Source organism: Cyclopterus lumpus, chromosome 24 (genome assembly GCF_009769545.1).
Source record: "Cyclopterus lumpus isolate fCycLum1 chromosome 24, fCycLum1.pri, whole genome shotgun sequence".
Taxonomy (NCBI): Eukaryota; Metazoa; Chordata; class Actinopteri; order Perciformes; family Cyclopteridae; genus Cyclopterus; species Cyclopterus lumpus.
The window spans coordinates 5651637-5791641 of NC_046989.1; the positions used below are offsets into that span (position 1 = coordinate 5651637).

Consider the following 140005-nt stretch of genomic DNA (forward strand, 5'->3'; position numbering starts at 1 on the left):
TGGGTTTCTCAGTCAAAACTACAACAAAAGACAGCAAGTTTTTTGACGCAGCGCGGCATCGTGGGAGATGCTGTTTTTCACCACCTTTGCCTTCTTCTCCGTCAGCTTCTCCCCGATAGGAATCTTTTAGTGTTCATTGTTCAGGAAGTGTTTTTTCTTTTAATTTGTTATCCTTTCCTCGAAAAACGGGTAAAAAAAAAAACACACAGAATAAGCAGTTTCACGTGATGTTGTCACCGCTGACGATTGTTCAGCTTGTTTCTCGGATTACTTAAAATCCAGATGTTCACCGACGACTACATAAATAACAACGGCCAAGATCTAATAAGTGTAATGTAAAAAAAAAAAAAAGTGGCTTACATTTGATATTCAAAGCATTAATAACAACTATTTGCAATGTAAAGATAAAGTGGATTAATAGCTGAAAACAACTTTATTCATTCTAGGAACAAGAGCTCCTTCTCATCATGTTTTTTTTTTTTTTTGTTCCAACTGAAAAGTTGTTTTGAGCAAAACTTAAAAGAAACTATTGAATCGCAATGAAATAAATCAAAGACCGCCTGACAAAAGGATTTTTAAACCGCCACAAGCAATTGGCCCCAATACTACTGATGCGAGAGGGGCCAATCAGGCGTCAGTATGTTACATGTGATGGATGATGTTAAAGGGTTTGTGGAGGCGGTCCTAAAGCAGAGGTGTTGTGTGGATGTCCACTCTCAGGTGACTTCGACCGCGTGGCGCCTGACATCCTCACTGCTGGGGATCACATGACACGTGCGCTTTCATGTTTTCCCTCAAATTGTTTAAGTTCTGAAGCAGAAGTGACAACACGGCACCCGAGAAAAAAAAGAGTCAATGAATCTGCAGCAATGAAGTAACTGTTTTTAAAGTAAAAAATTGTCATCTCCTGGTTATTTAACATCCAATAATAGTCCATTTAATCCTCTTGGTGCTAAACGGGACAATGCTAATGTTCATGTGAGCCCAGATTAAGAGGCATTTATAAACAAATGAAGGCCGCCGGAATGAGCTTGGGTCTGTTTTAAACACTCTTTCCTGTAAAGACTATTAATAGAGATCTGAGCAGCTGGTGAGCGGAGAGACTATGATTCATATGAATATTATGTCATAATTGCAGCAGTGTATTTCCAATTTTATAACCGCTACACCAAATAACGACAACGCCAAAAAATAAATAATGTAAAATTCCGAATTTGATATCGAATGCAGAAAAAACTAGCCAAGATGTGTCTGTTTTCCTTCTGTTTTTACGCATCTTATTGTCTCGTTTCCTGAGTTTCTCCGTCACACACACACAGGAGGAATGCAGTAAACAAACATTCTGCAGGGTTAAATGTATGACTATGCACACGCATGCACACGCATGTCCATGTTGTCCTGAGGGCCAACCAGTGCACAGAGGAGATTGTACTGGGTGTGTACATGTGTGTGTGTGTGTGTGCTTACATCTGTAGCACTGCTAAACTGTAAACAGCATTTCTCGAAAATGACTCTGAAAGTCTGACACACTTTTACAGGAAATCCCCTTGCGGCTTTTCAAAAGTCACCGGCTGTATGTGCGGCAAAAAGAAGACGAAATAGAGCGGCTCAGTTGTGAGCGATGCTGTACTCTGAATATTAAGTGTCTCGCTATATTCAGAGCATCAGGGAGACTTTGGCTGTGCTAAAATACCGACGTCCGTCCCTTAACCTGAGTTCTTTTCAGTTTGCATCTCTTTTGAGTGTGCGTATAAAAAGGACCAACACACACTGGTCTGCAACAGCAGTGCATCATGGGTCGTAGGGGACGTGTCCGACTCATTGACGATTTTTGATTTCTGCACGTGTGTCTGCAGGTTAAGTATGACTGCGGCAGCAGGTGTGCTGACAGGCTTGGCTAAGCTCAAACGCCAAGACTCCGCCCGTTCTCAGCATCGGTCCTCATCGACAGCGCCGGGCCTGGGAAACGCCCCAGAAGCTGCCCCCAGGTAACCAAATCTCACTAGGACCTGAAAATCTCAAATGATCTTTTCACTCAACTACTTTGGGCAACAGGAGACTAGTAGCAGTTTAATTTCTATGTGATTTATCAGCAATGCTGTTTTTTTTACTGTTGACTTCCCAAAGATATTATATCTGTGTTATGCACATGCAAGTTATTTGCAATTTTGTGTACGGTGGCTGTAAGGATGCCACCAACGTCTCCATGTCTGTCTACTTTCCACACTCTTCGTTTAGGAAGCGGAAACGACGCACCGACGTTGTGGTGGTGCGCGGCAGGCTCCGCCTCAACTCCGCCTCCGGTTTTTTCCTCTTCCTGGGATTGGTCGTCTTGGCGGTAGGGATCGGCATGGCGACGCTGGGTTACTGGCCGCACGGTGAAACCACGAGCTCGGCCGGACCGCCGGCCGCAGGACGATCGAAAACATCTGGGAATGGAGCCGAGGTGGCCGCGAGGGACGGGGACGCGGCGAACTCCAGCACGAGTCACGACGTGCAAGGTGAGCGAACAGAGGAATTCAACTCCAAGCAAATTGTCTTCTGACTGAGTCGCTGTTTCTGGAAACTTGACATCAAAATGGCTCACGACCTCCACGTGCAGGTACGCCCTCCAGGCAGACCGGTGGCGCTCTGACGCGGTTCCTGGAACAGCATCGTCACTCGGAGAGGATGAAGATGTTCGGACCCTTCACCATGGGCATCGGGATTTTCATCTTCATCTGTGCCAATGCCATTCTTCATGAAAACAGAGACCGGGAAACGAAGGTAGGGCTGAAACCAGATAAAATACACACACACACACACACACACACACACGTACACAAAGAGTGGGATGCATCGGCGTCCACCTGTGCACCTGAGAAATGAACTACGGGAGCTGCGAGTGGACTGTAAGGGTCTACATGTGAGCCAATAAGCTGCAACGGGAAATACAAACAGATTTGATATTACCTTGCGAGGTCTGAAACACAGAATTGTGCAGAAATTGGTTCTTCAAAAGGTTACAAAGGATAATTTTAACAGGTTTTTCAAAGCCTGAGTCAATAGAGAATGCAGCTAATACTCCTCCCTAATTCCATATTCTCATTTCTGTTCTTCCTTCACTCTCTACAAAACGAGGGGCATGCACAGTGCAGTCATCCATATTCATCATCTCTTCATAACTAACATGCAAATCACATCTCTGACAACCTCGTTCCATCCCCATCCCTGCAGTGTTTTGGCTCTGATCACATTTCCTCTTCTCTCTCCCTCCCTTCCTTGATTTGATTCATCGCCTCCTCCTTCCCTAACCCCCTTTCCAGGTAATCCATGCGAGACATTGTGTTCCAAGGTCACATCCAACAAACACTGAATAATACGTTGTAATCAAACGTATTCTCGGGTTAATCCAAACCCTTCCGCCATTACTAATAATATATTTCTCTCCTGCACTAGATTATCCACATGCGAGACATGTACTCCACCGTCATTGACATCCACCGCCTCCGGCAGAGAGAGCATAAGCAACACCATCACCGCGACAGCACCTATGCAAGAGAAGGCAGCAACTCCCTCCTGGCGTTCTCCTCCCGGGCCGGAGGCGAAGGGTCCGTAGAAGAGAAGGAGGTGCTGTTAGGCGACGAGGAGTTTCGCCGACGCGGGGGGCAGGCTCGGTTGGATTGTAGCTTCGCGGGGCTGCTGGCGCCGCTCTACAAGGATCACCCCTTCAGGCTGGCCCGCTCGGACTCGGTGCGCCACCAGTGGTCGGTGGACGGAGACGGGGAGAAGGGAGGGCACCACGCGCGCTCCATTGTCTCCTCCTCCATCTCCGCGTTCACTCTCCCCGTTATAAAACTCAACAACTGCGTTATCGATGAACCGGAGATGGAGGCGATCACCGAGGAGGAGAGGGGAGGAGAGGGGAGGAGAGACGGGGAGAGGTCACAGCCCCTGAGCTCCATGGAGTCTCTGGTGGTCCCTGTAGCATCTGTCGCCAAGGCCTCCAAACCGCCGGGCTTACACCGGAGTAACTCCGCCTCCTCTTCCTCCCACTGCTCCTCCGTCTCCTCATACTCCCTCTCCCCTGCTCCCTCCTCTACCTCAGGCTGCTGGCTCTCCCCCGGAGCGGCGAGGAGTGACTTTGGCTCCAACTCCTCCTTGCACATGCTGGGCAGCCACTCGAAATCCCTGGACCTGGAGCGAGGGCCGAGCGCGCTCAGCGTGCACCCGGAGCAGCGGAAGCACCCCAGCTGGCCCCGCCTCGACCGTAGCAACAGCAGCCGTAGCAACAGCGGCATCAGGGGCAGCAGCAAAGGTTACACGCGGCTGGAGGACCGGGAAGAGCACGGGGAGCGGCTGCTGGACGCGTCGGCTGCGAGGCGCGATTACAGCAGGCGGGAGAAGCTGCTGATGATCTCGAGGTCGCACAATAATCTGAGTTTTGAGCACGACGAGTTTAACAGCAGCGCGATGAAGAGGGGCAGCTCCGAGACTCGCTTCTGAAGACGCTGAACTTAAGGTCCTGTTGTGTAAATTGCTCTCCGGACTGTACGAGTGTACAGCGGCGAGGGACAACATCAAACGGGGGTTTCAAAGACACTTTTTTGTTAGCGGCGAGGAGGAGAGTCGTCAGTAATAGACCGTCTTGCACAGGTTCAGGGCTCATGTCGGCTCAGAGCCCAATGCCTACTGTAGGTCCACAAATGCTGTATCTGACCCTGACCTGTGACCTCTGCTACAGGGATCAATCAAAAAATAAAAACACATTACAACACACAGTCTACTTTCAACAGGATCGGGAGTCTTTTGAAAATTGCTTTTCTTACAAGTGTCACAAGGTTTCGTTGCGGCAGCTGCTGGTGTAACCAAGGACACCCGGGATGGAAGCGCTTTGAGCAAGTTGTGTTCCTCCAGCGTGTGGCAGCAAGGTCCAGGCGCAACCTGAGAACAGTTTATCGTAAAAAAAAAAGAAGAAGCGCTGAGACAGTAAAGGTAATATGAATGATATTTGTCTGTATGGCACCTTTGAATTGCTTAATATGGACTGTGAAAACCAAACTCATCCAAAATCAGCTTATATATCATTTTTAGCCTGGTGTAAACGTATGTATATATATATATATATATATATATACATGGAAACACTGCAGCGACGAGGCTCTAGAGTCAAAATAATATAGATATTAGTGGTAAAGTATTTGTTTTAAAGGCTGTGTGTGTGTGTGTGTGTGTGTGTGTGTGTGTGTGTGTGTGTGTGTATTTGATCCTCTGATCGTAGCGCCACAAAACCAGTTACTATAATGTCAATACGCTACGGCGCAGATATAATAATAATACAATAACAGAGTGCATGTTGCCCTGCAGTCACAATATTGCTGCCCTTTCCCGAGGACTATAGTAAGAAGTTGTGTGTGTGTGTGTGTGTGTGTGTGTGTGTCCAATACTGAAGACTAGAAGTATTAACAATGTTTATGGCTCTGCTAAAGGCATCCAAAGTTATCTTCTTACTAGAAAATGTCATCCCTCACTTCTGAGAATGCGTAGATCTAGAATATCGGCGGTTTTACGAGAAAATGATGACGCTTTCGAAATATTCGCTCCAATGTTTTTGGAGTTGAGAAGCTCCGCCTACAACAACAACAACAACAACAACAAACGCTGATAGCTGTTTGTTTAAATGTCACAACACAAACGTCTGTTATATAATTAACGAGAACCTGTGGTTTTCTCGCGCCCACCGGCCGGCGACAGAGCGGCCTCTGACGTGGGAAGGGACACAACACGCTTCATTTAAACTGAATAATACTCTTCAATACTGTACAGATATCATTCATTTTGACGAGCAGTGTTTTATACTTACTGTCTTATGTCACAATAAGCTGGATAGATTGTTTCAGGGGTGGGGGTTCTGGACCATTAAAGTATTTTATAAAGTCAAAAAACAAGTTGATAATATTGTAATAGCCGAGGTGTTTTTTTAAATTTTTGCCCAGGTGCTTTAAGAGCTTGTTTAAAAGGTTAAAGTCTGGCCGAGCAGACTGCAAAATTATTTTGATTTGAACAGTTTCATACTGCGGACGAATGCAGTGCTGAATACTGCATCCGTCAGTAGTGTGTAGGAGACGGTTCACACACAGCCTGGGACTCAGCTGTCAGCTGCTGTCAGCTACCCCCCCCCCCCCCTCCCCCCCACCCCACACCACCACCAGCTGAGCCCAAAAGAGGCATTTCAGATATGTCCCCAAAGATCTTATTTCCTCTTTTTTAAATATAAAAAAAAAAACAGACTACAAACACAATAAATTCTTTAAAATATGAGCCATGCTGTTTTCTGCTATGGTCCCCGCTTGACAACTTATGCTATAATGTATTTTTTTATTCTTCTTGGGACGATATTCACGATGTGATGACGACTGCAGGTTTTGACTTAATGAATTCAGCTACTGAGCGTTCAAATGAACATATTTAGTTACCGACCTTGTTGACACGATGTGTCTGAACACGTGGACACGTTGCTGTTTTCTATCTTCGGTCTATATGAGCTGATATGATCGATATCTCTGTTTTCTTTTGTCCGTTTCCCCTTAAAGACGGTGTCATTTTAACACGTTTTATCGACGTGGTTAAAACAATTAAAACATGAACACCGCGTGTGTGTGTGTGTGTGTGTGTGTGTGTGTGTGTGTGTCAAACAAAACGAAGTGCGGGACTCCCACCGGAGAGCTCCATTAACCGCTTCCCAGCAGATTATGGATCAATGTCCAAATAAATTGTATTTTCACTGAAAGGTGTTTTGTCCTGAGTGTGTTTAACCAACGCTGAGACGTACGCAGGGATTCACACACGGGAGCTCTCACGCCATCTCCTGTGTGTATACACACACACACACACACACACACACACACACACACACACACACACACGCCTGACCTCACACCTAAAAATCACAAACACATGATTAATTCCTCTTTCTCTCCATTTCTTCTCTTCGTCCCCGGATTGCAAAATAATAATACAAGGTCTGGGTGAATCATTGTCAATTACCGTATGCGCTCCACAGCTGTGTGTGAACAACACACACACACACACACACGCGCACACTCACGCACGTAAGGACCACGTATGCACATCCAGTGCAGTTCATAAGCGGGAGGCTTCTCTGTGTATCCGAGGGCGATGATGGTAATGCTAACTCTTTCTGAAGGCAGCAAACATATTTAGACAGCGGAGATGGATGATGTCGCTTCCAGTGAACGTTAACCGAGTAAACTAAAATGACCTCGTCCTGCTGAGGCTTTCCTTCGCTGTCTCACCGCCCCGGCGTTGCGTCGCAGGCACTTCCTGTGATCACATGTTGGTTGCCAAGGCCTCTCCCGCCAAAGACAGATGGCCGAGTGGTGGGAGCGATGGAATTAAATTTACTGTGCGCGCGGAGGTCAGATCCAGAGAACCTGAAACGCAAGAGCGTCTTCTCCGCGGTCCATCGACGCGTCCACAACAGAGCCGGGGGGGGGGGGCCGTGGAATAAAACGAGGGCTCCATCGCTCGACATCGGCCCCGGCACTCGTTTTTTTGGATCGCGAGCCGATTGTGTTACGGAGAGACGAGCTTGCGACCTTCTCGCCTCTCGGTTCGCACGAGTTGTTACACAAGTTAATACGATTCGACCTCAGGGGGGGGGGGGGGACGTGGATATCTGGAAAAATCCATTGAATTGTTGTCAAAAGATGTCACGCAAAAAAACACACACACACACACACACACACACACACACACGTGAACCTCATCGTGCCACATGGGGATCGTTAAAGTCGCCAGGAGTCACCTGAAAAAGAAATTGCCTGTGAATCAAGCAGATGTTGGTATATTATAGTTAAGGAGGTCAAAAAAAAAAAACATGCTGGTGGCACGACGGTAAATGTTAGGGAATCCCCAGAGTCGGTAAGATCCATCCTCAGGGCACCGGGGATATCTGTACCAAATGTATATTCTGCTAAGCTCGGCTGAAAGTGTGCAATTTGTATTTATATAGGCAATATGATAACAATATGGACAACAGCCGCCTCCTTTCACTTGCAAAGCTCGACTTATTCAACCTGCGTTTGTAGATTGTGGAAAACAGGTATTCATTGCACGTGTGTGCGCGTGCGTGCGTGTGTGTTATGACCTTGTGCTTTTGCCGGTAACGCCAGCAGCTAAATGTGGTCACTTCCCTGATTAATCCGCTAATAAACAGACTATTTACTGTGGGCACATCTGGAGGGTACATGTAATGGTTTGCAGAATGGCTGCCAGGAGAGAGATAATAGCGGCGCATCGCTGTTTGGTGCTGAATTAGTAACGGAAGTGAGTCACCCAGTCGGTAACGTATAGGTTTCTAGAGCGATGAGCGTTCTATTATTCATATTTTCTGATAAGACAAGGAAGAGTAAATGTATATTTTATCACACGGGGGGTTCTTTTTTTCCTTTTACTATCCAGAATGTTCAGACGTCATTGTGTTTCAGACCACCTCACCTCACTGTACGCCATGTTGACCCCCTCCCCCCACCCACCCCCTCTCCCCCTGCACTGAATCCGGAGTAATGAAGCAGAACGCTGAGTCTCCCTACTGCAGTGTGTGTGTGTCACTGAAGGAGCCTCGTGAGGAGAGTGTGTGTCCGTGCAAGCATGTGTGTTTGTTCACTTGCCATGAGGCATGCAGGGGGGGGGCCAGCCCAGTTGCCATAGCAGCCCGAGATGTGCTCTGGACCGCTGCCTGAAGAGTAAACTCACTCACACGCATCGCATGTACACACGCATCAACGGAGATTTTAAAAAAAAAAAGATATATATATATATATATATATAACCCGTGCTGCAACAGCCGGGCACTTAGAGAAGATCAAAACATATATCAGCTGTAATCCTGGAGTTCATCCAATTGGCTGCAGCTCTCACAGAGATAATGGACGGATCAGGTATAAGGTCGGCAAGATTTATCTGATGCACTTGACCTGCATTTGTCCAGTCATCATAAAAAAACGGATATTTCCCACTCTGCTCTACATATAGGCAAAGAGGAGGTCGCCTGGTTCCCTCACTGACTGCTAAGTCATCATTCTCCAGAGGAATCGCTGTAGTAGTGTAAAGACAGTACGGGCGTATATACGCCTTTTACAGCGTGCCACATCAGAGCCACTTTCCAACAGAGTTATGGGACTCATCAAGACGCTGTAAAACAGTTTAGACGTCACCCCGTAGAGGTTTCTGAAGAGCCATTTTAGAGCTTTAAGTGTGCGCTTTTCGCTAAGAATGAATATCGTTTAAATATATATTCTTGAGGTGGCCAAGGTTGCTCAGAGTAGTAGTAGAAACTGGAAGATAAGGCGACGATGTTTAAGACGTATTTGAATTTGAGAAAGTAAATTATAATTACCTGCCAATAATACAACAACAATGGGTTTCTTCTTTATATTGTGCCAATGAAAACATTTCCACTGTTTATTAGTTTTTGAATAACTTGAATAACCCAAAAATGACTGAAAATTGATTGAGAAGGACGTACTTCGTACCTATGACCTAGATGGTGACCTTTTTTAATCGACTGGATCGCCTCTCATCACGTTGCGTAACAAAGCCCAAAACATTCAGAGATGTGAGATGCCGGAACGAGTTAAAATACAAAAACACCCTGAAAGAAACACATCCGTGTTTAATCTCATCAGTAAAAAAAAAAATAAAAAAAATAAATCATCTTCTTTGCGTCAGGGCTTAAATATGTGCGACCGTACACCGCTGGAGTGACTGCCAACTGTTTAATAGTCATTACTTTGTACAGCGGAAACGCTATCAAACTAATTTCACTACGATATAAAGACGTCTAAAAAAATGCTTGAATGGTGCCGAGTCAAAATTAGACACACATACAGCACCAGGTGAGTCACCGGTGGGCATTCCTTCCTAAATGCAGTCTCCGTCTTTCCATTTTCTCCACCCTTCAGCTTATTCTCCCTCCTGTGGTCCCTTCTTCCCCCACGCTCTGTCATCACCCCTCGTCGCCTCTCTTCTTCCTCTCAATTATTTCCTGTCGCTCTCTCCTCCTCTTTATTTCTGGTTTCTCTCTTGCTCAGCCGGCTGTACATTGTCTGATCCCCTCCGAGCAGAAACTATAGCAGAGAGCTCCCCCCCGCACATGGACCGTGAGCTAAGAGGCCGCTCTAAAATATCTAAAACATCTGCTAACGTGCGAAAACGTTCACAACGGTGCAAATGATGAGATCATAAAACCGCCAAGCGCAGTACCATCTAAGTAATTGATTATTCCCCTCTGTGCAAATCTTTCCTCTCCGTTTTGGAAAATGATATCATCAATCATAAAACCATAAAGCCCATTTAACACCGGGTCTTAACAGATTTGTACGTGCATATCTTTTTTTTTAAATGGCAGATTAAGGGGTGTTATTTCGAGTGCTTTTCATAACGTAACCCGTCTGGTTTTTGGTGGAAAAAACAAACAGGTTATGCAAGATAAGTGAATTTCAGACGCTAAACTGCTCATTACTGCATCTGCTGATGGTGAAATGTGTTCAGGAAGCACATCAGCAACCTCCCTGGTTAAGAGGTCAGAAGCTGTAAAGACCGCCGTGCACGCTGTCCGGTCAGTGACCCCTGGGTGATCCCTGGGTAATAAGCCCCGAGTCATTGGACAAAGGCGCCTTGTGCACGCGTCCGTGTCATGTAAGCGTGTAAAGGAGCTTTTGTACAGTCATTTGAACTTCATGTAAAACAATCTGTGCAGTATTCCTTTAATCTGGGCACCATTTTTGGATTATTTGTGCCATTTTGCCATTAACTGAAAGAGAAATAGAGACATAGACAGCAAGCATGTGAAGAGAGAAGGGTATGAGCTTATAATAATATTATTATATTAAGGCATTAAGCTTTTTTTTTTGTATAAGCTTCAGGATCATTCTTAAAGGAAAACGCTTCTATTTGGGATATAACCAACTAACTTCGTTTACCACGTCGACAGCGAGCCTGGCTCTGTCCAACAGGAACAATATGAAGCTCAATGTAAAGACAAACATTCACCATTCTAGATTACTTTGCATAATCTAGATAACAAAAAAAAGCTTATTTATAATAAATGTAAGTGTAAACATCAATGCTCATGATTACATGTTGACATCGGATCCACTTAACGTACACAGATACATTATTGCATATGTTAATACCAGGTATGAATGGGCTAAAAAAAGATTTACAGCAACACTCTTCTTCCTCGTTTTAGAATAATGCCTCAAACACGTCATCAGACACACACCAGGAGGCCCAGAGTGTCTTTTTAACGGGCTTTTCAGGTACAGTGAGGTGACCTACAAATGTAATTTATCCTAGAAGTAGCTACACATTTCTCTTTTTATCAGGCAAACACGGGGACAACTATTAAATGACTCAGAAGGGAAACAGACATTCATTTCATTGGATAAGACGAGGAAAGGAGGAACAAGGAGACGGAGAGGAAGAAAGACTCGTGGGAAATTAAGACATTATTGAGGTTCGTGGACAGATGCATCCATGAGTAGAGAGATCGGGTGGGGTCACTCACTCGAGAGATCACTAGCTGTGTGTGTCTGTGAGTGTGTGTGTGTGTGTGTGCGTGTGTGTGTGTGTTTTGCTTTGTGTGCATGTCTGTAGTCTCCGAGTGGGACGTATCTGAGTCTTAAAGAGTCAGCAAACTAAAAGCTTTTTCACCACTCACACACACACACACACACACACACACGCGCGCACACACACACACACACACACACAGCTGATGTTATAGTCTTTGCAGGAAGATGTTTGGTCTCTGTCCTCATAAATAAACTACAGCGCATGCTTGAATGAGCTAATATCTCTGTGTGTGTGTGCGTGTGTGTGTGTGTGTGTAAAAGAGAGTTACAAATAAAACGTCAGTGTGTGTACTCAGCGTCTGTCTAATGTTCCCATTTGTGTGTCTTCATTGTGTCCTCATCCATGTGTGTACTAACTATAATAATTCACACACACACGTGAATATGGACTTGCGTGTGTGCAAATGTGAGCAAATGTATCTCTATTATGGACAACTACAAGAGTGCGTGTGTGTGCGTGTGCGTGTGCGTGTGTGTGTTCGTGTGTGTGTGCTGAAGGTTTAAATGCCCCTTCCTGTATTTCCTGTCTCTGCAGGCATCATCTGCCTACTCAACCAATCAAGAGGAAGCATCCCACATCCCTCTTAACGAGCCAATTAAATTAGTGCTGCTGACAGGAACGACCTTGGGGCCTCCTCCTGCTCCCCTCTTCTTCTTCTTCTCTCTCTCTCTTTAATTGTTATTCCCTCTTTCTCTCTCTATCTCTTCCTGTCTCCCTCTGCCCTTTCATCCTTTTGTCTGTCTTTGTTCACTCGTCTCTCTCTCTCTCTCTCTCTCTCCGTCCCTCCATACGTTTCTCTCTTTTCCCCTCTGCCTGTTCTGCCATTGTGTCCTTCATCCTTCGTGGCTTTGGCCGGCTTAATGGGGCTCGTCATGGAGCTGTATTATACTGTAGATCGGCAATGCATTATATGATTGAAGTGAAAGGATGAATTGATCACGCATGGTTTGTTCTGGCTTTAAAGCAACTTTAATCAATATTCTAAAATCGATGACGGATCAAATGATTACGTCTAATGTGAAAGGAATCGTTTGTTACGACGAACCCACGGAGAATTATCCTGAATACGATTTCCAGTACATCAGTAGATTTTCAATTTAATGCGATTTTATACTTATATTTGGAAGACACGATGATCTTTTTACTCCACCGCATTGATTTGACGACATTAGTCACGAGCTATTTATCTCTGATTATTAATAGAAAATAAAAAAATCCACTCATAAATGATGATGCATTATTTACGGATGGCGTTACATAAAGGAGTTGAAATTAGCTCCATTGCTGATGTAATCAAACACAATTCGTCACAGTATTTCTCACGCTGTGATATTTCTAACTTAATTTTTTTTCCACCACAGCATTTCTGGCAGAGACAAAGTTAGTGAGCTCGTCAGAACACACGACTCCAAATGAATAAATAATAAGCCGACATGCATCATCAGGAATGTGTGGATGTGGTTTAAACTGTGGTTATCTTCCGATTAAAATATTACAAGTAGTACATTACTACAGTATATTACTGGGTACACCATAGGTCAAGAAGTTATTTTACTTTTCAGCTAATTTACAAAAGAAAGAAGGAAGGGAAGATATACATCGACTTCAGATGTCGTTTCCTTTAGGAGCAGCGTGTCGAGGCTTCGATTGTTCAAGTCTCTGAAACGCCATTCTTTCAACATAAATACCCCGATAATGGTTTTGGTGAGAGCCCTTCATCCGATCTGGGGATTCATATCATTTTTGTAAGCATGAAAGCATCCAGACTCCCGTTTCTCCTTCAATATATGTACAATATGTGTCAGAAACATCAAGCATCACAGACTACAAGTCCCTGGTGTTCGCCAACGACCGTGCAAAGAGCCAGTAAACATCCAGTAAACATCCAGTAAACATCCAGTGATGCCGCCATGACGGCAAAACACCCTTTGATAATGAGGCAGATTAGAGGACCACGGTAAGATGTTTTCCACCCAACAGGTGGGGAACTAATCTGAGAACAACACATCTCCCTAGAACATCCGAACAAACAACTATTCACACAGATGAAGCAGATGGACCAAGCCAGAGAAGCTAAGAAGAAGATGAGACAACAACAACAACAACAACAACAAGCGGGCATCGCAATGCTGGTTCCTGTTCCAACATGCTGATAGTGGGTTGACTAATTGGCATAAATAACATGGATCCATGAGTTCACCGTGACTTGTGTAAACAGAACAAGCTGCCGGAGACGGTGCATTGGTGTGAAACGGGGTTTTACTGACACATAATGGGAATGATTTTAATGCCAAAGTGTCATTTATATGTAAATGTGAAGGAACATGGCGGCGACTTCAACAGTGTCCTTTAGTAGTTAAATGTCAACAGAACACTTTAAGGGGAGCAACAAGGACGGGATCTCTGAAACGTGTGCCACCTATAGGGCCACTGTATACAGTATATATATATATATATATATATATATATATATATATATATATATATATATATAAACATATATAAACATATATATATGTATATATATATATTTAAACATATATCTACATATATATGTAAATATATATATACATTTAAACATATGTATATATATATTTAAACATATATATATGTATATGTATATATATATATATTTAAACATATATATATATGTATATATATATATATGTTTATATATATATATTTAAACATATATATATATATATCTACATATAAATGCAAATATATATTTAAACATATATCTACATATATTTGTAAATATATATCTATATATATTTAAATATATATATATATACATATATATTTAAACATATATATATTTAAACAGGACTAGTCTTAAAGCCTCATGGGTGAATCCCAGAGGTTGTGCTGCTCCTCAGACCCGCTTGTCTGTGTTTTAAATGCTCTTTATTCAACATATATAGAGCATTAAAGAGTAACCGCATGCTTACACATGATTTTAAGCATCAATGCTGGTGTCGATATTGAAATATCTTACCAAATAAAAGTAAAATCCGATGCCAATGACTCAGGTACAAGACTGAGGCTCTCATATGATTACTCGATCATCCTAAACATGGGTCATGTGATGCATATTGTCCTATCTCCTCTGGATCTGGATTTTTAAATTTTTTTCCCACTTTTGTGTCAAAAGACAATGCTTTAAATATTTTAGGGTATTTCACCCTATATTCTTCACAAGTATTTGAATTTCAGATGCAAGTGATCTCCGTCCCAAATATACAGTTCTCCTCCGACAAAGATCAGGGCGAAGTTCAATATAACCTGATTAGAGTGTGACGATAAGGACTCTGTTCCGCGTGGAAATGTAAATAATGAATATTTGATTTGATTTTCACAGGGGTGGAGAAGAGCTGAGGCTCAGTCTGTCTTTGTTAGAGGACGAGACTGAGCTGAACATGTCTCAATGAGCATCAACAGTGAGAGAGAGAAACATCAGCCTCATCATGTCTCCAGCTGTCGGCCCTAATTGGTCCACTTGGGGAAATATTCACCCACTGCTACACACACACACACACTCACACACACACACACACACACGTTACTGATAACCATAAGTGCCTTTAAATATCCATAGAGTCGTCCTTAGGTTGAAAGCAGCAATTACGACAGCTTTCTGAGAGAGAGAGAGAGAGAGAGAGAGAGAGAGAGAGAGAGAGAGATGTTTAAGAACAGTCACTTAGCCGCATTAGTTGCCACAGTTACCAGATTACCTACAGGGGGAAATGTCAGTTCATCTGAAGTGTTTACAATGGGATGTAATCAGGATAACGACACTAACGTACTCCGCTAACGTTAGCTCCACAGGTGTTTACGTTCTAGGGATGTATAGCGAAGGATCAATTGCATTATAATATAATATATATGTGTGTTTGTTGAAGGTTACCTATATTTTCATCAAATTTTAGAGACACACACACACACACACACACACACACAGAGCATCCTACAGAAGTTAAAGGTTGTGTTGTATATTGGTCTTTGTATGTATGTGTGTGTGTGTGTGTGTGTGTGTACCTTCATATACACAAAGCAGGCTCAGGTCTTTGATTCTGACACCTGAAGGACAAAGTGTGTGTCCTGTTGGCTCAGGTGAGTCACATGCTGTCAACAGCGCTAGAAGTTATGGACACAATGTATTTTGGGAGGTCACGGTGACCTTCAGTGGGAAGCAATAACTAGAAACATGATAATGATGGACATCTCTGACTGGACTTGAATTGTGCACGAGGAGGCAGCCGTGAGCCAATCAATGCTCAATAAAAACATAACGCGAGACTATAGTGAAGGCTCTTCGTACACACAGAAAAAAAGGTTAATTAACCATCGCGGGGAAACTGGAGCAAGTTTGAGCAATAAAGGCAAGAGGGCAATACAAAATACGGATATATTTCCTTCTGGATGGGAGTGTTGGGGCGAAAACAAATGAAGACAAATGAAATCGCACACAGGTGGTCAAAAGTATCATGTTGGTAGCTGCACTGCAGCAGAAGCACAGCACAGGGTTATGTTTCCATTTTCTTTTATCTTAGTCTTATTTCATAACTTAAGCCCACAGGTCTATCTCCTTCCCACTCGGTCTGCTCCTCTCCTCTCCGTCTTCATCCCTCCTTCCTTCTCTCTCTCTCTCTCATCCCTTCCTAAAAGTCCTCTATCCCTCCTCTGTAAGTCCTCTCCCAAATTACTACTAAATGAGAAAGAGGATTAGAGCTACTGTGATCCTCTGTTTAATCCTCAATGTGTGGTGAAAGTGATCCCACGGGTCTGAACAGAAGGTATCGCATCCATGACGAGGATACCTTCACATCTTTGCTTTAAAGAGACACTCAATTTATTAATTTGGTGGCTTAAATAAAAACTATCTCCCTCATCACTGGCCCAAAAAATGAATAACTGCTTAACAAACTGCCCGGTGTGTGATGATTTAAAGAAACCAAAGAGATGAGAGAGGAGAAAGATGATTCATTAGAATAATGTCTCGCTGTGTGAATTCGGAAGACATTTCATTTGGAGGCTTAATCTTCAGCGCATCACAGGTCCATTGAGAAATGTTTGCATAAAAAAAAAAAAGAAAACAAGTCAACAATCATGATTTCATTCAGTAAAAAGAAGAAAGAAAAAAACTTATAGGATTCATCACCGGTATCAAATCCAAATAAGGTTAAGCGGGCATCTATTAACATCTATTTATTTATTAACCGTCCACAACAACTCTGGCGTGGATTCTTCTGACATTTCATTCGTGCTCCCCAGAGGACGAACCCTACTGACTTTCTAGCACCATGAGGTGGACATTTGGGCTTTAGCGACCCGTTGCATCCTCATATAACAGCTCATTTTGCGTGTGTCTTCCTACGAAAAGCCATGCGACGCGTGTCAATTACCACTCGTTACATGCGGGACATCTTCTTGAATAAACTCTCGTCTTCATCAGGTAGGTTTAGGCAATAAAACCACTGAGTTGTGTTTGAAAAACAAATTGTCGTTTTTGGGTTCAAATGACAAAGTGCCACTACTGAAGTACGTGACAAGCAGACAGATCCCATCCTCCTCCGCTCCCTCCCCGTCCTCACTGTCTTTATTCCTGGTTGATGCACACAAAAGGATTTCGTGGGATATTATCTACGAATTACCGCGCATTATTTTTTTCGTAAGGTAAAGCTGTGAATGCTGGAACCGAGGAAAATAAAAAAAGGTTTAATGTCATTATTACTTCCACCTGTTTGAAGTAATAATGACACGCAAGTGCACTTCACTGACCCACATAGTTGGTTCAATGTCACGTCTCCAGCTCTAACAGGGACTCCAATTGTTTACTACACAATGCTGGACGGGCGTACATCATTTCTTTTTGGGGGCTTAATTAGCATTTTAGCACGTTTAGCATGTAGCTCAAAGCACCTCGAAGAGACGCTTTGCGTATACGTCACAGTCTCGTCTGTAGCTTCGACATCACAGCTTAACTACTCGTGCAAAAATTTCAAGATGAAGCAAAAGTGTAATGACGGGACAAGAAGAGGAACAAATATGGAAGAGTGAAACTCAGACAGGCGAGAGTTAATCCCCTTATCCATCTTCCTCATTGTCGTTATCGCTCCTCTCTTCCACTGTAACCTCCTCCGCTTCTCCCTTTTCTCCCCCTCCCTGTGAACACTCCCCACCTCCTCTTTTGTCTGACCCAAACTCAGTGAAGAGCACCATTGGGGGATTAGATAACCTTTGGCTCCATCCTTTTAATCCCTCTCTCTCTTTCTCTTCACGCACACATCCTTTCTTTTTTTGTGCATTACTCCCTCCCTCTCTCTTCTCCTTAGTTAGTCTCTCCATTCCCCGCTCAAATTTCCAAGTAACTAAATAGGAGACTTCACTCACGAGCCGTTCGCCCCTTTTTTTCAAATCACTGCTCTCCTTCTCTCGGAGTGAAATCAATGTTTATGAATATTACATTAAACTTGTGAGTCAAAGCTCGTATCCGGTTCGACTCCCCGGGGTGAACAAAGTGTTCATCTCTCCCCAACGGATGTACACACACACACACACACACACACACGCACACACACACACTCATTCATGTTCCACTCGGTTCTGCTGCCGCTACTCCACTTCATGGAGACACTGGAGGAAGGAATGCAGTACCCGTGACCCTGTGAGGCTGTAAATGTCTTCACGGATGGATAAAGACAGAAATGAATTGACAGCTTTACACTTTTTAGATTAGTAGTGGAGCGAAATGTTAAAGGTCAGGCCAGAGGGTGGTGCCACGTTTATTCTCCCACATCTTGTCAGATTTGGTTCTCAGAGTTCATTTTTTTATGAGCCTAAACTGTATTTTCTTTTGAGATGAGAATTTCCAATAGTTAGAATTCTAACATGCATGTTCAAGTCCAACTGAACACATTATTTGGGAAAATACAAGAATATATAAACTCAGGCCCAATCATATTTCTTTATAGCGTTTTTGAACAAAAATGCCTCTTTTTTCATAAGTTTAAAGCTCTGTCATACTTTTACCACAACCTCTGCAAAGTTTTGATGAAATATGCATGAACAATGGGCCAACAGTAGGATGTATACTGTTTCTTGCCTTTTAATATCTCTTTGTTTGCAACATTCATAGGATCGTTGCATCAACGTGATGAGGTCAGGTATTTACTCCAGCATAACAATTACATTCACTGATACCAAATTCTATCCAATCCTGACCAATCCTAATCAATAAATAGATCTCTTCCTCTAAGGAGCAATTGTTCCGCCTCATTGTTTCCCAACTAGAAGATATTAAAAATCTATTGACAAAAGGCCAATTCAGCCAATAATTATATTATGTCGACTGTGAGACTTCATGGGGGCAGCATTAATAAAGCACCTGTTTCCAGCTGCAATATTAATGCTGTTCATCTAAACCACGACTGTAATGAATCACGAGGATTACAGCATCTGTGGCCAGGAGCTGTGGATTAAAGGATGAAACCTGCGTTATGATATTTGAACTTCATCTCTGAGAGAGAGAGAGAGAGCGAGCGAGAGAGAGTATGTGTGTGTGTGTGTGTGTGTGTGTGTGTGTGTGTGTGTGACTGGCTGATGGGGACCCTTGCTGTTTGCATGTTTGTGTGTGTAAATGCTACCGGCCACTCTTATGTAACGGCCTTCTCGGCCCTGATGCTAAATCGTTGCCGTGGTAACGTAATTCCCTCCCTCCCTTCTCTATCTGCTTCATTATTCTCTGTCCTCACCTTTGGACCCCCCCCCCCCCCTCCCCCTTGTTTTCTGTCTCTCAAGTTTAATTCAATATAAACTGGTTTAAAATATGCAGGTGCACTCTTTTCTTTCTCCACCTGTCCACTTTCCTGACTTCCTGACTTCCTGACAGCTGCTCTCTCTCTCTCTCTCTCTCTCTCTCTCTCTCTCTCGCTCTCTCTCGCTCTCTCTCTCTCTCGCTCTCTCTCCCTCCCTCCTCCCCTCTCTCTCTCCCTCTCTCTCTCCTCACATCCGCCCACCAGGTCCCTCTGCTGCTTATGTTTCCCCGTCATCTCTTTCCAGATATTCCTCAGCTGCTCGCCCCCGTCTACCCATCTCTTTGAACAACCTCTTAATTAACGGTTAATTATACTGTTAACCCCCCCCCCCCCTCCCTACCCCCCCCCCCCCCCCTCCACCACCTCTGTCCCTGTCAGTTCCTCTCAATCTCCCCGACTGACAATGTGATGAATCTAATTAACATGCGATACAGTGCCAACTATCTCTCTGCCTGTTTGCCTCTCTCTCTCTCTCTCTCTCTCTTTCTTCACTTTTTCCTCTCCCTCTGTCTCACACTTCCACCCACCATCCTTTCTCGTTTTATTTATTTATTTATGTTTTTGTCTCACTGTCTCTCAGCGGCTCTTCTCTCCCTGAACACACACACACACACACACACACACACACACATACTCTCTCTCATTCTTCTTTAATGTGACCAATTACGCCCAGATTAATGTATAGGAGATTTCCTCTCCTCCTCTCATCTCGCCTCGGCTCTTTCCTTATTTATGCTCGACGTGAAGAAGATTTAGAGAGGTACGATGTCATATGTTTGGAAATGTAACACGTTACATTTCAAAGCCGAATACAAACATGTAAAAAAGAGCGAAGCTACAGTAAACAGGAGATCAAAGAAGGGACAACTCTCTCCAGATGACCTGATTTAGTAACGCGACCTTTGAGCAACCAGGAGAAGCTGGAACACAACGATAAATGTCTTATTCTTCCCAGTGAGCTTATAGATCAACAGGTATGTCTAACATATAATATATCATCTACAGGTGCTGCAATTAAATGTACAAACCATGCTCAATAGGGACATGTTCACCCTGAAGCTTCACTGGCAGCTCTACTTTACGTTTGGAGGTCAATGTCACGCCAGATGTTTGTTTGTTTTTACACATAATGCCAGAAGCACCAAATCTCATTAACAAAAATCCCCGGTAACTATGGCGATGAGCATCGTCGGCGACCCGGCGATGTTCATCGCCATAGTTAACTTGTGCTAAAAAGGCCGAGAGGTTGCCATGACAACTAGGAGGAAAACAAGGAGAGAGAGGGGATAGAGAGAGAGAAAGTTGGAGCTGGATTCGAGACTAACATGGAAGTCGCGTCGTGTCGTTGAGCGAAACAGAATTGTAACTTTTTAGTTTTAAATCTCTATGTTCTCTGACCCAAATCTCCCATTCCGGTCCGTTTATATCATCATCATCATCATCATCATCATCATCATCATCTGCTCCGGGTCCATCCCCAGGCAGCATGTAAACCAACACACACAACCACACACACACTCTCTCTCTCTCTCTCACTCACACACACACACACACACACACACACACACACACACACCGGCTTGGTGGAGCAAATTCACATGAATGTTGACTAAGAATAATATCGGAACATTTTGTTCCTTCCTCACGTCCTGCAATATCTCCCTCTTTCCCTCTTTCTCCCCCCCCCCCCTCCCCCTCCTCTCCCTGTTATCTACTGAGCGTGGATTCTCTGCAACACGTGACCCTGACCTGTGCTCTCCCAAACAAGCCAAACAACTACTTCACCTCCTTCCTTCCTTCCTTACCTAACCGACAACCTCCAGCTGCCTTCCTGCTGCAACGTTTCACTTCAGCTGCTCGAACATTCAAAACAACTCAGGAGGAAATCTTTTAAACTTAGGACGGAAACCAGAAGCCCAAAGGGGGAGGCTGCTCAGACGATATTAAGTTAGGAGATGAACATTGGAAATGGAATTTAATTGATTCAGTCTCAAATATAACGAACAGATACACGGAGAGAAGCGAGATCTGTTGATGCAAAAATATAATCAAAGTGTATATTCAGACCCTTTTCCATGTGTTATCTCTACTGAATAAAAACTAAATAACTATGTATTGAAACGAGCATGCGCATCCATCCCCGCACATGCGCATCCATCCCCGAACATGCGCATCTATCCCCGCACATGCGCATCCATCCCCGAACATGCGCATCCATCCCCGCACATGCGCTGAGTCCGAAAACCCAACCGAGGCTGTGACTTCCATCTCCCTAAACGACTATCCGCCCCCTTTAAAACATTTTCCTTTAGAAGACGAGGACGAGAGCAACATTTTGAGTCCACGTTGGCGCGACGGCACAGAGAATTAATCAAAGTGTGAATTCCTCTGCGCCTCGTTTGGGTTCCTGATGAAATACAGAAGAAACTCTGCAGACATGAGCTGAAAAGTGTTTACAGTGTCAGTCCCAATGTGACATTCCTCACACGATTAAACAGCTTTCTGGAAATAATACTAAATATATCATATGAGGCATATCACGAATTAAAACCAACCCATCTCCAGCCGTGATAACCATAAAAGGACATTTTCTCTTTATTCCTTCTGCTTCCCATCAATTAGACAGCCTCGGTGTGGTTTCACCTGCCCCCCACGCGCCAGACCACACAAACATAAACACAGCAACACTTCTCATAGTAGTGCACGCTGCCTTGTAACCATGCCAGCAGACACACGGAGGGATGAGGCAGGAGGGTGACGTCAAAGTGATCTCCATCACTATCCCACAACTTCACTGACACCAACCTGATGCGGCAGCTTCCTATCGGCTTCAACTGACTCCTTTTGTTCTGCAAGGGGGGGGGGGGGGTGAGACGACATTATGCTGGTACCAAGAGAGAGCTGGGATCAGGGTCGATCTGATCCGTGCGGTGGGACAGAGGCTCATCCTCCATCGGTGCTTTTGGCAGCAGCAGCACAGGCGAGGAAATGAGAGATAACGAGATGGAAAGCAAACAAATGTCCCGTTGAGCCCACAACGACGCTGGTGCTGCAGCGAACCCTGAAACTATAGCACACTTTTATAACAATGTTTTTTTTGTTCTTTTTTCTTAAATTCGGCCCAGACGAGCTCCCTAAACGATCCAACATTCCTCCAGGGCATCAGCGAAGAGGTCTAATCTGATCTGGAGGAAACATTCACCCAGAGTCAATGCTGCTCACAGGAGATTTTAATCTTCCTCTTCCCACGAGAGGCACGCAAATATTTCACCAGCCATGTTTAATAAATAAAAACTTTTTTTTTTTTTTTTACTTTGCCATTCTGTTGAGTTCATTAAACATGGCAGTTTGGAACATTAATTAAGTTTAATTAGATTAAAAATCTTATCAAACCGATAAAAAAACACCACCACCATCTTTTTCTCACACGCCTCCACAAATGGATCAATAAGAGAGCGGAAACACACACACACACACACACACACACACACACACACACACACACACACACACACACACACACACACACACACACACACACACACACACACACACACACACACACACACACACACACACACACACACACACACACACACACACACACACACACAGGAGGAATCAGAGAAACAACAAAGCTGATCAATTCTATTGACACCAATCAATTTGCAGCATTTTCTCACCAGCCGGTCAAATGAAGCCTGTGATTTCATCACCTGAAGCCTGCTGGTTTTACTGGTCCACCTGAAGCCTGCTGGTTTTACTGGTCCACCTGAAGCCTGCTGGTTTTACTGGTCCACCTGAAACCTGCTGGTTTTACTGGTCCACCTGAAACCTGCTGGTTTTACTGGTCCACCTGAAGCTTGCTGGTTTTACTGGTCCACCTGAAGCCTGCTGGTTTTACTGGTCCACCTGAAACCTGCTGGTTTTACTGGTCCACCTGAAGCCTGCTGGTTTTACTGGTCCACCTGAAGCCTGCTGGTTTTACTGGTCCACCTGAAGCCTGCTGGTTTTACTGGTCCACCTGAAGAGTGCTGAGATCTGAGTGAGCGAGTGTGAAACTACACCAAAACGAGGCATTATTTAAGCATATTTGGTTTTTTTTATGAATTTACAAGAGACACAAATAGACAAAGTGTAGTAAAATAAACTGAATTCTTCGATTTTTTCTTTCCACATGTTACGGAAGCAAAGTATCTCAAAACGAGTGATTGTCCTGTCGCGTGTCTCGTTACGTTATTAATATTCAGATGGTTTGTCTATGAGCTCGACAGCTGGGCAGAGTTAAAGAAAAGTGACCTGTCTCTTGAGATATTCTGTGTATTTGTAACTACACTCAGATCAAAAGGTTTTATAAATTCAGTCATTAGTGGTGTACTTCTATTTCTGTGATAATATAGCAGCGCTGATAGGAAATGATGAAAGTACAAAAAGACAGAAAATATCAAAAGGTAAAATTGCCAAAAAAATGGCAGGAAATGTAATTGACCTTTTAAAGCCTGATAAACTACTTTTTATATTCCTTTATTATATTTTTTTTTCCAAAGACGCTACTGGAAGCAGAACCAAAATATAAAAATGTGCCAAGCAAATGTGCTTTGAAATTTTTTTTTACTTTTATTAGCTTTGTTAAATATTACCGATAATGTCTGGATTTGACACAAAGTGTTGATACAATGTATTTAGATTAAAGCTGCTCTAATCAATATTATTGTTTATCTACGATGGATCAATTGGCTTGGTGTTACGCGAAAAGGAGCTCTCATAACGACAAATATTCACCCACATCTGCAGTCTACGGCGCTTTATTTCAATTTTCTTCATAGTTGCTTCATCGTGGTCACTGCAGCTGCTTTCAATGAAAAAAAGCTCTAAAATTTACAGACAATTTATGTCCAGCACCAAACGGCAGCGCTGTGTGTACGTGTATGTGTGTGTGTGTGTGTGTGTGTGTGTGTGTGCTGGATTTAAGCTTTTGTGTTTAACTGACTGGTCTTTCTTCCCATTGTGTTGTAACAATGCAGTCGAGGTTGATGCCATCAGTTACCGTTTTAAAGTAATCAACACTGGTCAGAGGAAGAAGACAAGATGGAGGAAGAAAAGAGAAACCTGTTTATAATCAGAAAGGAAGTGTGTGTGTGTGTGTGTGTGTGTGTGTGTGTGTGTGTGTGTGTGTGTGTTTTTTTTTACGACACAGTGAGCTCAAAAGGTCGAATGCTCAATGAAACATTACTCGAGGCCCCAATCCACATTTTCCTGTTCTGAGGACACTGGAACATGGAGCACTACACTCATACACACATATCTGTTGTGTATCACACACACACACGCACACACACACACACACACACACACACACACGGCCAGTATTGATAATCTTCTTAGCAATCACAAGGTTTGACCGTTGGAACCGAGCAAAGTTCACATCGTCACGGCCAACAACAGAGGTGGTGTTTACGGACATAAAAGATGAGACGGAGAGAGAATCGCAACTTTTTTTTTTTTTTTTTTTACCTCTGGACTGAACCGGCTATCTTTTCTCGATTCTTTGGATTATCTCCATAACTTCAAAGCGGAGTTTACCAAAAAACGTCACCTTTGACCTCCACTCATTTTCTGACCGGTGAAGAGAACTTTACGCCAACGGGACATTAAGCATTAGCTCGCTGGTAATATCCGGCAGCCGTCTGCAGGTCGTTTCCATCCATTCAAACCTCCTTTTTGGACAACCTGAAGACTGTAAGTAGATGTGTTTTTTTTTTTTTAATATCTAACAGCTTCTGTGCCTTTAATAAAATCAAGATGGTGTACCTGTGAGGGTGGCGGTTTGCTTTAGGGCACGCTGAACCTACACCAGTATGAAGGTGTTTGTGTTTTTCTGTTTGATCCATTCGATCATGAAGAAAATGACACAAAGGACTTCAAAACTAGAACAACTGTGTTCTCTAAAGTTTTTTTAAATTAGGGTTAAACCAATTAAATAGCACGATAAACAGATTGAGTCCAAAATAAATGTCACAATATGTTCCATGTATGGAGAAATTTGTCATTTTAAAAAGGACATTTTAAAAGTGTCATCACCACTGAAAGTCAATAACCTGATGATTTTTTTTACTACCTGCCTGGATTCCACATAAATTATTCACTAAACTTCTACAACTACATTATTATTACATATTAGCGTCAGCTTGAATGGTATAAATCTTAATGGTTTTGGTGGGTTTCAAAAGGAACATGTGACTCATTTAACAATCTTTTTGTCTCAAATTACTCCAGTCCATTAAAAGTACACTCAAAAGTATTTGCTCTTAGAAATACTTTGTATTTGTAAGTTTATTTTACTGAAACAGATTAAAAATTTAAAAAAGTAATTTAAAGTATTTTTAAAGCCCCATTTTGATGTCTTTCGACCTTCACTGAATGAATACTTATGGATTTTTATCCGACCGTGCCTCGGGTATCACATCCCAAAGTGACTCCCCCTCTTCTCCATTTGCTTCCTCCGGTCCAGGACCCCCATGGAGGTGCTGAGCGGGCCCTGGGCGGACCTGTCTCTGCTCCTTCGACAGACCGACTCGGAGACGGGCGGCTTTCCTCCTCTCTGGCTGCTCGGCCTGCTGCTGTTTCTGAGCGTCAGTCTGCTGCTGCTGCAGCTCATCATCTACCTCAGCTGGAAACTCGGGCAGGGTAGGAAACGTTGCCTTTCAATCACTCTACATGTCCCGCCCATGATCGTCTTGCTATGACATTCAAGTTAATACTAAAGAGGGGACACGTCTCCCTCCAGGGCCACAATATAAATACTTACACCACATTGTAGGGATTTATGCATATCAAAATATACTCAAAAAGGGGAGATTAATATTGCAATATGGCGAGCACTAAAACACCGAGCAAATATATTCTCATGCCATGCCAATGTCTTGTGGAAGTCTCATATTCACATTGTCTTTGGAACACTACCTGACAGCTCATGTTGCTCTCAGGTAGAAGAAATGTCTCGGCACCCAGAAACTAAACGACACTCTGAATTATGGAAAAACCTAAAAAAAAAAACTAGGCTGCAAAAAACAACAAAAGAAAAAAATGTGGCAAAGTGACGTTATCAGGATGAAACTAAATGAAGATACCGATCACCCAGAGGATTGGCTATACCAGCCTGTGTGTGTGTGTGTGTGTGTGTGTGTGTTTTAGGGGGTTACTGCAGGTGTCAGTGCCCTCAAAGTACTGACACACATTACGAGTTCACTAACGCTGGATATATGAAAAGGGGGAAATTACTTTTATGCAGACTTCCTTTGTGATTGAAAATGAAAAGTAGTCGTGGGGACAATATTGATTTGGGGACGAGGTCATCAATAAGATGGAGCACTCAATTTAAATCTGAACCCGTTAAGTCTTTTGTGACCTTTTTAAAGAGGAACTTCTTCTGCAGGAATCAGTGGGCAAACGGTAGTAAAGCCATAACGTGTGTCAGCGTCGACGTTTCCACCATCTGCTGTTTATTCTGAGGCCAATTGCCATCGATTACAATTATTATAATCTTACACCTGCATTTGACAGTGTGTCACTAGAACTCAAATGTCTCGAGTTGCACAGTTGAGAACAGGAAATCTTCCTCTGGAGCCCGAAGTTGTCCGATTTAAAGGCTCCAGAAAAAGGTTTCGGAGCACCGACGACGACACAATGGAATGGCCATTTAATTTTAATGCATATAAGTTGGCTACCTTTATTTTTAAAGCTTGGAAAAAACGCCAGGGTGGTTTATTTGTCTAGTATTATATATGTAATGTATGTTGTATGAGGTCTCTTCTCCTAAATTATGGTATTTTGTAAGCCTGTTTTAACTGGGACTATTATTAACACACGAGGCAATAAGTGGATTGATAAAAGTATAACTATAATCCACTTTGTTTATATTTTGTTTTCCCCCCTTTTGCTCCACCACAGCTGAGGCAGATCTGTCGGAGTTTCCGCAAGACAGAAGCGCCCTCTACAGGCAGATACACAAAAGTACACACCAGAGGACGAGCAGTGCTGGGTAGCACACACGCACACACACACACACACACACACACACACACACGGCTGACAGAAGACACACACTTCACCAAGAGCGCAGACACTTAAAACCTGCAGCCATGAAGTCCTGGAGTATCTCCAGAGAGGTGTGACTCATGTAAACACCAGCAGCGACACAACTGGGTGCTTTAAAAAAAAGAAAAGATGAATGTTGACACGTGTAGAGAAAATCATTACCTGTCGAAGATCTGTGGAAGTTCTATGCGTCTGTTGTCTTTAAAACCCTAAAGGCATTTCTAGAGCTGTATTTATTTGTCACCCTGAGCTGGAAAGACTAGACGCGGGTTAGTTTTATGAAAGTGAACATGGCAGGATTCAAGTTTATATCAATAAACGCATCAATGAACGAATCAATAGCTTTCAGAGTATAACAATCCTTTATTTAAACAGTGTTACACAGGGGAGGAGTGGCTGTGGGTGTGTAAGGGGTGGGGGGCGGGAGACACATGACATTTAAGCTGCTAGATAGACACGCCCCCACCAGTGATCATTGGCTGGCTAGAGAGGAAACGCTGAGGCAGCTGTGGGTGGTTTTCCAAAAAGGTGTTTCCTGTACAAAGTTTATTTTTTCTGGGAGTTTTGAAAGTCGCTGAAATACAAAATGATGCTGGTGTTAACTGACACGGCCTCATCTGTGGTTCCAGAGCCTGAGACGTGACTGTAGAGAAGAAGGTCCTTCAATCACCTTAAAACCTCTAATTCATCCGCCTCATACAGAAAACATGTTGGTAATTGAATCTAAGGTAATAGCAATAAATTTAGTTTTTTAAATTATTTTTTTTTACACATAATGTTGAGATCCCTGACGGTTGAATCATCATCAGCTGCCTCGAGTGACATTGCGTAGTTGCCACGGTAACCACTGAAAAACCTTCCTGTGTCGTCTTTATTTAAATTAAAATATCTGATTTTTTTTTTTTTTTCCTTCAAATAAAATTCAACATTTTGGGAACCCCCCCCCCCCCTGTGCCGCTCGCATAGCTCCTGTGATTGGTTAAAACAGAGCCCGGAAGCCCCGAAAAGAGGTTAAACATGGAGCTGATAGTACAAAACAAATGAAATGGTGTTTTAAAAAGTAGTGTTTATTCAATGTCAAAAAATAAAATAAAATAAAATAAAATAAAAGAACCAAGCGGGCGCACAATAAATCCCACCTTTCTAGATCACAGAGAAAAGACAACAGATTACAAATATAGCTGCTGTGATATAACCGATGCTATTTTTAAAAGTTTTTTTTAAATTTATTTTTTGGAACAGCAAAAGCCTCCAAAAGCTGCCTCGTGTTGCACGGTTTTGTTTTAAATATTTCTCTGCTGCGTCGTCCTCTCTTTGCAAAGAGGGTTTAGAGGTCACAGCGTCCCCTCCTCATCTGGAATGTGAGTTGACTGCATAGTAGAGGGTCGGACCAGTGTTTCCCCAACAGCCCAGTATGACCACTGTCCAGAAAGAGAGCCTTAAACTGGTATTTCAAATGTGCGTTGGTATTTCCTACATTAAATTACTCCCGATTCAAAATGCCTCCGTGCTCAGACACATCGATAGGCAGGTAGAGGTGGAATGTTTTCACATCAAATCTGTGGCACTTTGTTGCTTACGAGCAAGTTCCAATTTCAGGAAAACGCAGGTTATTTTGTTGTTGTTGTTTTTTTTGCGTGTAGTTTTTCCGCAGCTCACACTTGAAACTATGCGTCGACTTAATACTTTAACTAACTTAATGTCACCGGTATTTACACAGAGTCGCATCTTGTTGTGGAACATTTGGGTAAAAAAAAAAAAAAAAAAAAGGGACACACCGAAAATGAATGAAAACATCGCGAGATTCCATTTGATGTCACCGGATGTGAGCCGAGACAAATCGGGTTATCTACGCACTCTCGAACCAAATCGACCCGGTAGCCTTCCATCTAGACGTGCTGAACTTAATAACCAGTTGTCGTGGTAACTGGGAGGTGTTTTGTGGTGTGTAAAGAACACTGGGAGTGTAACTACGTGCTTGAACTGCGCTATTCTGAATGTTGGACACTCTTGTTTTCCCCAAGTTGTTCCTACTGTGCTGCCCTCGTTTTGGTGCCTGTGCTTGAATTGCAGATTGCGTTTAATAAACATTGACCCGAGAATATCAAAACGGCTCGAACTAAATTATAATAAAATAACCTAATGAGTGATTATTTTTTTTTGTTGCACAATGAGGGAGTTTCGCCCTCGCGAGAAGAGCGACATGCAACATGCATTTAATTCTTCGTCATCTCCCAGTTATGCGTCAGGTCACTGGTCCTCTCTCCCAATCAAAAGTCAGTTTACTGCTCCCTTGCCTCCCTGTGGCCCAATGGGAATGGCTAGTGTGGTAATGTGGGCGGGCCCAGGGAGAGCGTTTCTCTACTGCTCCCATCCGATACCTTTTCATTGTCACTGTACAGACGGTTGTATACACCAGCTTTCAAGTCGGTTCATTTTCAGTCCATTTAGTAAAGATTAACTCTAAAAAAAAATACAGTAAAACGTACAAATATATCACGAGGATTTAATTTCCACCTGCAACATTTGGCCTCTCGAGCCCCCGCTACTGTAAATGGTCAAATGTCTTCTTAGGAGGCGAGTAAAAAGTGAACTGAAGTGAAAATGAACCCACTAAAATAACTAAAAACGTACAGAAATCATAAAGTCATAATAAAAATCCCCGTTTCCTGTAACTGTTAGTAATACAGTGTGATAATGTTCATCCGACTGCGAATGTGCTTTAATTAGTTTGATTTTGTTACGCTTTTGAAAAAAAGTTAAAAAAATAAATAAAATCAGGTCGTGTCTTCGCGTTTTTTTTTCCTGCAGTCCGACAATTTTAAAAATCACCGTTTTACATCATGTCACCCTCCATTTACAACGTTAGTTAAAAGTGAGGGAGGGAGCTGTAATTTAATAATAATAATGTGAAATCCTTTTAGGAATGTACCAATACCACTTTACTGATACAGAGTACAAAACCTTCAGCTGCTAATTAAATTACATTTATTTTACCAAAATAATGTTTCTCTATTTCAGATCAAATGCATCTTTTTAATTGATGGAGGAAAAGTTAAATGTGTTGAGTTATTGCAGGTTGCTGGTGAAACAACCAGCACAATGGACCCAATAATCATCTTTAGCCTCGTGTCTCATCAGGATGGGTCATCGGTGCATTCCTGCAGCTTTAAAGTTAGAAACACATGACGGACACACTAAAGCTCATTTTGTAAAAAAAAAAAAAAAAAGCACTATTAAAAAATAGAAACACGCTAAAAATATTAAGCTAACAAAGTGGTTCTTTTTTTGTTCCCTCGGAGAGAGAGGGGACATTATTTTTTTTTGTTTTTCTTGGTTTTTGGAGTGAGGGGTTTTAGACGCACCGACAGACATGTAAGAAAAAAACAACTGGGAAGAGATTGGCAACTTCTCTCCCATTTGTCTACCCCTTCTCCTCCTTCTTCCTCCTCCTCTTCGGTCAGTCCAGGTCGGTTGTCGTGAGGTGATGGAGGTCGTTCAACGTCAACAGAGAAAGCTGTCATGATGGGCCCTTCAACTCTGGGAAAACAGAGGGGAAGGCAGTCAGCCTCGAGCAGCGTGATGATTGGCACTCAACATTAGTGTTCCCACTGGAAATACTTCCTTTTGTCCTCCACACACACACACACACACACACGCACACACACACACACCTCCATCAGTCACTGCCTACCTTCCTAAAGTTAAGACTCCTTTCTCCTTCACTGTGTGATGGAGGCTTATGGTTTTTAGCAGCTTCATGTGTGGTTTTCAGTTTTTATCGTCAGTTAATAAACCACTATACCCTGCTGTTAATAAAGCCTTCCAATATTACTTTCGCCCTGAATAATAATAATAATAAAGAGTTACTATTATTATTATTACCTGAGTTCAGTCAATCCTCCTCCTCAGCCAGTTCGGTTTCTTTATGAACCACCACTCTGGTAACAGACATGTCAGGATGTTGCTCTTTGGCCTCCTTAATGGCCTGGGCCAGTGCCTGCAGTACCCAGGGGCAACCACACAACGGCAGCACCGAGCACAGCGGGCAGTGGAGGAGGTGGAAGGGAGGGAGGGAAAATGGTGGAGTTAAATGAAAAATTAAAAGAAGAAGCATAAAGAAAATGACAAAGAATGCTGGATTTACAATGGATGTGACTTGTGCTATTTTACTTCTTTGGGTTAACATAATGTTGAATGTGGGGGGGGTGTTAACAGGATTAAGTAAAATACCTTTTAGTCACATCAAGTGGAAAAATAATTATTCAAAATGAATCCCGTTTCCAACTCAAAATAAAATGTAAATCCAGCAACTCAAACACACCAGTGGACGAGGAGGCATCATGCACAACGATCCAGGCCGGGAATACATTCATCTCTCCGTCACATATTTGAGATAGTTTGAGGGCGCTACATGCAATCTCCTCTGGAGTGATAGCCACCCATAAGAAGGCATCAGCAGAGACTTTCAAATATCTTTAATAAACTAGAGCAGTCTGCACCTTCTCTCCCAATGTTGATGCATAAGTGTCAATGGTTGGCCTTGCATATTGGCTCGGTGACCTCCACAATAAGGGGACAGAGGGACTAGTATGGTTTGATATTGGGGGAACTCATCAGGATGTAAAGATCCTCAAAGTAAAGCTGAAATCTGCACTTTAAGCTCATGGTCATTGCCCACATACACCTGGACTGCACTAACTCAGTGTAGCTTTAGCATGTAGCATTCATCACATCTGGGAAAACATGTAGAAATCTGACAGACGAGCAGCAAAAATCAGACAGGATGTTTAAAAAAAAAAAAAAAAATCTAGATGCATGGATGAACAAGTGAACAGACGGATGTAGCAGATCACAGCCAGTGAGTGGACTCTGAGTGGGACTCGCGGCATGATGAACAAACCACATTGTGCATTCGGAGTGCGCAACATGATCGACACGTCACCAGGCGACTGAGAAGCTTCAGGTGGACTTAAACCTTCCGATACTCGGAGAAGCCTCTCAAGCGAGCCATCAACCGAGCGGCTGAAGAAGCCAAAGCGAGGCGTCGGGAAGACACTGACCTGGTCGTGGTCGATGTCACAGTCGCCAGTGATGACGATGCGTTTCTCGATCCTCGTCTCTGATAGGCCGCCCTTTAACGTCTGCAATGAGACGTACCACAACGATGCTTTGACGCCCGGTATGATGGGATATCGTTATGAACCGCTAAGAGCCGCGGCAGTGGGATACGGCTGGATGGACGGCGTTGTCGTGACAACGCGTCAGAGCAGATTAGACAGAAATGTGTGCATCTACATATAGATAGATATATCTATCTATATGACACAATGCATCAGGGAACAAGAAGACAGTTGTGTGTGTGTGTGTGTGTGTGTGTACCTTAGTAATGTGTGTAGTTGTGGTAGTACACAGAGATTCAGAGGTGATTGTCTGAGCAGTCATCAACACGCCCGGCTCGCCGTCGCCATTCCCATCCAGCTGATAACACAGGAGACACAGAGAGATCATTAGCGGCACATCAAGCATTAGAATATCCCCGTCTGGTTGGTTTGATGTTCAACATAAACTTTTTCGAAACGTTTCGCACAAACGTCACTTGTGAATTCTGACACACAGACACACACACACACAGGAACAAGGACAACATGAACAAAGGCGCCCTGAGGTTCCCGAGCGTGCACCTGTGCGGCTTCGTATGTGATGGTCTTGGTTTCCGTGTGTACGATGGGCACTTCTTTTGTCGCTATCTCAGTTTTCTGGGCGGCAAACGTGTCTGATATAGTCACCATTTCTGTCTTTACCACAGGTGGCTGGGGAGGGAGGAGAGAGAGAAGTGAGGGGGGGGGGGGGGTACAAAGAGGGTTAATACATTACACCAGAGACAGTTAAGGACACAAAAGAAACATGTTGGTGTTGTAGCTGTGAAATTCCCGTCAGAGTCAATTTCTACAGATGTTGGTTGTGTGTGTGTGTGAATGTGTGTTTCATCATCATCAACAGTGCAGAGCGGTAGACGTGTGACACACAATGTGTGCGAGTAAATGCAACAGAATTCATGCAAAAATAAAATTAAAAAGCTTCCAATCCAAACTCATGCCAGTAAACACCACGAAGCGGGCAACACGTCAACGACTACTTCCAGCGATGCACAAGCGACAACAGCAGCACGACTACAACCCCCCAAATGTCTTTGGTGTCATCGTGCGACTCAAAAGTACGACGCAGCACACACATGCGGCACACAAAAGGCGGCAATCGATATGCAAACGAGCGTGCAGAGAGACGACATTCAGGCGGGCGGGCGGCATTTCCGAAGTGCTTGGCAATGATGATTTTCCACAATACCGTTACCGCGGTGACCGCGACTGGGCCAATTAAAACGCATCACTGCCAAACATGTGGAGGACACACTGATAACATGAACACCCACACACACACACACACACACACACACGTAGACACACACACCAACGCTGAAATGCGTCATGCAGAGCGTCATGCATTCCCCCACTTAGGCCCCCGTTTACTTCACAGCACTAATGTACACGATGCAGAGCAGGAGGCAGTCACAGCAACACGTGGAGCAGGAGAGAACTAGGCATGTCGGTAACGGCGTGAAGGATCACGATGATGATGATGATGGATAACAGAAATCAAAAACATATGGTGAAAACTGTGTAGGGGATGGCAACTTGAACACAAACACTGACTGTACTTCTTTCATTTTTAGGCTTTAAAAGGAGTTTCCACAGAACAAAACGCTAGTGTGAGGATGTACGCGGGGCTTAAATATTCACGCAAGCAGGAAGGAAACCAGCACTGTGGAAAGCAGGAAGGAGGAAAAAAATAATGTGGGTGTTTCTACAGTTGGCAGGAGGGATCAAAGCCCTCGAGGGGAGGCGGGAGGGAAGCTCTGCACCCGGCCCAGTGGAGACTTTACCTCAGAGCAACAAATAACCTGTGGCCGGTGTTCCGCTTCAAACAGAGAGGCTTCTCCGTTCACTTTGGGCTCTTCCTCCTCCTCTGGGGCGCCCGTCCCGGTCTCGCTCTCCTCCGGCTCGGCGTGACCGTTCGGGGCTTCGACGGGCGTCATCGTTGGATCGTCGGTGCTCTCCTTTGTCTCCCGCTCAGCTTTTTTCTCCCCCTCTGCATTCTTCTCCACCTCTTGCTCCTCTTCCTCCTGCTCCTCAGCGTCCTCGTTCCTGGACTCCTCCCCCTCTCGAGTGGTCGCCTCTACAGGTCGGCTGACTTCAGCTGGAAGGGAAGGAGCGTCTGGAGCCGTCGCGTCCTGCTCCGCCATCTTAACCTCCTCTTCCTCCTCTTCCTCCTCCTCTGGTATTTGTGTGTGGCAGATGGAGACATTTGGATGGTACTCCGCTTCTTCCTCACTCTCGCTCTCGGATGAAACGCTCTCCTGCTTTGCCGCTTTCACTTCCTCCGCTACCACCGCTTCCTTTTCAACTGTCACTTCCTGCTCTAGTGTTTCCTGCTCTGCAGGTGGCTCAGCAGGGGAGCTGGTCGTAACCGTGACAAGTCCAGGTTTGGGTGCTATGGAAACCTCTTGGACGACAACGGTTTCCTCGATTTCAACTTCGGTTGTCTATACACACACACACACACACACACACACACACACACACACACGCAGGCACACATGTACACAAAGTGCACAGACACAGGCAATGATGTGCACGCACACACACACACACACACACACACACACACACACACACACACACACACACAGCAAACGCATGGGTGGGACACAAAAAAAAAAAAAAAAAAGAAGCACAACATGATCATTGAACATAGATAAATTAAATACAATACACAACAAAAATCAGAAATTAAAATGAAGATGAAGATGTTCAACTGTGGGCAAAGATGTAAGACAAGTGAAGGGTCAAAGAGTGGACGGCATTTCAAGCTGCCGGAGAAAAAAAAGGTATGAAGGAAGCGTCACGAATGGAAGGCTGCGTGGATTAATAGAGGAAAGTTAGATCCACCTTCGCAGGTTCTTTGGTATCAGAGGTCGCGTCGTTATCAGCAGCTGCTGCTGCTGCTGCTGCTTCAGCTTGGGGCACACACTCCTGCGTGACAGAGAAGTTACCATGACAATCAATCACACACACACACACACACACACACACACACACACACACACACACAAGCAGTGACATCATTGTTAGCAGTTAACATCACTGTGGCGCTCTTGCCGTGACGACACAGGGGAACGTGCCGAGTGCGTTACATGGATTAATGCACCCTTCCATCTCCCCGGAGGCTCTCATGCACAATCCAGTTGATTTCCACACAGTGTCAAGTTGAAAAGAGAGAAAGAATCAAAGAGACGGGATGAAAGGAAGATGGATTAAAGGGAATAGCCCATCAGTGAGCGCAGAGGCTTATCTTAAAAAGATATAACGATAAAAAGCGGCACGGCATTGAACTCAGCGGTTTCTTGATGACGGCCACGGAAAACATGGCATAGCGTAATGAATTTAGTTTTTAGCTTTGAAATGTCTCGTGTGCCAATTTAAAGGCTTATGTTATGATGTTTTTTTGTGTGAAACAAACGGCAGCTTCAATACCTGCTGCTTTTTAGAGTTGGAGCTGGTAAAGAACATTCATTCAACACGTAACTGACACGTCCTAACATCTAGGGCATTCCCAGCTGTTAGTCTTTTAAAGAATAGACTAACCATGCCCATTTTTCAGGATGAATGGTCCCCGATACTAAACGACTACCATTCGTCCGTCCACAGCAGGCGTTATGGACAGCTCGCATCTCTTTTAGTGCAGTTCGGGGAACACATCAGGCAAGCGTCTTTAATTCACCGAGGGCATTGCAGGACGTCTGAATTCACTTTCAGCAAGTTAACGTGAAAGTGAACCGACTCCTAAATGCTCAAGAGCAGCACCTCGGTGTCAGAGAGCGTGGCAGCCGGGGCGATAAGGAGCCCGCGCGGAGCGGCAGATGTGGCGACGTCGGCATCTGGAGTCGGGTCAGCGACACTGCAGGAAAACGTAGCTGAGCAAAAGCCAGCGCCAGAGTGTCTACTGAAAAGCACAGAAGCTATCTCCTCTTCAAGGCTCTACCACACACACACAGAAAGCAGAGAGGAAGGGGAAAGAAAAGAAAAAGGCAGCGTTTGAGAGGAGGCCGGTGGAAAAGAAATCCCCAAACACAGCACGAGGCACGAAAAAACAAACACGCATCCAGAGAAAGAGCGGCCGAGCTTTACGCCTCCGTGTGTTGTCGTGATCACATGAACCAGAACAGAGTGGAGCGGGTTTGTTTCAGAAGATCAGAAACCAGCAGAATATAAAACTTGTACGGCAGGGGGGAAAGAATTAGGATGTAAAATGTGAAGAAAAGTCCAGCTGAGAAGGAATAAAGAATTGAAGCAGTGTAACGGCGAAAGAAAAGAAAAAACAACCATAAAGTCCATCAAGGGATGAACCCCGCCACGGAGAGACGGCATCAAATGAAAACGCCCACGAGAGACGAGTTTTAAAATCATGAGATGAGAACTTCACACTGTTGCGACACACAGGACACAGTCGTCTGCAAAGAGAGAAGTAAAAAAACGCCTTGCACGTTTTCTTCGGACACAAGACACACCAAGACGGACGTACCACTTGCTGTTGCTGTTGGATACGTATCGTGGCGGGAGAGGAGGTGAGGCGGTTCTCCCACTGGTTGGGCTGCGGAGGAGAGGGAGGCGGCGCCTCCATAAAGGAGCGTTTTAGCTGGCTAATGCTAGCTTGGTGTTTCAGAACGTCTTCCTGGGTCTTATCGTGGTCCTAATGAGGGAGTGGAGGGGAAGGGGAGGGAAGAAGGGGGGGAGAGTAAATGAGATGAGTACGGATAAATGAGGGATGACGGATGGTGGGGGATGACATTTTGGGATGTGGGGCAGAAGGTGGGAACATGGGATAGATGAGGGGAGAGGAAAGACAAAGAAACAGAAAGGAGGAACAAGAAAATGAATAGAGGGACGAGGAGTAAAAGGTCGGAGTGAAGCGAGGGTTGAAAGGGAAAGATGGCCAGATGACGAAAAGGAGACATGTGATGGGTAGAAGGAAGGAGGGAAAGAAGAGGGATGAAGGGAAGGACAGAGGGAGGGGGATAAAAAGAGAGAGAGGGAGATGTGGGGAGTGGACAAATTGGGTTTAAAACAGGAACATTAGTCTGTCAATCAGGCGGAAGACAAGATGGACGCCATGCCTCACTGGAGCCTCGTATAAAATGGGTCTGAAAGCTTACATTTGGCTTTTATCACCTGTGTGTGTGTGTGTGTGTGTGTGTGTGTGTGTGTGTGTGTGTGTGTGTGTGTGTGTGTGTGTATAATCGGGCTGCAGTGAAACAGGGTCTCTCCATCTTGTTGAAGGAGTTTCTCCTTTAATTCAGGCCAGGAACAGCAGTGCAGAACATGGAGCTGATAGTGGTCTCTTCCTCCCTACTTCACCATGTGACGGATTCATTATTTAATCATATAGTTTAGTTTATAATTTAGTCTTTCCGTCTTATCCTCTGCCATTTTCTGCCTCTCCGGTTGGACTGCATCTATCTTTCAAGAGATGGAGCGACATTGTTCCTCAGATATCGACTAAAATGGACCTCAAATTAAAACTTATTTTCCTCTGCCGTTAAGAAGATATTGTTTTTGTCAGCTTGTAATACTACACAGATCCTCACTATCAGTCCCACGTTGCATAAAGGGTTGTTGTTGTTTTAGTACGTTATCAATCGCATCGCTCAACGCTGGCAGCCAGTCACCAGAAAACCGGAGGAAAAGCTCCTCGTGTGAGTTAGTGAGGTCAGTTGGATTAGACGCAGCTCTGCCTGCCAATAATCAAACTCTTTGATCCATAAAAGGATTTTTTTTTTTTTAAGCGCACAAAAACAGCATTCGACATGCACGAAGCATGCATCAGAGTCACGTTGACACGCAGCTGACCCTGTTCACAAAGCAGCCGTTGTGAACGTTGTGTTGAAAGATACACGTCACATACATATTTAGCATTTCATAGATTCAACACTGAAAACAGCTTAGCGGTGACCTTCAGGATGTTTCTTTTTTTTCCTTCCCCAGGGAGCAGTAGTTAAATGGATCACCTCCAGTTAACGGCCCGGATCCGATCGGATCAAGCAGGATTGCTGCCGATCTAATAACCTTCTAAATCGGGCCATGAAACCAAAGCAATGAGCTAAAAGAGGCCAAAACGCTTCATGGAGCTCACGGGGAGCTGCAGAATCGAGTCATGTTTCCAAACACGTGTTCAAAATGGCTGCGATGTGAAATGGGACAATTAGCTCAGAAACCAGTTGATACCGACATTTTCATACTATATATATATATTTTTTTTTTAAGGAAACAGCTTGGAGTCGAGCGTAAACTCTCGATATACAAACATCCACACGCCGGCATGCAACAGAGCCTGAGAGTGCGAGAGGGCAGCAGTCGTGTACAGTAGAGTACAGTTCAGAGGGAGTTGTAGTTCTGATGGCGTCAGAGTACACAGAAACATGTAGTTCTCATATTCAGCCATCAGGCGACGCCAGTACCAACCTCCAACATTAAATTACTGTGCCTCACATAAATATTGTCCCCATGCACTCTCATTGGACTCTGGAAGGCAGACATACAGTGAAAAATAAAATGGAGAAAATTAATAAAAATAAATAAATTTACTCTACAAAATTGTATTTAATTTGGAACAATCAATAAATAAATCATAATCAAATTAATATGTAGAGTGTAAAAAAAAAATTAAAATCGGAGGAGGTGACGCGGCCAAAATGTCTCAAACTGTGACGAAGGCTGGAAGATGGGTACAAGCACAAATTAACAACATGTTGGTTTCATTCATTTAAATGTGATGACGATAGCACTTATACCCATGTTGACTCATACAGACAAAACAACAACACCAACAGACATGTACACAAACCAACAAACCCAAAAGTGCTTTTAGAAAAAAACCCAGGAGATAATGAACCAGAAACCATAAGCCACAGCAGAGCAACCGAAAAGTGAGGCTTTTTGGGGGAAAGTGCCCGGGCAGGATCAGTTTTTATACTCAGAACCAATTTACCAATGTAAATATTCTGAATTTTTTGGGTAGCTGAGAAATAAAAAAAACTGATTCTGTGTCGTCGTGTTGGGGCAACTTCACCCTAAAAGAGAAACCAAACCAACTCGTACCGAGCAAACGATTGACAGACCAAATAAAAACAATCAAATAGTGTGTGAACCTGAGAGAGGGCGAGCTCACTGGCTCCCAGTGACTGTTGCCGGGGTAGAAACCAGGGAGAGAGTGAGGATAGGTTAGGTTTACTGCATGTGTGCGCCGCTCCACCATTAAAACCATTTCCCTTCAATATATATATATATTAAAAAAATAAATAAAATAAAAACACCTTTACACTAGATCGCAGCAAGAGAATTTGCAAAGCAGGCTGGGTAAAGACGGACCCTACAGACCTGGGTGGGCGTGGCTTCCGCAGGGCTCAAGTCCACCTCCTTAACCTTCAATGTCGTTGTCATGACAAAAATGAGGAGGAGGATAGGGGCGCGAAGACAAAAAAAAACAAAAAGTGTGAAATGGATGATGGGGAAAGAGCTGGTTTCTCCCCCCTGAGCAACCTCGGTGTCAACCGGTCATGTGACCACAGGAGCAGTAACATGGGAGAGTGTGAGATGGTCAATAAAAGGAGGCATCAGCTGCTACGGACTCCAGTTACAGGTATGTTTCTCCAAAACACCTTTTTACGGACAGCATTCCTTTCTAAATCCAAGTCACACACACCGTGTCTACGACGAGTTATAATAGTTATTCTGGCAATGAGCATAATAATCTGCTTCATTCAGCCTCACGGGCAACAAAAGGCCACCAAAAAAATGATATCGCCGAGAGTAACGGCCAACGCTCAGGTGTGAGGGGGAAGGGTAACACTGTTTACTCTCAACATTCATCAGCAATAATACACAAAACAATAAGCGTTCTGTGTACAGGTCTGGGGAGGTTACTGCACCTATCAGCATGTGCAGTTATAACTAAGCTAATATACAACTAATCTTTCTTTGCACCGCAATGGGCAAAATAGACTAAAACTAAAGATTTAGGCAAAAATAAAATTAGTTTTATCGTTTAAGTTCTTATTTATCTTACATATTATCGATTTATACCACTACGTCACTTCATTTTATTTGAGTGACAATAATCAGCTAATGATTTGCTCATTATAAAAGATTTATTAAACACACCAAGTGGTTGAAGCGACTCTCAAAATCAATAAATCTCATCTCTGTACAGTATTTAAATCTCTTAATATACCTTTCGTTTCTCTACATTAAAAGCTTAATTAACATTTCCTCTATTTCAAACACCGTTTATCCCAAACTCTGAGTCTTAATAGTTTAAATCTTACTTATTCTTATATTTTGATCTTTATTATAATACAGTGGGGTTGGCAGGGGTGCGAGGGATCGCAGGCAAGCAGAAATTAGTAGGTAAAGAAGGCGGAGGAGGTGGCAGGGCTGGATGTCCAGACACACAGTTTACACACTCAAACACAGAGGAGGAGGAGAAGAGTGGAGGGGAGCGGCGGAGGGTTTGTTTACGGCTGTATTTATGCGGCGGGATCGCACATCTCTTGCGTCCAGGTAGCGCCGGTGTGAGCGTGGTGCCTGATGCGTGGAGGCGTGTGCGTCGGTGTGAGAGGAGAGCCCGACCGGTCCTCGGACTGGGCACCCGGCGTTTTAGAGGTAAACGTCGGCGAAACCGCCCGTCGGTGACTGGAGACCACGTTCTCTAGGTAACACAGGGTCAGACCGAGGGGTGTGGCTAAAATCAGGGCCAAGACCAGGGACTGGCTCGCCGTCAGCATCACCGCCAACAGGAAGACGACTAAGAGGCAGGGCAGGAACAGAGGGGAGGGATCCAGGAGGTAGCGGTGCACGGATGGGGTCAGGTCGGAGCGAGAGAGGGAGGAGAGAGAGGGGCGAGACGGGACAGGAAATAAATACAAGGGCAGAGAGGAGAGGGAGGAAAAGGAAGAGACGATTGGAGGACAGGTGAGAGACGAAATGGCGGGCAGCCGTAGTCGTGTCGGGTGCCAAAGAACCGCGGGGACCAAACTCATGAGTTTAGTAGGCAGGTAGCTCATGACAAAAGCCACCAATCGAGTCAATTTGAATGCCAGGCTGTTAAACATCTGACGTAATCGGGGCACGACGATACATTTGGGGGCACCGACTGCCGCCGCCGACTTGAGCGTGAGCTTCGGAGTGAAAAGCCTCAGTTTCTTTGTCAAGCCAGAAAAGAGCTTGGCGGGCAGACACCTGTTTCCATTCTTCCCCCAAGCGGAGAGGAAACACAGGACGAAAGAAACATATTTAGCCACGCCCCTCAGAGAGAACCGGCTCCACCAACTTGGCAATTCGGCCGTGGAGTCGAGGCCGGCTGCCGGGCTGCAGCCGGCCTCGACTCCGGAAACCTCCGCGCGGCACGTTTGGGAGCTCGCGACCGGGACGGGGGAGGCCGGAGGAGGTTTTTGTGCGAGGGGTTCGAAATGAGCCGACTCCTGGTCGGAGAAAAGAGAGATGGCGTTTGAGGGGAGGGCCCACAGCGCGTGCGAGGCGGTGGCGGTGGCGTCTATGAGGTTGTCGTCCTCGGAAATGTCGGACAGGCCGTGGTCGAGCTCGGAGATGGTGTCGAGGGACGGGGGGAGGGAGGAGAGGGAGGATGAGGAGGAGAAGGAGAGGGGGAACATGAAGATTGACTGATGGAGGAGAGGAAGAGGGGACAAGCGAGAGACCCGCCGTGGACATAGGCAACAAGCAGTGAAGTCAAATAAGTAAAACAAAACCACCGACGCATTGTGCATTAAAAACATCATTTCATTATATTTTTGTTTCATGAAATGATGACGGCACGCAAAGAGGGAAGTGATTTTAAAAAAAAGAAAAGAAAAAGGACATGTGTGTGAATGAAAAAAAAAAGGGGAAAGGGGAAAGAGACATACCATTAGTCAGTGAACAACACACCAAACACAGGTTAAGAGTGAACATAGCAGGGTTGACAGTGCAGAGCGCCGCCGTCGTCAGCGTGGAGCCACTGCTGGGCGGCGGCTTAAGACGGAGGTCAATTCCACAGCGCTGGGGTGTGTGAGCGAGGAGAAAAGGGAAAGTGGGGAGGGGGGAGGTGAAACAGGAGGCATGCACAAAAACACAGTAATATACTATATATTAATATATACACTAAGTAGTGTCCCACCAGTGGACATGGATCTCTGCTTTAGGACCCTCTCGGGCCTGAAGATGGAGTCAGCGTTCTGTCATACTGTGTTCACCTGCCTGGAAGCTCTGAATACGTTATGTGAGGATCCAAAGCAAAACATTAAAACGAAGATATTCATATTTATCCGGTTGTCCGTCAGTCTTTTGGGCCTGTGTGTTCTTTTCAACTACATGTATTCACAAGGGGATTAAAGTGAGGATGCCTCCTAGAGGAGGTTAGGTTAAGTGTCTCAACAGGAATGACAGTATAGGAATCTTTTAAACAAAGGAGGTGACTGCAAGTCTCGGTGGTAACCAGATAAAAGCCTTATTAAGGTATTTACACAGCGGGGGTTCTCTGTGCGATTAATACCCACAACAATAAAATGTTTTTGTACCGTTATTTGAATATTATGTAGAAAAAAAAATAAAGGCGTCCATCAACCAACCACGTTGTGTGGAACGGACATATTCCAGATCCACTCATTCTATTCTTTCAAAGTAAAAGCCCTAAATATTTAGATTGCGTGTCCGTTTTCCAGCGGGAACTCAAATTCACTCTTGCGCTCTTCCGCTAAAAAAGGAAATTCAATAAAATAGCTATCAGGAGGTTAGGCCATACAATAATTGACCTCAGACAGACTCTGCTGCTCTGGGTAACACTCGCAGGCCAGTTTTTAACATTTATTCGCCTTCAGGCCTCCTAAAAACCCCGTAACTATGCATGGTCCCATAGTGGTCTAATGTGGTCTGTTGCCAATTCTCGTTACCGTTTCATTGTTCCATTGATACAAAGCCCCATCTTTGTCCTCATAGCTTCAGATGTGAAACGGGCCCACAGTAATACTGCTGTATAGCTTCTCATGTTTACAACTTATTACAGTCTTAGCATACCAACCCAGGAGACGTGCACGTTGTTATAATGAAGCTAAGAGATGCTTGTATACACACACACTCAAACGTGCCAAAAACGTATTGATTTTTTCGTCAACCACAAGCATAATGTCTCTCCCTTTGATACACAGACACGTAATCAGTTCCTGTGGGACAATACGGCCTCTCAGCAATAATATGACGACAACAGCAAAGTAAAATATATATCATAAATATATGATTGTCTTCTTTTTTCTTCACATTGCATGTATCCACGCATGATGAAAACATCATATACACACACACACACACACTCACCTTAGAATCAGAGTGGAGCTCCAGGTGTGGCTCCCGTCCGTTCTCAGACGTAGCTTCAGTTATGCTGATCCTTGGTGCTGAGGAATGAGAGAAACACACACACACACAACATAAAGTGACAAAAAATAAATAAAACACAACTTCTTTACAATTCAACACATAATAAAACTGTGATTCTTCCACCTGCAGATTGATACTGTATATACTTGTTCAGTTCAAAATCAGTGGGTTTGTCTTTCTCCACTTAAAGGGATAGTACAGATTATTTGAAGTCGGTTTGTATGAGGTACTGCAATATTACGATGTACTGCTGCCGCCGTCCACAGCAGTAAATTGCTTTGCTCCCGTCTGACTTTACTATCTAGAAGTGTGTTGATCTCCATCTACTATCCACCGCGATGGATAAGTACCTCACACTTAAAAGACTCCAAACTATCCTTAAATAAAAGGTTGTTGGCTTGCAGTGGAATAACATGTCCAGCAGGGGGCAGTGTGAGATAGTGGAATATCCAGCCACATGTGAAACAGCTGCATGAAGTGGGTATCTGTGAGCTGTAGCCAGAAAACCACAAAAAGAAACAATGTGTGTGCCGTTTTACCCAAAACATGTATTTTATGTGACAATGGCTTATTTAAAAGAAGAAGGAATTAAGAAGGTATTAGTCCAAGTTAAATTATGCTCAGCCATCACAAGTGAGCGCCGTGAAACTGACTGTTCTGTATTCAGTTTCTTTCATTGTCTGTCTAGTTATACATGACATTCTTTCTCTCCATCCCTTTCTCCATCTCTCGCCGTGTGACAGGAAACACATGCTGTAGCTATTTCCTGTATCTGGCCGGACCACATGTAAACCCTCCACCCACGACCCCGCTTCCATCGCCCGGTCATTCCTTCCATTCCTCTTTTTGTCTGTCGTTCTATACATTAAATATGGTTTGAAGTGATGATGGAGCGCCGTCTTTCTGTGTGAGAAAAGTGTGTATGCGTGTGTTACCTCCATCCAGACTGCGGCTGATACGTTTGGATGAGGTGCGTTCAAAGTTGGGTGCGGGTCGGTCGATGAGGGAGCTGGCCGTGCGGCTCTGGGCCTGGGTTCGCCCGCTGTAGCGGAACTTGGAGCCCAGCGTCAAGAAGCGGGCCTTGGTGGGTTGTTCTGGTACCGTTAACCTACGGAGGGAGACGTTGAAGTGAATCTTAAAACCCTTTTACTTTGCGGCGTAATTTAACGCTCACAACAACTACATGCACTTGTGCAAGAGAGACACAAATGTTTCCAGGGAGCTCTTCGCTCAACAGGATATTGAAGCTTATTCCTCTCTTCTCTTACACACACACACACACACACGCACAACAATGACAAGCACCTGGTTTATCTTTCGTGTGTGTGTGTGTGTGTATGCATACTGGTTAAACAACCACAAGATACACTCTCACTCTCTCTCAACTCTTTGAGCCTTTTGTTGAGCACGATAAAGCACACATTCCTTCATTGAACGTTACTTAACAAGCTGGACTAGATCTCCCCCCTCCCCTCTCCTCCCGTCCCCCGAAGCTCCAGACTGTAAATCTTTGAAATGTGTAATGTTTACCTAAAGAAACTGTGATTCTCCACAGAGGTTTTCCACAGCCTCTTGGCAGATCGATGGTTCTGGAGTTTGAATCCCACCGTGCTCTCAAACTGCTCCGTCTGACAAAGAAAACAAAGACGGGACATTTCATCCATGTATACGCATGTTGCACGCTACGAGTACTGTAGTGTGCGTGTGCGTCTGGGTACGCACCTCTCCGGGTCTGATCTTGATGTAGAAGTTGTTCCTCTTGTACGAAATCTTGAGGATCTTGGGCCAAGCAAAACGGTTTATCCGGAGCCTGTCTTTGTAAACCAGGAGCCCGTTGGCGCACACGCCCAGCATGATGTCCACGCCCTCAGAGTCCTGTGATGGTTGAATATTTTTTTTTAAAACAACACGAATCATTAGTCGCTGTAAAATATCTGTATTTGCTGCTCATACTGCACATCAATTGATTTTTAAAGTAGTCTGCTCAAGGTCAAGAGAAACTCAATTACCACACACGCACAAACACAAACACACACACTATTTCCGTACAACTTTAACACGGTTAGCTGACAGACTAACTCACTGACAAAGCTTTTACGTCCAAGGCCATCTGGAAATGGTCGGGCGCGGTATTGATTACACTTGTACATTCACACAGGAAAGATCTGTAGGACTAATGGGCGGATGCACTGTTGATAATGGGCAGTTTGGCCGGGACATGCAACACGTAAACATGTCACATGACCTCGACATGCTATCGATATGGTCGAGGAACATCTCGGCACTTTGGCTCGGTACAAGAACAGTTTACCTTCGCTTTTGTTGATTTCTGTGAGTAAACAAGGAATCTTCAGTGACAAAGTGTTCGAGACCGAGATGAATACATAAACTACGTTTACCCTGAAACTGAAGCTGCTCGATTGAGCGATCCTTAATTTAATTATGTACCCTGTGCTTTTCCTATTGTGACTCGTAAACATGTCTTCCGTGAGAAAGGTTTAGTAACATTAAACCGTCCTGTATGGCAACAAGGTCAAAACAAACAAATAAATAACCACATGTATTTGGTTATATTCATTTTATTTATAAAATTGTGTTTGTACAATATGGTTGGGATAATTTAGTATGCCACACAGTATAGGAAAAGGGTTCCTTTTTGGAAAGGGGTCATGAAACTTGCACGACAAATTAATGGCACCGGACAGAAATAGATCTGCCTTGAATTCCCACAACTTCCGTATGCCAGAAAAAAAAAGAAAGAAGAAGATGTGCAACATTTGAAACGCTCGCCTTGCTGCGTCTTTTCCCCGGGTTCTTCCCTCTGTGTTGTGAACAAGTGGAGCGTGCTCTTAAAGAGGACTCTGCTCCTTCTCTCTTTCAGGGATCTGTCCCCGTCTCACTCCAACCTTAACTCTGACTGTCGGCCATGTCTTTGTCTTCTCTGTATTCTCAATCCCACATATCCTCTATGTCTATTTTCAGACCCCCCCCCTCCCCTCTCCCTCTCATGCATATTTCCCCCATTTTTACTCCCTGTATTGCACAGGGACACAAGAATCACCCACAATGACCTGCTATCCCAGTGAGAGAGACCGACTGTTCCCATGGTAACGACCTCCCTGAGTGTTTGTACAGCTGACACGGACACTCGCTCACAAATGCATTGGTACAAACATGCGGACACACACTTTTCACATCAAAGAAAATGTGCTAACCCCCTGATGTTCACACAAAATGAGAGGAGAGGGAGATGAGAGGAAAGGAAGAGGAAGAGGAGAGGATTCATTCATTTATTCATACCTTGGCATGGTGCAAGTCCACCCCGTACATGGACAGCTTCTTGGCATTTTCTAGAAACTGGACGTCGGCCTGTGCTGGTGTCATTCCCCTGAACACACGTAAAAAAGGCAAATGATTAATTATACGGTATATAAAAAAAAGACATCGTCATGGTCCCTTTATGTCATATAAACATATCTAAAGTTATTAATGACAAGGAAAAGACGCATATTCTTGCTGTTCTCGACAACTTCTGACTAAATGACCCCGTTCTCTCCGACCTGTGAGACTTGTGGAGCTCAAGAATCTTTTCCTCCATCTCTTTGTTCTGATTGGGCGCAAAGGTCAGCTGACCGACGTTGTCCAGAGGCCGAGGCTGGTCGGGTTCATGGTCACCAAATTCGGCCTGCAAAACCAAAAAGGAGAGCACTGACGCCGATGCATAAAACAAGAGAGTGGGAATAGTCACGTGTGGAAACGGACACGCTTCACGTGCACACACACACACACCTGCAATGTGTACGAGCCCAGCAGAGCGTGAGTGACAAAGGAGCACGGCAGTCGTCCAGAAGCCACATCTTCACGGAGCTGCAGACACAACAGGTACCTTACAAGGGAGAAAAGAGGGTTTTATTTTTTTTTTCTACCTCCAACAATAACCAAAACTCGCCTTTCTTTAAACTGAAACCGGCGCCATTGTTTGTGATAACAATAAAGCGATCCACCTCCACAGGGTCAGCTGGTGCGGATTAGACGTCTTTGTTGGCGCTGTGTTTGTTTTATAGTTTCGTATAATGTGCTGGTACACAATGTGTGTGTGTGTGTGTGTGTGTGTGTGTGTGTGTCGTCCAGGGGTTGTGTGGATTAACACCACATTAATTTGTCCCCCTGCTGCAAACCTTTGTAGAAATATTTAATTTTGTGAATGGAGCCTCTGTGTGAATGACTAATTCAGACACCTTAGGGTGCAGTCATTGAAAGTCCCTTTGGTGGGACTTGATGCCATGGAGGCTTAAGCCCCAGTCATCCAGTTACTGGGCTTCTCTTCACTGCCTCAGGACAATAATGTTTTTACCATCCCAACGTGGTAAAAAAAGCATTACTTTCCATTTATATATGAGATTCAGGTGTTGCCATTGAAATAAACGACACAGGACAAACTGTTACTGGAGCCCCACAATGCAATGCAGTTGGCATTTTACTACGCGAGTGTATGCGCGTTAGTGAGCGTGTCCTCGGTTAGCCTTTAGCTACAACCCTCCGAGGAGCTGTTCGCCCCATTAGACATACACTCCAGCTTAAATGCAGTGTGCTTGGAGCTTGCCCGTGTGTGTGTGTGTGTGTGTGTGTGTGTGTGTGTGCATATCTACAAGTTTAAATGAATCAGCAATGTGCACAAAGCCAACTTGTGTTTTTTTAACTTTTGTTTTGTATTGGAGGCCTAAGACATGCAAATACATTTTCAGAGTGAACTTTTTAAAGCGGCACCAAGCAATATCTGTCATATGAACAATCAGTTATTAGACCCAACAGAGAATCGTCACCACATTATACAGTTCACCGCACCTCTACACAGCTTCTTTTAGCTCACTAACGCTGCTCTCCTAAACCCAGGGTTTAAGTAAACATTGGTACATCTGTGTGTGTGTGTGTGTGTACCTGGTAATGTCTTCAGTGAGCAGTGAGGGGTCAGGAGGGTAGAACTTGACGTTGAATGCAAACTGCCAGTTGTTATCTGGAGAAAGAGAGATTATCGTTCAGAGGGATTTAAAGCAGAGTGACATTTCACATGTAGAATAAATACAGGGGAATATGAATATATGAAAACTGGTTGTTTGTATTTTTGCAATGCCATCCATCCCTCTGCCCGTGTGTGTGTGTGTGTGTGTGTGTGTGTGATAGACAAAGAGAGAAGTGGTTGCGAGTAATTGCAACTAATGCAGAACAGATTTTAGACCGTACTAAGCCTGGTACATCGCACGCACACACACACACACACATACAGCAGCAGATCTGATATTGCATAACCTCCCTCTTGCTTCATCCAATACCAAACGGTAATCTTTTTCATCAGCATCAGAAACGTAGACACGCAACATCCCCATAATATCTTCATCATTTAGTCATAATGTGGATTCCTTTTGGATTTCCTCCCAATCTCCATTTGGCTCCAATGTTTCACATTCTCATTCCTGCAGGAGGCCATCTCGCCCTGCCCGCCACCTTCTCCATCGGCGACTTTTCTGCATTGCCTGGTGCTACACAACCGCACGCACACGCACACACACGCACACACACACACACACACACACACACACACACACACACACACACACACACACACACACACACACACACACACACACACACACACACACACACACACACACACACACACACACACACACACACACACACACACACACACACACACACACACACACACACACACACACACACACACACACACACACACACACACACGTGGACCCGCATTTAATATAAGAGAGATCACATCGTCTGGAAATTGAGATCCGGTAAAAGCTGACATCACATCGAGACCGTTTCCTCCTCCAAGGTCGCACTAACACACACACACACGCATCACGTGCACAGACACACACGTATCACGTGCACAGACACACACTTGTGCAGACACACAGAGCCTTCACAGCTGCATCCCAGAGGAGCAGGACGAACGGGGGTGGACGCTGTGAAATGACACGAGCGATCCAACGGAGGGAAAGTGAGGCGAAAAAAACAAACATTTCATGCGGATGTGGAGCCGTGGATTTTTTACTTTTCTCGCTCAACGCACAGAAATGGAAGATCTGGCGTGCCGACGGTCCCTTTCCAAACCCGTCTGCGAGTGCGGGTGTGTGTTAGCGGCACCTCGGCCGCACTAAGTGCTTTGGGAGTCTCTGGCGACCATTTCATCGCTCCACATGACCACGAATCCGCCTCACGATATAGAATATACACACTGATATATATACACATCCTATTCTTTACCTCCCTTCGTTCACTTATCTTACTCACATGTAACAATTCACTCGTCTTTCCCATACAGCCTTTTTTTTTTCCTTTAAAAGGTTATTTTTCTACACAATAATAAACACATTTTGTAATGAAATTGAAGACTTGATGATCCGATACTGAAGCATAGGCAGCTGCTGTTTGCCCTCATGACGGATGCACCATGACAGTGACACCCAACACCATAAAGGTGAGTTTATGGGGTGGCTGCTGTTAAACATTAACAACAGCCACGCGCTCTGGAGGAGAGGTGGACTGCCGGGACCGGATCCAGACCCCTAAGTCTTTTTCTTTTTTTCCCTCGTTATCTGTCAAACCGACATCTAAGAAGTGGCTCACTTGGAGGGATTAAAATGCGACTTGACTGCATACGGCTATCATCTCCATTTGGCTCAGTCGGATTTTGATGACCGACACTTCGGCCCATTGGAGTAAAGTTCATCTTTCTGCTGGTGCACTTTTACCGACTCTCTTCGTCTTCCCTTGTCCGTGTGGCTCGTCGGCTGTTTTATTTTCCGATCGGACTTACCGCACTTCGACGTGTTCTTTTTCTCTCTTTTAGATGATACCACAGGCACAAAGCGCATACACACCCACGCTGCATTGTGGGCAGCAGTCTAGACAGAACCTTCACTCCCACAACACTAAACAACAACCTCAAGGGAATGTTATTCAGAGCCGACGTCGGCGTCTTACAGGTGACTGCAAACGGCTGCGTTAACTTTTAGTGACGTCGAGTGAGCTCTGAGAGTAGTTGAGAGCAGAAGGGTTTCCAACCTGCCATTCGTGTGGCGCCATGTCCGTGCACACAGCGGCAGAAATATCCAACGCACATGACACGGCCTCGCTCTCTCTATAGGCGTTCACACGGAGAAATGCACACATGCAGCAAGTTGTGTACCGCTCATCCATGAACCACAGACACACACACACACACACACCCACAAACACACAGGCATGCATAAACACACACACACACTCATTCTAAAATAACCCTTTATGAGCCAAAGTGATGTGTTTTTTTCCCTTAAAAGTGAAACTGTTTTGAATTGTAAAAAGGAGAAGCGAGAAAGAAATAAGTCAAGCTTTTACAGAAGAAAAAGGAAAATAGTCCAACCACTAAAACCACAACTTCTAATTAGATACTCAACAGTCGACATGACAAACAGCAACCGGATTCATCTATATTAGTTTGGACTCATGGTTTAATGCACTTATTGTAAGTCGCTTTGGAAAAAAGCGTCAGCTAAATGACATGTAATGTAATGTAATTAGGGCTAGGCGATATGTTAATATACCATCAAATCAAATTATTTTGCTATAAAGTTCTTAATTAAATAAGAACATACTTAGTACTTTTCATTTGTCATGTATTTAATTCACACAAGAGTATTAAAAAGAAACCCATGTGGTTATTTAATACAGACATGACAATATTTATATTTGATGTATTGTATTTATTGAATTACCAGAAAAGATACTAAATTCTGATATATGAAATTACCATAAATCGTAATAGAAGATTTAGATCATATCGCCCGGTCCTAATCTAAATTCTACCAACATCCCGTTAGCCACTGCTCTCGGTCCTGATGTCAAACATGTGCATCACAGACGGCGTCACACATGGGGGGTCTCTTTTTAATTGTGAGACACATGTTAGACGATGATTGGTTGCTCCGCACACTCGATAGCTGCCCGTCAACAAAAGGCGAGATACCTCGCCGCGCTTTCATAAACGATCAGTCAATAAAGAGATGGATAAATAATGGAGCAGTCATCACACTTTGCTAACTTCTTCTACAATGGAAGACTGCTGTCGTCTGGTTTCTAATTTCTCTGGTTTTGTTTGACTTTTTGTTGCGTTTGTTTTTCCTTTAATATCAGGATACTTGACCCCTTTCATTTATTCCCCATTCATATTTAATTCATTGCCTTTTGGCTGAGAAGTCGGGGCCCCCGTATCGTGTGAAACTAGTTGTTAAGGCAAGCAGAGGGAGGACGGGGATGGATGGAAAGTTTAAGGAAGCAAACAAAACTTACTGCGTATCTGTCTCTTGATTTCCTTAGTGGGATCCAACCAACACTGTGTGGAGAGAGAGAGAGAGAGAGAGAGAGAGAGAGAGAGAGAGAGAGAGAGAGAGAGAGAGAGAGAGAGGTAGTGAGACGCAGAGCAGGAAGACGGTTAACCTCTAGCATGATGTCACAAGACTCTGAACAGACGTCCATGTCTAGAGTTTCTACATGTTTACATCGCCGACTTATTTGTCATACAGTACATCCTTTGTGTGTGTGTGTGTGTGTGTGTGTGTGTGTGTGTGTGTGTGTGTGTGTGTGTGTGTGTGTGCATACCGTCTGTTCATGGCTGTCCTTGTACGAGAGTCCAAAGTAGTCCTTCTCCATTAGGTTGAGGTGCTCACACACCTTGAAGAACAGGAACTGGCCCTTGGCGCGTTTCTGCAGCGAAAGAGGGATTAAAAAACACAAAAGATTAAAGTGTGCGCATCACTGTACATTTTGATGGGGGAAAAAAAAAAATAACAAAATGCCATTTTCAAGCTTGATAAATTGCCGGGAAGATGTACGCTATGGTAATAAAGTTCCCGTTCAATCCAACTCCATCAATGCATCTCTGTTTCATTACATCTGTCCCTACAACCGTCTCCGGGCAACGCATTCCTTTATCGGCCCGTCGGGGGCCTTGGCCATAAAATCCTCCACACTCAACTATGATAATGACGTTTAGCACACATCCATTTAAGAGATGCACGGGCGGGCGAGCGGGCACACACACACACACACACACACACACACACACACACACAAACGGCGCCCTTTAAAAAACAGACAGAAGGTCAGACAGAGAAGCGGGTGGAAAGATGTGAAATAATGAAATAACGTGCATTGCTTCTCAGTTAGTCAGCACAGCGCCAGTCTAACATTGTGCAGACAGAGACACACAGACACACATACAAACAGACACACACACACACACAGAGCGGCCTCACAGACAGAGTTACAGACAGGGCAGGGAGCGTGGTGAAAGTGGAAGGAAAGAGGATGAAAGAGTGCATTTTTCCTTCTCGTCCTGGGACAGTCGAAAACATCCGCGGTATTTTCCGACACTCGGGTCAAAGAAATGCGCCACATTCACACACTCGTGGTACGGTCTGCATTCTCAACGCCCGAAGAATCTGACCTTTCAGGGTGCCCCGCGTCTGTGCCCGCGTGCGTGCCTCCCGAGCAAGGCACTACCCTAAGAACAACCGTTTGGTCGGTGTTTGTCGCGCACAAGCACGTTTTACCACGTCAGGACTATTTACATATAAGTTAACCGTTGATCTATTCTGAACTGTACGCCTTTCTCATTGCCATCCTGTTGCTAGGGCAACAGCTTCGGTCAAAGTTTACTTCCCGTCAGCTACTGCATTAACAAACAAATGGAAATGGAAATGCAAAATGCTCAAGAATTCTGAAGCCGTCAAGTTTGTAAATGGCTTCTAAACACCATTTTACAGCTTGTTTCCCCGGCAACCGAAGTGACTGTAAAACATCAGCAAGTGTTTGAATTGCAGGATTGAGATGAACTGAATCGTATACATTTAAAATCGTGAAGAAAAGCGTGAAACCATATGAGACCATATGAGGGCTTGAGAGAAGAATTACATGTAAACACCAGGCAGCAAATGCACGGCTGCTCCGTGCAGCCGACCCCAAATATGCGCCTCATATATGCAAACACTACTTGACTCATGTCTGAAATTCTATGAAAAAGGTACGCAAACCATGTGGCACTCAAATCCCGCTGAAACCAATACTAATGAAATTCTTAGAAACAGCATTAAGACCACGTGACACTAAGACGCTCCTTTGAAACCAGCCGTTAAAAGAGATTTACACTCGGGGCTTAACGACGAATGAAAGTACGCATCGAGTTATTACGCTGGAATAAATTGGATGGCATCCGTTTAACAAATAGGACGTGACAGAAGGATAGACGTGACGAGTCGGAGTAGAAACTTGTGTGAGTGTGTGTGTGTGTGTGTGTGTTGGAGGCCTGCTGGGTAAAACAGAAAATGTAATCTCTGGAATGCATTGTGCATCTCTCCCTCTCACGACTGACTATGCCAATATGTGGAGGGTGGGATAGATAGATGGATGTGTGTGTGTGTGTGTGTGTGTGTGTGTGCGTGCGCACAATAGCAGTTAATCGCACTATCAGCATTTTCGGTTGCGAGACAAAGGAGCCACTGTTCAAGCGACCGTAGACACTCGCAGGCACGCTGTTGGGCGTTGGCACGCTGTAGATGAGGGGAAAAGGGTTTCGCCGTGATAAAGTTAACAGTTTAAAATAAACAAAACGATCCAAACGGGAAACATCTAGACGCGGCAAAGTGTAGAGGGGTGCGGATTAAAAATGGTCGTGCTGCTTAACTGTGTAAACCTTGAGAAAAACATCATGTTCAAATCATGTTTTCTTATGTCTACATTTCTAGTAAATACCAAATGTAAACACGTGTGGGTTTACAGGGAGCGACAAGAAAATTAGTTTGAACAGAGCCTGTTGCACCAGCATGAGGAACATGTGACGTTGTGAGGACCTGTGTGAATGTTTGAGAGTGTGTGTGTGTGTGTGTGTGTGTGTGTGTGTGTGTGTAGATGGCTCTGGGGCACATGCATGTTAGGAGTAGCAGATGCAGACAACTAATCTGGTGGGACCCCCATAATCTCCCAGGTTTGTGTGTGTGTGTGTGTGTATATATATATATATATATATATGTGTGTAAATCCCACCCTCCCCCCTTTTCCATCCTCTTCCGTCATTCCTTCCACTCCTCTTTTGGTCCGTTTGTCCACTTATTAATATATATTAAATATAGTTTTGAATGATTCTGGGATGCAATCTTTCTGTGCATCTTTGTGAGAAAAGTGTGTGTGTGTGTTGGTCACCAGACAAGCCCCTGTAGCGCGCTCTGCATTTATCCCCTTAACCACGCCCCAAACAATGTGAGCGGGTGCTTCTGCCATAACTGCAGTTTGAGTCAGAAAGTTAAATGCACACACGCACACACACACGCACACACAGATCTGATCCTATTAGCAATTACATCATTGACACAATGGCACTCACGTGTGGCCTACATGACCAGCGAGGGACCATGCGTCAGTCTAAATGAAACCTCCCTCTTTCTAAAGGACAACGACCTGTTAAATGTTCCCACTAACATTTCTGCTGTGTGTCGGCTTCTAATCGGCCACTCGAGTGACCGCATCAAAGAAACTGATAGATTCAGGGACTATTTTATCTCGCACAGTGGGACTGTTCCAAGAATAACATTGAAGTGGAGAGCGGCATACGCGCTCTCACACATGCTGCAATTCAGCCATGACATGCTGGTTTGAGACCTGCAGACCTGACCTCCATCCACTCTTGTTCTTCTTGTCCAAACAAAGAATATTTCCTTAACGTCCAACAACAAGCAGATAAATTGATAAAGCAAAAGATATTTCCACATGATGCGTTGCTTAACCAGTGTTCTCCTCCACGTTCTACGCCACGTCTTACCTCCACCTCGCAGGAGAAGTCGGTCCCCTCCAGGAGGGTCACGTGACACACCATCAGCTTCATCTTGGTCTTCCTCACAAGGCGAAGAGGAGACTGGAAAATAGAGGTCTTGCTTTCGCTTTCGCCTTCTTTTCCTCCTCCTCCTCCTCCCTCCTCTTCACCTCCCACCTCCTCTTGCTGCTGCTGCTGCTCCTTCTTCTGCTCCTCTGCTCCGTCTTCCTCTGCGGTCACGCGGGTCTCCTCTGGTCTTTTCTCAGCACTCTCTTCCACCTTCTCCTCCTTGGCAGGCTGGCGGAGTTCACGAGTTGCAAGAAAGAAGAAAAAAAAGGAGGACAAAGGATGTCAAACCACCATTACACAGTGTTACACTGTGGCCATCATGTACAATATTCTTCAGTGAGCAAGAGGGACGACTATGTTCTCTCCATCACTCTCCTTTTGTAATTCTCCGTCTCGTACGAACTTGCAGGCGTTTCTTTTGGCCAGATCACTGAAATGCTGATGTCACTGGGTGGGCCTGGGTGTCCTAATGTGATCACTGCATGGAGTGTGTGCATGTGTAAGAGGGAGAATGGCTTTGTGTGTGTTTGTGTGTGTGTGTGTGTCTCGCTGTCTCTCAGCTGAGCAACAGTCGGCGTGTGCTGCTGTGAATATTTCCCTGTCCCGTTACTCTGTTTGAGCATCGTGAAAGAAGCTACCTGACTATTTAACATTTAAGACAAGTAACTTAATGAAGTCTGCATGTATATATATATATATATATATATATATATATATATATATATATATATATATATATATATAGTATATGTATGCCAAAGAATAAGGTAAATCATGATGCCTTATTAAAACTCAAAATAGAATATGGATGCTCCAGCTATTCCTTGTACATTTATTGAATAGGACACAATTCCAAATCAGTTTGATTATAGACGATTCAAACTACGGCAATGATACTGCTCTTCTCCATCAAATTATTATGCTAAGCGCACCCTCTGCAGCTTCATATCTAGTTAACATATGAGAATACATCATCATCAATCAAGCATAAAAGCTCATTAAAAAAGGTAGTGCGCTACTGCTTTAAAGGGAGGTGCTTTCCTATCTATGCATTGAGTATTGTTAGCCCCAGACAGCGAATGCCTTAAGTTCAGAGATTACCAAACCCTGGTCCGCGGACCAGTACTAGTTCTCAGACCATTTGCTACTGGGCCGCGAAGGAAACCATACGATTGGCATATGAGCTGAATATTAATTACATGATTTTATGTACGATTACAGGCCATTTGCTTCCTGTAAATAGCTTAAAAACTTGGTGTGGCCCGTGTTGGTCTTCCTCATCGATCTCTGGTTACATCGGCGTATTGCTGTTGACCCCTACGTCTGACCGATACCTCAGTGTCTGCGCTGGCGGTGGAATGAGATTCTGCTTCTTTTTCCTTCACTTCCTCCTTCTCTTCCACTTCCTCTGCGTGACCGTTCACTTCTGGGGCGGGCTCGTCCTCTTCCTGTGGCACCTTGCTATCGGCTTCCTCTGTGGGTGGCACCTCCTTGGTCGGGGACGTCTTTATGGGTCAGGAGAAAAAAAAGAAAGAAAAAAAGACAGACTATTAATAACCCAACCAACATATTCATTCATAAAAGTTATGATTAGAACATAAAACTACGGTCTATAATAAGCCTTTCACCTGGCTCTGAGACTTCTGCTTCTTAAGCCACGTTGGCAGGTATCGACCTATTCCCTTTCCCTCCTTCTCCTTCTCTTTCTCCTTCTCCTCTCCCTCGGCGTTGGCTACTTCCTGGTTCTCTTCCGTGGCCTTCTCCGATTGGTCGGGCTTAGCGACCGACTCCTCGGCTTTCTCCTTCACCTCTGTCTCAGTGCCCGCTTCTGTTGTCATGGTGACACGTCAACCTGGAGAGCGATGGAAGATTTCGTTAGATTTGATTTTATCACAGTGACTAAATTATTAAAGAGTATTCTTATTATATATATATGTGAAAAATCTGACTGCCCCACTGAAATTTGCAGGTGTATAAATCTTTCATGGCACGCAACTTGAATTTTCGTCTGGAGTATTTTTTATAAATGAGCCGCATGATGTTACGTTTCCCAAATGGTAGACGAAGAAAACATCTCTGGAAATGCAAAGCAGTTCGTTCTTTTACTCATGTTATGTGGGGAATGCAAACTCAAATATTACATGTATTAGTGTTATAAGTTATCCGATTCTAACGATTTGTCTCGCAGCTGTTTGCACGGCGAGCTCGTGGCTGTTTGAAACATTAGCTCTGTCGTTGACAGAGTACACAAAACAACAAACGCATGAGTTTAGGATGTCATTATGTCAAACAATGAGTTTCATCTGGGTCAACAGCTGGTCACACACACACACAAAACAACAGAAAGAGGGGAAATTACTCAATTCCTATGATCTGAGTCATTGGTTTTACCCCACAGCTGTGGTCAACATGCACGCACACACACACACACACACACACACACACACACACACACACACACACACACACACACACACACACACACACACACACACACACACACACACACACACACACACACACACACACACACACACACACACACACACACACACACACACACACACACACACACACACACACACACACTTCAACCCAAATAACTTTGGCAGCGCTGTCCACACATCCCATCACGGCAACACACATAGTAATTCAGCATGACACTAATGTGTGGCTAACACTAGATGACCATGACATTAGTCTTGAGGTGAAGCTGAGGTCAGGATAGCGAACCTGCTCTACCTATACGCAGTCGGCTTTGTTTGGGGCTGTGTGTGTGTGTGTGTGTGTGTGTGTGTGTGTGTGAAGCTGCTGCTTCTCCATAAGCAGCTTCAGGCAGCGGGTTAAGCATGATTCATACACTATTAAGTCATTGTCATCCACGTTCCTTTCACTGGTTCCTAATCTTCCTCGGCCTGTTCTACGGTTCATCATCGTCATCGTCTGCGTTTTACTTTTGGACCATCTTACCACTTCTCTGAGTGGTGTGTAGGGAGGGGGCGGTAGTAAAAATAGAACAGGTCTCCTCACGTATGGTCGGCTAATGAGGAGAGGCGATGGGTGCAGAGAGGTGTGCATGCAGGTGGATGTCAGAGAGGCCGTATAGTGCCGTGTGCAGATGAGGAGAACGGAGACAAACACGACTGACTTGTGTTTCGCCAAGAGGGAATCCCAGGGACATTGCACAACAGCACTCCCGAGCCCATTGGAGACGTCCATTCGTATTTAGGTCAAGGATATACATTTCGGTCCGTCGGTCAGAAGCTCGTTCAGTCCGGACGGAAATATCCCAACCACTATGGGATGGATCACCGACAATGTGCGAGTTATTTATGATCATCCCGAGAGCATGAATTCTATCGACTTTGGTGATCCTCTTAATTTAAAATCGCATGCCACCAGCAGGGGGTTTGTTTTGTGGGATTTTAGCACGCATGGTTCAAAGAGGATGATGAACCTTAGTGACTGAATTTAATCCACGTCGATCCACCTGACCAAAGCGTAGCCGCGTGTAAAAGCGATGACGCCGTCAAACAGAGTTTTAAGTCTGCGATCATTTGGGAAATGTTCGTAGTGCGCCAGCTGCCTTCTGCACAGGGAACACAAATATATATATTTTTAAATAGACATGAGCGTACGTTTGTTTCCGCGTACGAGACAATGGATTTGTTCGCCCCCTCGTTCCTCCAAACCCGTAATTAAAAAAAACAGGTCTGTGGCTGGCGTTTCTCAATGGACTAGCTAGCAGTGCATCTATGTGTGTGTGTGTGAGTGTGAGTGTGAGTGTGAGTGAGTTGGCATCAGAGTGCAGCTTTTTGCGAGATATTTCGTCACGGTCTCTTAGGCTCGCTTTAATCCCCCCTCCCTCCCTCCCTCTCTCTCACCACACACACCGGGAACCTTGTTCTACCTCTCTCACAACCTTCTAACTCACCCTCTCTCTCTCTCCATGTCTTTCTACCCTCCAACCTGGGGTGGCTCTTTCTTTACTAAATCTCTGCACTCATCTCTCTCTCCTCTCTCGATCCCTTTCTTCCGGGCCTCCCTTTTCAATCCCCCTCCAATCGTCCACTCGCATTATGTCCCCCTAAAACCCCTCTTCTGCTCCTCTTCTTCGCACAGTCCATATAAACAATACCAGAGACTCTATTACAGCCTCTCATATTCTATTACAGCCTCTCATATTCATACATATATATATATATATATATATACACAGTGTATATAAAAAAAAATATATATATATATATATATATATCACGACCTGTAATCTTACATATTTGGTGGATACTTGGCTCTTGGAAGCAGCTTATCTGCATTTATTTTAGTTTAAGATGGTATTCTTAATAATCTTATTATCTGCTTAACTCAAATCAGAATACAATGATGATGATGATGATGATGTTTTCTTGACCTGCTGCAAGTACTCGACGAACACCTGTTGCGCATGACCGTCGGAGCAGAAGATAAAAAATGAACGTATGTGGGTGATGACAACGACTGGACCGGTTAACCTTCAGGCTTTACTGATACTGAACAACACAAAATCCAGCTTCTCAACATCTGTGACTATTTTTCAAATTAATGATTGAATGAAATGAACCGAGGGACGCGACTAATGGCCTTACCTATCGTTGCGTCTGTAGCTCTCTCCCTTTCTCCCTCTTAACTCCTTTCCTTTTGTCTCTTCTTCTCACCTCCTGTTTCCTTTGTATTCGTCCTCACTTTCTTAGACTCTTTTCGCCTCCATTTGCCTTTTCCTTCCCACCTCTTAGTAAACGCCTGCCCTACAAACCCTCATTGCCATTTTCTCTCTTCCATCCTCCCACGGAGCTCTGCGCCTGCTCCCCTCGGGACTATCGCTCGGAGAAACAAGGGCAGGAAAACAGGGGGAGGAGGAGGAAGACGAGGGGGGGGGGGGGGCGGAGATGGTAAAGGGGAGTGTGTGAAAGAGGAGCAGAGCGGAGGCAAAAGGTAGAGTGCATGAGGAAGAGAAGAGGTGAAAGATGGACAGATGAAGGAGGAAGGAAAGAGAGAGAGAGCGAAAGAGAGAGATGGAGAGACCACACCCACTGGGCCATATTACTAATGGACACTAGCAAAGACGATCTACACCCCTTGAGAGGATCTCTACCACAGCGAGCCATTACCTCACAGTCCTGGCCTGCGATATTCTGCAATTGCATTCTTTTGGAGGAAAGAAAGCATGACTGAAGAAATTCTAATTAAACACAGACCTTTCCGCCCATCTATTTAAACTAAAGAATCCCAGTGCTGACTTTTATATACACATTTACTGACCGGACCCCCCCCACCCCCCCATATGAGACCGCTTTAACACATCAAAACTGTCACAAACACCTCATTCCACACGAATACCAACGCTCACGCTTTACAACTTTATCCCCGTCTGTCTGGGTTTCACGGGTTGGCGTCACAGCAACAACAACAACAACAATAACAACGTCCCGACCGGGTCTGTGGCAGAGGGATGCGATTATATGGAGAGGGCAGACATGGGAGTGTGTGCAAATGTCAAGAAATGAAAAGAATGAAGCCTTCATGGTTTTGACATTTGTATTCTGTTACCATCTGATGAAGCAGATATGACGACGCTCGGCCTAATAAATAAAACACACCCGCCCACCTCGCTATAAGGAACAGGGGTGGGCAGAGAGGGGAGGAACCGTTTCCCTGGCAACGACATGCATGGCCTACAACAATAAATCCCCATGGAGACAAGAGATTACCACAGCAAAAAATACAGATTAGTGGACTAGCATGGAAGTGACAATAGAGATTATACCGTGCCTAAACCCATTTCAGACCACATCCGATTTACAGCAGATATTACGTGCTGGACCTGCAGGAATTGCAGCCGCTCCGTCCTTCCTTCCTTCCCTCCCTCCTCTCATCCTTGCTTATGCGTCACACCCACTAGAAACAGGGTCCTTGGTTTACAACCCATTAGTGATATTCTGTGATGCTTGTATCCATCTGCTGCATCAGCTAGTAGCCATTAGTAGTACTCAATCCGCTCCATCAAGACCATCAAAGGAGGAACAACTAGAACCATTGCATCCCTGCAAACCACTTCACAAAGTACCAGAGGGGCAGAAAACTTCAGTGAAATAGATGCAAAACAATCACTTCTTTCCATCGATGTGGATGTTATTAGTTGCCGTTTGTTTGCGTCAATCCACAGTTCACTTGTTAAAACATTAAGTGTTTAAATTGAGCCACAAAAAGGTTGTTTCTGGCAGCTGGTGTGTCCACTGAGCTCCAATGAATTAAGGATCCGGAAAAGAAATCCATCGGCCATCATTTAGGTGGGATTAATTAATTAAAAATCCAATCCTGGCTGAACCAGTTTGGTAACGTGGTGAACATTAGTTATAGCAACCTAAAGAGCTGAATTGAGCGTGCTGGTGTTGCAGAGTAAAACTGCTGTATAGTTTTGCAGCTGACAACAGCATGTTATGAGCGGACAGTAAATAACACGGTAACAAACGGCATCCCCCCCCCCCCAAAAAAAACACAGCTTTTTCGACTGTTCCGCCGCAGACCGACAGCCACTGAGCCCCCCGGGTTTGGTTTTGAAATAACCACAAGCGTTCACGCAGGGTGCAGAATCCTAATCTGTGCTGTCCTCTTCTACGATCTGTCCATCTGTCACGCGATGCACATACGCACACCCAGATATACCAAACTCTCTCACACACACACACAGAGAAACCCATAATCAGAGAATCACTTATAAGCACGCTGGCCCTGAACACACGTTCACACGCAAACACGCACGGCTGCTGGTGTGAAAATGTGAACATGCCTCTGTCCCTTTAGACTGCACTCTGACCCTCAAACTGAGGATTACACAGAGGATAATCCCTGTGTATGTTTGTGTGTTTGTCTATCCATCCATCCCTTCATCTTCCTCTCTGACTGTCTCTCTCAGCTACACCTGATATCAACGCTTCAGAAAGGAGACACGCGATTAACACAACCCCGTGTCTCTTTGCTGCCTTCAGTTTGAGCTCAGCTTAAATGACTGGTCAGCTCGTGAGGTATGCTTAAATGACTAATACTATGTCATTACGCTTGTCACCGTCTTATTACCGTCCGCTCATAACTGCTATTGTCAGCTGCAAAACTAGACGGCAGTAAAAAAACAAAAAAACATTTGAGTTTCAGCTCTTTAGGTTACGATAACTAATATTTACCACTTTGCCAAACTGGTTCAGCCTCATGTCGCTGTGTTAGCATGTGCTTTAAATTTAATTACTATATTGTACTTTACATTTTGCTAATACTTTTAGTGCAAAGCAGAGAAAATAGTCAACCAATTGAATTTTGCATTATTGGTAAGAAACATGAAATGCGTTTGTGGGAAAATGCAGAAAGAAAGAGCAAAAACACAACTTACTATATGATATATAAATATATATTTTATGAACCATTCTAGTGTTATAAGTCTCTCTCTCTGTCTTTCTGTGTGTGTGCGAGAAGAATGGGTTAGCTCATAACTACTATTGTTAGCAGCTAAACTCCCCTATTCAGCGATTAAAGCAGTCAGGCGCAAGCGCCCGTCTGTGTGAATGTGCGTGCATCGTGTGTGTGTGTGTGTGTGTGTGTAGTAGGTGTGTCTGAGAGACAGACAAAGAGCTAAAGTATGGGTGGGTCACACAAGGGCACATGAGCTGCGATACAGTTTGCTTTGTGTGTGTGTGTGTGTGTGTGCAAAAGACAGGGATGGAGGGAAATAAATAGAAGGAAAAGAAGAGAAGAAAAGCAGGTATGACATGGGAGAGAAAAAGAGAGAGCGAGTTAACTTGTGGTGAAAGCGGCACTGCCCTATTGGTCTCTCTTCTGCAGTTGCAGCAGCAGCAGCAGCAGCAGCAGCATTGGGCGTGGTGTTGCTATGGCAACCCACATCCCATAGAGGCCGGTAACAACAGGTGCCTTGGCAAAACAAATGACTTCATGGGGCACGGAGGCTCATTATCACAGCTGCCCCGGTGAGGCAAGTTGACACGCATGATGGGGAATAACATCCTCCTTCAGATTGGCGCAGAGAGAGTGGGACGGTTAAAAATCGGCCCCACGGTTACGGTCACACACATTAACTCACCGTGTAACAAGATGAGGTTATTATGGGCTGCATTGTAAGACACAAGCAAGCTCGGTCAGTAGCACTTGTTCTGCATTGTTAAATTTGTGAAAATGTAATGTACTCCAACACACACACATACACGCCTGACATTAATTCAACTAAACTACTAACCGTAACCCCTGAATCTAAAATTAGACGCTCCCCTTGTGGACGCCATAAGATGTCCTCATTTTCAGAACATCATCCTGTTTTCTCAATTACTGCGAGACCTCTATAGTCCGGACAAAACGCTGCGATGTTGTTGAGCTATTTTGCAGCAGCTCTTCTAAAATAGGTCATTGACAAGACCAGACAGACGATTTAGACAGCGGCCCCCACCCCCGTATCAGTTAATGCCAGACCAGTGACCTCTGACCCCCATAACCAGGAAACAGGAAGTGTGTCAAAAAGGGGGCAAGTTTCAAAACCACGCCTCCAGTTTCACTTGTTTTTTTAAAATCTCAAACGTTATCGTCAATTCTCATTTTTAGCCGCACATCACATCTGTGTGTTTCTGTCTCTCTCTCTCGTTAACCCGTCAACATGAAAACAGGAAGTGACAAGAGTGTAAAAACATCCGTAAGATCATGTTGTTGCATCTCTCTCTCTCTCTCTCTCTGTGAACTTTTTTCTGTTTGAAACAAGTGTTTCCCACACCCACAACTTAATAAGTGTTCCCATAGGTTAGACCTGTGGGAAACACTAACACCCCCTCATACACAAACACACATTTCAGCAGCTTCTTTACACTCTTTCCAAGATGTTCCACAAACTTCAGAGCTTCCCAAAAGGCTGCTAATGAGAACCAGTTCCCTGGTCCCTCTTAACCCTCTCGCCCCAGACACTCCTCTCCTCTGTTCTCACTTCCGTTTCCCCCTCCCCACTCATCCCTTCCTCTTTATCGCCCGGCCCCCTGCTATCCCACCTCCTCTCTTGACTTTTATCACAAGCCGGATTAATGAATAGTCAACGCGCAAAGTCAATGAATGAATCCTTCAGTCTCGTAGATTTTGACGAGAAAAAAAACCGGCTCACCTTTTGATTCGCAACCTCGGTCGCCGCGCAATGAAACAGATATAAAAGTATTTATAGCACAATTTTATCCTTTATTCTGCCGATATACAAACCTCAGTTGCTCCCTAAAATGTGGCTTTTTAAAAAAAGATGAAGGCTGCGCCCCTGTCCTGCCTCTCTCTGCGAGAATGTGACCCCTCCTTTGCTGATTAATCTGTTTTGAACTGCGCTTGGCCCCCGGCCAAAGCCCATGCTTTTTTTCATTCCATCGCCTCTTTCAGAGCTGGACACTTGCTGGATAGTTTCCCCTCTCTTTATCCCCTTCTGATGGGAAATGTTGCCTTTCAACACAAGGATTTTCTATTGTCCTCTACAAGACCCTCTTGTTAAACAAAAAAAAAGACTGCTAATCTCCACAAACATACAATCAAACTCCACTAAGCTGTTTTTCTTTGTTCAAGTTAACACTGATACACAACTTAAAAAGTCAAGAGGTTCTTTTTAATACCATCTACACTTCAAATGTACACAATTTGGCATTTAGCCGACCCGCTTACCCAGAGAAACCTCCCACTCCCTTTTTGTCCCCTCCTTCACACTCGTCCTCTACGTCTCCATCCACCCCCCCTCCTCTCACTGTCTCCGTGGCTGTAATAAGCTGAACATTGCATTACAGTTTCCATTCATCCGTGCCTCTCTGATCTTCTCTGCGTGAATAAGAGTCCTGTGGTGCCCGCTGGCCGAGCGCTAGAGGCCAATACCCGCCGGTCACGGCTGACTGCCACACTGGAGAATACGTCCACCTTTAGTAATTGTTGAGATTGACCCGATGTCACGACAATCGTGGCGGGGGCGGGTGCGAATGCTTTGATTTGGACTTGCAGCATTAAAGAAAACCACCTTGATATAGTAGAAAGGCAAAAAGGAACACTGGAATTAAAAAGAAGATTCAGGAAGTATTAGGTTTTCTCTGTATAGTGTGTCTTTTCTAAATAAATAAAAACAGTCGGTGCTCAAACCGATGTGGGACAGTAGGGCTATCTGTGTGTGCCTGAGTTGATGTGACGTGTTGTGCTCCTGTTGAACAGACAGGGTCAGGATGAAACACACACACACACACACACTCTCAGGGATGTTCCCATAGCCTTTCCGAATGGTTAAGCAATATCTCTCTCCGTCGCTCTCACTCAGTCTCTCTTTCTCCTCTTGTGTCCGACTCTTACTCACTTCCTCTCTGCGTCCATCAGTATTCCCATCTCACTCATTTTGTGTCACTGCACCTTTATTTTTGTTGTTATTTTTCTCGTGTCTCTCCAACGTGCCCTTCTACCTTCACAAGGTGAGACAAACTGGAGTACTGCACAAAAGCATGTGTTGTGTTTTCCTTTAATGCAGCAGTGGCAAAACTGCGCCGAAGTTATAAAATATGAAATGTGAAAATAGAAGAAGCCTGAGTAAAACTGTCACCCTGAAAACAGTGACAAACTAGTGTTAGTTAGTGTCGGAGTGTAGGAGATTATTCTTAAATCATCAATACACCTGTTTTCAGATGTAAAATAGCACCACGTTGGTTACTTTGTTGTTTGAGATTTTAAATCAAACCTCGGGCTCGACCGACGCCAACGTTTTGTGCAAAAAACATAATTTCATAAAACCATATATGGATGGAAACTTGTGTTTTTTTGGGGTGGGGGGTTTGGCATGACAACAGCGATATTGAGAGGACCGAGAGGAAAGGAAATGGTGCACTCATTCTGGGGAACCGACACTTAGTTCCAGCTCCACGTAATGAGCAGATTCTCCCACCAGAACAACAAATTAAGGCGTCTCATTAGTGGGTTCCACAGAGCCGCCACTGTTCTGCACATCCTGAGAGAAATTAACATGGCACTGATGATTATAGATACACGGTACACACACACAGAGAGAGAGAGAGAGAGAGACAGACAAAGAGAAAGAGAAGGGATTTTGCCTGACAGGAGAAATATCACCGGAGTGACAGACGACTTCTGGGTTTCCCTTGTGGCTTACCAAACCAAGAGTTCTACCCACTCACACTATATTGAGCAGAACATTTTCCAATGCAAATTATTTATTATATGCAGCTGTATATCCTGCACGCTTTAAACTTTACTGGAGGTGCAGGTGTTTTTTATTTATTGCACTTTACTGCAAGTTCACCTGCCTTAGATAACCTGTAACACAATGCAAAACTCACACACACACACAATGATACCTTTGTGAAGCATGTGATGTTCGAATGCTGTAAAGACTTTGCATAGAAGGAGAGAGAGAGAGAGGTGTATTAAATTCTCATTTTTGGACCCGTGGTTTCTGCTGTTGTTTCCGCTTACGATTGATTATTCTCAAATTGATCGCTAACACCAAAAGAAAGAAAAAAATATTTTTTAAATACAAAAAAGTCTGTTTTGAAAAAAAAGGGAAATTAAGAAGACAATGAAATAAAAGTAACCATGAAACTCATTCGCACATGAACGAACTCTGTAGCCGGCTGGCGGACGATGAGTCCGTTACGTAACTTGTTCAATTCCACGGGGTTTCCGTCCGCTCTGAGAGCTTTTAGGTGGCACCGGGTTTGAGCAGAAAGATTATCGTCTCGTCCCCATATTCAACCCAACATATGGAGATGGGTTAACGTGGGAAAACAAAAGATTACATGTATGGGTAGGGGTGGGGGGGGCGGGGTCTTCAGCATCCTTGTGTCTTTTAGAAGACATTCGAGGGAAAATGTGACTCGGTGATACCTTTTGTGCTCATTATTCATCTGAATTGTTACAATGACGCACAATAAAGCTTGTTTCCTATTTCTGAAGCCCCACATGCACCGATAAAGTGCGCGACATTGTGCCTGAATTTGGTTGATGGGACAGATGTGTTTGCCAAGTGCCACTGACTTCTTTCTTTTTTAAACACATCAGCACAATCTCGGCTCAGTCCAGTGCGTCCGTCTGTCTGTTGGTCGGCCTGTCTGTCTGTCTGTTAGTTTGGTCGGCCTGCCCGCCTGTCTGTCTGTTGGTCGGCCTGTCTGTCTGCCTGCGAACTACTTGAACCCTCGCCATCTGTCAAACAAACTTCTGAGGCTCTGCCTGGGAAACACACACACGTTACGTCCCGTATGTACACTCGTTTCTGTCGACAAATAGTAGTGCGAGCATATGACAAGAAAGTAAGACACGGTTTAAACAGAAACGGTGGTGCGGTGAGGGGCAGACCCCCCCCCAAAGCTGAAAGGAAAGTCTCAAGTCTAGGTGGGTTTAAAAGACATTTTAGGCCATTTAAAAGAATAATTGACCAAATTGGCTAGTTATATGGTCTAATTAAAAGTTTGAACAACAGTTCAATTGAACACTTAGCTAGAAAAACAGGTCAAACATTGTCAGACTTTTTTTTTTTTAAAGACATTTTTACCCTTATCATATTTTAAGGTGATTTCCCCCATATTCATAAATTTCAAAAACCACTCGTGAACCCAACAGGACTGCATTTCCCAGACTTCTCTGTGAACCAATTTCCAAAATGAAACCACATGAAACCAACCCTTTGATATCCGTAAAACGAAGTGTGTGTGTGTATGTCTGTGTGTGTGTGTGTGTGTGTGTGTGTGTGTGTGTGTGTGTGTGTGTGTGAGTGTGTGCGTGTGTGCGTGCGTGGGGCACTACCTGGTTTACAAGGGGACGGACACACACGACATCCACAATAAAGAAAGAAAAAAAAAACGCATAAAATAAAAATGGTTCTCAACGTCCGTGATGCCTTCACGGGACCAATCCGTGTGTACTGGTAAACTCGAGGAGGGAGGAAACGGAGCCGTTTGAATCGCCTTTAAACGCGACGGTTACGTGAAGTCGCCGTTACCGTACACCAGGAAATGCAACACACACACACAAAACACACTTTTAAAAAACATGCTCACGCGGGTTTAACGTTGAGCTCCGTTAAATACGGTGACGCCGACCACATGACGCTCGCCCGGGCGGGACGAGAGCGTGTGTTTTTTGTAGGTGATGATAACGGGGGAAGGAGATGAAGAGGCGCCATGAAGAGCCTTAACGCCACATTCAAGGTACGACTGCGGATAACGGATTTTCATTTAGTGAAACGTATTTTTTTTTTTTTTTTTTTTTTAGCGGTTCGCTTGGTTTCCGTTTCCTGAAAAGAAAAACACCGCTTTCCTATCACCTAAATACATTGTTCACTGCAACAGAATACACGCTGTAAAACGTTGGATATCCGGGAAGGGGAAAAATAAGACGCTTTGAAGCAGCCGCTGATATAGAAATCACGTGCTTTAAGAATATCTATTAAAAAAAAAGAAAAGGTGGTTAAATTAAACGTTACCTGTGGGGGGGTTTTCAACGATGCGCGTGGGGGAACTTTTTCCAAACGTGGCCTCTCACTCCGTTCTCCTCCAAAAAATAACGTACGTCCCCACTATCTCAACCTCCAAAAAAAAAAAAATCTCCAATACAGTCACACACACTCGAAAATCTGGCGAGGGCTCAAAGCAAGACGTGTCCATCATCCTTAAGACCCGCCCCCATACAGTTGAAAACGTCTTTTAGCGGCCTCCCATTGGCTCGGAGGGGACACTGTATTGGATCCTGAGATGTGATTGGTCGCCCGCGTTGTCCATTCGCGTCGGTGGGACGTGCGAAGCAGATGTGGCAGTGCTATTTTGGCGAGGTAGCTCCCCCTAGAGGGCGTGGACTATCACTGCAATAGGGTGAGGGTGTAGTTTACTGTTTTTATTTTTGTTCACTCACATAAAGTCCTACATTTGAATAGGACATTTGTTTTTATCAACATTAGTGTCGTTGAAATAATTTCTAGCCATCATGAAATGTTTTTAAAGAATATCCCTTTTTTTAATGCTTTTTTATTCATATTTTACTTGGATTCAGTATTGATAAGCTGTTTTTTTTGTTTTTTTTTTTTTTTTGGTCAGCTTTGACTTTGATTACGATATTTTCTCAGCCAGTTCAGAACTTCAAATTCCTCTCACACCGTAGACACATTGGCAATTAATCTACAACCTAAACAGTTTATCCCCAACGTGGTGCCAGCCCAGCATTTGAGAAACACTGCAGTGCAGTGATATGAATATGTATGGCCGGTTGTCTGCTGTGACCCCTTGATGAAGCTATACTTTTGGAAACCATTAGGTGGTTTTGAAAGTCATTTAATTTTAATTTAGGAAGGCTAATAAAAAGAAGAAATATATACATAAAATATAAAACCGTGAGAATAATAACAGCTGATGTAAAAATCTATCTAAAATCTTTGACGACGGACACATTAACTGAACATGTTAATTACTTCTTCCACACTTCTTTTTTCTCTTCTGAACTCATTCACTCGCACGCAAAGGACACTTGTCATGACATAACATACGGCATGGCTTCTGCCAATGCGCGCACACACGCACACACCACACTCACACACACACAGACACACACAGATTAGATAAACTCAAGTAATTGGCTTATAGCGTGAAGCAGTGTGGAGATTTGACATCTGTAGAAGAGGAGGAGTAAACAACCGCATAGGAACCTCATCAATAGACAAATACAAACAACTGTAGAAGAGAGTGATGGAAACACTACAAAATATCCACTCATTCAAACCTATTTGTGACAAAAAACTGCAACAGAAAATGACCATTTTGACTGTAAACTGAAAGAATCACATTCTGCAGCATGTGCAGCGTGTGTTTCAGTGGACTCACCATTAGTAGAGTGGCATGGATCCAGCGGAGACGCACAGCAGGCCAACGGAACACACACACACACACACACACACACACACACACACACAGAAAGAAAGAAATAGATTATCAGACGTGTCTTTGAACATTTGCACATCCGCATGTTTCATTCATGAGCTGCATCTGCTATTTTTAATTTGATAATGGCGGATTTTGATATAATTTCATGCAATTACATTACAGAGGTGAAATAGTTTGGGTTACAGTTGCATGATGCCTACATGAAGAGAATGAGAAGTGACGCACGTGACTCCTGTCTACCTGTGAGTCTGAGCATCCAGGCCGGTCATTAAAAGAAAAACAACAACAACAACAACAACAAGCAGCACATCTCTGGCACGACAGCATTAAGGTATCAGACTAACGTTATTGACGCAAGAACCACAAGTTAGGAGGGGGAAAGGAAACACACCCACACTGGCAGATTCAATCACGCAAATATTACAGGGCTGATTGAATTAAGATCTCCTCCCTCCCTCTCTAAAGTCTTTGACCCTTTTTTGGCCTCAGAGGTCCTTAAATTGAATTGCAAGCCTTCTGAAGAGGAAGCACAAAGAACAGCCTGACCTTTATCAGTCAGTTTCATAATTAAATCAACACCCACTGCCTGGAAGGGTTGCATCGCTTCATTAGCGCTGAAGAATGTGCACAGCAGTTTCTTAAGCAACACCCGAGAGAACAAAGGAGACTCCAATCAAAAAAACATACAGATCTGCTCCCAAAAGTGACTGATTGTATCAGCGTGGCATCACACACACACACACACACACACACACACACACACACACATATATTTACCTGTGCATGCACTGACGTCATCTACGAGTCAGAGTGTGCATCATCACCAAAGCCTCATGGTGCTTCTCTTGGTCATCTTGCCCTCTTTTTTTATGTTACGCTTGTTCCAGATCTCTATGACGTAAAAGGATGAAAAAAGCAAATAAAGTCAGAAAGGCGTATACCTGATTGTCAAAATTCCCATAATGCAGAAGTAGTTCCCACACTGAGATTAAGTCTTGACCTAATCAGCCTTATCTAAGATCGCTCTCTCTCTCTCTCTTTTCTCAGCTGTGTCTCTCCACCTCCTCTAAAACCTCTCAGCACACACACACACACACACACACACACACACACACACACACACACACACACACACACACACACACACACACACACACACACACACACACACACACACACACACACACACACACACACACACACACACACACACACACACACACACACACACACACACACACACACACACACACACAGAGAGGTCGCCTCTGGTCTCTCACAGCGGTGCTGATTGAAAACGCTCCGAACGGATCGATCCCCAGTGATCAGAAACGCGGTGTCCCGTGCAGCCGGGGGAGCCACGGTGCGGTGTGTCAGGAGATCAAGCCGGTGCAGATTCTCTGGAGGATTAGCCGGCCAGCCCTTCTGAAGGGGAATTACCCCGACACGGCCATCTGGACAGCACCACACTGCCCACTGGACCAACTACACCCATGTCATTTTTTTTAATTTAGATTTTTTTTCTGATGCAGTCAAATCATGGAAATATAAATAGTCATTCATAATCAGTCTGGGCTTTATGATAAGATGATCTAAGAGACTTTGGTCTACTGTTTGAAGATTATAATGTTACGTTTCTCTGCAGTTAGGATGCCAAATTTAGAGAATGTTTTTATTTTGTGTTCCTTTTCATGAAAAACTCACTTTCACAGTTACACTTTTACTTTTGCCAACCCGCAAACTGTAATATAAGACAACCTGTTTTGTGGACGGCCTCGATCATAAAATGTTATGTGATTCAACAAGTCATTCACATTTGGCTCCTCGTCCTCTGTCATTAAAATATACACAGTATCTGTGTCTCCACCCACAGCCTGAGGTACCACCTTTGCCAAGGTGCGCCATGTTATTCTCGCGAGCCAATCAGAGCAGACCGGGCTTTTTAAAGGAGGAGGCTCTTAAAGAGACAGGCACTGAAACAGCGTTTCAGACAACAGGATAAAAACAGGTACAGACAAGCAGAATAAAACAAATGATGTTGTTGTTTGTTGTTTTTTTTTACATTGAAGCATGCAAACATGGTCTAGTAGAAACCCAAAAGTATGCACCTGAAAATGAGTGTGATGTGTTCCCCTTTAAAGCTTTTGTGACACAGGGGACGCTACACATTTACAAGGTTAATTATTGAAGTGAAAATGCAACCAATACGTTTCACATGCTCCACAAGAAGTCAGCTGACTTCATTAAAACGCAATTATAGACAACTCTGCTATACATAACGCGACCACACCCTCACTGCACATTAGCCAGTTCACTTTGAGTGAAGTCTATCTCACAAGGTGTATCAAAAGAACAACATACATATTTGATTTCACTATCAATACTGTGAAGGTGTGGCAAAGAGGCTTATTTATACTCTGCACAAATAAAACACATGCATGTGTAATCATGTTCAACAGAAGCACAATAAAACCACCACATTCCTGCAGTTTGATTCACGGCACTTATTCCTCCTTTTTCTGACATGTGTATTGCTAATAAACATCAAAACTGCAAACTAATGCCAATATCCGCTATTATCCGAAGGCATGATCAATTAATGAGAAATATCATATTGCATTGCTGCCTCCGGCATTCACACAGACACACATTTGTACACCCCATGCCTGAAGACATGCACACACCTTGGCCTAAAAACACAGAAATACAACGAGCACATGAACACTGTAGTTTACCTGCCAACCAATTTATAAGATGGAAGAAGCCGCTTGACTGGATCGAGCATTTCCTCGTATGACTCTGCTTCCCACACTCGCTCTGTATTTCTTCTCATGTGGCGCACAAATAACACAAGACACTGAACAAATACTTCTCAATTCACACCTGTTTGTTTTATGTAAAGTCAACAATGCATCTCTCTCACACACTCTCCCTCTCTTCCTCTTGCATGTCTTTCTGTTTTGTCGTAACTCTAAACTCCAGGATCAGGTGTCGGCCTAGAGGGAGAGAGAATTTATTAAAGAGAAACCACTACGCTCATGAAAGAGGAAGACTGTTGAAGAGAAGAGTGGGCACGGAAGAGAGAGAAGGAGTTTATTTTGTTTTTTTTTGCTGGGTGCACCCATGGGTGGCACCTCTTCCTTATTTATCCCTGGCAGTAAAAGGGACAGGGTGATACCAATGCAACTCTGAAACTGGTTCTTCAACCATCACTACACCTGTGATGCAAGAGTATCCCCCTTTAAGTGAACGTCTCAGCTGTATGTGTGTGTGTGTGTGTGTGTGTGTGTGTGTGTGTGTGTGTGTGTGTGTGTGTGTGTGTGTGTGAAGGGAATTCATCTCGTGCAGTTCAATGTCCTCCTGTGTGACAGAAACAACATGTGTGTTTATGCGATGGACAAAACAGAGGCGTGTCTTGACTGAAAGCTTAAACCGGAAAGTACACAAAAGTGTGTTTGTTTTTGCGGTGCGCGGCACCTCAAAGCAACACACCTGTAACAGAGCATCTTAAATCTGAACCGTGAGATTACACGTGAATTTATGCGCCAACTAAAAGGAAGCAAACCACAAGCTGGAGATGTAGTAGTACACAAGTAGTATGCACATGCACAAATGTTTTAAGCATCACATTCTACTTAAAGTGTCACATGTGGCCCATTTTGGAATAATGCGTATTATATTATTGGATTAGGATTATTGATGTATTAATGTCTTTATAATAAATGTGTTCATAAAATGGGGTTTGTGTTAGTTATTTGATTCTGTATTTTTATGTTACACCATACTCTATCCAATTCAATATAAGCTTTATTCCCATGAATGTAAAAAAGACAATACCGTCAAGTACATTTAGCAAGTTTATAATAATGATATTATTAAAGGTATGGCGTGTCAGTACCTTTTACAGGGTCTGGGTGTATATTTAGCACTTACTTTCGACTCTCCATCACAGTGAGTAACGTATCAAATATAAAATAGTAAAAATATTTCCAGGATTATAATAACTAAATAAGTTATAGCACCCATGTTTAAATAGCAAAATGTGATAATGAAATGATCTATTCATTATCTATCCATTAAATTAAATGACGTATATGCGTCAGGTTTAAATAAACTATATAAATGAAATTCCTTTAGCCATTTAGTATGTTTTATTGTATAATGCTGATTATTTTTATTGTAAAAATGTAATGATTGTTCACTGTTTCCTCATATAATCAGCCTGTATAAACTCTAATACTGAAAGACCACTAGAGGGCAGCAGCTCCTCTTTCCATCTTGACAAAAAAAATAATCTTGAAAACACAGTGATGATGAATGAGAGAGCAGATGGTCTTCATTTAAGAAACACATTTGAATTAATTTGTCTGTGAGAAGAGTCGTGTTGTCCTCAAGCGGTAGACCAGTGGATCTGGTTCAGGTTTCCATTCTTTCACACTCAAAGTCACACAGTCACTCTGAGCATTCCCAGAGAAAAATGTGAGGAATTTTGTGTATTTCATCCCAAGAGAGTTCAGAGGAAAACACATCTCACCCCCGATGAAAAGCTGCTCCCTTCGCTTGACACCCGGCACATGTCACGAGATTTTAAAAAGTGATGAAATTACAGCTGAAGAACATATGTGGTTATTGTTAAACTGGTTAAATTACGTTATTATGTCACAGAGGTTCATAACTGATTATAACACTTCTTTGCCTCTTCATGTAATATCACCACTGTCTCACTCACAGTATATAATGCGTAACCCGTCCCCAGCATGTATCACATACACTTAAACTGACATCTTTGAATAACGTTTTTTTTCTAAAATGTTATCTTGATAAAAAAATTCCATTTCTCCCAAAAGTTTCCATCCCTTTCCGTTGGATTTCAGTTTCGCTGTTGCTTTGCTTGTGTTCTGCAAAAGGAGGCAACACTAATGTCAAAACATGTCGATTTAATTATCGCAATCTTCACTTTGGACGAGGAAGAATATATTATAGAATATTGAGCAACGCTGGAGGATATTTCCAGTTGAGTTTTACTTTTTTTTTTTAACCCGAGCTCTCCAGAGCCGCTTTCCAGACTTGGGCCCCACACGACTCAGACGAAACCGAGTGTTTCCTGTGTCGAATGGAAACACTGGGACGAACCTCCTCCTCCTTGCGTATCCATGGTAACAAGCTCGTCCAGAGTTGCAACTTCCACAAGTTTGAATGTTTGACTCTGGGGGGTTTTGATAGTCGACTGTGGCTCCACGAGGAGACGGCAGTGTGATCTCCAGACACTTAAAAGGACATTTTCTCGACAACACTCCAATAACTATCGCCCATATTTACAGAAGAGTGTGTTTCCTTTACGTGTTCCTTGAGTCAGAGGCCTATACATCCACACCTGTGGTCAACATTTCTCCACCCATGATAAAAACCGCCTTGGCAAAGCCACAACCTCGCCCTCCTGACTTAAATGAGGCCAAAGTCCTTTTATGTGGCCTTCCCAAACTACCACCAGCCATTCTTTATACTGCCGTTCAAACACAGACTACAGATATTAAATCATGCACACGTGGCCACACACACACACACACACACACACACACCACCAACGACTTTTGCTCGCTTTAGTATGTTTTTTTAAAGATGAATATTGTAGATTAGATGATTTGTAATACAACAACTGACATGTGCTTCTGTTGTTTAAGTGTTTTCTTTATCGTTTACATTTTCGGGGTTTGGATATCTCCTCGATTAACAGACGAAGAAATGTAACCGTGTAGCGAAGGTCCTTCAAAATCGGCCTCCTATTTTTTTTAACCAGTTTTCCTTCTATGTTAGCACCATTACTCCTACATTCAAGTCGTTAAACTATACGTCTTCCCATCGTATATTGTCTTTAATTGATCGCCAAAAATATATAGGCTACTTAAAAAAAAAAAAACAAGTAAAAAGTAGGCTGCTCATTATGCAGTATGACCCATTTCACCGGGTTATAATTATACAGCGGTGCGTTAACGTGCACCCGGAAAGTAGCACATCAACGAGTCCACCAAGAGGAGCACGCAGCACAAGCCTTATGTGAGGGCTTCCCCCGCACTGCACGGGCACGTTCAAGCCGACAACGACAAACAAAACTAGCGCGCGCGCACGGTTTTCCAGAGAGCGAGAGAGAGAGAGAGAGAGAGAGAGAGAGGCTGTCTGGTCGCTTCCGGCTTCAGACGCACAGACAAACAGCGCTTTACTACGAGCACAGTGGTGTCGAGCAGCACACATGACTGACAACAGAAAACCTCCCCAAGCAACTATGTATCTGGCGAGGCCGCCGACAGGCTTTGAAGTTGTTGTTTTTTCCTGAGAGAAAAGACTCTTTTTGTTTTTGTTTTAAATCTTCCTTTTTCTTCTTCTTCTGTGGAGGAGGTGGATTTTTTACTTTCGTCTTTTTCTTTTTGGTGAGCGTCGAACAAGTTCGTTTGTATAAAAAAAAAAAAAAAAGAAGAAGAAAAGAAGAAGAAGAAGAAGAAAAAAAAAAAAACCAAAACCCAACTCAAGAGGAGCACGTTGTGTTTCTGGTGCACAAGGAGCCGGGTCGTTGCGTGTTCGGACACCGACCGAGAAGAGCCATCCTCTCGGTGTGTATCTGTAATATCAGACTCATAAAAGTGAACCCTAAAGAACCCTTAGAGAGGACGGGACGGCGCGGAGGTAAGACACCGCACATGGGAAGGGGGGGAGTTTATTACACTGTAATACCAACCACCATGGTCTCTGCTGGAGATGGAGAGGTAACTGAGAAAAGTTGTCAGGTTGCAGGCCTCTAGTCAGGCGTTCAGTAGCTTTTAATTCTTATTTTCAATTAAAGAAATGTGCATTAAGTATTCGTAGAGGTGATGTGATCTTCTTGAGACTTAGAGTTACTTCTTTAATATATTGTTTTGTGATTACAGATGCACTCATTTTTTAAATTGCAGCTGCTTTCCAATGAGGTACAGCACTGTGTAATAACATTTACTATCAGCTACATCACTAAGATAAGCAGGATGATTTCAAACACCTTCCCCAAATCCATTCATGTGGATGCTTCCAACAATTGTAGGTCACACAATTGTATTTATGCTCAAGACATGAAACTCAAATATTGATATCCAAACCATTTTTTTCTTTTTTAAATCTCCAACTTTTGTACACATTTGCTCTTCAGCTATTACTGAATGTTTTGTAAATCACTGATTGCTCAGCATTAATTGAGACAGATGGAGGCGACAACACATTGGTCACACTTTGAGCTTAATTGAATATTTACCCAAGCTTGCAACCAGACAGAGGGACAGGAACACAGCACTCGCTTCATATCAGCATTAGATAATAAGACTGCGTTTGGTCAGAGGTTGTTTCTCGGGACGCAACTTTCATCATTCAGCTTAGTCGGTTGAGCATTTCCTCCAGCGATGGATTAATTGTTTGGTCAATAAAATGTCAGATAACGGTTAAAAACAAGCTTGTGTTGTTCAAACCTTAAACAATATTCAGTTACGGGGATGTAAAAGAAAAACTTAAGAACATCTTTGCATTGGAAATGATGGATCTGTCAATGTTTTGCTTAGAAAAGTAGTTTCTATAGTTGCCAATTAACCGACTAATCGATTAATCGACTAATTGTGGATGCTCTAGTTCTATCTAATTGTGTTTATACGCCTCTCGAGGCCCTCTTCAGGCCGCGTTCCCTTCGGGCAAGTCAAAGCACGAAGCGTGGTTCTTTGCTCAAAGTTTCCTGGAAAGCTCCGTTGAAGTATATTAAATAACAGATATAGGGCAGCAGGTTTTTGGGGGATAATTTAGGGTGTTAAATACCTGACCAAAAAAGCCACATTATAATGACGCAAAAAGTCATATTAAAATCCGAAATTACCACAGATTAGACCTGCTCATTGATGTGTAACATTCCCTACAATGACCCAATAGAGATAGAAAATGGATTTATTGAGATGAAATGTATTGGTAATGTCAACATTGTTGATAATAACAAGCACATACAACTCAAATGCCACAGAAAATCTAAACATTGGAAAATGCTTAAATTTATCACAGAAGTATACATACAAACATGCTTTATTCGTATAGACTATTTAACTATTGCATTACAGTAAACATGCTACATTGTGGCTATATATTTTGACCCACTGTACAGCTGCGACAGCAAACCTGAGTAAAAGATCTGACTCATCGTATTGTACCGTCACATTTCCCTCCCTCCTGCCATCTGCTTTTTTTGAATTTCAAGGAACCACCAGCATCGGCATCTTTAAAACTTTGCCTCCGCTGAGTTGTGCTCAAGAGTTCTGTACGTGGGTTTATTGCCCACTCGCGTAGGCAAGTGGACAGTTTGAACACTCAAGCGGTCCCACTCAACCTGACACGAGGCCGCGCTGAAACACAGACACATATCGGACTCATCGCAGCCAGCGTTTGTGTGCTAAACGCTGTATTTAATTTTTTAAAAAAAAGAATAATCATCATCGTGGCAAAACAGCTCAGTGCAAAAGTCATTTTCAGAGCCGCGATTTGCATCTTAAATGGGTACCGCTCATGAATAACCCCTGCGTGTTTTCCTCCTGTGACACATCTTTTGGACACATTATCCGTGAGAGAGGCAGAGACGAGTGGGTGTCAGAGTGGGATCACGGAGACGAAATGTGTTGCGTAAAGGGCCTTTTGTGTTTTCGTCCCTGAGAGATCTACTGCGTTTGTTTTTAAGCAGGTCGTGGTGCAGGGGATGTCCTCGTCCTGTTCAGGCCTTCTCTCTCGTGAAGCCACTTTAAATGCGAGCCCCACATTTAAAAAAGTGTTGAATCATCGGGGTTTACCTATTTTGAAAAAATGTTGTTTACCTTTTTTTTCAAAAGGAGTCGAGTCTGAAAACTGTCCTTTAGTGCAAAGAGAGAAAAAAAAAGTCGTCTTTTGGGATGCAGCTAACCTTATGTTCAACGTGCAGCGTGAAGCTTCATTACAGCAGCCGAGCCCGTTTCACTGAAAGTAAATCCGCTACTTCTGCATGAAAGAGTCAGAATAGACAACCGAACCAAAATAGCCCCGTAAACACCTCACTCTTTCCCTCCTCGCTCTCCTGTTTTTCTCTCTTGGTCCTTGTTCCTGCACTGTGTGCTTTCCTCCCCTCCTCTCTCTCTCTCTCTCTCTCTCTCTCTCTGTCTGTCATGGTATTGACTCTGAGGCTTGGATCATGCTGTTTTCACTGAAACGTTAAGTGTCCAATGAGCAGAGAGAAGTGATTATGCAGTGTGGGAAAAAAACGTTGCTAAGTAAACTACTCAAGAGGGAAGCCATTAAGAGTGTGTCCTGCCTCTTTCTCTCTTAACTGCGTCACTCCCCGACAAGGAAATCCCATGTTTACCCCCGTCGTTCGTGGCCTGACGTCTCAAAACTATCTGGAAAACACATCCCAGGGCTCAGCACACAATGACAAGAATACCTGTGTGCTTGAATGGGCTCCGGAGCGGGAACAGCTGCCCCGTTTACAGATGTTGGAGCTTCAGTTTGTTTTTTTTGGGCCGTTCTGCAAGTCAGAAGTCATCACATGGGTTGAAAAAATGTCAGAAATGTTACACACACATACATATATTTCATACTTTATTCATTCCGAAGGGAGTTCTTGTGCAAGTGATACTAACACAAAGTGTTCAGTAAAATAAGTAAAGTGAAGTTATATTGTGCATGATATTTAAAACGTAATAAAAAGTACATTCGCACATCATATATTGAAAGTAAAACTGCACAATGTTGAAAAAGTAACATTGCATAGTCTTGCTGTTATTGTTCTCAGTGTTACTTCGATATTTATGTGTAAAACGATCTAAAATGACATCTAAAATATATATTAGAGAAAAAATAAGAAGATTTGCCTGTAGTTCAGACACCAGTAATTATCTCACATGTTATACAAAGCAGACAGTAAGTCATCTGGAGTTGAGGGCATCGCTACATTGTGGCCTTTTTTCTAAGGCTTGAAAGTGACAATGAGTCCAAACATGTCCGGCGTTTGTGAAATTGGAGATTTCTGCAAGCGTTGCTTCAGTTTTGACGACACCACGTAGTCACCTCCCCGTTGCACAGCGAGGCCTTTTTGCATACCGCTTATTTTCGGTTGTCCCTACCTGTTTGGAGCCGGACGTGAGGTCACATGTTGCCCTTGTTTCCGAGTGGGAACTCCACATTAAATGAAGGATGATTGACATTTGGCTGTGTTGTGAGTGGAGGAGCCCAAGGGTCCATCTAAATCACCCCCGAAAACAGCTGTCTTTAGAGGAGTTCCCCTTCCAGCCGTCTTGGTTCAGGAGCTAAAATCACCTCCTTTGGTTTCATGAAGGAGTTTTCCTACACGAGTAGTAGACCCGTGTCGTGTTGCACAGCTAAATAAAGCCCAGTTCCAGTTTATTTTCAATAAAAAAATGTATCATAAGACAACTTTTTCCTTTTTCCAAGTAAGAATATTTGGACATAAGAACAAGTTAGTCTCCTGTGACATGATAATAACTAAACAACGTCAATCAATCTGGATACAAGACCAACAACGTGCTGCAGTGAACACGCTGTCTGTGTTTTGCAGAGCGAGAGAGAGGAAAAAGAAGAAGAGAAGCCCTCATTGTTTGACTCTGGGTGTCACACGTCTTTTATTTTATTTTGTCAAGGAGGTTCCACAGCTGAACTGTTTCTCCCACTTTCCAGCTCTCCTCCTCCTGTGTCCTCTGCTGCCACTATTACCCTCTCTTCCTCCTGCCCTTTTTTTTTTTTATTATTCTCCCTTTCTGAGTGTGTCATCGCATCTCCATCTTTTCGGCCTCTTTCTCCACGCCGCACCGCCCTCATTTCTCTCCCACAAAGAATGGCGCTTTAATGAAGCTCAATTTCAAACAAACAGCGGGAATCGAGAGAAATGTCGTCGCGGTTTCGGTCCGGCCGGACTGCTGCTCCTCTTAGGACAAAAGACGAGTGAAAAGGTTCCTACAGTTAGATATGTGAGACTCTTTTTAAGTGTAGATTTATTTACTAGACTGAGAGGTGGATCTCTCTGTCTGTAAGTATGTCTGTTCGTCTGTCTGTCTCTCTGTTTGTCTGTCTGCCTGTCTCTCTGTCTGTCTGTCTCTCTATTTGTCTGTCTGTCTGTAAGTATGTCTGTTTGTTTGTCTGTCTGTCTGCCTCTCTGTTTGTCTGTCTGCCTGTCTGTCTGTCTGTCTCTCTGTTTGTCTGTCTGTCTGTCTGTCTCTCTATTTGTCTGTCTGTCTGTAAGTATGTCTGTCTGTCTCTCTATTTGTCTGTCTGTCTGTATGTCTGTCTCTCTGTTTGTCTGTCTCTCTATTTGTCTGTCTGTCTGTAAGTATGTCTGTCTGCCTCTCTGTTTGTCTGTCTGCCTGTCTGTCTGTCTGTCTCTCTGTTTGTCTGTCTGTCTGTCTGTCTGTCTGTCTCTCTATTTGTCTGTCTGTCTGTAAGTATGTCTGTCTGTCTCTCTATTTGTCTGTCTGTCTGTATGTCTGTCTCTCTGTTTGTCTGTCTCTCTATTTGTCTGTCTGTCTGTAAGTATGTCTGTCTGTCTCTCTATTTGTCTGTCTGTCTGTATGTCTGTCTCTCTGTTTGTCTGTCTCTCTATTTGTCTGTCTGTCTGTAAGTATGTCTGTCTGTCTCTCTATTTGTCTGTCTGTCTGTATGTCTGTCTCTCTGTTTGTCTGTCTGTCTGTAAGTATGTCTGTCTGTCTCTCTATTTGTCTGTCTGTCTGTATGTCTGTCTCTCTGTTTGTCTGTCTCTCTATTTGTCTGTCTGTCTGTAAGTATGTCTGTCTGTCTCTCTGTTTGTCTGTCTGTGTGTCTGTCTCTCTATCTGTCTGTCTCTCTGTCTTTCTGTTTCTCTGTCTGTCTGTCTCTCTATCTGTCTGTCTCTCTGTTTTTAGTGTTAATCCCAGCTGGAACAATGAGATATTTTGTGCTAGTTAACAACAGCACTACATGAATAATTTTCTTTGTCCGTGATGACGCAGTTAGGGATGGAGAAATGTAATTTCCAGTGTCTTTTATTGACTTGTTTTCTCGTTTCCCAGCAGTGTGGATCTGCTGACTGACTGCTGACTGCTTGCTGACTGCTGACCGAATGCGGACGACACACTGAGCGCTGTTCTCCAGACCTTCGCTCCGGGGCACACTGTCAGATGTGTACCCAGCACTCGAAGCCCCTGGCCTGGCCGCGGGGATGGCAGCCTCTGCCCTGAACCTGAACGGCCTCGGAGTCATGAACAGGTCGGTGTTTGCCTTCTTTTTTCTTCTCCTTCGCCACATTTGGGCTTGTGTTGCTTTTAGGCCACGCCGCTTTCCTCGAGAGTTGGAGAGGAAATGCATACTTTAAAAAAACGTGTACGGTCGGTATTGTTTGTCGCAGCTGGGGAACCTGTTCGACCGGACGGTTCGGATTGCTTTTTATTTGTTATACATTTACGAAACTATTCAATTAAATTACCTCTAATTACTTTCCCGTGCTTGTTATCAGACATTTTATTATGTCATACTCGCCTTATGTAAGTGTCTGATATATATATACACTCACTCCCAGCTACTGACTGATACTTCTGGGTGTGTGTTTTTTTTTTTTTTTTTTTTTACTGGAAAGAGGCCAGTAAATGCAACACATAGCTATAGCCTGAACACACATAAATCGTCTAACCCTCTCCTCTGCGCAGCAGCAACCAGTTTCACACCCAGCCAGGCTCCTCTAGCGCCACCTCTCGATCTAGAACCGGCCCCGTCGGTCGACCTGTGCTGCCGGTTCCCGATCGGAGCACCTACTCTCAGTTACTGGTTGGCGGAGCGCCGGGTGGAGGAGGTCTCTACAGCCCAACCAGCCCGAAGGTAATGACGACATCTGAAAACACCGATCACGTTTATTTCTAAAAGTTCACTGAAACTGCCCCCAAAAAAATGTGTGTTTTATTCACACTGCAGTGAGTGAAGATCCAACTCAGTGTGAATTAAATGGCAAAAAGCATATATTTGATATTCTACATAATAAGGACATCAGAGTTGGTATTTTCCCTGATTAAGTGGTCGAAAAACATGTCTCCAACATGATTCATCATAACATGCAGTCTAATGATATTAATAATGCTTATAATTAGTTAGTAATCAAAGAGTGTAAATAGACACATCAGAAGCATTAGAGAAGTGAAAGAGGAACTAAAATGCGACAGTGTCATTTCTTCCCCCGTGCTTTAAATAGACAATACATGTTTACTTGTGTTACTGTTTCAGTGGGTTTTTAGCATTTATGGTAATGTACTTATCTCTTGTGGTTTAAGTTTGATTATTGTGCTTGATACTGAAGTAACTGGAAATCTTAAGGAGACAATTCTATTTCTTTGTACTCATTTTCTCTCTAATAAATTAAATTAAAAACAACTTTTCCATCCATCTTCTCCACAAAAATGCAATAAAAATGAACTAAAAGCCATAAGATAAAGTCCACATGGCATTTTCACATGTTAATTATCATCCCCCCCCCCACCCGTCTTGTTTGTGTGTCCGCTCCCAGACGAGTCCTCGGACCCTGGGTCGAACCTTTGTCTTCCCCCCGTCGTCCTCGCTCTCCCCCAGCCCCGTCCACCTCGCTCGCTCCCCATCCCCGCGGAGCCCCGAGCTCCTGGGGGTCAACGTGGGCCAGAGGGTCCGACGACTGAGCTCGCCCGGCGGTGAGGAGAGAGGGGAAGGAGAGGGGCAGGAGGAGAGGGCAGGGGAGACGGCCGAAGGAGAGAGGAGGGAGGAAAGGAGACGCCAGGCGCAGCTGCTGCAGATACACAGAGAGCTGCAGAACGTTGAGGTGATTCTTACGTGTTCTTCTCTGTCTTGATCTAGGAACGCTAGATCAAACTCTGAAGAATTTACGACTTAATTATAAATCGGCTGGGCACGTCAGAACAATGACGGTGAGAACTGTACTCTCACTCTGCTTCGTTTGATTCCTAAAACGCTGCAATTACTCAATCTGTGAAAGCTGAGCGGAGCTAAATGCAGAAGAGGGAGAAAAAAAAAAAATAATCTCTTTCATTTTTACAAAGATGGAAAATTGGACTTTGAGTTATTGTCATTCTGAGAAAAAGAGGCTTTTAATGTTAAATTATCATCTTGAATAATCTCTCAGCCTCTCAAATTAGCCTTTCCTGCCATGATCGTCCATCATCCCTAAACTCAGATTATAATCTCTCCGTTAATCAAGTTTGTGAGTCCATGTGACGAGTTACTAATGTTTAATCAATTGATTAAACTAAAGATAGACAGGTTCAGACTACTTGGAATTTTAACCCACATGTGTACTCTGCAGACTTTAGTGAATTTAATGCCAAATATTGAGAAATTCTTGAGATATCCTTCCCTTTTTCTTTTGAATTGTCATGACATTGACAATGCACCAAAGTAAATGTGTGTATAGTTAAACCAAGGAAACCAAACTGCAGTTTCATTCAAGCCTTTATCTTCTCTGTCTTCCAGGTCCGGGGAAAAGTGGGCATTTTTGAGGCCCACATTTCCGGAATTCGTGCCCAAGTGCTCAACACTGAGCTCCAGCGAAGCCCTCGCTCTCCACGACGGTCGACCAGCCAAACCCCTTCTCACCCCGGCCAACCAGACGCAGCCCTCGAATGCCCAATGACTCACCCGCGAGAGAGTAGAGCTCTCTGCGTTGTCCAAAATGGAAGAGAAAGGGAGGAAGAAACTACAGAGGGAGAAGGGAGAGACAGAGGAAGGAAAGAAGATGAAAGGGACAACAGTGCTACAAAAACAAACACAGAGAACAAGACACCGATGGGTCAAAATGGCTGCCGTTCGGAAACAACAGCGCAAACTCCCGGCTTAGACGCAGCGTCTGTCGTTCGGGGTTCCCTTGAGACATTAAACCCGGTTGCAACGACAGACGGAGAGAAGAAAGGGGGAGAAAAAGACGGAGGGGAGGTAGAAAACGGACCGATGTCGGGAGACGAAAGAGAACGGACAGAGAGAGAAGTGCGAGAGGAGAGAGAGGACCGGTCGTGTCTTGAGATGCCGCTCCAGACTGAGGTTAACCCGGAAATCGACGCTTCTCCTCTGACTCAAAGCATGGAGAGCCTCCCTTGTTTGACGGACACTGATCACACCACAAACCACTCTCCTTGCGTCCCTCCCTCCATCCCTGCGGTCATCATCACTGACCACGGTCTGGAAAGCCAGCCTCCCACTTCTGAAGGCCCCGGCTCAGACCAGGGATTCGGCTGCAGCCCGAGCTCGAGCCCTGTCCCCGGGCCGAACTTCTCCACCCACTCCCTCAGGAAGCTGTCGTCCTCTTCGGCCTCCTCGGCCGGTTTCTCCTCGTCCTGGGAAGAGTCGGAGGAGGACATTTCGAGTGATACGGAGAAAGGGGAGCAGCTTCTCGACCCGGCAGTGCTTACGTCTCAACAGAAAGCAGTAAGTGCGGTGTGTGTGTGTGTGTGTGGATTGCCAAATATCCTTCTCAAAGGGAAAGGATTGACATGAAATCATGTGTTGACAGTCATGGCCGACGGTGTCACGCCGGAGCACTAATGAAAGAACCCAAATGCACGACCCGAGGCAGAGAGTAAAGTTCACAAGGATTCCTTTATTGATAAAGGTAATATTGCAACAGGATAGAGTCTCTGGAGAAGGACCGCCGAAGGTTCTCCCGATGTAACTGGGGAGGGACTGAGGCCGGTCGGCAAGGCTCTGACCCGCTGTGGTGAGAGCAGCTGTCTCACTCAGGGGAGAGTAGAATCGTCAACGTAAACAGTCCAGGGTCATTCACAGGAAGGCAGTCAAACTCGGCAGAGGTACAGGTAGGGATCGGGCTTACTAGGAAACGAAGGGACGTCGGAATCAGAACAGGATATCAGGCAGGAAAAACGCTGGTAAGTTGACTCACAGGTGAAGAAAAACAAACTGGCAACGAGACAAGTGAAGCACAGAGTATATATATATATATATATACACACTGGGAGGGGAGTTAACGAGACACAGGTGAAACACATCAGGGCAGGGAGAGGTAATCACATATGAGGAAGTAAAGACAGCAGACATGACACAGGAGGATGATTTCAAAGTAAAACAGGAAGTGACAAGACAACAAGAATAAAAGCACTACCGTCTAGTGACGGTTGTGACACCCGGAGGATAAAGCCGTCCCCATGACAGGTCAAATGTTTCATCTATCCTGTGAAATATCTCTCCAAGGATTTAATTAAAGTGTATTTTATTTGCTAACAGTCTACACTGAGACGGTGGAACTTGGCATGTCTAGAATTTGAAATACTCGGAGAACGTTGACAAAGACGAGTGAACTGGTGATTTGGCAACTAATCTCTCCAGATCTGGGAAAGAGAAACTGTCTATGGGTCTCAGTTAATGATGGTGCCTCAAAAAGTGTGTGTGTGTGTGTGTGTGTGTGTGTGTGTGTGTGTGTGTGTGTGTGTGTGTGTGTGTATGTTCCAATGGGCCTGTGCATGTTGCTGGGTGCTCCTGTGTCAAATTGGCCAGAGCTCGCTGCCTGAGTAATGGTTGACATTCACAGCAACAAAGCTAGCTCTGTGCCCCAACCTGTGTGTGTGTGTGTGTGTGTGTGTGTGTGTGTGCAGGGGTGTTATTAGTGTGAGGGTAACGTGAGGGTGTAAGTGTGTGTTTTAGAGAGAGAGAGACAGAGAGAGAGAGAGAGAGAGAGAGCGAGAGAGGACAAGGGTAATTGAAAAAAGGGAAAGCAAGAGAATCTGCCAGTCACACACTTAGGCATTTGGACGACATTCAAAGACGTTTGTTTGTTTGTGTGTGTGTGTGTGTGTGTGTGTGTAGGTGTGTGTGTGGGTGTGTTTTGGTTTGTAGGATGAGTTCATGGGGCCATTTCACTTCTGCTTTGAAACACGATGTAACGAAGGATTGTATAACTGATTATATGCCAGTGTTTCTGAAACAATGACCCAGAAGTGTTTTTTTTTTAGGACTTCAAACTGCAAAAAGAACAATATTTTCTTGTGGCTTAAAGAAGGACGCGCTCATCGTGTTGACTTCTTATCAGCTGAACCGTCTAGAATCATCTAAGAGCTCTAAAGCAAAGAGTGATTTAATACTCATCACCCTGCAGACACATTTCTCATCGTTCAAACCAAATATTCCATGTTTGCTTTCATTGGGAGAGGCAGCAGCAGAAATAAATGCAATATTCTTTGTTCTGACTCCAGGTCAGGTTTTACCCATTTAATCGAATGACCCCTCCCTAAACGAATGACCCCGGCTCTCTCAGGTGACATGGGTTCCAAAAACTATTTGTTTAAATGAATTTGGCTGATCGGATTTGAATAGTGTTTGTGTTGCTCTTTGCATATTTGTGGTCATTCAGTTCATCGTTCAAGCCGGTGCCGGCACCGAAGCTGAAGGTTGAAGCTGACCGAGGGCTAAAAGTCTGGATTACCCACAAAGACGTCAAACGCGCTGGTCATTCAAGCTCTCGTCGTTAGACCCGTCGCAGTTTTTAAGGAAAAAGTCGGCGTAATAATGTATGCAGGAGGCGAACATGCAGCGACACATACAGCGTGCTTGGGAGTTGTGTGGGAGGTGTGTAGGAAAGAGGAGAGAAGTGATACTGAGAGAGGAGAGAGAGAGAGAGAGAAGCATGGGAGGATAAGTTGTGAAAATGTGCGCTGCAGACTAGCCAGGTCCCTTCTTCTCATTGCTATCGACTTGACTTTGTTTGTCATGTGACACTGAACGCTGCACTTATAAGTGTGGCTCTGAGAAATATATATATATACCAATAGGACTCCCCCCTCCACCGTAGTTTTAACTCGTCATCAATGCTCCTTTGTGTTGCACACCCAAGCAAGCGTGACATTTCAATTTCCACACATCTGCTCGGGCCGTGGTCGTCAAGCTTTTTGGATTATATCAACTCGTTCTTTTTTTTTTTGAAGAGCGTTACGCGCTTTAAAGCAAGTAGAGGCTGGAAGCGGAGCAGAGCCATATATAGACACTGTTTGGCTGATCTTTTGGCTGCTGGGCATCTCTCCAAGGCTGGAAGGCACAAATGTACTGACGGTATTTCAATGGTAATTTGGCAGGAAAAAATAGGGCACCTGCAACAGATTGGCATTGTTTTTTTTCATATTTTTTCTTTAGAAACTTCAGTTCAGTTCTAAAGTCGGCCAGCGGCAAGAGTTGAAACCCGGTCGTTTGTTCTTTTACCTTTTAAGCATCAGCTCCACACCCATCAGAGACTGATTATATGAAACTTCGTGGAGATGCATGAAAAAAGCAAAACACTTTGCCAAGAAGATATCCAGAGACTTAAAACTTGCCGAGTAGCATTAACACTTAATATGAATTCAATCACCTTCGATGTCTTAGTTTAACAATCAATCATCAGCCGAATGATCAGAAGATGAATGCCTCACTAACTTTGTTAACGGGTAAATTGTTTGACTTATTCATGAAGCACAAAATGCCAAACATGCGCAGGCTCTCGTTTATTCATTATGATGATTAACTTCTATTCTCTGATTTATTTCACGATGTGATGAATGAAAGAAACAAAGAGATCTGAAATGTCTTTCATCTTTTATGACATTTTATATTCTCCTTAACAAAAATATACTTGCCGGCAAAACTTGGCGGAAGCGACTCTTAAAACCTGTACATCGTATCGGAAAACAAAAATGATGTTTCAGCAGAAAGATCGATGAAAGAAACCCCCAAACTAGCGAAGCAGAACAACGGAGGCCTCGCCACGAGTGATGCAGGAGGCGCATCACCGTCGGCACACATTTATATACACTTGTTGTTGTGCGCTAATATGCATCCATTATATAAACAGATGTGTCTTTTGGAATGCGGACTGCACCCAATGCTGAGAAACACACGCACGCACGCACGCACACACATATATCTGCATATAACGCAGACACACCCTCTGCACACAGCACATTGCCGCACAGTCACTGTTTTCCTCTAACTGCCATGCTATGCTGTCACTAATGTCACACTGACTCACATCCCTTTTTCTTTTTTTTTTTTCGTGGTCCCTTTTTCTTTTGCGACCCGAACATGAATCTTCACTCGTTGATCCGACTGTGAATGTGAGCTCATCTCCAACCGACACAACAAAAGACTGTTTGTTTTTGGACTGGAAGAAAACACTTGAAAAAATGTTATGTCCTGAACTGTAACTCGAGTGGGTCGGCACACACACACACACACGCACACACACACACACACACACAGTGTTTGCACTGCAGTGGAAAATCTTCGCTACCACAGCGGCCGGTTGCCTAGCAACCCTGTGACGTCAAACCGAGTTTCCCTCTCACAGCTGTGTGTGTGCGTGTGTCCGTGTGTGTGTGTGTGTGTTACAGAGTGCTCGCTTGGTTTATTGCGAGACGGGAACCACCGGTCAATTCTTCATTTGGTGTTTCTGTGTGAGTTTGCTGGTATATGTACCATATACCCCCCCCCCCACTCTCTCGCCCCAGTTAATGAGGAGTGAGGTCGGCCTGCAGTGACCGAGGCTGAGTGTCTATTAGTAGCATGGGATCCAGTGCAAGGGAAGTGTGGTTTCACATGGTTTCAGAGCTGTCAGAGACACACTGGGGGAACCCTGAGTGCAAAGTGTTTGTGCAGAAACACGGGTTGCGTAACTTTAACGTTTTTACACACGTATACATCCGAGTCGCCGCATATTAAACACGACCTCGGTCATTCTGCTCGTCAGTGAGCAAAAACTTGTTTCATTTCGAGCGCCTCAGAGTTGCGGCTCGATCTGAAGTGAGATGTGCTTTTCAATGTTCCACACGGTGACCTCCTTATCGCACTGCAGTCTGTAGATACTGCATAACTGAACCGCCACATCACAAACATCTCACCACGGTTTTTTTTTCTTCTTTCTTCTTCTTCTTCTTTTAGGTGTCCATTGTTCTCGCCTCGATGTAGCCGTCACTTTTTTTTGTTTTGTTTTGTTGTTGCAAAAAATTATTTTCCACTCGTCAGCCTTGGTTGCTGACGGATTTATCGTGCACCCTCCAAGCATCTAACACGCCCTGTTTAGCCTGCATCGCCCTCCATGCAGCTTCATGTTGTCTGCATGCGTTTGCGCGTGTGTTCTTCTAAACTTTGCAGGCTTAAGGCGGTAGCAATATTTGTATCTGCATGGGGGACCTTGTGGTGAGCGATATCAGGCTTGTTGTTTCCTAAGCACTTCTCTGTTGACAACAGAGGCCAGCATCAGTGTTTCCCCTGCTGCTGCTGCTGCTGCACACGACACATTCGTAACCCAGAGTTACCCTCTTCTCGACACTTTCATTCCTCCCTACGCATGCAAACGCTTGACATCTAGGTTGGCCCTACGTTACACACACACACAAAAAAACAAAAAACAGCTATACGTTTCCTCACATCTGTATGCGCGGCGACGCCCGTTTCAATGACGCGCGTGACAGTTCAACGGACGACTGTGTCGCGTTCATCTGCAGACGTTGAAGAACCCGATGCACATTCGTGGACGATGATATTTCGACGGGCCGATGTAAACTCTTTGCCTCGGGGCTTCTTTTATTTTGCTCTTTCTGTAGTTTACGGAGGGCAAGGCCTCTTTTTTCTTTCTTTCTTTTGTTTGTAGTCAGCGGCGGATGTGGAAAATACTGTCGCTGAGGCAAGCGGCAACCCCCCCCCCACTTCCTGTCTGCAAGAAGTTCCTTCTCTTACCATTTCCTCTCTCTCTCTCTCTATCTCAATGGAAACTTTGCTGTTTTTCCTGCTCTCCTCTTGTCATCCAACTGGTCTGGGAATAGAGATAGGAGGGACAGACAGAGACCGTCGGAGAGCAACGAGCCAGAAAAGGATGAGAGAGGCTGACTTTAAAATTGTATCCCAGTTTTTGGGTTCATGTCAAATTTCTTTTGCAGTTTAAGTCCATTATAAAAATTAAAAAAAACAGTAGTATATTCCCCTAAATTCAATCAGGTGCTCTCATTGGCTAGCTGGATTCAGCTGTAAAAACAAGGCGGCCTTTTTTCTTCTGCAATCTTTTGAGCATCCGAACCTCACAGCTGAAGCAGCACATTTCGAAAATGTTTCCACAACCGCATACATTTATTTATTTGTTTACCCAAATCACCCCTGTTCGCACAATTGTTGTAACTTTCCACGGGTGTCTGTTATCTACATGTCACACGTTTGGACTCACAAAAGGCCCGAAGTCGTCCAGCTGTGAGATTATTGTTTCACGAGCTTTCATGGCAACGTTTTTTACTTAACAGATGTTACAGGCGGACGCTTCACGAACTCACCGTGAAGAACGCCGTTTCCTTTTTCGTCTGTTGCTGCTCGTGTTGTAACCTCTGTCACAATCTGTGTGCACGTGCACGTGCACGCAAACTCAACAGTATATAATACTAGGACGAAAAGAAACGGTGTATGAAATGTAAATGCTTTGTCCTCGCAGCCTGTCCATTTTCCCAGTACTCGGTGTGCGTTCACACTTACACACCCACTCACACACACACACACACACACACATGCACACACTTAGCTCCGTCTGTGTCTTTCGAATGCTCTGACCTGTGTGGAGATTTGCGTGTCCTGATGATGTTTGTCCCCTGTTTTGCCAATCAAATGATGCACAATTGTTTTATCTCCACACACACACACACGCACACGCATGTGTAAATCTCGTGGGGCATGCATAGAAAGAGGAGCATGCGAGCCCGAGGTGCTTTGTTTCTTAAAAGCGCTGCAGGAGAGCTGAACCGGTTGCCCCGTCTGACAGAAAGCCCCGTCGGCCACAATGTGGTCCGCGTGGCTGTATTCAGTGTGGAGCGTTGTTGTGTCAGTGGGAGCCATCTTTATCATTACCTTCATCCTCCTCCGCACCAGCCACCTTCAGGTACCGTCGCCCCGTGCGGAGCAGAGTGTTGCTTATATTTCCAGCGCCGTCGTGTCGACTGATCACAGGAGGCTTTTCCTCTATGGATTTAGTCCTTGTTTAGGGATGTTTGACAGCTCAGCTTTCAGGAGTTTGGATTTAATTGAGCAATAAGATATCCGGTAATAAGTGTAGTCATTTTTATTTCATTACACATAAATCAAACTTCTCCTCCTCCTCTCCTCCTCCTCCTGATTGTATTTTAATGTCTCGAGCTCCTAAATCGACACACTTTGACAACGTCTGTTATTACTCACACATGAGATAGACCAGACCTTTTCTTCTTTTCTCTCTTCGTCTCTTGCCCTCAGCAACTCACACACACACACACACACACACGCCAGCTGTAAGTGGGCAACGTGGGCGATGGATGACCGTCTTGAGTTGACAGAGTAAGTGCAGACCCTGGCTTCTTACCAAGCTGTAGTCTGATACTCTCGCGCTCTCTGCTAACTGGCCAAAGATGGTAGAAATAATTGAGGAGGGGGAACAAACATGAGGTTTGACTTTTTCTTACCTTTCTGGTGGCCTGACAAGCTTTGTCTGTATTGTGTTCATCTGTAAGTAGAAGCCAGGAAGATGTGGATCTAGTGTGGATCTACTAAGTAGATCAGAGAGCAAAATACAATATAACGGAGAGTTTTATCTTCAACCTCGTGTTTGAAGACTGCGAATGTTCCCGGTCGTACCTTCACATGGAGATTATTGTTCTGTCAACACTTTAAATGAGTTGACTCTTCCACCATTGTGTTTTCGTACGAGCTTCAGCAAAGGACACAATCATTTCAAAGGATTTCATGTCCAATAAATCTAATTCGGTAGACTTCTAGAAATATTCAACTTTGCGATCAAAACTTTCCGGTTGTTGCACCTTCAAAAGGCAAATGGAAATAATCCTGATTAAATCCTCTGTGACAGTCATTCAGCTGACCTGCCCCTGCGGTTAGTTTCCACCATGTGATCTGTGTGTGTGTGTGTGTGTGTGTTTTTTAAACTTTTTTCAGAGTTTTTTTATTCTCTCTCTCCTTCAGTGGTGCAGAGAAATAACCCTTCATGTGACTCTTCACCTCCTCAGACAGAAAGAGAGAGAAAGAAAGAGAGAGTGTGTGTTTCTGAAGGTGTGTGTGTGTGTGTGTGTGTGTGTGTGTGCGTGTGTCTAACCATAGATAGTCATAATATCAGTTGATGGATTTTCATCAGGTCCAGATTATGTGACGTGGGTTATATATCTCCTTCTATGGTCCTCTTCTCTCTTATCTTCTCCGTCCTCCTCCTCTCATCTCTCCTCTTCTTTGGTTATTCGTAGACATAATATTATTTCTCCTGTGTGTGTGAGCTCACATCGTTCACGTTTATGTGGCACCTTGATATGGAATTTCAGTATAACACAATATGCCTATCACTAACCAGATGTGATGATTTAGGAGTTCTTTTGGTTTTTTTTTACATCCATCACAATACAAAGCCGAGCATTGTTCAAACCCACAGAACATCTGGAGTTTTTCCATCTGATGTAATGCTGCAGGCATATTCCACGAATACGTTATTCAATAAGAATATGATTTACTGTAGCTCCAATGAGGTGTTGCCAAATAAGTGTGGAGTGGAATGTACTCATGGGAGAATCAAGAAAAGTAACTTGTGTAAGCTCATCTCCATATTTAAATGGGTCACGTACTTATTCAGTAAACATCGCAGGTAACGTAACGTTTAGAGAGTTTAACAGTCAGATATTAATGTGTCAGCTCGCTGCACTGAACTTAAATCCGTCTGAAAACTGTTGTTGTTGAAAACAACTCGCAGTGTGTGTTTGTCTGCATGTGTCCCCGTTTGTCAATGGGTTTGTTTTAGTGTGTGTGTTTGTGTGTGTGTGTGTGTGTGTGTGTGTGTGTGTGTATGTGGCAGGATTCCCGCAGTTCAATGCCTCTGCCAGGGACAGGGAGAGACCTTGGAGAAAGTATGTGTGTGTGCGTGTGTGTGTGTGTGTGCGTGTGTGCGTGTGTTTGTGTTACCAGGGGAAACCCCGGCTTGATCCTGCAGAGTTTAGTTAAAATGTCCTAAAACAGCAGAGAAAAAGGAAAAAAAAGAGTGTGTGGGAGTGGGGAGTGCCAGGGATGCCCCACAGTGTGTGTGTGTGTGTGTGTGTGTGTGTGTGTGTGTGTGTGTGTGTGTGTGTGTGTGTGTGTGTGCGTGCGTGCATGCAAGACTTAAGGCTATTCAACAAAAAAGCGCTCGATCAGCCAAAAGAGAACTTGATCTCTGGGTGATTTTAAAGCGCCATCTGAAGGAGCGAGCGCTTATTACGCTTCCCTAAGATCTCTCAAGTTCACACAGAGCCAGTAAACGCCGCATCGCACCGTCGTCACATGTCAGTTTAGTCTAAACGCGTGTACGGACCAATGATACGTATGAAAACACAGAAAACGCCTTGTTGGTGAAACCTCATTCTGAAGGATAATCACTCTGTGCTGCGTTTGTGTGTTGTAGCACAAGTCTTGGAAGAAGATTAAGAACATGGTCCACTGGTCACCGTTTGTCATGTCCTTCAAGAAGAAATATCCCTGGATACAACTGGCTGGGCATGCAGGTATGTGGACCCATCACACAGGACTTAGTTAACACCAATAACACACACACAAGAAGATGTGAGTCAATACATTAGTCTGTCTTTGTTAGTGTGTGTGTGTTTGTGTGTGTGCGTGCTTGGATGGTTAGCAACGGGGGTTTTGGAAACATCGGGCGATGCTCGGTGACATGGCAGTTAGAGCTACTCCCGGGGACTGTGTCGTAACACCCTCTGCAGCTGCTTCACAGTTATTGTGTGTCCTTTGACAGGGAGCTTCAAGGCGGGAGCCAACGGACGCATATTAAAAGTAAGACGCTCCTTCGCACCCTTCTCACCCTTCTCACCTTGTCTGTCATTATAGAAGTTGATGTCGATGCATTCGGGTTGAATGAGGTGCCACACATGAAAAAGTTGCATCCCTATTGAAGTGACAATAGCTTGTTTTCCTCTAGAAACACTGTGACTGTGAGCAGCGCTGCTTGTCCCTCCTCATGCGGGACGTGCTGCGCCCGTACGTCCCCGGTTACCACGGAGACGTAGAGAAGGACGGACAGAAATACAACCAGATGGAGGATCTGCTGGCCGAGTTTGACTTCCCCTGTGTGATGGACTGCAAGATGGGAGTGAGGTGAGAAGCCACGTGACTCGAGTCTGTACGTCGTTTCCTGAGGCCGCAGCGCTTCAAGCCACAGTGCCGCCCCGGAGATGTTTTTTTTTTTTTTTTTTTTACTGACGGGTTTTTACGTCGGAACGATTGCATCAGGATTTTTTACGTTACCCCTTTTTGTTTTCTGTTCGGTTTCTTTAAAAACCCGAACGATCGTCTCACCAGATCTTAGCACTTAGCAGCTGAAGAGACGTCTTCTTCACACCTTCGCATTCACCCTCTCTCCTCCTCATCTCCACCTCATCCTCCTACCTTCTTCTTCTTCTTCGATCTCCTTTCGCCGCTTCACACTCCTTCTTTCTTCTTTTTTTTTTACTTCAGGACCTACCTTGAGGAAGAGCTGACCAAGGCTCGTAAGAAACCCTCGCCGAGACCCGACATGTATCAGAAGATGGTCGAGGTGGATCCTGAGGCGCCCACGCCGGAGGAAATCCGCCAGAAAGTGGTGTCCAAACCCAGATACATGCAGTGGAGAGAGACCATTAGCTCAACAGCCACCCTGGGATTCAGGATAGAGGGAGTCAAGGTAAGACTCACATAGAGAAAGGTGTGTGTGTGTGTGTGTGTGTGTGTGGCCTTCCTTCCTTCTTTTCTTCCAGTCTTCTGTGTGTGTGTGTGCGTGTGTGAGAGGAGGGGCGTCCTTCAAGGTCATGATCTAACTTCCTGTTTTGAACAGAAACTTCCTGTGAAGTATACGTTTGTGCATGTGATCCTTTGTCACACATGAGGCCTGTCCATGGCAGCTCTCTATGCCTTGGCATCTGGCACTGACATTGTACACAAACACACTCTCACACACACACACACACACACACACACACACACACACACACACACACACACACGCGCACACACACACAAATCTCTGCTGTCTATATTTGAGGGTTGTGGCTATATAAGGACATTTGCGGCCTCCCGGTGGTCTGTTGCCATGACACTGAGGGTTATCCCCAGAAACAGAGATATGCGTGCGCGCGTGTGTGTGTGTGTGTGTGTGAAGAAATAAAAAGTGTGGATGTGCAGTTCATGTACAGTTCAACCGTGTTTTGTAAATATACATCTGTGTAAATGAGTCTATTATATAGATTGTATGACCTCATATGTATGTGAAAAGTTTAATTAAGTGTGTGTGTGTGTGTGTGTGTGTGTGTGCGTGTGTGTGTGAACGAGAAAGAGACCTAGCTGTAAGACATGAACCTTAAAGGGAAATGTAGTTGTGTCTCCAAATAGTATCTCGTTGCCCGGCAACCAGCAGAGTAAGTAACACTCATTTATTTGACTCTGAAACAACTGGTTGGTAACCACAGCTGGTTTTCTGGAAGCTACTTAACTGTGCAAGCCACCAAAAAGAGCGCTGGGCTTTACAACTTCCTGTTTGGTCAGGCGAAGCCATGAGGCCCAAAATACTTACGTTGGTTAAGAGACGTCAGTAAATCTGCAAATATATATATATATGTATATTTAACTTAAATCAACTTCCCAGTAAAAACAGTAAAAAGCCCGTATTTAAATCATTAGGTCCTAAAAGTAAACAGTATCCAGCATTATTTTCCACTTATGGTTCCAGTTAAGCAAAAGCTTGAAGATCTCCAGGTAATTTTCATCTTCATGACCTTTGTTAGTAAAAAAAAAAAAAGTTTTGTCTTCATGCACCACTTCGAAACTTTTTTAGGAATTGAAAGGAGCCTCGCCTCCAGCGCTGTATCCAGTTCTCTTTATACATCAATGTACTATTGTTACCACTGTACATGCTGGTTTTAATAGTCCTACTACTTCTGGGAGTACATTAAATGTGCTATGCTCTGCTGGTTTGCTTGATTATTTGCTTTTTGTGACACTTACCAAAACAAGTAACTCTGGGAAACCTGCGATGGCCATTTTTTGACTATTTTCTAAAAAATGAAAGAATGTAATAAAACAAGTGTTTCTTTATATGGCTCTGCTTGGCAAAACACTCAAAGACCTTTCCCTGCTTTAACTCACGGGCTAAATCTCTAAAAATATCTTCCCTTCCTTTCCTCCCCTCATTGTTTGTTCTGCTTTTCTCGTCCATCCTCTCCTCGGCTCCTAACGCTTCCTCGCTTCCCTGCCCTCTGCTTCACTCCCGCCCCTCCCATCTCCACAAAGAAGCCTGGAAGTAGATAAACTAAATAGAAACTATCATTTACGTCTATTTACTTTGGTTGCTCATAGAAAAAAAAAAGAAGAAACATTCCCACACGTAAAACCTCGGCACCATTTCTCATGCACACTTACACAAACACACATATACAGCATGTATGTCAATACATGGTGAATTAAGAGGAATCTTTGTTTGTTTTTCTCAGTGTTTTTTGCAGGAATGTGGATTTTTCAGGGGTGACTGTGGTTTGCATGTTCCACATTTTATCACAAGTGTGTTCTGCTCTTGGTTTAGGTGGTCTTGACTGCCAGTACAACTAAACCTAACGTTTCCTCTCCTCTCCTCTCCTCTCCTCCTCTCTAGAAGGAGGACGGGACGGTGAACAGAGATTTTAAGAAGACAAAGACAAGAGACCAAGTTACTGCAGCCTTCCATGACTTTGTCAAAGGAAATAAGGACATACTGGTGAGTGCGTTTGTAGTGTGTGTGTGTGAGTGTGTGTGTGTGTGTGTGTGTGTGTGTGTCAATAGCGTTGCTCACTGAAAGGAAGAGGAAACCACCTGAGGAATTTAATTTAATTACATTTTTTAAGATGACATTTAAAAGTTTGACAGCAACGATGTGATTGGCTTAAGGGAACTAGTGCAGAATCCGGTTGGTTAATTTAAAAGTGAACGCCCACAATCGGCTGAGAGAGAGAGAGAGAGAGAGATTTGTGGGTAAAACTGAGTGAACGAAAATGAAAAGCTTGTTTTTTTTTTTTGTCTCTCCCCAGAACAGTTATCTAAGCAGGCTGAAGGAAATCAGAGACACTCTGGAGGTCTCCCCATTCTTCAAAACCCACGAGGTAACGTTTGTGCAACTGGTTTGTGTTTGTAGTACTGGGCTCAGTTCAGGATGTGGCAATGTCCTCGTATTCTCAACAGCGTGCAGCGTAGCCTTTAAATTAAGTCCCAATTAATGAAATGACTTAAAGTGCACGTTACGTCCCAGTCCTGGTTAACGTGTACTTTGTGTCACCGTGCATTCAAATTGTAATTGATTTATTACGTAATTAAGTGTCATTTAGTGACACTAACGCACTCGAGCGAACACACCAGTGCACGCACAGGGTAACAGGTTCTCGTCATTGAAATTGGACAACGCGTGCACACATACAAACTAACACACTTAGCAGACATAAATGCAAGAAGTCGTATCAAGAGGTTGTAACAAAACAGGAAGTGAGATCATGTTTTTTTTTTTTTGAAGGGACACAAACACTAGTTTCCTGTTTTCTCCGCCGTCCCATTGTCTCTGCAGGTGATCGGCAGCTCCTTGTTATTCGTTCACGACAGCAAGGGAAGGGCCAAAGTCTGGATGATTGATTTTGGGAAAACCACACCTCTCTCCGAAGGGGACGAGCTGACGCACCGAGCACTGTGGGTAGAGGGCAACAGAGAAGACGGTTACCTTTCTGGACTCGATAGTTTGTCGGACATCATTTCAACCATGTGGAACTCTGAGACTTGAGGTCTCAGAGCTCAAAAAGAAAGAAAATCCAAGTGAACATTTGGACACGCAACCACCACATCCATTCATTCTTCCTTTCTCCCAGGAACACTTCCTCAAGGATTCCTTGTCCTCATGTCGGAGCACCGCATAACAATGCGTTGGCCAAACCCATTCATGGACGCAACTTTGCTATTAATATCGCGCGGATTTCAGTTTCTTTCTCTTTCCCGATTATTTCCTACCTTTTTACTTAAGGAAAAACAGCAGATTGCTTTCATCCAAACCGAAGTGGAAAGGCTGGTGATATTTAATATTTTTGTTATAAAACAGATTCTATAAAAAGACCAAAAACAGTGATGTGTTTGTTTGTCTCGATATTTATCCATTCTGTCTGTGGCTCTCAGCCCCGAGCCCATTTGTTTTCCTGCTGAAGACGTACATTATTTAAAGATGGATTATATATATGTGAATACACAAAATCATTTTCTAAAACAGCTGCGCACTGTTGCTTTTGACAAACATTACTCAAACAGGAGGAAATTGTTGTGTTTTGTTCAGGCGTATTTTCAGACGCGGATTAATACACGTCTGGTGTGCTCGTGAACGTTTGGGATTCATCAAACCCAACGGTGCCCATGTTGATTGTAATGGATGAACAGTGCGACAGTAACAATGTGGCTCATTAGGAGCAGGAAACTACATCAGTTTTGGTCTTTTTTTGTGGGATGTGTTGATATTAAAAATAAAGAGATGAAGAAGATATCTCCAAAATGATCATTTAAAGTCACTATGTGTGGAATTTGAACATTTCTGACTTTGATGATAAATAAAAAGACACTTTCAGGGCCTGATCAGACAGAGGACGTTTTGGCAGGTGTTTTTGTTGTTGCTGCAGTTAAAAAAAGAAAGCAGCGCGAAAGCAGCGCGAAAGCTGCGCGAAAGCTGCGCGAAAGCAGCGCGAAAGCTGCGGTTCACTTACATTGAAACCACTTCAGCAGAAAGCTACTAAATTGTGCCGTCTGTCTGTTCAGGGCCTGAAGACGCTGTCATCACGTCAGCATTGTACATGTAGTGGCTTTAAAACATGCATGTTATTTGACTTTAAAGGTCTCGTTAAACAGTTATACTCATTTGTAACTTAGGTCTATCTCCATTAAGTTAGATTGCATATCTTCTTAAGTATATTTGAACTCAATTTTATTTGGATTTCTCAGCACATTGGTCCTTTCTTTTAAAAATAATCTGCACGTGATACTATTTCCACTGCTAGAGGTTGTTCGGTTGAGTGTGTTTACAGTGGAAAACAAAACTAGTCTTTTAGCGGTTTTTTTAACCTCAGTTTAATAAGTCGTACTCAGAATTCAGACACTGTAAGTTGGTCACGTTTCCTCCACAATAACCTGGCAATTATGTAGAGCTAAATTATTCAGGTCAGAGTAGTTGTACTATGTTATGGAGGGTATTGTTTCATATGTAACATATTTGCAGCCAACATGGCGTCCATGGTACTTGCCTGGACAAACACTTCCCACCCTTCTCACACTTTCGTTGGGATTGTTCACATTGTACAATGAGATTTATTATGTTTGATGTAGTTTTTTTTTGTTAACATTATTTTGTGTACTGAAATCCTGTGGAACACTTACAGCCATGAACAATCGTATTTAAGCTATACAGTGCCTTGACATTACAAAGCCAAGTCAGACAACTGAAAATGTGTTCCTATTTTAAACGTTATGACTTTTATCCTAGTCTTAACTGTTTCAGTGCGTAGTCTCGGGGTGCATGTTTTATTATCCTCTTAAAGTTTGGGCTTAATTTGTATTTCATCCTGTTTTTATTTATGACATTATGTTATGTTTTTTTTTTTGGTGAAAGGAATACTGTGACGTTTTGAATTTTGGGCTGTTACGTTGCTTCGTCTTCAAGCATGTGTTACAGTATGAGTGAAAGTCAGGCAAAAACATCGGACATGTCGATAGAAAAGACGGACGGTGTTCAGAACACATTCATTTAGAAAGGGGTCGGGAAAAATAATAAAGGAGGGAAAAAAACATGTCTCGTAAATGTAACCGGTTCTTGATGAACAATAAAAACTAAATAGTATGTAGAATTCAGTCTACCATATATTTAAAATGCAACGGTTTTCATTGATGTTTGCAGTGGCAGTAGACTTGCAGAAAGAGACTGATTATAATTCCACGCAGTGCCTTTTTAAAGAAGTAGTTCAACATTTTGGGAAATATGTATGCTTATTAGCTTTTTTTGCATTAAACAAGATGATTGACACCTCTCTCGTGCCTCTGCGCTGAATGTGAAGCAGCTGGTTTAACTTAGCTTAGCATTAAGACTGATTGATTGATTAAACATTCAAGATATAATGTGATATATAATATATTCTGCGCTTGATTACATTTCCATTGTTGTACATTTCCATTGTTGTCTTTAACCGCGGTCATACTTGGTCAACAAGGTTTTCAGTGATAGCCACGTTTCCTCCACAGTGACCTGACAATTATGTGGAGCTAAATTATCCAGATCACACTAGTTTCAGTATGTTATGGAAGGCGTTGTGTCGTATTTTGGGAAATATGTAGAGAGAAGAGAGAAGGTTTTCTTGATTAAACATTCAGGATGTAATGTGTTAATTAGTGAACTTCACGGTCGGGGGTCGGCAGATTCCAATACCTTTGCTCAGAGGCTAGCTGTTTTGACGTAATGCTAAGCTAAGCTAACCAGCTGCTGTAGGATGATCTTTAGCGTTGCAGCACCTTTCCCGAAATGTAAAACTATTCCTCTGAGCTATTGCTTATGCTCCCTAATGTGCACTTATAGGGTTGTTTGCTAGTAGTTGACATATTGTTCTGGTTTATGTATTTATTTGGATTGTTCCTTTAAAAAAAAAAGTGTGTGTATTTGGTGAAGAAGAAAAAAAAAGTGTGACTTTGGGGATCATCGAGGTCGGAGGTCGGTAAATCGCGGTTCAGAGCATTTTCTCCAGGACACAACCTCTGGTCCTGACCTGACAAAGCCCACAGGGAACCACTCTGCTGCGGCGCGGCCACATCGATCGCTCTGTTTGCATGCAGGTCATTTGCCTTTCAAATCCCACCCGTCCACAACGAGCAGCAGCATCCGGAGCGGAAAAGAAATGATGAGGTCGTGAATCAGGGAGACACTGCGCAGATGTGATTTTTTTTTAAAAATAATTTATTTTAGATGGAGGTCAGAGTGGAAGGTGAATCATTTAGTAATTGTTGAACACGCGGCTCCGACTTTACACTTTTCACAAGATGTTTTGCATTTTTCTTACTCGTCGTTCCGTTTGTGCACTTTTGTTTGAAGTGATCATTTCTTATAGATGTTATGACTAAAACGTTCCACACACAATGCTCTTTGCGTTTGGAAAATCCCCCACATTATAAAAGTGATTAGTATCCTTGAGCCTTACAGCAAGGGTTCACTCTTCAATGCCTTATGTGGAAGAAAAAAACTGTTGTTGTAAACCCACATTTGACTATTTCCACTCTGCAGGCAGTTTGACAGACATGTGTTCACTTAAGAGGACAAATGAGCTCATTTAATCTGGGAAAGAAATGATAACCTCCTTTGGAAAAACATGAGCTGTGTAGTGTGGATCTGTGGTGCACTCTGCTGCTACTTTAATGTCACTGCAGATAGACGATCACCTAAAAATGATAAAGTCAGAACCAACATTTGCATTAAGAGAGTGGATTTTATTAGACATTTGTGGAACACAGTTATTGTGACGTCCATGTACCATATACTTATAACGCGCTATGGTCTGCTTATATCATTGTGTATTTATAGTTATGAGCACTGATACATATTAATAATGCTTTATAACAATAATTATAACACATTATGATGCACTATATAAATACTTATACGTTCATGTTTTGTAATAATTTACTGGTTTCTCAGACTTTTTTTTCGCAAGGATCATTGGGTATTATAATTCCCATTGTTGCATTACATTATAATATTTTTTAGAATGCATTATAATCACTGTTATGATGCATTGTATTGTGATTATGAGTTACTCTAAGTGGTCATTGTTTGCTTTGAGTGTTGTAAAGAATCATTTTGTTCTTGCATAGATTCAATGATATCTTTTATATGATATTGTCAGGATCTGTAGTGTTGTGTCGTGTTTCCTGTTTTATTTTGAAGTCCTTGTGTCCTCTGTTTCTCTGCACTTCCTGTCCCTGTGATTGTCTGCCCTGTCCCTGATTGTTTCCTCCTGTGTCCAATCACCTGCACCAGCCCTCTGTATTTAAGTCCTGTTCGTGTCATTCCCCTTTGTCGGTTCGTCTTGTCTAGATCATTGAAGATCATGTGTGTGAGCCTGTTTTGTTTGTTTTTGAATCCTGTTGAGCAATAAAGTTGCCTTTTCGAGTGTTGACGGCGTTTGGGTCCAGTGTCCTGCAGCTGCACATAACAGATATAACGCAAACAATGACCACTTAGAATAACTCATAATCAGAGTATAATGTATTATAAATACGTTATATTGTATTTCTATAGGAATTATAATACAGTATGATTCTTGCAAAAAGGGCTTACCAGAAATGATGACTTATTATATATAATGTGGTAATTATAAAATCATTTTAAAAGATAATTTTTAAAAGATTAGATAATTTAAAAGATAATTTTAAATTGAATGAATATTTTAAAGTGATTATTATTAAGTTATAAGTGAAAGAAGAGATCAATGCATTGCAGGTATGTCTGTAATGCATTATATACATGGGCGTCATAGTGTTATTTCTGGATAAATGGCTTTTGAATTGAAATTATCTATTGCAGTTGTTTCTTTATGTGCACATTTGATCCCCGTTATTATTATAACTGCCTCATTTTAAAGTACGGTAATTATTGATTTTTCAAGGTAATTGTGCAATCAGACATTTCTTTCTTATTTGATTATCAATAACAATCAAACAGGGCAGCGTTGTTGGGGTTATGTCCTCGTGCCGACAACAGCAGAGGGCAGCATAGGCACATTTCAACGCCGAGGTATAATATTTTGTTCACGGCTGGCACGTGCGTGGTGTTGGTGTGTAAACGTGTCTGCTCATTGGCCGTGTGTTCCTTGTAAAACCGGAATTCATCCTCGATAATGGCTTTGGTTACGTTATAAATGTTTACGCCTTGTTTTTCTCGCGCGATGAACCAATGAGAAGCCGCGTTTCAGTCCCCACCTCCTGTCAACAGACGACGAGGACCAATGAGAGGGCGAGGGCGGTTTGACAGACCAGAGCCGTTTAAAGATAAGGTTGAGTAAGGCAGCTCGACGCGCGTCTGCAAAGAGGAGATAAATAGTAACTGTCTTGCGGCCTTTTTTTAAGATGAGGGCTGATGATTACACGCACATCTGCACAAACTGAATCCCCACAGCTGTATCAATACAATGCATGTACATGTTTGCTGCGAGCATACTTGTCTGAACCAAAGTGTCCATGTGGCGGAAGCGTGGGTTGCGTCAAAAGCACGGCTCTGGTTCCCGGTTGGTAAATAAGGTTTGACCTCATGGAGGAGACATACTGGATTAAACGTTGCCTGCAGCAGCAACAACAGGAGGAGGGCGGCCAGACACCCACCTGCAAAAAAAAAAGAAAGACCCCCCCCCTTGCACGTGAACGTGCTGTTGAACACTGTTTATGCTAATGAGATAGGGGGGTTTGTTTTAGTTGGACTCACGCGCGCCGCTGACCTCGGCTCACTAGAGTAACAAGAGAAACAAGCGGAGACAACAGCTACTGGTGAGTGCTATCACAAATGAACATTTACTAAATACGAAACATGCTCTTTTAAAATTGTTATTATTATTATTATTATTATTATATAATTTTGCAGCTTCGACCTCCAGCTGGTTCAACAAATCCTCCGCGTCGCGCTGACGTGCCCGTCGTCTGTTGCTGCGCAGTCACTCAAACTTTACCGACGTGGTTTTTATTCCGGGTCCGTTACTTTTTAAAATATTTATTAAACATGCTCTCTCTCTCTCTCTCTCTCTCTTTATTTTTCTTCTTCGTTTTCAGCCGTTAGCAGTTCACGGCGTGGCACGCTTTAGTTTTTCGTTTTGTTTTGTTATGGCAGCGTGAGTCTCGTGGCTACACGCCCACGAGGAAGTTTAAAATCACAGATTGGGGCCACGTTAGTTGGTTTGAAGGGTTTATCCACCTCGTTGCACGTGACGTAAGAGGTTTACTGTCTGGAACATATATGCTGCGCGAGACGGTGTTAATACCACGCGTATAAGTACACTTGCATTCATCTTAGTACTTTTGATTTGATTAAAAATCCATCTTCAACATCGTTTGTTTCAAGTATTAAAGAAACGTGTGTGTGTTGTGTGTGTTGTGTGTGTGTGTGTGTGTGTGTGTGTGTAATCTGCCTATTATGTGGAGAAAATAGGCTCAACTCTGACACATTCAATTTTTTTTAAATTTATTAATGTGAGCTACCTCTTATACAGTATACATGTATTCTCTGTGTGTGTGTGTGTGTGTGTGTGTGTGTGTGTGTGTGTGTGTGTGTGTGTGTACTTGAATCACTTACAATGTGAGGGGTGTAATGTGATACTTGTGCGATACCAGAGCCCGACTCCTTTGCCCTCTGATAGCACAGAAGTATTCATAGAGGTTTTAATTGACAGCCAAGAAGTTGCAGCACAGAGTGTCTGAGGTAATTTCCTTTTCAGATAGTTTGTCCATCAAACGGCATCGACGGGTTTATTGTTTTAGTCGTGGCTCAGAACAAGCTGCACAATGCTATACATGACCAACGTTATGGGATCCTTATCAGAAAGGTTTGTTTACGTTATGTCGAAGATTTCTTTAGCCGAGAAGTACTTTTTCATGACTTGATGAGCTCAAATAGGTAAACAGGAGGTAAACAACTTGGTAAACAGGAGATTTAAAGTGGTACTTTTGTGCGATTTAGTGTTACTGATCTGTCGATTCAATCGAATAATAAATGAATCGACAAAACTATATGAGTGTTAGTCGAGTAGAGTAGAATTTCCTCTGAGGTATTGTCAAAAAACACTCAAATAGGGTACAACCCTCTTTTAAGGCCGCCGGTAAGCCGCGAGGTGGACAGCGTTTAGATATAGATGCATGCTGCTGCTGCGATGCCGGGCTATTTTCATAGCAGTGAGTCAACGACTTGTGGAGGACAGAGGAGGACAGACAACAACTGAGACGTGTGTCTGTGTGTGTGTGTGTGTGTCATTCAATTCCATGTGTAATCACAGGCCGGGCCACACAATTACCTTGTAGTGACCTCTCGCATCACAACTGGCCTTTTTAGGTCTCCCCCATTTTTTTAAATTTAGGTTATAAAACAACCAGGTGTCCCTTCTCTTTTAGTTTAGTTTTTATTCTAATGCAGAGGAAGAAAAGCAGCTTGTAAACACAAACTGAGGCAACACACCCACATTTACAGATGGGAAGTTGCTCAATCGGTTTTCATTTTTGTTGTTGCAATAACCAGTAACTCCTTCCTCATCGTATCCGATTTTAAGTTTAATTCATTTCGACAGTGTTAACGGCTCTGAAAAGCACAAAAGTTCTGTTTTACGTTTTTAAGTATGTAAGATGAAATATTTGCCGTGAACATTTGCATTCTGCAGCTCCGTGTTGCTGCTTGGTGTTAAAGGCACGGTTGGTAATCTTAAAAAAAAAAAAAAAAACATTTTTGACAATTTGGTGGAAATTCTCATGACATCTTGAAAGCAAAACGCTCAACAGAAAAAAGAGAAAACTCTGTGTCGCAGGGCTGTAATAACACTTCCCTGTCTAACATCTGGGAGTGCTAACAATAGCCACGCTCGTTGTTTACATTCATAATTATATGTTTACGTTCACAATGATCCTTTTGGGGGAGTGGCTTCGGAGGGAGGCCTGAAGGGGCCGTGAGTGTTGTTAGATTTAGCAACTTTTGGAGCTAATGCTGCTCTCATTGGAAATTTTTTTTAATTCTTTCGGTTGGATGAGTTTCTCAAGGTTTCTGATCCTAGCATTGACGGGCTCCTCAGTGCATGACTTACATACATACCTTAAATCCCAGCCAATGAGAAGATTGTGCAGCACCGCGCTGCATTAAGCTGACTCAGCATAGTGCCGCGATAATGGTTTTGACAATAAAGCACAAAGACCTTTTATTATACATCTGCTTCTATTCTTGTCTCTGAAGTCTGTTTATTTGCAAAGTCCGACTCCTATTTGTTCTTCTCCGGGTCCAAAGACAGTCTTCTCTGTTTGTTGTCCTTGTTTAACTGGAGAAACGTTGGCACATCGTAACAATTTGTACAAAGCACTTATTAGTCAGTGCTTGTGTGGGACTACAGTCGCCCGATGAAATCGTGGTGTGTCATCTGTAAGATATTTAGTTGTTTGGCATGAACCGAGAGCACGTAGACGTTGAACAGAGGAGCGCGGCGCCTCAAACGTTAAGCCCCTTAGAGACGCTGCTGCCCAGAGCTCGGCCCTCATTGTGTTTGAGCTCCGTCGCATGCTGAGTCAGTCCGTAGTTACCCAGAATACAGTGCAGTTCTTTTGTGCCGCTGTCCTCGGAGTGGCAAACATTAACGCTAGTAACCAGAAATAACCAGACGGCAGTTAATCCAGAAAAAACAACAACTTTGCACAATATTTTGGTGGCCTGTGGATGTCGGAAGAGAGAACTGACGAAGCACCTTCGACTTTATTAAATGATTTCTATTGGAGAATTGTTTTGCGTTTTCTCTTCCTAATTTGCTGTTTATACTTTCTCAAGTCGTTTGCTTTTGATCCTCAAACTTTTTCCAGGGAACCGGCCGAAGCCAAAAGCTATCGCACAAAGCTGCAGAGGAAGTCTGAGATGTGTTTCTGTTAATTATCGTCCGAAGGTTAATTAACGACGATGACGGAAAAAACGCTATCGGACAATAATTAGAATAAGATACAAATCGGTGTTTTCTTCAGTCCGGCGTCTGAAAACGCAGTGCGGCCCTGAAGCAGGATGGATGACCCACTTTCTGACTTGATGGGTGTGTGTTGTGGCACACATACACACACACACACACACACACACACACACACACACACACACGCACACACGCACATAAACACAAACTGCTTTTGAAGCTTTCAGCAGCGGCTTTTTCCATTGGCCCAAATCCCAGCTGTGCTGTGTTGAAGCACGTCGTCACACCCACAACCACAAAAAGGAAACGCCACCTGTAACGTACTCTGGGGAGGGAGGGAGGGGGGTGGACACTCGGGAACACTGCGGCTCGAGAGGAGAGGAATGCAGTCGGTGGCGCCGTTAAGATAAGAGTCGGAGAGGTGAGCGAAGTCAACTGAACTTTGACCCGTGTCCTAAACGCACCGCGAGATGTGTTCACATGTTCGTTATCGCAGTTTCAGCTTTTGTGTTGGTGTGCCAAAGTGTGAAACAAAAAGATAAGCCGGATTGATAGTTAGGAAAAGGATATGAGTACTTTGAGATAAAAAAACAAAACGATAAAACAGAAAACAATCTCGCAGGTGCAGAGAGAAACTTGGAGAGGTAATAAATGGTGACGGCAAACCCCCGTGCAACGGACAAAACGTGCACCCACATTTACTCATGCACAGAAATAGCTGGTAGCAGCCAGCAACCCTCCCGACTCCTCCCTCCGAGTTTCCAGTGACACAGCCAGTTCTGAAGCTCATGCACATATCTGCACAGCACACATGCATGCATGGCATACCCCCTTTCCTTTCTTATGTGTGTGTGTGGGGTGCTCACACAGGGTTTGGAGGTCCTGAGTATTTATAGACTAAGTGTTTAAAGTCATGGTCACCTCCAAGATGTGACAGCTGTCAATGCTTGGCAAGCATGATGGTTGTTGTTGACGACAGGTTTCATGCCTTCTCGTCCACCCGTACATCTTCGTCTGTCTTGAGAACGTGTTGTCACACTTTTTTTTAATTTCTGACCCGACAGTATGTACTTCTCCACGCTTCCAGGCCTCCCGTGTTCGGGAAAGAGATGTGGCATGACTAATATGATGGTGATATTTTTTTCTTATCTTCTTCTCCGTCTCGGTAGTCCATCATGGCCGGTGATATGATGTCGCTGGTGCGAGGCTTGGCCAAGTTGAGCAAGGCGGTCGTGGAGACTCAGGGCAGCACCCTGCGCAGTGGAGCCGGTGAGTTCAGCACACCTGTTGTTTTGAAAGGAACCCATAAAACAGGGAAGGGTCATATTGACGCCAAGCCGATAATATTCTCCATGTATTTGATCGTAATAGAGATTCTTTGTATTCAATAACTAACTTTTATACGCCTCCGTAGAGACGCAAAGTCCCTTCCCTTCCGACGTCCCACGATTTTAAAAAACGATATGCATCATAGTCAAATGTGTTTTGATCCTGTTTTAATTGTGCCATGACTTTATATTGATCAATTTTAAAAGATAATTTGGCAACACAAGAAAGTTGCAGTTTTTTATACATTTTTATATTTTGCGTGAAACCTCATCTCATGTACGCCACCAACACCAAATATTCCACGCACACATGTCATATTATCTTACTTAATTTCAATGCTGATTTAAAAAAACAAAGTATTATCTTCTGAAATTGACAAATGTCTTAATTCATGGCACCACTTAAATAGGATTTAAAAAAAACAATCTGTCTTATTGTCTCTCCTAAATTTGACATACACAAAATACATTTTCAGTTTTTCAGCCCACTTATTACGGGCAGTGACATTGACATTCTTCTGTATGGGTAGTTTATAGTGTACCGTAGAGCTAACAACAGTAACTTTTTCTTTGTTGTTAATTGTAACTCAGGGCTCCCGGTAGTTGGCGCTGCCTTCCAAAGCGTCCAATCGGCTGCTGAGCAAGGCCTCTCCGCCGCTATGACGACGATGCAGGTGTGTGCAAATCGGCTGCGTCGTTTAGCATTGACAAAGAACTGCGTCACGCTTTTTAAAGTCAAAAGAAATACTACGAGTGTGTTTTTCTTGAGAGTCTTCTCGCGTGCGTCTGCCCAGGGGCTGACTGGCCAGCAGCAGACGTCTTCATCAGAGGCCGACTACGACTTCCCCGAGGACGACGGTGCATTCGCCGCGTCGGAGTTCAAGGAGGATGGTGTGGACTTTGCGGGGGATCCAATGGGAAGTGGTGACGATTTCGCGGCCCATGCAGGAGCAGCAGCAGCGAGCCACGGCGGCGGCAAGCGGCTGTTTGAGGGCTACAAAGACCCGAGCAAACAGTTCAGTGGACACACCAGATCTCACCACCAAGACGCCAGGTAGGAACCGGCTCCATCGCGCTCCAAGGTGTGCACGCGACTTGTGCTGCCGTTTGGAGAGTAACGGTACATTACTTTTTTTCTTTGGGTGTGGCAGACACTTCTACAACCGCAGTCTGAACAGGCATTTCTGGGGACAGCTGTACTGTCGGCATCAAGTCAGTCAGCTCAGGAGCTACCATCAGGACCCGTCCACGGTCGGAGGGCTCACCGCCGAAGACATTGAGAAAGCACGACAGGGCAAGAAGGTTGAGATCAAGTCACACAAACAGATGGTAAGTGCTGTTCCTGTTCTGAATCCCGGACACACATTGATGTGAATAGATAAGGGCCTTTACTGGGCCTTTACTGGGCCTTTACTGGGCCTTTACTGGGCCTTTACTGGGCCTTTACTGCTCTTTACTTGGTCTTTACTGGGTCTTTCTTCTTTAGTTGAGCGACAGAGCCAGAGAGAGGAAAGTGCCAGTTACTCGGCTCAGCAGACTGGCCAACTTCGGAGGTACAGTAACACCCCTCTTTGTTACTTTGTCGAGGTGCACGTCTGCAAATGTGACACCTTTCCCCCGTGGATACACACAGTTGAGTCTGTGCAGTCGGTAAAATAATTATTTTAGTATTTAGAGAAGTGTCTTCATGAAACTAATCCCTAAATGAATATTTGCATGGTGCGAAATACCCGGTGGGCAGCTTAAAGTCCAAGATTAAAAAAGACATTTTAGTGACAGTTGCATGTGACAAATAAATGTATTTTTTAAGATTTTAGAGACCCCTGAAATGTTGCTATTGACGCTTTCAGTGGGTCCGAAGTGTCAATCAAGGGGTCTTGGATAGAGAAGTAGAACATGATGTGACTTCTCTCTGGTTAGCTTAATAACAGGTATTTTTCTTGCTAGTTTGTGCTTAATTAATTGCTTAATTTGTTGGTGAAGTTCTGGAAAAACCAACTGTAACCAAACACCTCCTCAACAAGCCGGGCTCACTGGGATCAGGGCCGTCAGTGTTGTGTCAGCTTCTCAAAGTCTGTCAAGTCAACACCACTACAGGCATATTCAGGTGCCAAGAGAGTTAAAAGGAAATGAGATGCAATGCAACGTGCAGGACCTCAGAGTATGTGGAGCTTTGACCCAATGACCTCCCCTCGAGCACCACGGTTAAACTGACCTCAAATCTATAATACTGTAAACATAATTTGCTTATTGATTCATGCCGCCTACAGGAAGACATGAGACTTGCCTTTTTAAACAAACACTTTATAGTAATAAGGTCAAGCATATGTAGCTCTTATCAACGGGCGTCGGTTATTGCCAAGATAAAAACCTTGACGGCCAGCTACAGAAAGAGAGTCCAGCAGCAGGTGTCATACAATCTGTGAGAGTTTGTGTTGCAGATTGTTGTGCGTTAGTTAATCTGTGTAAACCATGTCGCCTCTCCTCTAAGCCTATTAGCTGTGTAAGCATTCGTAGGCGTTACCGAAAAGCTGAAAGGTTGTACTTACAGTTCAAGGCATGCATTTTATTAGGATTTAATGTCAAGTGCAGAGATCTGAGTCTCCTTGTCTCAAAGTCCGATCTAGACGGGATATTATTTCTTGATTTGCTCAAAGGCTGAAACATTGAAACCCCCGTAGCTTCATGATGGACGACGGATGAGTTAACAGGTGGCTCCCATGGTGGTGCACGGCAGCGAGGGTGAACACACGACGTTGAGTCTCTGCAGCAGAGTTCAGCCGCTCGCTCCAAACCAACGTGACTTGTACAGTCGACAGTGAATCGGCATGTTGACACTGGTAACATGTAGACGGGGCGGGGGGGGGCGACAGGGGGGAGAGTTTCGGCCTCCGTCTGTCCTTCACTCGCCTGCAGTATTTGTTGACAAAGTGTTACAAGTCGTGTTTGACCGATAATGAATGCAGGTTTTAGTTTAGGTGAGAGAACAAGCAGCATTCATATAGAATTTATAGGATCATAGCAACCCTGCTTAGTCGTCTCCATCTGTTGCCATGCGTGCGTGTTTGAAAGGTTTTGCTGAGGTTTGTGAGGAAAAGGGAATATACAGAATATTAGGGAATGAAGGAACATAAATCCCCTCCAGCTTGTTCAAAATGCTGCAGCTAGAAACTTTTTTGGAACACACAAAGGCCTCATTATATTGATCCTCAAGCAAACCCCTTCTTAAAACACACACTTTTATGTCAAGTTTTGATCGCTTTTAATGTTTATTTATATATTATATGTTGCTTTGGTGTTTTCATTGCATGTAAACATTGTTTTTAGAAAGCTGCTTTTCTAAAACTCCTTTCAATGCTTGGAAGTCGTGCTGCTGACTGACCGATTATGTAACGCTGAGTTATGTAAGGTGCAGAGAGCAGCTTCAGAGGAACAAACAAGCCCAACCATGACACGCTTGCTTTTCCTATTCATCATCTGCTAGAATACCCCTCCCCCCCCCCCCTAACCTTTTCAGAGGATTAAGTATTTTCAGAGCTTAATTGTTAATATATTTAGATGAACATGTGCTCTGTTGGTGCTGGCAGGAGTGCAGCTGTGACGGTTCCGTCATCGCACTCCTCCGAGGTAATTCTGTCTGCCCGAGATCTGATTGTCTCGTACGTCGTGTTTCACGTGTTATTTTGATGAGAATAACACAACCAGAACACTGGTGGAATATTCAGGTTCAGGGTGGAAGATTGGCTCACTAAAAAGGCTGTTTTTCACACCCCTAACCCTTTTTTTAATGTTTATTTAAGGTCTATTTCACGCTTCTCTGTGACATTGTGCTGTTGATCCGTCTCCACCAGGTCTAGCTGTCGGTTTGGGGATTGGAGCCCTGGCAGAAGTTGCTAAGAAGACCATGAGACACAATGGTACAGCAGGTAACACTAACAAACCCACTAACGCACCCACACTTGCTCACACGGTATCAATGGGGAGCCTTTTTTTTTTTTTTACCAACAGCTCAGTTATACATGTCACCAGCTCTTGTTGCACTCTTTTTGTGTCGTTTCAACACCGTTGCGCTGCTTCTTTTTGAATGCATTGTTCTGTAGATGGTATTTAAATGCCCTAATATCTTGAGAGTCCTGTGCCTGTGAGGAATAGGTATTTATTTACTGGTGTTTATTGTGCGATTGTTCCCGTAAAAGTGTGCGGCATTTTTCACTACCCACCCTTTACGCGTGTTGGTACACGAAGAGCAATTCAGCTGCCTCTCATAGCAACCGTGTGTGTGTGTGTGTGGTGTGTGTGGTGTGTGGGTGTGTGTGTGTGTGTGTGTAAGCCTCTCAGCTTCAGACGCACTAAAACACGCTACCTGGTGACCTACTGTCACATATACTCACAGACACACACACACATCTACTTGCACATATTGTACATAAACCTTTACACTACTGATATTAAGTTATGTGGCTCCACAGTGTTCCTTTCGACCTGAGACACTGGTGTGTAGACCTGAGACTCCGTTTTGTGTTACAGCAGGCAACGATAAGAAAGGCGTCCTGGACTCCAGCCCCTTCCTGTCCGAGGCCAACGCCGAGCGCATCGTCAGAACCTTGTGCAAAGTCAGAGGAGCCGCCTTGAAGCTGGGACAGATGCTCAGCATTCAAGGTGTGTGTGTGTGTGTGTGACGGTTATTTGTGACGCCGGGGAGCCGATGTGTTTCCCACGCGCTCGGCTAGAGTTGTGACATTGTGCTGTTGCTGCACACGATGCAGGTTAGCAGCGGCTGAGTTGAAATGTAATTTTGATAGGTGGTTTGTTATTTTTGCACACGTAAGCCAAAGTTCAAGGGCAGGAAGCCAGCGTCGGTAAACACGCGGGCCGAGAGCCAGTGTGGCCGGATCGGGTAGCGGGACTAAACGACACATTACGTTTTGTTTAGCGCTTGTTTTCCTCACTGCCTGATTATTGGTGACCTTTTTATTGTCTTTTGTGGCCGTGGAGTTAGCGTATAAATTTAAAAAAAGCAACAAAAGGAGGAGGGAGAGGAGAGAACCGGACGTTGGCTGCCCGGTGTTTGCTAAACAGTGGGTTGACCTTCGTCCGGTTATGTGCAGAACGGGGCAGAGCTTTCCTCTGTCTCTCTCTCCAGTTGATTGCTTTCAAACTAAAATGGACAGAAATGTCCAAAAAGTCTTCTGTAGCTGAACAAACAAAAAAATGACTTAAAACTAAAACATGACAGGAGTAAGTAAATCTGGAGGCAAGAGATCCCTGAAAATGACACATTTGTGCGTCCCACCATTGTCGTCTTTACCACCGATCCCAAAAACAACAACCTTGAGCGGTCAGAAGCTATTTTTAAACCTGATAATAAAGTTTGTATTACTGATTCCTCATATCATATCGGCAATGTCAGCCAAATGATTCGTTGTCGTATTTGACGGCGGCGGCGTTGACGAACTCGGTGGTCGTGTGTTTTTCTGCATTTCAGATGATGCATTCATCAACCCTCAACTCGCCAAGATCTTTGAGCGCGTCAGACAGAGTGCTGACTTCATGCCGATCAAGCAAATGACAGTAAGTCTTCTTCTTCTTCTTCTTCTTCTTTTCATTTTCTTTTTTATTAACTGGTAATTATAATTGGAAGGCTTGGAAACTGCTGTCACACATTGTAACTGATGATGTAATAAGTGAAACGATATCTAGTTCTTCCCCACAGCCTCTTTGCAGAATCTCTGTGTGAAAGTTGCTTCTTACATTATTATTATTATTATTATTATTATTATTATTGTCATCATTGAGGCCGCTGTAAACTCACCTTTTACCTCCACCAGTGAACAAATGAACCCTAATTCTAAGTGTTGTGTCCGTCTCTCTGCAGAAAGCGCTGAACAGCGACTTGGGTCCGAACTGGAGAGACAAGCTGGAGTCGTTCGAGGAGCGTCCGTTTGCAGCCGCGTCCATCGGCCAAGTTCACCTGGCGAGGATGAAGGACGGCCGGGAGGTGGCCATGAAAATACAGGTACACTGTGTGTGTGTGTGTGTGTGTGTGTGTGTGTGTGTGTGTGTGTGTGTGCATGCTACATTCTCGCGCTCTTGAGATAAAAACAGTTCATCCCGCACAGAATCTGATCTCTGGTCTGTTTTCGGACTTTGTTTACAGATCAGACGAAAAGGTGTCAAAATGAGAGAAATGGCTGAGATTTTATGCTTTTACAGTATTTACAGATTATCCGTCTATTAATTGCCGTCTTCAACGTTTAAAAAATGCTTTTAGTGTTCATGAGAAATTATTTTAATCTCATGATGGAGACTCGTTTGAATCCCCGTGAAAGCTGTCGTTACAATATGCTACAAAGATGCACTCCAAGTAAAGCCAACCCCTTTCTGTGTATTGGTTCCCAGTACCCCGGCGTGGCTCAGAGTATCAACAGCGACGTCAACAACTTGATGACGGTGCTGAGTATCAGCAATGCCTTGCCCGAAGGTACGCATTCCACCAAACGCTGTCACGCACACAACCACACGCATGCTGCCCCGTCTGCTGCCGACTTCACGCCTCTCTCCGTCTCCCTGCAGGTCTGTTTCCAGAGCACCTGATCGACGTGATGAGGAAAGAGCTCGCGCTCGAGTGCGACTACATTCGAGAGGCCAAGTGTGCCAAGAAGTTCAAGTGAGTCTTTTTGTGGGTTTAATCGACTCTTTCCTTTCCACCGTATTGATCCATAACGTACACGTTTACAATGACTCAGTTGTAGCCGGTGTCAAGTGGGTGACTTGCAGTGTATTACGTTAATATTATGTTATGATAACAAACATTTCAATATCAAAGATAGGCCAGTTAGTTGCTTGTTTTTGTCATTGTGCCAGGAATAAATGTAATAAAGACAAAAACCCTTTGAAAGCATGGTCACTGTGGCTTGTTTAGACTCTAGCAGCGTCGCTGCAGTGAATGCAATGTGCCGTCTCTTTCTCATAGAGACTCATGTTACACAAACACATCTCTTTGGTTCAAGGGCGTCAGAACCCCTGCAACTGCCACCTGTGTGTGCCAGCTAAATATATATATAGATATAGATATATATGCATGCATGCGCCTACTTAACCTGTGTTTATGTCTTCGTATCTCTTCATCGGTCTGACCCAGGGAGCTATTGAAGGACCATCCCTTCTTCTATGTGCCAGAGGTGATAGACGAGCTGTGCGGCAGCCATGTCCTGACCACGGAGCTCGTCCCCGGGTTCCCCCTCGACCAGGCTGAGAGCCTCACGCAGGACCTGAAGAACGAGGTACAGCTGACTGACGTGGAGCATTTTGTCTGTGGGTGAAAGCGTTCAGAGAGGTGTGTGTGTTTGTGTGTGTGTGTGTGTTTGTCGGAGTTGGGACTCGTTTCTTACTGATCATCATTTCCTCCCACAAGTCCTCGCTTCCCCCCCCCCCCCCCCCCCCCCCCCCCCCCCCCACCCCACCCTTTGCATTCACACGTTCTTTTGTTTTTCTCCCCGTCTCAGATCTGCCACAACATCTTGTTACTGTGCCTCAGAGAGCTGTTTGAGTTCAGGTTCATGCAGACTGACCCGAACTGGTCCAACTTCTTCTACGATCCACAGACGCACAGGGTGAGTCTGTCTGCAGGCCGAACGCGTCCGCTTACATGGCGGCGAAGGTTTGAGAGTGAAATCAAAGTGATCTTTGGATTGTCTCTCTAGGTGGCGCTGTTGGACTTCGGAGCCACGAGGGGATTCGATAAGAGTTTCACAGACCTCTACATAGAGGTAAGACAGTCGGCCCTGTTTTGTTTTTATTTCTAACAGTAATACAGAGACGGAAAGCTTCAGTTACTCAGCGTTTACACGCTTTTTTTCAGGTGGAAACAAAGCTGTGGTTTAACTTGCATGAGCTGTCGAAAAACGTGGCTCAGAGATGCAGAGTGATTTGTGTGTTTGTGGTTGTAGGTCATCCGTTCAGCCGTCGAGGGCGACAGAGAGGGAGTCCTGAAGAAATCTATCCACATGAAGTTCCTGACCGGATACGAGTCCAAGGTATTTAAATATCTCTTGATTTGAGAGAAATAGTCCTAAAAGTGACTATTTTTACTGTGCAGGATGGTCATTGGCTGAAACCTAAATCTTTTTTCTTCTTCTTCTCCCCTTCATGTATGCAGGCGATGATGAGCGCCCACGTGGACGCGGTGATGATCCTCGGCGAGGCCTTCGCCTCCGCGGACAACTTTGAATTCGGCTCCCAGTCCACCACGCAGAGAATCCACAACCTCATCCCCGTGATGCTCAAACACCGGCTCACGCCGCCGCCCGAGGAGACGTACTCGCTCCACCGCAAGATGGGCGGCTCGTTCCTCATCTGCGCCCGGCTGAACGCGCAGCTGCAGTGCAAGGACATGTTCCACACGGCGTATCAGAAGTACTGGGAGGGCCGCACGCCGCCCTCTGACTCGGCCTGAGCCAATCCCCGGCTGGCAGGCGGTTTTGGTGGACAGATCCTTGAGAGGGGGGGGGGGGGGCCAACGGCGAGGTGCGCGTCGTGAAGCTGCAGAGCGGAGGCCATCTTACCTGCACTTTTCTGTCCCACTACCATGAGCTTTTGACAGGCACTTAATAATAACTACAGCCATCATCTCTTTGTTTTTCACGCGGCGTCTGGAGAGCTCCGAGCCCCGGACTCCCCCCCCCCCCCCCCGAGATGACGGAGATGACTTGAGGTGGATGCAAGGGACAAAGTAGTAGTTGAGGGTGTAAAAACGAATGTAAGCCGGTTGGAATTTGATCTCTTCGCTGATGTTTTCAAGATGATTCTTGCGATTTTTGCTTTGCTGTGTTTTGTTGTTTTGGGGGGGGAGGGGATGTATTAAGCAAGAGGACTGAACTCTTAAATGTAAACCGGCAGTCATATGGTCAGTGTGAGCCACCGTAGAGGCCAGGACCAACACAGCTGGGAGGTTTGAAATAAATGAGAGCTAAATTCTTTTTGTCGAGATGTGGCCCAGTTTAGGTCGATGTATTAATTTGTGTACTGGAATTTGTCAGCATTCGCACACACACACACACACACACACACACACACAAGAAAGGCTGACTTTTTAACTTGTGTATTTACTGTATCGGTGTAATCTTTCAGATTTCTCTTGCTGTTTTTTTGACTTTTAGCTTTTTTTTTAGGGAGACTTGTATGATCGATATGTTTTTAACCATCCTCGGGTTAAAGAGCGATTTTTACCAAGTTTGTATAGAGCGTCTGCTGTAGATTTGTTTGCTGTAACTTTGTCCATCATGAATTCCAGTTGATTACCAGCATGTTGGCATAAATATATACATATATATATTTTTTTTTTTTGTTTAGTTCCAAAGCATTTATCTCTTAAAAAATAAAATCTGGAAGTGAAGCCACATGAATCCATGTTGTAATAAAAGCCGAGATGAAAGAAGCTCCTCCTGGTATGGCACCGGCTCGGCTCGTGGGCTCCCTCGAGTCGGTAATCTCTCCACGCCTCCAGCGGGTGTGAAATCCTCTGTCTCCCTGGCTGATGTGCGACTGTGAAAACCTTCCCTCTCCTCTGCCTAGTGAATACAGTCATAAACTATAACTGTGTTCACTCTGCGGTTATAATAACGGTCTCTGGTGCGAAGCTGGAAGGATAAAACAAGGTGCCTGTCTTCTCCAGTGGAAGGCTTTTGTCTTTAAATATATCAACTTTATACTTCACATCAAGTTTTAAATGTCCTAATCGAACTGAATGTTGTGATCCAGAGATATTGAATGAAGAGAGTAAATGTTTGATCTCACGTGGCTCTGTGTGGTCTTCTGTCTGCGTGATGGTAACGGCAATAATTTAAAAGCACTGCAAATAAACATTAAATAGTGCGTCAGTTTAGTTGAATAAACATAGAGCTCAATGTAAATATCGACCAGAATTTGTCCTCGCAGTAGGTTAAGAGGTTGTAGTGTGTGTGTGTGTGAGAGAGAGAGTGAGAGTGAGAGGAGTGTGTGTGTGTGTGTGTGAGAGAGAGAGAGAGAGAGATCCTTATTTAGCAATGTCTGGGCCAGCAACAGGGGAACTGGCAGAGAGCCTGGGAAATGAGAACACACACACACACACACACACAAATATTCACAACATATACACGTGCACGTAAATATGGGCCAGCATTCCCACAAAAAGTGAGTGCATGTAGATGTAGGTAGACCCCCCACCACAAAAAAAAATACCTTTTCCTCCCTGAATCAGCCTCAACTACAAAACATTTTTTTCATGTTCTCATTTCTCACAGACTCTTTGACACAGCAGTTCAGTCTGGTGTAGTTCCCCTCGGTGTCCACCGCGCGGCGCTGTTCGACGGAAACAAAAGCTCCCCATCACCCCTCCTGAGACGCTGACATCGGCCCAATAAAAACACATAACCAGCCTGAAGCCAGCCAGGTAATTGCATGGAGCTGGCTGTAACAGTGTAATTGCTGCTTTATTAAACAATATCCTGCGAGCGGAGGAGGGAGCGAGAAAACGATCGCACAAAGCAGCAGCGGTCATTAGATGCTCGAAACACTCCCGATATATATCACATTGATGCTACTGCGTCTAAATAATCTGAGCCTCGCGAGAGGCACTTTAGGCAGAACACGCTAATCACAGAGCGCTCTTATTTATGGGGTTGCCAACCAGATGATCTACAGCGTTAATGAAGTATATTTGAATATTCCTACATATAAGCTTGCCATGAAGATTCATGCATTTTCATTCATTCCAGTCAAATGCCATGTTCTAAAACTGTTTTCCAGAGGCCCAGAGTCTGAACCACGAGGTCGGGACCCCGAGGTGGTTTTGAAAGCCACCACTGTGCTGTAAATGTATACAACGTGATAAAAACAGGGAGGGGGGGGTTCATCAGAGGCCGGGATGTCGACTGCAGTTCGGGCGGAGGGACGCTTTTCTAACCAGCGGCGTCGCTGCGTTGCATCTCGGTGACCTGAATGTGTTTTGACGTGGCAGCTCGCTGAGCTGAGATGGAAACAACTCTAGACCTGGGTGTGTTTACACTATAAGAGAGGAGTGGTGGGGGTTGTGGGGTGGGGGGGGGGGGGGGGGGGGGGTGTTGTGCACCTCTCTGTCTGGTCAGAAAGAGCCACCCTTATATGGTGAGAGGGCCACACTCAGAAAGTCTGGGCACAATCCTGAAAGGTAAAGCCTCTCGCCAACACTCAATAACTCTCGATAGTGTTCTCCTGTGTGATTTGCATCTTTGTCTCTTTGTCTCCTCGTCTCCCCGTGCAGGACGAGTTAGTGAGTCCCAATAAAATGATGTCGATGCAGGTGAAAACACGTCGCTGAACCGTGACCTCGTTGTGACCTGATGTGTGGAATAATTAGAGCGTGTAGGTAACGGCACAAAACTCTTCAGAGTCAACTTTCTTGTTGTTTATTCTTGCGCGCTTGAACCCGGCGTGCTGCGTTTTATCACCCCTGAAGACGGCTGAGAGGCCTTTTTACATGCTCCGCACTGCATCCGTCGAGCGTCATAACTTATTATGACATATTATTCCTCCTTTTTCTTTGCGCACTATTGAATCACATTTTAAATTGTGGCCCCTTGTAAAGGTTTAACCTTTGGGGTTCGTAACATTTTCGCACTTCTGGTCTCACTTTCAGGCCAAACTTTACTATTTACTTACTAAACAGTCACTTTTTTTTTAAACTCTATTTAGTGCTCCGTATTGCATATTCTTCCAACATGTTTTAATATGATACCTTCAACCACCAGCATGGCGGTTAGTTTTATTACATGTAATGTTTGTCTTTCGAACTCAAAGCAGATTAAATATTGATTCCCTGGTTTGCACAGCCCGGTAGCAGAATATGCATTTTAAATTAATTTTAAATCAATCTGTGTTGATATTTGATGTGTGCATTGTGTGTTGAGGGCCTCGGTGAAGTGTTTACGACCTCTCAGAACTCATGAATATGTTTATTTTTTATTAAAGATCTGTTTGAGCAGCATTGTAGCCGCTGTCGGCATTTTTACGACATTTTTCACCACATGAACTCGACACCACTGAAGCTACAATAAATGTCGCAATACAAAAATTATGTATTATTTTCTCAGTCTTTAAATGGTTTCATCTTATTCTAAGTGATTTTCTTTCGGTGTCAGATTCTTTAATCACCTTATTGTTTAAATCAATGCTATATGGACACATTGAGAATACAATAACACACATTTCCTACTTGGTCTTTACATTAAAGACTATTTAAGTCACTGTTTACATGTCAGAATCTCTAATTTACCTTCTTCGTCCACAGTGAACAGCTCAGGTTGGTGGATTAGAATTAAAGTAAAGTATGATCGTGGTTAGTAAAACAATATTTTAATTGTTTGATAAGTAAAAGAGAGATACCTTAGTTGGGACTCACCTTATTATTTCAATTTAGGGAAAGCATAACCCATGGACCTTTAGCCTTTTAAGCTTCTGGCCTCGCTCGCATATTCTAATATTATTTATATATTTTTGTTGAATGTTTATTTGTGTGTGCAATTGCAAAACAAGTGAAGGTTGCTAAAGGAAATATTAAGAAATGCCACTCAAACAATATATCAGGAACGGGAACATTGTTTATATTTGTGTAAGGAAATGTCACATTTAGAGTAAATTGTTGAGCAAGAGGAAACTTGATGAATGTCAATCATAACAACAGTGTTCTTAATGATCTGCATTAAAGGCATTAGCCGTATTCAGAAAGATTTGTTTATTCATGAGTCAGCCAATTCAGCAAAGTCACAGAGTTAAGCTACAATTCTAATGTGTGTGTGTGCGTGTGTGTGTGTGTGTGTGTGTGAGTCTACAGCGACAAAGATATGCATGCAGAAAACTGTACATGGCAGTGTGTTCGTCTAATATCCAAAAGCGAGCACAACATTGTTATAATCAAGTATCTAAATAACAATTATTTTAGATCTATAAATTGCACCCAAACCCACACAAAGCAAAAAAACAACTCCAGCATCACTGCTACCGAAACACCTGGGAAAACCATTGGTCATGTGTAAGGCATAGAATATCAATATCGTCATCATCATCATCATCATCATCATCATCATCATCTGTCTCACATACAAACACTGCACAACGTATACACGGAAAAACATTGGCGTCGCCATCCAAACTACAGTAGCACTCTTTAAAAGGCATTTGGCTAAGATAATAATGAAGAGCATTAAAACCTGCAGGGATAATACAAATAAAAATAAATCTAAAATCAAAGAGTAAGGGGGATTAAAAAGTGAAATGTAAAATCGTGAATTATGCACTTGAAGTGTGGCGTCTGTCGAGCCACAACCAAAACGTGAGGTCATCCTGGACTAAATGTATCTCCGTGCTGCGGGACATTTTATGAATCTGTCAGAGGTAATAATAATAATAATAATAATAATAATAATAATCTGCAGTCGGTCCGGGTGGAGTCCATTCGGTTGGTGCAGCGGTGACGGAGCTCCCTGATCTCCATCCACCTTCTGAGGCGGAGCTGGTTTAACTATTTTTAGTTTAAGGCTCTTTTGAAACGCTTGGATACGAGCCGGGGAAACATTATGGGAAAAGGCTTTTGTTTGGATCAATAGTTCCAAGGCGAGTTTTGTTAAACACCACAAGCTTTTTTTTGATTGAGTCTTGTACACGTGTACATCATTTTCCATCTGTACTTGTGACCTTCGCACAACAAGGTCAAACAGAGGCCATGCCATGTACTCCCCGATCTCCATTTCCACTATTGCACACACAAACACCCACACATTAATATCATTATTATAATACAATTAATATATACACAGACTGATTGAACAACCTTTTTTTCTTCCTAGTTTTCTAATGAATCAAGTCTTTTTATGTGAATTTTTTTGACTTTTTGGATTTATGTTTATGTTATAAACCCTTTAAGTGTGTAAACAATTATGACATAATGTAAATAAAATGCAACAACCAGACTTTTTGATGCGTTTAACAGTTTTAATTCACGCTTTAAAGCTCGCTGAATCATCTGGATAGCAGAGGGGTAAAACGTCATTAAAAAAGAGTCTATATAACAAGTAAAATACAAAAGTTCAAACAAAGTTGAACAAACTTATAATTACATCTTAACGTGTTTTTTTTTGTCATAATGTGACTATGTGGTTCCCCGGAGTGGCCTATTGTTAATTGGATAGCATGTTCTAATAACGTGTAATATCCCTCTGACACTGATTTACACATTGATGAGGTATGAAAATTAAAATCCAACAATTGCTAGGCGGCGTAAATCTCTTATTTTTTTCCCACAGCCCTGTGATTTTAGGATGACACGCATCTCGTGAGCAGCAGTGAGATGCCGCGTGTTAAAGATGTGTTTGGTATCACGATAAAACGATGCTTTTTAAAAAAAAAGGAAAATGTTGGAGGTAAAACTGTAGTCTGATCGATTGATTGATCACAAATTATCCATCATAATAATAATAACCATGTCATCATCCCAATGAAAAGGCCACTAAAATAAACTGCTTTAAGTGGAGTGACGGCCACTGGAAACTTGCTGGTTCTATAAATAGTTATATTGTTATGATTGTTATGAGCCGAATAACGTTATCAATATCTTAATTTTCTCACAGTCCTTCTTTATTTCCCCCTTCATGTCGGAAACATGTAGTCTGGTCTACAAGTCTCTTTGATAGAGTCATAGTTTTTTAAAATAAAGATGAAATAAATATCAAAATCACGGTTATGATTAATCAACAAAATGCAAACACGTTTTTTTCTTGTGACTGTACAGTTTTTAGTCTCCTCCTTTTAAACTAAATGTAAATACGGTCTCAACCAATCAGACGCAGTCAGCTGATTCTCTCCTTCTTTCTTTCCCCATGTGGCTAATTCATCTTAATGTCTCTGCTCCTCTCTGTGGTCCAGCATGTGAAAGACGGCTAGCGGTCATCACAAAGCTAAAGGTATCGCCATCAGGGAGGTCAAAGAGGTCAAAGTGTCCACGTGATCCATCAGCGAACACGACAGCGACCTTTCTCAGACATCCTGAGGAAGACTCTGGTCTCTGTAGCCTGAGGAGGAAAGGAGAGAGACTTTTTAATGCTTGGAGAAATAATTGTAAAATCTATAATCTGGCTTTTATAGCCCCAGATAAGAAGGGTTTTTAAAGCGCTGCATGTAATTACTAATTATCTTTTCTCTATTTCCTGAGAGAAAGGAAAGCAACGATCAAAAAGGAGCATTAGGCGCCGATGCTTTATCAAGTAGCCCATTGGCCGGCAAGCCATGCTTTATCAAGTAGCCCATTGGCCGGCAAGCCATGCTTTATCAAGTAGCCCATTGGCCGGCAAGCCATGCTTTATCAAGTAGCCCATTGGCCGGCAAGCCATTCTTTATCAAGTAGCCCATTGGCCGGCAAGCCATGCTTTATCAAGTAGCCCATTGGCCGGCAAGCCATACTTTATCAAGTAGCCCATTGGCCGGCAAGCCATGCTTTATCAAGTAGCCCATTGGCCGGCAAGCCATGCTTTATCAAGTAGCCCATTGGCCGGCAAGCCATACTTTATCAAGTAGCCCATTGGCCGGCAAGCCATGCTTTATCAAGTAGCCCATTGGCCGGCAAGCCATGCTTTATCAAGTAGCCCATTGGCCGGCAAGCCATGCTTTATCAAGTAGCCCATTGGCCGGCAAGCCATACTTTATCAAGTAGCCCATTGGCCGGCAAGCCATGCTTTATCAAGTAGCCCATTGGCCGGCAAGCCATGCTTTATCAAGTAGCCCATTGGCCGGCAAGCCATGCTTTATCAAGTAGCCCATTGGCCGGCAAGCCATGCTTTATCAAGTAGCCCATTGGCCGGCAAGCCATGCTTTATCAAGTAGCCCATTGGCCGGCAAGCCATGCTTTATCAAGTAGCCCATTGGCCGGCAAGCCATGCTTTATCAAGTAGCCCATTGGCCGGCAAGCCATACTTTATCAAGTAGCCCATTGGCCGGCAAGCCATGCTTTATCAAGTAGCCCATTGGCCGGCAAGCCATACTTTATCAAGTAGCCCATTGGCCGGCAAGCCATGCTTTATCAAGTAGCCCATTGGCTGGCAAGCCATTACCCAAAGTGGGAAACAGTACCAGTCTGTCTGGAGTTATGGATTTAAATGGATTTGAAACTTTAAATTACAAGTAAATAGTAAGTAAATAGTTTGCCTATACTTTTGACAGTTTCCATCTTTTTCACTAAAAACTGAAATTAAGGATATCGTGACACATTTTCAATGCAGCACTTCTGAATTTTCCTGCAACCTTTTTGTAGGTTATTTAATATTGATTTTTTTTTTCTGAGGATTGTGCAGAACAATGCATCCATCCAGTTGTCCCGGAGCTCAAACCGCCTTACGTGGTCTTCATCATTAGACCATCCCTGCTCTAATACTTGGATATATTTATTTATTTAGTTATACATAGTTTTCCACCGTCATAAAGGAACTTAAATGCTTTACTGAGTTAATTAATGTTCATATATCGTTTTCTAAGCCTGGGAAATGTGCTTATTGTTTTTAGCTTATTCAGAATCAATGTTATATTTAGCAATAGCTGACTATTTACCATTTATTTGACCTGCTTCTGCACATTACTCCACATCAACTCTCCGAGGGGGGAATGTCAGTGAGGAGGAAACAAAAGAGAAACACTTACCATCAGAAACTTGAGTTCGTTAAGCGAGGGGGGGGGGGGGGGGGGGGGGGGGGGGGGGAGAGAGAGACAGTTAGTGATGACAACTGTGAGCTTCTTTGTTAAATATATTCTGTCTGCGTGAGACAAAACAGGCAACAAGATAAATTCCCAAAGAGCATTCTGGTCACTGTCGAGGGGAGTAAACGTCTTTTAACATGAGCTGACCTCGTGATCAAATGAATACACAAACAGTAACACGACCCGTGGTTTGTTGGATCGATGAGCAGAGACGCGGAGAAAGAAAAAGAAATTGAGGGAGGCCGGGGAAAAGGGGGGGCAGAGAGTGGGAGGAATGATGCGAAGGAGAGATCAAATAGGAACAATCATTAGGTAAAGAGGGAAAGAGGGAGATAATACCATGATCATTACACAGATAGGAGGGAGAGGAGAGACGGAGCGAGGCCCAACAGTGGAGAAGAGGGGATGTTTGGAGAGAAAGAGTCCATTGATCGTAGACTGAAGGAGAAATACACGGAGATGCCACATTATCAGAGTGATTCGTGGAGGAAGAAGGAGGGAACAGCAACGATAATTGATCTCATTCGAAGAAAACAGCATGCAGGTATTCACCTTGGCCTACAGTGCTAACGTGGAAATGCTTTTCACATTCAATATAAATATTAAATACGCAGGATTTTTTATTTCTAAGCAGCAACAATTGAATAAGACTGGAAACAGTGGGGAGCAGTGAAAGATAAACTCACTAGGGGGGGGTTGCTCACTCCTACACACACACGTACACACACAAACACACACAGAGCAATTACCTCGAATACACACAAAAGAGAGAGCGCTCAAAGACTGCTTCCGTGCAGAGAGAGAATCGTGTGTGTGTGTGAGTGTGTGTGCGTGAGTGTGTGTGTGTGTGTGTGTGTGTGTGTGTGTGTGTCCCCAGTTGTTCATGCATCTGTGCCTGAGGAGAACACACTACTTTCTGATAGAGAAGGCGGTAAAATTACCCAACCTCCCATCTCTGTTCTCTGCATTAACCTTTTCTTTCTTTCTTTCTTTCTTATGGAACCGTATGAAACAAATATAAAACACTGATTATAATCGAGCGAAACCTGTTGCCTCTCAATGCTTTCCGAGGTCCTCAACCTCTCTCAGCCCGTTGGTTGACGACGCTTTAAACAAGGGTCCAAAAAAAAGTGAATAGTTCCCTTATACAGCTGCCATGTAGTTTACAGCCAATGTTTCTAATACAGGAGTAAATAGTGTGTTTGTTGTTGCGTGTGTGACGTCGTGTGTGACGTCGTGTGTGACGTCGCGTGTGACGGCGTGTGTGACGTTGTGTGTGACGTCGTGTGTGACGTCGTGTGTGACGTCGTGTGTGAACGGCGTGTGTGACGGCGTGTGTGACGTTGTGTGTGACGTCGTGTGTGACGGCGTGTGTGACGGCGTGTGTGACGGCGTGTGTGACGTCGTGTGTGACGGCGTGTGTGACGTTGTGTGTGACGTCCTGTGTGACGTCCTGTGTGACGTCGTGTGTGACGGCGTGTGTGACGGCGTGTGTGACGGCGTGTGTGACGTTGTGTGTGACGTTGTGTGTGACGTCCTGTGTGACGTTGTGTGTGACGGCGTGTGTGACGGCGTGTGTGACGGCGTGTGTGACGGCGTGTGTGACGGCGTGTGTGACGTCGTGTGTGACGTCGTGTGTGACGGCGTGTGTGACGGCGTGTGTGACGTCGTGTGTGACGGCGTGTGTGACGCGTGTGTGACGGCGTGTGTGACGGCGTGTGTGCGACGTTGTGTGCGACGTTGTGTGTGGACGTTGTGTGTGTGTGACGTCGCGTGTGACGTCGCGTGTGACGTCGCGTGTGACGGCGCGTGTGACGTCGCGTGTGACGGCGCGTGTGACGGCGCGTGTGACGGCGCGTGTGACGGCGCGTGTGACGGCGCGTGTGACGGCGTGTGTGACGTCCTGTGTGACGTCGTGTGTGACGGCATGTGTGACGTTGTGTGTGACGTCCTGTGTGACGTCCTGTGTGACGTCGTGTGTGACGGCGTGTGTGACGGTGTGTGTGACGGTGTGTGTGACGGCGTGTGTGACGGCGTGTGTGACGGCGTGTGTGACGGCGTGTGTGACGGCGCGTGTGACGGCGTGTGTGACGGCATGTGTGACGTTGTGTGTGACGTCCTGTGTGACGTCGTGTGTGACGGCGTGTGTGACGTTGTGTGTGACGTCCTGTGTGACGTCGTGTGTGACGGCGTGTGTGACGGCGTGTGTGACGGCGTGTGTGACGTCGTGTGTGACGGCGTGTGTGACGGCGTGTGTGACGGCGTGTGTGACGTCGTGTGTGACGTCGTGTGTGACGGCGTGTGTGACGGCGTGTGTGACGGCGTGTGTGACGTCGTGTGTGACGGCGTGTGTGACGTGTGTGTGACGTTGTGTGTGACGTCCTGTGTGACGTTGTGTGTGACGTCGTGTGTGACGGCGTGTGTGACGGCGTGTGTGACGTTGTGTGTGACGTCGTGTGTGACGGCGTGTGTGACGGCGTGTGTGACGGCGTGTGTGACGGCGTGGGTGACGGCGTGTGTGACGGCGTGTGTGACGGCGTGTGTGACTGCGTGTGTGACGGCGTGTGTGACGGCGTGTGTGACGTTGTGTGTGAGTTAAAATGTACCCCAGTACAAAGTGGAGCATCATTGGTGTCTTTAATAGTTTTTCAACACAAACACAGCTCTATGACACCAATGAATAAGTTATATCAGACGTTAGTTGTTTGTTGCGTACAAATGAAATGAACTGTGACGAATAAAAAAGCCATAAGCTAACCTCCACAATACAGAGGAGGGGTTGTACTTGTCTTGTACAAGCAAAGGTGAATATCATGGAAACAATTTGTTTAAAAAAAAGTTTAAAATACAGCGAGACTTGTCCTTTAAATGTTTAACCACAAAAAAAAAGCAAAAACTAAAAAGCAAAACTTTACATATTAAAATATCGTGAGGGATAATCTGCCGTAGGTCATAGACCACCACCCTACAGGCCGTGTGTAACCATAACCATGACCTTTTGTGTGACACCAATATTAACCCTGACACTGGAATACTACAGACCTGAGTTTGTAATATGATTTTCATGTCATGTGACCAACAAAAGCAAAGGAGACGAGACTTATGAAGAAAGATGAAGCACAGCTAGACGGGCCACTCACTCGCCAGGATGACCATGTCCATTCCCCAGAAGATGCTCATGATCCATCCAACCATGACGACCGCTGTCAGTATCTGGATGAGGGCCGCCGCCACGTTGAGCCAGAACACACAGCAAACGCCTCGCTCCGAGATCAGCTCGTTGCGAGCTCCACACAGCACCGCGAACGCAGAGATGAAGGTACCTGCGGGACAAAGAAAGAAAAATAAACTCCTTCTTTTTTTTGTTGCACACACTGGTTAGTTTCCCCTTTTGGAGGGATAGCTCACAGCCAACTTTCCATGGAAACAAACCATGTGAATGAATAACTAAATGCTAACTTCAGAATATGCTCCCAAATGACATTAGCAGCTTATGCTAACCACGTTCACCATCTTAGATAGGCGTGTTAGCATTAGCCAATTAGCACGGAACACAATGACCGACGGGAACGTCATTACGAATCAACCTCACGAACAGTCTGGAAAGAGTTCCATTCACTAAAATAAAAGAAATAGAATAAAACCCAAAACTCTGCCCAGAGGAAATAACGGCGATAACTCGCAGCGGCCACTCGGTGCCTGAGTAAATGTCAAGTGGCCGCCGTTTGTGAGTATCTGACCCCCGAAGGCAAGAGGATTTATGAAAAGAGCACAGAGTAACACAGACACATCCACTCGGCTTAAAACAGGATTATCTCTCGTGGACAATCCTTGTCTGCCTCAATGAAATCCAATATCACTCCATATCTTGTTATCTGGACACCTAGACCTCCACGTGCACCGCTCGTTGTGTGTGTGTGTGTGTGTGTGTGTGTGTGTGTGTGTGTGTGTGTGTGTGTGCGTGTGTGTGTGTGTGTGTGTCGGTGAACACGAATCGGATCATTTCATCACAGGATGTTTCCATGACAACCTTCCCTCAGGAATAGGATATATGAATCTTAGTATTTGTATAAAGGCTCCAGCGCATGTTACCAATGACATGTGCAGATTTCTTTCCGTGACTCTTAGTCTTCCTGACATCCATACATTCATCTTTGGGAATGGAGCATGACCAGACAGTAACATCTGATAAGCGAAGGCTCTGCTGAAGTGATTATATTCTTTCAAAAGGCCATCAGGGGGGCGACTAGTCTGGTTGGAGACCATACGTCTCATTATATAGAAGTCGCTGGAAAATTGACTATTTCTCACCTGATTTAATTGTAGACATGAGTTTATATTCTCAATCACCAGTTTCAAGTTTCAATACATTTAATTTCGTAAGGTATGGTTCCATTTAGAGTAAAATAGGCCATAACACATGGTATACTTTAAAAAGGGCGGGGCTACCTTGTGATTGACAGCTTTTTCTAGTCTGTTTTTTTCTCTTACTTTTAAAGTGTGTTTTCAATTCCTGAATATTTATTGTAACTCTTCTGGCCACCTACAAATGTCATATTTAGCATATTTGAACTCTGACGTCACAATGCCAAACTCAAGGCTTCAAAGCGGTGGGCCACGAACCAATCGCTGACGTCACAATGACTGCGTCCACTTCTTATATACACAGTCCATAACATGACATAGTTTCTACTGTTTCTACCTCCTACAAACTATTTGCCATTCAATCCGTTTTTTTTTTTTTTTTCCAGTCTATCAATGATAGCAGAAAAAACATACAATACCTCCTAAAATATGTTATTTACAGACCGAATACAAACTGGTGTGACGTTTATAAATTTACAGCAAACCATCATTCAGAATTGATGGATCTCCCCCCCCCCCCGACATCTCCAGTGAAATGTCGATAGATTGTCATCGAAAAACCTCCAAAACAATAAACCGCTGCAGCAGTTTTATTCCCCTCACATCCCAACGTACATTCTGTAACATGTAATCCATCTTTCTTGTATTATTGAGTCTGATGTTTGGAGCTTCTCTCTCTGCGACACAGGAACATGCCCAGTGGGCGTAGTGTGCATCGTGGCCTTGGCCCTTCTCTTCCTGCTCGCCCCCATCGCTTGTCACATTGGAGGAATTCAAATACCAGAGGGGGGGGGGCAAGACCGGCCGGGTTGCCAGCTGCGTCTGGTTGCTCGGGAGCGAGGAGAGGTCAAAGTTCACTCATGTAAAAGCTTCTTATCCCTTTTTCCTCTGAGTCTGTTCCTCTGTTTTTCTCTCCGTCTCTTTCTGATTAAGTAATCAGGCAAACAATAATAACTGAGGGCCTCTGTCATGAGGAATCTTCTTTTTTTTATAGATTCGTTATCTCTGCCAAATCTAAATGTATACGCCATAATATTTACTTTCACATGCCCTGCACTGCCTTATTTGGAACGGTCGAACTCTGGTACGAGCACAATCCCAGAATAGTTGAGCAGCCCAATAGAGCAGCGATAGAAAAACAACGTTTAAAAAAAAATGTATGTGGAAAAGGGGAGATTTTTTTTTTTTTAACCGATACTCATTTCAAATGTATCTCACGCAAAGAGCAACTGTGGGCTTAATTGGAAACCGATGTGATCATTTTCAGGTCAGAGGCCCCGCCCACCAGCAGATGCTCTGGCTCCTGGGCCTACTGTTCACTGAACAGTAGGATTTTTTTTTCATTATTATATATAAAATATCAACAGTAAAAAGCAATTCCCTATTGGCTAATGCAGTTTATTATCAGCTGACAGTGAAATTTCATAATACAGTACTGTGAAATAGGTTACTGTTATTATTGGATACCTAATAATGTTAGCAATATTTTCCTGTCACCCTGAGTAACGTTAGGCTAAATGTATAAATATTTAGGGCCAAAATACAGTTATTTACTTAAAAAAGGAAGTTTTCTTTCATATTAAATCACAATTGAACTTTCTTTCTTTAAGTAGATAACAAATACTTATTTTTATGCCTTAAATAACCGTTTATTTATCCACTTGGGGGAAGCGGAAACAGGCCAGTAAACACGTGACATATTTTTTTTTACCTTTTAGTGGTAAACATGTGAGCAACAGTTGCCTTTTTACACATCCAGCAGATAAAGTGCAGCATTAGCTTTTATTCTGAGGCATATTTCTGTCCATCTAATGACGGTAATATAAGTTCCAGTTATTGCATGCAAGCATCATTTCTTTGCTTATTATCCCAGCAACGTCCCTTTGTTTCTCGAGCAAAAGTTAATGAAACAAACGTTATTCGTGGATTCAAACACGGCAGCTGTCATTTGAAAGAAATGTTCCGTTAATGAAAGAATAATTTTACACCGCGGGCGAAATCAAAGCAGTCAAAAAAGAAATTATCTCTCTGTTCCACATGTTGCAGCTGCTGACCTCACAGGGCGCCTTTCAAACACCGTAATTGATGTGAACAAAGCGAGGGAATAGCTTGCTGTGTGTGTGTGTGTGTATGTGAATGTGTACAGTTGGATAAAAACAGAACACACTGTATGTGTACTAATAAAGGTTAAATAAATATTTTATCTTCTCGGTTTTAGAAATATACTCTTAATAATCCGCCATGGGTGGCGAGCTCTTAGATTCCCTCTCTGTGTGTGCGTGTGTGTGTGTGTTTGTGTGTGTGTGTGTGTGTGTGCGTGTACATATATTACCCAGACTAATGACTATAATTACACAGAGAACTCTACAAAGCACCCACTGGTAGTGGGAGGTTAATGATGGAGTGTAAAAGACATAAGATAGACAGAGACATATAGGGAGAGATAAAAAAGGAAAGAAAGAATACAAATTAAAAGAGAAAGTAAGGTGGACTGTAAAGCAGTGTAGAGCTTGAACTTTGGGGGTTTGTAGTACCCAGAACAATGTATTCAACATATTATTATAGCTGTTCCTTTGCGTTATAATTGTCTAAAGTCTTTTGGGCCGGTGGCCGTCATGTGCAATGACAAAATGGCCTTACGGCCTTGCACTGCTCTTGGAGCACACATCTTTATTATCGATATTTACCAGGAATAACCAGGAAGTCATTTATGCACTTTAGACGGATGCTGGTCTCACCCCCCAGACCCTATGCTAAGCCAACCTGGTCCAGATGAATCAGATCACCAGAGAACCAGAACCAGGTTGTGAAATGAGTGTGAAATGAGTTGGTTGAATGGTTTTCTAAAGGAAACCCATGTTTGTCACAGTGATGAAAAAAAAATAAAGATCCATAATCATAATGTAGTCATAATTACGAGATGTCAAGTCATAATTATGAGATGTTATGAGATGTCAAGTCATAATTATGAGATGTTATGACATATCAAGTCATAATTATGAGATGTCAAGTCATAGTTACGAGATGCTATCACATTATAATGATATTTTCATCACAGGGTGGTTATGGGCTTCCATAAAAGGGACCCTGTTTCTTGGAAACACTACCACGTTCTTCCACAGGGCCAAAATCAACACCGAAAAAAACCTTAACAATTTTAAAATACACACACATTATTTTACTATGTTTATTCTAAATCCGTCAATCGCTATACGATTGTCTATGAGAACTCTGGATATCAATGTGACTAATCTAATATTATATATATTATTATTATTATATTATTTATATATATAAATAATAATAATAGTATACATATTATTATAATATTATTTTTATATATAAATAATTATTATAATAATAATATTAAAAAAGAAATATATATATATATATATATATATATATATAATATTCATATCCTAACTCAATGATATTTGCAACCAGGGGCTGGTACTTGATCAGTTTATGGTGTTGAAGATGTTGCGTAACATGAGAGACATTAAACCATCCTGATGAGCTGAACTGATGCGGTAACATCACATTCCATCAATCACATGCTGGTTAAGTTATTATTATTATTTTAGCCCACGTCTGTGTGCGCTATAAATATGAACTTATAACTTGCAGCCACTTCCTGTCGCCGAGCTTAGTGGAAATGACAAAAAAAATAGAGAAGCAGTTGGTTCACGTGTTCAATTTTAAATTGTAGAGGCGCTAGACTGCTATTAGATGAATAGTGTCTCCACTATCAGAGCTACGATCATACTTGATAGTGGACATGCGCAGACATCTCAAACCCGCTCCACGTCCCGTTAATGTGATCTTCGGGAATTGTGACTTGAGACTTGAAAGGTCAGCAGAGCCTTTTCAAAGTGCACGTGTTCGCGTCAGCGTGCATTTTACGGCACGAGGTCGAGTAGAAGAAGCTGCTGTCTTCAGTCACTTGGACCCGAACGGCCGTTGACTCCACACGACACGCGTTGTGTTCATTTCAGTCGGCGTTGTCACGGCAACTAACCGCGGCTGTTCGATGAAATGTCAAGGCATGCAGGGGCCAACCCGCGTACACACAAACACGCACGCACACACGTGTACTAACACGCACACGCGCGCACTTTTATGCTAATTAAACACATTGGGGGACAATTTCTAATTTCAGTTATTCATTATTAACTGTAGTAAAAAACAGACTGCAGAACGTGACAGAAAAGAATGAATGAATGAGAGAAGAATTTGGTGTCTGAAGCCTTCTTCGGGAGGGAAAGACAACAAGAGAGGATGCCTAACACGCGCACGTCTCCGCAGCGCTACGGCCAGCAGATCAGAGGCGAGGGGGAGGAGGGGACACGTCTGAGGCTATTTGCTGATCGCTATGTAGAAAGACGTCCAGTTGGAGAAACACGACATAATTCACAATGTATAGAACTATATGTTTACTTTCCCTGATACTGTTAAAAAATATATATATCTTTAAAGACAGTATAAAAACTACAGTATCGAGATGTGTACGCACGGTAATCGACACAATTTTCTAACCAGCTGTGGAGATGCATCCGCCCACAATGTGTGTGTTTTTTTACGCCTTGACATGTTTATTAAAGCACGAGGTGTCTCTCGACATCTTTCTCATCCTTTTTTTTTTTTTTTCCCTCAAAAATCCACAGACACGCACAGGCAGATATAGGGATTTGAGTTATGGTGTCAAAATGGTCAGGCGGGTTCAGCTTGGAGCTATAGTTAAAAAAAAAAAAAAAGATTATGCAAAGTAATTCATATACAGCCCTCAAAATCAATTTCCAATGGAATCAACAATTAATACTTAAGAAAGTAGTTATTAACCAAACCGCAATCCTCCCTTAAACGTGTAGTTTCCTGTGAAAATTGACCTTTATTTTGAAAAGACTACATGTAAAGGAGCGGAAATGCACAGACATTCGCAGGAGAAGGCAAAAGCTTTTTGTATCATACACACATGTTGCACGACGACACGTTGAAGTGGAAAGACTATCGTAAGTAAGATGGACACAGTTTAAAGTTGTGGCACCCAAACAATCAATGTAACCTGTATAGTCACTCTCCTGTACATTCCCCTTCTGATTGCTCAAGTTTATCTGGCATGCATGAATTACATTTTTTCACTTTTTGACTAAAAATTTTTTTTTTTAAATGATTCCTTGTCTGACTTTTCCAAACACAAACAATGAGTCCAAAATGAGAGAAGATTCCCAAACTTACCGAGTCCAGGTATGAAGGTGTTCAGGAACAGGCAGATGACAGCCAAAGGGAAGGGCATTGTGGGTATCGCAGCCCGCAGAGATCCCTTCTTCTCCCTGACCTCCACCACCACTCCTCCGCCGGCTATCGGGGCCCCGGCTACGGCTTTGGCCCCGAGATGGTCCCCGGTTTTAACACGGCCCTGAGCTTTTGCTCCTTCTTTCTGTGCCATCTTTCTGTCTTATTTTCTCCTGTTTGTATGTTTGTCTTCTTCAGAGTAAAATAGCTGGTGATAAGCAGGAGAACTAGTTGAGGATGTTTGGTATGTTTTCTACAGAAGGATGTGAATGATTTTTCCTCTGGACAAAGCAGTATAGAAGCCGAAGATAATCAATATTGATGAAGTGTGTCCTTTGAGAATTAGATCAAATATTCAGCAGGGCAACTCAACAGTTGGCTCACAATTCAACACCTGAATCACATTCATTACGTCACTATTCATTCAAATAAATAACTACAAGTAGTGTAAATCTATCAATAAATTATATCGCCAAAGGATAACCCAAATTGCAATATGTTCCCAAAGTCAACTTTAAAAAAAAAACCTTGAGGCTGTTGAAGTCCCACGAAACAGCCAGAAGTCAATCGAAGACTTTTCCCAGAAGAAAATGTCTTCAAGACTGTTGAAATATTCTCATTTGAATCCCTTTAAGTTTCTTCAAATTGAGCCTCAGAAGTCGTGATGTCTGCCAGTTGTTTCCATGTCCGAAAAGGTTCTTAAGAAACGTCAAATCACGACAGTTCCTCCTTCTTTTTTTTTTTTTTGAAATGTTAAAAAAAGAAAGAAATCCCAGACAGATTTGAAGCTCTTAGAAATTTCCTCTGAAGTCACTTTCGGGTCTTTCTTTTTGGTCAAATCCCACTCAACCCACCCACCTCTCCAAGACAAAGAGAAAGTGCACACAAGACCCTCTTTTCTACTACATCTCCCTCTCCTCTCTCCTCTCTCCTCCCTCTCTCTCTTCTCTCAGTCCCTTCTCTCCATTTAAAGGAACAGTGCACCAATCTAATGTTGCCGTTCAATGAGATCTCATTGAATGAATGAATGCATTCAGCTGTCATTCAAATTATTAGTGTACATGATGAACATAAAAGAGGGATGTTTTTTTATTTAAGTCCAGAGGATAGGGAATATTTCCAAATGTACCAAGCATGTAATAATAAACGACATTGTAATGTTTTCAAACTTAAATGTTTCTCATCCCTGAAATATTACCAGACGTATACGTCTCTGAACACTCATATTGATGGACAATGAGAGAAACTGGAAACCAAGGAAGACGTGGAAAGTAGAAAAAAGAAAGAAAGAGAACAATGAAAAGGAGGAGATGAAGGTAAAAAAAAAAGGGAAAGCCAGGACAAAGTAGACGTGGGATTAGAAAGATGAAAACGATAAAGACAGTATGGATGCCTCAGTAATTATTCATGCAACCAAATCCTCTAAAGAACAGACATTTATGTTCCCACAACCCTTCTCCTTCTTCTCCGACTCCACTTTCTTTTTCTTTTCTTTTTTTACCTCCCCTTCTCTTTCCTCACCTCTTCTGTTGGTATGAACTCTACTTCATCACAAAATCACACAAAAAAGAATCGGTGTTACCTTGAATTATTCTCAGCCTCTCTCTCTATGTGTGTGTGTGTGTGTGTGTGTGTGTGTGTGTGTGTGAATGTGCTCTGTCTGTCTCTTCTTCTTCTTCTCTTTCCATCTCTTTCGTCTCTATTTGGTCTCCTAGCAACCCAGGAAACTGTAGGTAATTATACGGAAGATATCGATCTCAAGGTTTTTGGTCGTCTCTCTCTCTCTCTCTCTCTCCCTCCCCCACTATCTCTCTCTCTCTCTCTCTCTCTCTCTCTCTCTCTTAATGTCTGTTCAATTCCCACTTTTAATTTCCTTCTAATCTTCTCTGACACAGAAGATAGTGGCCACAGAAGGCCGCTTTGCTTCTTTTTGTCATGCAGAGCAGCATTATCATGTGTCTGACAGCGGAGGACCGCTGAACTCAATCATCATTGGATTGTTCAGCCAAAGGCATGCGGTGTCATGTGCTGATGCTTATCACCATGACGACGTGACGAGAAAAGTTACAAGACGTGTCGTGACATTTTAGTTTTTGAGATCTGCGCCAGTGACTCAGAAATGTATCTCTGATGGGTTTGTTACAGTCTAATATCCCCTCTGTGTGTTAACGCTGAGCATCGTGATTAGCTAATTGTGTGTGAGCGTGTGTGTGTGTGTGTGTGTGTGTGTGTGTGTGTGCGTGTGTGTGTAAGACATACTCAACAGGCGGTTTATATGAAAAGTAACTGTTGCTCTGGAGACAAATTGTAGTAAATTGTTTGTTTTTGTTTGTTGACTGTCGACTATCATTGCCTTTATTTTGTTTTCTGTATCTGCAGCAGAGCCTGGCGTACGTGTGTGTGTGTGCGTGTGTGTGTGTGTGCGTGCGTGCGCGTGCGTTTGGTGTGTGTGTGTTCGAGTGACAGGTGTTAGTGTTGGTACATGCTGTAACACTTTTTTGTTGCTAAAAATACCTTTTGTGACTCTTTCCCTGTCTTGTCTATCCTCGTCCATGTGCACACGCAGACACACACACACACACACACACACGCACACACACACGATCCCTTCTCTCAGGATATAATTGTCAATCCCATCTGTCAGGAAAAGCTGACATCAAACACCAATTATTTATATACATACGGTATGTGTGTTCACTAGGTGTTAACGCGCGTGTGTGTGTGTGTGTGTGTGTGTGTGTGTGTGTGTGTGTGTGTGTGCTCCTGCTGACATCCCATTGTGTCCGTCGCCCCCGACTGGCTCATCACCACAATGACTGGACTGTTCACGCACTCTTTTTCTCTCTGGCCTTCTGCAGCTGACTGCATCTATGTGTCTCTCTCCTCTCTCCTCTCTCTTCTCTCCTCTCTCCTCTCTCCTCTCTCCTCTCTCCTCTCTCCTCTCTCCTCTCTCCTCTCCTCTCTCCTCTCCTCTCTCCTGTCTCTTGTCTCCTGTCTCCTGTCTCCTCTCTCCTCTCTCCTCTCTCCTTTCTCCTCTCTCCTCTCTCCTGTCTCCTCTCTCCTCTCTCCTCTCTCCTCCCTCCTCTCTCCTCTCTCCTCTCTCCTCTCTCCTCCCTCCTCTCTCCTCTCTCCTCTCTCCCGTCTCCTCTCTCCTCTCTCCTCTCTCCTCTCTCCTCTCTCCTCCCTCCTCTCTCCTCTCTCCTCTCTCCTCTCTCCTCTCCTCTCTCCTCTCTCTCCTCTCTCCGTCTCCGTCTCCTCTCTCCTCTCTCCTCTCTCCTCTCCTCTCTCCTCTCCTCTCTCCTCTCTCCCGTCTCCCGTCTCCTCTCTCCTCTCTCCTCTCTCCTGTCTCCTCCCTCCTCCCTCCTCCCTCCTCTCTCCTCTCTCCACTCTCCTTCATTCAGCTTTTCACGAACAAACATGAAATGCCTGTAAAGCCGCAGGAAGGAGCTTCAATGCTCCTCTGTGCTCACCAACATGGAGCTCTTTCAGTTTCAGAAGGCCACGAA

The 140005-nt window shown here is 43.8% G+C and overlaps 6 protein-coding genes across 23 annotated transcripts in view; 3 read left to right on the forward strand and 3 right to left on the reverse strand.

The window, feature by feature from the left end:
* Positions 1–6152, forward strand: part of tmem200a (transmembrane protein 200A) — a 15767-nt gene extending 9615 nt beyond the window's left edge. The window contains exons 2-5 of the mRNA XM_034527926.1: positions 1857–1988; positions 2239–2501; positions 2603–2766; positions 3439–6152. Coding sequence (XP_034383817.1) covers positions 1864–1988; positions 2239–2501; positions 2603–2766; positions 3439–4485 — 1599 coding nt within the window. The 5' untranslated portion in view covers positions 1857–1863 and the 3' untranslated portion in view covers positions 4486–6152. The remainder of the gene's footprint in view (positions 1–1856; positions 1989–2238; positions 2502–2602; positions 2767–3438) is intronic.
* A 21745-nt stretch (positions 6153–27897) lies between these two features.
* On the reverse strand, positions 27898–69707 carry epb41l2 (erythrocyte membrane protein band 4.1 like 2). 7 transcript variants are annotated; one of them, XM_034527919.1, is made up of 24 exons: positions 69559–69707; positions 57665–57888; positions 57371–57541; positions 55977–56264; positions 52763–52867; positions 52454–52496; positions 49034–49109; positions 47885–47981; positions 47656–47780; positions 47396–47483; positions 45818–45970; positions 45626–45723; positions 45031–45203; positions 44036–44112; positions 40049–40093; positions 39134–39193; positions 37197–37364; positions 35564–35647; positions 34498–35157; positions 33239–33367; positions 32937–33035; positions 32618–32698; positions 31440–31554; positions 27898–31094 (listed from the first exon to the last, which is right to left on the reverse strand). In XM_034527919.1, the coding sequence occupies exons 2-23, from the start codon at positions 57872–57874 to the stop codon at positions 31450–31452; spliced, it is 3135 nt and encodes a 1044-aa protein (XP_034383810.1). In that variant the 5' UTR covers positions 57875–57888; positions 69559–69707; the 3' UTR covers positions 27898–31094; positions 31440–31449. The 7 variants fall into 7 exon arrangements, with proteins under 7 accessions (XP_034383810.1, XP_034383811.1, XP_034383812.1 ...); XM_034527920.1 differs by lacking the exon at positions 39134–39193 and adding an exon at positions 39820–39852 and having other exon boundaries at positions 69559–69706; XM_034527921.1 differs by lacking the exon at positions 40049–40093 and having other exon boundaries at positions 52445–52496.
* Positions 40106–44023, reverse strand: LOC117727554. The gene is made up of 2 exons (XM_034527927.1): positions 42843–44023; positions 40106–42724 (listed from the first exon to the last, which is right to left on the reverse strand). The coding sequence occupies exon 2, from the start codon at positions 42592–42594 to the stop codon at positions 41197–41199; it is 1398 nt and encodes a 465-aa protein (XP_034383818.1). The 5' UTR covers positions 42595–42724; positions 42843–44023; the 3' UTR covers positions 40106–41196.
* A 7438-nt stretch (positions 69708–77145) lies between the features above and the next one.
* On the forward strand, positions 77146–102114 carry itpkb (inositol-trisphosphate 3-kinase B). Of its 8 annotated transcripts, none has more exons than XM_034527844.1 (13): positions 77464–77683; positions 83083–83278; positions 83716–83884; positions 84564–84848; positions 85517–86464; positions 86550–86648; positions 95460–95559; positions 95808–95845; positions 95991–96166; positions 96527–96731; positions 98691–98792; positions 99103–99174; positions 99630–102114. In XM_034527844.1, exons 2-13 carry the CDS (start codon positions 83232–83234, stop codon positions 99837–99839), a joined length of 2451 nt encoding a protein of 816 aa, XP_034383735.1. In that variant the 5' UTR covers positions 77464–77683; positions 83083–83231; the 3' UTR covers positions 99840–102114. The 8 variants fall into 8 exon arrangements, with proteins under 8 accessions (XP_034383741.1, XP_034383735.1, XP_034383739.1 ...); XM_034527848.1 differs by having other exon boundaries at positions 83719–83884; XM_034527845.1 differs by having other exon boundaries at positions 83086–83278.
* A 3056-nt stretch (positions 102115–105170) lies between these two features.
* coq8aa (coenzyme Q8A, genome duplicate a) lies at positions 105171–119881 on the forward strand. 5 transcript variants are annotated; one of them, XM_034527690.1, is made up of 17 exons: positions 105171–105610; positions 109929–110028; positions 110679–110761; positions 110882–111141; positions 111239–111416; positions 111574–111640; positions 113939–114013; positions 114618–114746; positions 115573–115658; positions 115963–116103; positions 116487–116568; positions 116661–116754; positions 117229–117370; positions 117593–117700; positions 117791–117856; positions 118037–118123; positions 118246–119881. In XM_034527690.1, the coding sequence occupies exons 2-17, from the start codon at positions 109935–109937 to the stop codon at positions 118540–118542; spliced, it is 1989 nt and encodes a 662-aa protein (XP_034383581.1). In that variant the 5' UTR covers positions 105171–105610; positions 109929–109934; the 3' UTR covers positions 118543–119881. The 5 variants fall into 5 exon arrangements, with proteins under 5 accessions (XP_034383581.1, XP_034383582.1, XP_034383583.1 ...); XM_034527691.1 differs by having other exon boundaries at positions 113939–114004; positions 114615–114746; XM_034527692.1 differs by having other exon boundaries at positions 113939–114004.
* Positions 119882–125132: 5251 nt separating this feature from the next.
* On the reverse strand, positions 125133–136653 carry stum (stum, mechanosensory transduction mediator homolog). The gene is made up of 4 exons (XM_034527693.1): positions 136443–136653; positions 129983–130165; positions 126786–126794; positions 125133–125167 (listed from the first exon to the last, which is right to left on the reverse strand). The coding sequence occupies exons 1-4, from the start codon at positions 136651–136653 to the stop codon at positions 125133–125135; spliced, it is 438 nt and encodes a 145-aa protein (XP_034383584.1).
* Between the last annotated feature and the right edge of the window lie 3352 nt (positions 136654–140005).

Bases quoted from the DNA above. Each gene is read 5' to 3' on its own strand.
- LOC117727554 (XM_034527927.1), bottom strand. From the start codon at position 42,594: ATGGTATGTCTCTTTCCCCTTTCCCCTTTTTTTTTTCATTCACACACA.
- epb41l2 (XM_034527919.1), bottom strand. From the start codon at position 57,874: ATGACAACAGAAGCGGGCACTGAGACAGAGGTGAAGGAGAAAGCCGAG. The intron at 52,868-55,976 runs GTAAGACGTGGC...CTTTCGCTGCAG, and splicing joins ACTTCTCCTGCGAGGTGGAG to AAACGCGCCAAGGGCCAGTT. The intron at 45,724-45,817 runs GTGCGTACCCAG...TTTCTTTGTCAG, and splicing joins TCAAGATCAGACCCGGAGAG to ACGGAGCAGTTTGAGAGCAC.
- itpkb (XM_034527844.1), top strand. From the start codon at position 83,232: ATGGCAGCCTCTGCCCTGAACCTGAACGGCCTCGGAGTCATGAACAG. The intron at 86,649-95,459 runs GTAATATTGCAA...TGTGTGTTGTAG, and splicing joins GGATTCCTTTATTGATAAAG to CACAAGTCTTGGAAGAAGAT. The intron at 96,732-98,690 runs GTAAGACTCACA...CCTCCTCTCTAG, and splicing joins TCAGGATAGAGGGAGTCAAG to AAGGAGGACGGGACGGTGAA.
- coq8aa (XM_034527688.1), top strand. From the start codon at position 109,935: ATGGCCGGTGATATGATGTCGCTGGTGCGAGGCTTGGCCAAGTTGAGC. The intron at 110,762-110,881 runs GTGTGTGCAAAT...GCGTCTGCCCAG, and splicing joins CCGCTATGACGACGATGCAG to GGGCTGACTGGCCAGCAGCA. The intron at 114,014-114,614 runs GTAACACTAACA...TTTGTGTTACAG, and splicing joins GAGACACAATGGTACAGCAG to CAGGCAACGATAAGAAAGGC.
- stum (XM_034527693.1), bottom strand. From the start codon at position 136,653: ATGGCACAGAAAGAAGGAGCAAAAGCTCAGGGCCGTGTTAAAACCGGG. The intron at 130,166-136,442 runs GTAAGTTTGGGA...TTTGTCCCGCAG, and splicing joins CACCTTCATACCTGGACTCG to GTACCTTCATCTCTGCGTTC.